We start from the raw sequence: 144,049 nt of genomic DNA, 5'->3' as shown, positions 1-144,049 counted from the left end.
ATAGTTGTCAGGGATTTGATTTAGGTCATACTTGAATGGTCTAGTGGTTTTCCCTACTTTCTTCAATTTAAGTCTGAATTTGGCAATAAGGAGCTCATGATCTGAGCCACAGTCAGCTCCCGGTCTTGTTTTTTGCTGACTATATAGAGCTTCTCCATCTTTGGCTGCAAAGAATATAATCAGTCTGATTTTGGTGTTGACCATCCGGTGATGTCCATGTGTAGAGTCTTCTCTTGTGTTGTTGGAAGAGGATGTTTGCTATGACCAGTGCATTCTCTTGGCAAAACTCTATTAGCCTTTGCCCTGCTTCATTCCGTATTCCAAGGCCAAATTTGCCTGTTACTCCAGGTGTTTCTTGACTTCCTACTTTTGCATTCCACTCCCCTATAATGAAAAGGACATCTTTTTGGGTGTTAGTTCTAAAAGGTCTTGTAGGTCTTCATAGAACCGTTCAACTTCAGCTTCTTCAGCATTACTGGTTGGGGCATAGGCTTGGATTACTGTTTGAATGGTTTGCCTTGGAAATGAACAGAGATCATTCTGTCATTTTTGAGATTGCATCCAAGTACTGCATTTCGGACTCTTTTGTTGACCATGATGGCTACTCCATTTCTTCTAAGGAGTAGAGGAAATTCCATCTAGTCAAGGCTATGGTTTTTCCAGTGGTCATGTATGGATGTGAGAGTTGGACTGTGAAGAAAGCTGAGCACTGAAGAATTGATGCTTTTGAACTGTGGTGTTGGAGAAGACTCTTGAGAGTCCCTTGGACTGCAAGATCCAACCAGTCTATTCTAAAGGAGATTAGCCCTGGGTGTTCTTTCGAAGGAATGATGCTAAAGCTGAAACTCCAGTACTTTGGCCACCTCATGCGAAGAGTTGATTCATTGGAAAAGACTCTGATGCTGGGAGGGATTGGGGGCAGGAGGAGAAGGGGACGGCAGAGGATGAGATGGCTGGATGGCATCACCGACTCGACGGATGTGAGTTTGAGTGAACTCCGGGAGCTGGTGATGGACCAGGAGGCCTGGCGTGCTGCGATTCATGGGGTCACAAAGAGTCGGACACGACTGAGCGACTGAACGGAACTGAACTGATATCTTCTTTGGAGAAATGTCTATTCAAGTCCTTTGCCCATTTTTAATCAGGTTGTTTATTTGATTTTTGAACTTTTATGTATATATCTGAATGTTTATGGGGCTTCCCAGGTAGCTCAGTGGTAAAGAATCTGCCTGCTAATGCAGGAGATGCAGGTCCAATCCCTGGGTCGGGAAGATCCCCTGGAGGAGAAAATGGCAACCCACTCCAGTATTCTTGCCTGGAGAATCCCATGGACAGAGGAGTCTAGTGGGCTACAGTACATGTGGTCTCAAAGAGTCAGACATGACTGACCAGCTGAGCATGCATGATAAAATTATGTAATCAGAAAAAAAATGAAACTATTTGCATTGTAGCCAAAACAGAGAAAGAAGAAAATAATTTTTTAATAAAGATAATAGTCTGTGATTTTTCCTCTTTTCAATTATTTTTCAATATTTCTGATTACATCAAGAAGAAAACCTGTTTGTGCTCCTATAGATTTTAATGCTGTCTGATTTTTAAAAATGGGGAAATTAGAGAAAAGTCTATCCAAACACAATCATAGTGCATAGTATTTTTTATCCTAATTTTAATCATACTTTATATGTGACCATGACATTTTTGGGGGCTTAGCTTTGTGCCTTCCCTGGTGACTCAGACTGTAAAGAATCTGCCTGCAATGCAGGAGACTCAGATTTTATCTTTGGGTCTGGAAGGTCCCCTGGAGAGCAGAATGGCTGCCCACTCTAGCAGTCTTGTTTAGAGAATTCCATGGACAGAGGAGCCAGGGGGGGACCCCAATCCATAGGGTCACAAAGAGTTGGACACAACTGAGCAACTAACACTAACATTTGTGTCATACACATTTCCAGGCTATTGCATGAGAAAACCAACAGGTATCTACTGTCAGAATTGAATTTATGTGCTCACCTCCACTTCCTCCCTACCCCTGGCATCTGAGCAAGGTTCAGTTCCCACTGAGTATCCATTTCCAACAACATGGGGTAGGTTGATAGTCAATAAATAACAATTCTTATTATAACTGTTACACAGACTTTTATTACCAACTTCTTAATAGCTGTATATTATAATTATTTTTAAATATCTATTTTTGGCTGTACTGGGTCCTTGTTGCTGCACAGGGGTTTTCTCTAGTTGCGGCATGAGAGCTTCTCATCACAGCGGCTTCTCCTGTGTGGAGCATGGGATCTAGGCGCATGGGCTTTAGTAGGTGTGGCAGGTGAGCTCAATTGCTCCGAAACATGTGGGATCTTCCTGGACCAGGGATCGAACCAGTGTCCCTTGTATTGCAAGGTGGATTCTTAACCACTGGACCGCCCAGGAAGCCCTTAACAGCTGTATATTATTTCTAAGACAGTAACTATTGCAAAATCAAAATAGTTTTTTTTTTTTTTTCTTACCTGTGGTTTCTAGAGGGCCCTGACTTAGAGCAGGTCCTTTCACAGTTCAACTGAGATAGGTTAAAATTTCCAACGTAGGGTCTTTGTTTGATCCATACCCTCAATGGTGGGATTTTTAAAATTAACCAGAGTGATTAATTTGTTAATCAAAATAGCATTATCATTTTTTCTGGATATACAAGAAGGTATGAAGAGCCTTGGAAATGGCAAGTAAGTGAGTAAACATAAAAGACTGTGTTTTCTTCCTGTCATTTACTTAAAAGATAAATGATGATAAAAATAAACAATAGAAGCTGTCAGCTGGGGTTTATAAGACTTGTAGAAGTAAAAGATATGACAATGATTGCTCAGAGAACAGGAGGGAAAGTGTATGGAATTACTGTGTTGTTAAGGTTCTTAGATTTGTGAAGTATCACACATAAGATGAGAAGGGAAAGCTGAAGTCTGATGTTTTGTCTCTGTATCAATAATGACTCTCAATAGACTGTCTAAGTTAAGGATGCATGTTGTTAACCCTAGAGAAACTGTTAAAAATTAACAAAAAGAAGTAAAGCTAAGAAGACAATAGAGAAAATTACATCATCATAAAGAAATATTAATCCAAGGAAGGCAGGAAATTCCCAAATATTAGAAAACTAACACACTTCTAAATAACCCATAGATCAAAGAAGCTATGTGAGATATTAGACTTACAAACAAATAAAATCCTGTGGTAACACCACTCTTTCTTGATTTTAAAATTTTAAATATTTCCTATTGACTGCCTCTGTCCCATCTCTTGTGCTCTCTCTCTCCCTCCCTGTTCCTCACCTCTCCCTCTTTCCTTGACTTTCTTCAAATCTTTGGCTAAATATTTTCATAATACCCAATAACTTTTTTTGGGTGGGGGCTGTGCCATGTGGCTTGTGGGATTTTAGTTCCCCAACCAGAGATTGAACCTGTGCCCTAGGCAGTGAAAGTGCCAAGGCCTAACCACTGGACTGCAGAGGAATTCTCAATTTCCAGTAACTTTGTATGACAACTTTCAACTCAATTGTTCATATGGGAAATACATTAGAGAATCTATCAACTCCACTCTATTTTTTTTTCCTGCTCCACTTTTTTCCTCCTGAAAACAACCCTCTTGAGGCCTTCCAGTTCCTGCTCCAACCTGAACTGGTCGCTCTCGAGGTCTGGTGTACAGATTTCATCCTGACATCCTCCTTCCCTATTGCTGTGGGAATTTCCTTTGTATTTCACCTGTGTTACATTCTCTATTTGATGGATCCCATATCTTTGTCTTAATTGGTTTACTCTCACATTCTTTTTTATTTTTTTAAATCTTCTATGATTTGTTTTATGGTTTTCAGCTTCCTGCTACAGTTGTAAAGCTTGGCATTTCCCCTCTGAACAAAATACACATCACTGTTTTACAATCATGGTTGAAAATTGTGGTGCTGGGAGTTCTGCTTTAATTAGTATTGGCTATCATTTCTACTGGTTCTTGCTCATCATAGTGTCTAAAAACTTTAGGAGTTTGATTATGTGTTGGACATAACATTTTAATGAAGCCTAGGATACTGTTCTATACCTCCAAAAGTTTTTATTTGTTTTTCCCAGGTGCCTGGGACTGCTAGCTATCTGAAATACACTGAATACAATTTCAGGGCCTGAGGTTTTGGGGGCTACTCAGAAGAATGGAAGGCAGGTTGCATTGAGTGTGAAAGCCGATTTATTTCCAAGCCATCCTTACTCCTAGGCTATAGCTTTTCCAGATACCAGCCCAAGATAGGTGATGATTTACCAGAATCTTTGTCGTGGCCTGACCCTGGACTCTGACTTTTGTTCCCTACCCATTGGAGGCCACTGGAAATGTTCAGTCTCTTGGCTTCTTCTTTCTGATTGGAAAAATCTCCTTGAACCAAAGTGACCCCAAGAGCTGGTTTCATCTCTCCTGGATCTTGGCTCACTACTGTCTATCTTGTTAAGTGTTTCATGCTTTTAAGGATATTTTAAAATTATGTTATCCACCTTCTTTGATGTCTTCAGCAGGAGTGTTGGTCCAAATGACCTAGCCTGCCATGTGCAGAAGCTGAAGTCTCTCGTTCTCATTTTGGTGGCATATAGCCTTCAGGAGCTTCCTGAGAAAGGAAGCAACTTTTTTTGAGACCCTGTATGTGTGCAAATGTTTACATTCTCTCCTCATGCTTAATTGTTGCTTTAGCTGCATACAGAATTCTAGGTTGGATCTTAATTTTCCTTCAGAATATTGTTTCCTGTCATCTAGCTGCCTGTTTTCCTCTTGAAAAATCCAAAGTCATCCTGGTTTCTGATCTTTGGCGTGTAATCTATTTTTTTTTTTTCCTCCTGGAAGCTCCTAGAATCTTTTCTTTATCTTTCCATTTGAAATTTTCATGATGAGGTGCTTTGATGTGGGGCTTTTTTCATTCACTATACGGGGCACACATTGTATTCTGCCAAACAGGAGATTCATGTCCTTCAGTTCTGGGCATTTTTATGTATTATTTTTTTGATAATATCTTCTCCCCCCCTTTTTTTTTTTCTGGCTCTCTTTCTAGAAACATCTATGATTTGTCTCTTGGAACAATCCTCTAATGCTCTTTTCCTTTTCTTTTCTATTTTCCTACTCTGCCTTTTTGTTCTACTTTCTGAGAGATGCCCTAAACTTTCCAGTCCTTGTTCTTTAAATGCTCCTCCTTTTCTTCTTGAAGAATGCATAAATTATGTTTCTGGAGATATGGTGGATTTTTCAAAGTTGTGTTCTGCTGTGTGCATTGTTTCCGTTATTAGCGTTTCTTTTTTCCATGTGTTGGTTTTAGTCTTAAGGCTTTTTGCTACTGTTTCAGCCAGTGCCAGGACTCGGGAGAGGCAAACGGGACACCCTGGGCGCCTCCCTTGGCTCACTCTCATCCCAGCTCTGGGCCCTGATCCACATTTATGGAGGAGACACTAACGTGCTGACTGGAAGCTTTGTGACCTGTGTCAGGCCTGTCCACTGGCTCCAGTCTAGAACAGCTGGACCAGCACATAGGCTTTTCATTCTGGTGTCTTCAAATGGAGACTATTTTAATTTGCATTCCCTCAAAAGCAGAGGCTCAGAAAAAAAATTGAGAGCAGGTAGTTTATTTGGGAGTTGATCTCAGGAAGTTGGAATGACGGAGCTAAGAGAGTGACACAGGGCAAGAGGAGAAGCCAATATAACCAAGTGTTATTGAGGTCACCCTTGTGGGAAACATGCGTTTTATTCCACCCGGGGCCTCCCTAGAAGCTTTCTGAGACCTTCCAGAATTGACCACTGAAGAACAGGAAGCTTCAGCCTTTAAACACCAGCTTCCATCTCCCTGTTGGGTGAGGGTAAAGCCTTACTAACCCTTAATAAAGTCTTATTAACCCTGGGGTGTTAATTGACCACGCTTACAAGCTACTTTCATAAGTAGCTCCTATAGCCTCCTAGTCCACTGGGGCTGCTATCACAAAATGCCACAAACTGAGGGCTTATCAAAAACAGACATTCCTTGCTCACAATTCTAGGGGCTGGGAAGTGCAGCATCATGGTGTGTGCCTCCTGATTCATAGACTAGCCTTTTTCCACTGTGTCCTCAGCTGGCAGAAGGGGGAAGGGATCTTTCTCCAGCCTCTTCCATGAGGTTCAGTTCAGTTGCTCAGTTATGTCCAACTCTTTGCAACCCCAGGGACTGCAGCATGCCAGGCTTCCCTGCACATCACCAACTCCCAGAGCTTGCTCAAACTCATGTCCATCAAGGCGGTGATGCCATCCAACCATCTCATCCTCTGCTGTACCCTTCTCCTTCTGTCCTCAATCTTTTCCAGCATCAGGGTCTTTCCCAAAGAGTCAGTTCTTTTGCATCAGGTGGCCAAAGTATTGAAGCTTCAGCTTCAGTATCAGTCCTGATGAATATTTAAGACTGAATTCCTTTAGGATGGACTGGTTTGATCTCTTTGCAGGCCAAGGAACTTTCAAGAGTCTTCTCCAACAGCACAGTTAGAAAGCATCAATTCTTCAGCTCTCAGCTTTCTTTATGAGGTTACTACTTCCATTCCTGAGGACAGTTCCACCCTCAGGACCTAATCGCCTCCCACCCTGACCTAATCAGCCCCATCCCCCAATACCATCACCTTGAGGGTTAGGTTTCAACATATAAATTTTCAGGAGTGGAGACATAAACGTTCACACCATAACACACACAGCATTAGAGAAGGCCTTGGAACTGAAAGCAAAGAGAGACCTAATACTCTCTAAAGGTCAAACACTGCCAATATGAGGTGAGTCTGATCTCTTACGAAACAGTGCACTTATGCAGCTGAAATCAGGGGTGCCCCAAAGGGAAGGGACAGGCGGCACCAGAGGTGTCTACTACATAGAATAAAATCCCACCTGCTGTCTGGGGGACATAAGCCCAGTTGCCAGCATTCTGGAAGCTCAGTGGGAAAGACAGGTTGGGGTGATGGTAATGTAGTTCTCATTCATTTGGACTTTCAGTTAATCCTTTCCATTTTGGTTTGGTGAATAGCTCCCATTCTCAGTTGTGTCAAGTGTTACCAAGGGCAGATCTTCTAGAATTCACCCTACCCTCCATATTGATGCCTTCCTTAACCCACTTGGGCCAAGATGCCCCACACGTGTCAGGTTACCCCTCCACATGGATGTGTGCTCACAGGTCAGCAGCGCTGCGCTGAGGTTTGTGTCCTGGGGGAGGTCGCAGACAGAGCTTCCAGCTCCAGTGTCTTGCATCCCCATCCAAGTACCGTCCAAGTACCAAAGAGCGTCGGGGGTGGAGGCTTAAACACCTCTGGGCAGTCGTCAGTCAGCCTTCGGTCCTGGTGGTTGACCCTGGGGGAGCTGGGAGGCCTGACCTTTCTCCCCCAGATTCCACCGCCAGGTATACTGGGGTAATACAAGCAGGTCCATCCCCGAGTCTTCTGGGAGGGAATCCGTCAGAGTCCTGGGGCAGAGCACATCCCCACCATTATTGGAGGAGGTGGGGACCCCCTGGGAGCCTGCAGGATGTCCCAGCAGGGCCAATGCCTTGTTAATTCTGACCTGTCCAGAGTCTGATCTCTTACTGGAGGTCGAGAGACACTCTCCCAGGATGTATTGTGCCAGAGGGGCTCCCTGGCTCCTGGGACCCTGGGAATAAAACTGGGAAGACTCTTAACTGTGGTCCAACTCTGCTGTTGGGCCCTTGAAGAATGTGGCTAGCTGCCAGAATTAATGTCTGTATGAGTTTGATTACTCATAAAAGCATATAACTCATATAAGTAGACTTATACAATATTTGCCCCTTTGTGTCTGGCTTATTTCACTTAGCATAATAGTTTCAAGATTCATCCATGTTGTAGCCTGTGTTAGAATTTCCTTTCTTTTAAAGGCTGAATGAATGGTGGTTTATTCCCTAAGTCATATCTGACTCTTTGCGACTCCATGGACTGTAGCCCAGCAGGCTCCTCTGTCCATGAGATTTTCTAGGCAAGAATATGTGAGTGGGTTGCCATTTCCTTCTCCAGGGTATCTTTCCGACCCAGGGATCGAACCTGCATCTCCTGCATTGCAGGCAGATTCTTTACCAACTGAGCTACCGGGGAAGCCCAAATAATATTCCATTAAAGCCTGAATAATATGGATATATCACATTTTTTTAATCTATATATCTGTAGATGAATATTTGTATTATGTACACATTTTGGCTATTGTGAATAATGCTGCTATGAACACAGACTGGTGTACACATATCTATTTGAATCTGCTTTCTTTTGTATATATATGCAGAGGTGGGATTGCTGGATAACATGGTAATTCTATGTTTAATTTTGAGGAATTGCCAGGTGATTGTCCACAGCAGCTGTACCATTCTATAAGAAATGGACAAGTGTTCCAGTTTCTCCATATCCTTGCCAACACTTATTTTTTTTTTTCCATAGTAGCCATGCTAATGGGTGTGACACACATTTATTTTTTAAGTATAATTTGATTCCACTATGGTAAACACATGAAATTAAAAGACATTTGATCCTTGGAAGGAAAGCTATGACAAACCTAGAAAACATATTAAAAAGCAGAGACTTCACTTTGTGACAAAGGTCTGTATAGTCAAAGCTATTGTTTTTACAGTAGTCATGTGTGGATGTGAGAGTTGGACTGCAAAGAAGGGTGAGCACTGAAGAATTGATGCCTTCAAATTGTGGTACTGGAGAAGACTCTTGAGAGTCCCTTGGACAACAAGGAGATCAAACTAGTCAATCTAAAGGAAATCAACTCTGAATATTCATTGGAAGGACTGATGCTGAAACTGAAGCTCCAATACTTTGGCTACCTGATCCGAAGAGCCGACTCACTGGAAAAGACCCTGATGCTGGGAAAGATTGAAGGCAAAAGGAGAAGGGGATGACAGAGGATGAGACGGTTAGATAACATCACTGACTCAATGGACATGAGTTTGAGTAAACTCTGGGAGATAGTGAAGGGCAGGGAAGCCTGGCGTGCAGAGCAGTCCAGTGGGTCACAAAGAATTGGACATGACTTAGCGACTGAACAGCAACAACAGCAACAGCAACATGGTAAACACAAAGCCATTTCTGCTTGCCATAAAAAAGGAGCTAAAAACAATCATAGTACCAAATTAAAAAAATTTTTTCACAATTCCCCTTTACTGTCTAACCAGCTGTGCTCTCATGTTACTGAACCAGGAATGCAGCAGTGCAGGGTTCCCTCTTCCTCTCACCCCTGAGTCCTTCCCCATCCGCACTTTTGGTCCTAGAGCTGAACAGTGCACCAGACTTATGCTACAAGAATTGATAAACCAATAAATATTTCCAAGAGGGAGTACCCTGCTTATGGGTTGCTAGAGAACAAAGTGAAGTGAAGTGAAGTCACTCAGTCGTGTCCGACTCTTTGCGGCCCCATGGACTGTAGCCTATCAGGCTCCTCTGTCCATGGGATTTTCCAGGCAAGAGTGCTGGAGTGGGGTGCCATTTCCTTCTCCAGGGGATCTTCCCGACCCAGGAATCGAACCCGGGTCTCCCGCATGGCGGGCAGACGCTTTACTGTCTGAGCCACAAACCACCCCAAAACTTAGTCTCTGAAGACAATGAAAGTCATTGATTTTGCTCAGGAATCTGCAGTTTGGCAGAGATGACTTGTGATATCCAGGGACTCGGCTGGGGTGACCTAAACTGATGGGAGCTGGAACAATTAGGGACAGCCTGGGAATCTCTTTCTCTCCTTATTGGAGTCTCAGGGCCTCTCCATGGCATCTCTTCACATGGTTTCTCCAGAGCAACTGGACTCATACGTGGAAGCACGAGGCTCCAAGAGGCCCAGGTGGAAGCTGCAAGGCCACTTCTGCCACCAGGGGCAGCAAGGCACTGAGGCCAGCCCAGATTTGAGGGGAGAGGACATAGACCTCCTATCCCAGTGGGAGCCATGTGTCAAAGAATTTGTGGCCCTCTTTCATCCATCCAAGGGAGAAATGTTTGTCTCACAGGGCCTCTACACAGAAGCCAGTGAGTATGGAGCAGTGGCAAAATGATGCTGTAACCCTGGGGAGACAGAGGTAGAGAGGGAGATGGGAGGGTGATGGGGTGAGGCTGTTTTTTCTTTTTTGGTTGCCCCTGGGAGGCAGATTCTCACAAGCTAAGAGCTGAAAAGAATCATCAAGCAGCAGTTTGCCCCATCTGCTGGATTTCTGGTGTGTTCATGATTGCCTTTGAACTCTTTCTGCTTCTGGACTGAGCTCCAGTGCCTTTTCAGTCTTTGTGGGGTGTAACAGCACTATTTTATATACCCATGGCATGAAATAAATGGAGGCAATACCAGGATGTTGTGACAGGCTGGACTGTGGCTTTAATGCTTCATGTGCTTGAGCAAGTGTGGGAACCAGATGCAGCCTAGCAGGCAAGTCTCTCCGGAGCTCTATAAGGAGCATATTCAGTTCCAAGTAACCAGAGCACAGAATTGCAATATAATGCTGCTTTGATTTTATAAGTATTTTGTTTTATATCAGGAACCCTTTCATCTTGGCTGTGACAACAGCTCCTTTGGTGCCCTCCAGACAAGTAGGTAACAATGTATTTTATCACAAGATACTTTTGAAAGTGGGAGGATGTTGCTGATGATTATGGCAATAACATAGGCTGAAACCAGGACTGCCCCAGGAAAAGGACTTCAGCATTACCCCTCAGTCATCTCCACAATCAGTCTCATCAATTAACTGGGGTGGAGCACTCTCTCTGCAGTGTCAGGCACAGGGCTAGGCTCTGTGGGGGCAAGTAGCATAGGGGAGCCTGGCTCTGGTCTTCAGACAGCTTCCTACTGAATTGTAGGAGGATCACCTGAAAAAAATAAAAGCCACCTCTGCTATGAGCAAGTGCCCGGATACGAGAGTGGCAGGAGCCCAAAGGAGGTTCTACCTGGGTGGGGCAGTCAAGGGAGTCTTCTAGAGAATGAAGCACTTGGGATGGGTCTTAGGTGGGTGGGTTGGGGCAGGGAGAGGGCAGCCTAGATGGCAGCTCCCGTGGGCCTTCCCTTCAGCTATTATGTTCTGGTCAGTGGCATCTGCACTTCACGTGCAGACAGCTGTCATTGTACTGCACATGGGCAAAGGGCAGGCAAATGGAGCAGCCCAGGGAAGGCAGAACCACACAACTGGAAGGAGTTGGGGTGGTGGGAGGGCCAGAAGAGCTGGGCCTGGAACACTTCCTGGAAGCATTTTATTTTCCTTTGAAGTTGACTTTCATCACAGGAACCATGACATTCTCTTCATGAGAGTATCTCAAAAATGGAGCAAATTGGAGCCCCAGCCATTCCAGTCTTTTCATAGTCACTGCTTCCAGCCAGGCCTGCTGTGAAAGATCACATGAGTCCCCTGCTCAAGAAATTTCAGACTCCTTTGTTTATAGTATAGACTCTCTCTCTCTGGTCCTTATGCTTAGCATGTACATTCTTCCGCAATCTGTTGCAAGTGACAGAAGCACAACTCAATCTAGAATGTAAATTCCATGAGAGCATTGTTTACTGCTCTGTGTCCAGGCCCTAGGATGGTGCCTGGCACCTAGAAGGTGCTCAGTATTTTTCTAACAAATCAAATGAAACCAGCTTAAACAAAAAATGAATAGACCATACGTGCTCCCAACCTGGGATCGGACTAAAGTTAGGTCATTTGCCTCCCTCCCCTTCCCCCACTGCTCCTCCCCTTCCCGCTGTGTTTCTAGGTGCATGCTGTTCTCATTCTCTCCTGCTGAAGATGGACTTCCTCCCAGTGATGGACATGGAAGACCAAGGTGGGTGCGAGCATGGCCACATATACCCCCAAGCTTATAAACTGCAAGAAAGACTTCCCATATCAGGATTAACCCACCCTTACTCCCGTCAATCAGAGAAGTATTCTCATTGATTAGGCTGGGGTCACATGAGATTTTTAGAGTGTAATTGATGTGTATGTAAAGGGACATGGGGTACTATGGGACTGGCCTGATCTGGGTCCTGTGCCTGACATGGGGCTCTAGAAGTTTCCTGGGGTGAGCAGCAGTCACCTTAAAGGGAAGAGCAGGGCAGCTGTTATCAGGAGTCAAGGATCCTGGAACTGGCAGGAAAAACAAGCAGAAAGCCAAATGTCTAGAGACAAATGCATAAATCCTCCCTCAGAATAACACTGGGATGGAAGATGTGGGGCAGCCCACAGGGGCCTGCAACAAACTTGAAATGATTTTGGGATCTCAGTTTTATCTTCCTGAATCTGTGCTTAACAGCAAAACAGTGCTTTAAATGACCCACTGTTGAATCAAATCTTTCTCTTGGAAGTTGTGTCATCTGTATTCCATGGCTTTTTGCATCCCTTGGGACAATGTCTTATCCCTTCTAGGGTCCCATAGCCCACATTGAGAATCTAGACTTGACCTTAGCAATTTCCCCCAGACCTGCCTCCTGACTGCCCTAGTGCCATAGCACGGCCACCCTGCCTGTGCCTGCGCTGGGTCACTGTCCCCCACCTAGAATGTCCTCATATGCCTCTCTGCCTCTTCTGGCTCCATCTACCTTTGCAGATGTTCATCAAGCCCCACATCCTATCTAGCATCTTCCTGAGTCGCTCTCTCTGTCCTTTAGACGCAATGAATTACAGTGGAAAGAGCCGTGAAGATCAAGGTTCAAGTTCTAACGTCACCACCAATTCTTTGCAAGTTGCGACCTCTCTGCAAGTTATTTCCTCTCTCTCAGCAACTCGGTTTCCTCTTCTGTAAAATGAGGGATTGCACTGACCCTGCTAGCAAAGGGCAGCTCCCAGCTCCTGGGCCGGCCCCCTGCCCCCCACCACCCTGCCTCTCTTGGCACATTCCCAACTAGGAGTACTCTCTTTAGTGGCCAAATTCTAGGACATTTTATTGGTTCAGAAAATCAGGAGTTGGGGTTTTTTTCCTCTGGTAACAAAGAGTTTATGGTCAGTGCTTATGTTAAGAGTTCTTTCTCTCTCTCTTTCTTCCTCCTTCTCCCCACCACTGCCCCCTCCCCCCCAGCTGTACAGGAAAGCTTCCACTGAGGAAGGGGGCCCTCCCACACCCTTCCCCCATTCCACGCTCTGGGTCTAGGCGAAAAGGAAGATGCTGGATAATTCAGCTGAGCAAAGCAGATTCTCCGTATGGTCTGCCCTGTCTCAGACGGTCAAAGCTGCAGCTCTGTACTCAGTGGCAGACAGAGGACAGGATTGGTGTGTTCAAGGGCACTCTGGCTTAGTATCACATTCACTCGCTTCTCTTCTGTCCTCTCCTCCCTGCAAAAGTAAGTAGCACAGAGCTAGGTATCCTGAAAATGTGCCCAGATTGCTAGAACGTGGCAGAGAAAAGTGCGTATGAAAGATTAAAGAGGAGCACAACCATTTACGCCGAAGGACACAGTTGGTTATATGACAATTGTCCTTAAGCAGAAAAAGGGCATGGCACCAGGAAATTGGAAGGCTGTTCTCAAAGTCTTATTTCGAAAATAATGTCTAATAATATGGACTTGCTACAGGGTTTGAATGATTCTTTGAGGGGAAACAATTTCCTCAGAGTGCTACTTAAAGGATGAGGGTGGGAACCTAGTCCTCTTCTAATAAAGCGTCTCTGTTCAAATCAGTGCAACTGAGGAGCGTTCGACCTTTGGTGGCTGTCTTGTCAGGCTGTGAGCCTGATGTGTTTCCAAATGCCTCTGTCTGTCTCTCTCTCTCTCTTTTTTAAAAATTCTAGCTGCAGGCCTCATGCTGGACCTTGGGTAGGTTATTTTGGCTCCTCCTTTTTTTTAATTTTTTTTTTTTATTTTTTACAATGTTATGTTAGTTTCTACTATACAACAATGTGAATCAGCTATAAGTGTGTGTGTGTGTGTATATATATATCCCCTCCCTCTAGAGCCTCACTCACACCACCCCCTATCCCACCCCTCTAGGTCTTTGTCTCTCTTAAAAGAACAGGGAAAGCTTAAATTTTGGGTGGCACATGTGTTTTTCACCACCAGGGTTGCTATGAAGTGCAGCAGAATTGTGGGGGGATGCAGGGGGTTTATCTGTATCTGAAAAAAAGTTAGTTAAGTGGAATTAGAATTTCTGTAAGGTGTTTTCCTGACTCAGGCGTGTCCCAAGCTGGCCAGTATGTCTTGAGGCCCTGGGCAACAACCCAAGTCCCGCCAGCCTCAATTGTTCATGGGGAAAAGCAGCCTGTTTCAACTTTCTATACTTCTTAAAGTGTTACTCTGATTAGACAGGAGATAACAGTCTGGTTAGCAATATTACTATTATTACTCTGTCATGGTTATATTTTAAAATTATACTTTCTCTTTCCTTTGCCAAGAGTAAATGATAACATACATTTGCACCACAGAGCCAACCAAAGCTGTGTAGGTTTTGCTCAGACAGGTTTGAAAATGTATTCTAGGCCCATTGCTGCCCAAATAGGAAGTCTTCCCCCATCCCCGGGTCAAAGGACCATGCTTTTTTTTTTTTTTTTGTAAATAAGTACAAACTCTTTAAAAACATAAAATAAGTTTTATTATCACTATAAAAGTAATGAATCTTGTTGTTTATACAAGTATTACTTGGAAAATACATAAAAGTATAAAGAGAAAGACAGATATCATCTATAATACTAAAACCCAGAAATAACTACTATTAAATTTGGGTATATTTCTTCCTAGCCTTTTTTCTAAATACTGATACAAAACTATGGATGCAAAATGTTCCCAATATACTTATACTAAATATTCAGGAACATATTGCAAAAATAATTTTGCATCTTACTTTTATCACTTTATGATATCATAACCCACAGATAACCATGATATAATTTTTGGTTTCTTCCTGCCAGTCTTTTATCTGTATATTGATACAAAACCATACATGCAAAATGCTCCCAATATATTTATACTGCATATTAGGAACACATCGCAAAAACAGTTTAGCATCTTTCTTTGATTGACTTTTGGTATCCATCCTCCTAGCCTTCTTTCCATATAATAATATGAATATTGATACAAAACTATGAATGCAAAATGTTCCCAATACATTTAGATTACATATTAGGAACACATCGCAAAAATAGTTTAGCATCTTTCTTTGAACACTTTTTATACCACAATTCATAGATAACCACTTTTAAAGTTTTGATACATTTCCTCCCAGCCTTTTATCTGTACATTGAAACAAAACTACATACAGAATGCCCCCTGTATGCTCAGACTGCATAGATGGGAAAGGTGCAAAAATTTGCTCATTTCTTTTATTGCTAAACACTTCAGCAGGAGCATATTCTCTTGCCGTATATTAGAGGCACCATCTTTTGTTTACCCAATCCTTTTTCATTGGTCATCAAGATGTTTCTAATTTCTATTCTTAAAAATACTGAAATGAGGGACTTCCCTGGCAGTCGAGTGGTTAAGACTCCACGCTTCCAATGCAGGGGGTGCAGGTTCCATCCCTTGTCAGGGAACTAAGATCTCACATGCAGCATGGCGTGGACAAAAAAAAAAAAAAAAAAGTACTGAAATGAGCATCTTTTATGTATTCTTCTGTGAGTTTTTGTTCATGGAGTTTTTATGCCTTTTCTTAACAACTTATATCAACAACATATTAAGGATGACCCTGTGTCTATAGTGCTTATAAAGAGAAATGAAGTCGCTCAGTCGTGTCTGACTCTTTGCGACCCCATGGACTGCAGCCCACTAGGCTCCTCTGTTCATGGGATTCTCCAGACAAGAGTACTGGAGTGGGTTGCAGTTTCCTTCTCCAATAGTGCTTATGGTTCGTGTTTTTTCAGTTGTTTGCTTGAGCATAAATTCTTTAACATTCTAGCATGAATATAAAATCTTATGCCTTAAATGAATGTCAATTCATTACAAAGAACTTAAAACAACAACTAAAGACAAAGTCTGACTCCCCCCACCTCCCATTAAAGTACAGCTTGTCCCATTCCTTCTACCTCAGCAACCTCTTTCTTCCTCGCTCAAAATCCACTTTCTGATCTTTTTATCAACGAGACTTATAATACTTACCAGTTGTATTGCTGTGAAGATGAGCGGCTCCCAGACCTTTCAGTTATCAATCTGTCACAAGTGCACAGTGGTATCTCGTGACATGATGATCCCCGAGATGTCTGAGGTCTGTGCATCCTTGACTCAAAACTGCTGTATCATCTGTGACCCCTAAAGACTTTTTAGAGAATTATGTTTGACAATGTAACAAAAAACACGGCATAACAAAAAACACATGGAAAAGCAGAGAAAGAACTTCCGCCAGAATCCCACCATCTTAAGCAACAAGTATGTTTGTTTTGATGTTCTTTCCAGTTTCTGCTCCTACATAGACCCCCTTGTCAATTGTGGTGTCCACATGATTCTATGTCCGTGATTTCTAAAACTTGATATCATACGTGTTTCCCAGGTTTCAACTCAGTCTTTACAATTACTTGTCATGGCTCAAAGAGGTTCCACTGAGTGAGTGACTACATTAAGTTAAATCTTATGGTTGGACGTTCCATCTCTTTGCTTAAGATTAATTTGATTGAATCTTTAGAAAGTATCCAATACAGGTCAGAGACTTCAAATGATTTTGAATCACACTTTTTTTTTTTGGTTTGTGTGTACTTATGTGTATACACCTGGGTTATTTATTGTCACTATTTAGCCATCCAGGGGCCAATCATGGGCCTCAAGCAGGAACTATCCAGGGCAGAGGGAAAAGCTCATCAGACAACTAATCTGTTTCACCTCTAATTTTTCTAAACAAACAAATCCAACTCCATTTCCTGCTCTAGTCACTACTGTGTAGTTGGTTCTGATTAACAGGTAATGAAACAAGAAGTTCAACATGAGCTCAGCAGGAAGAGGCCCCAGACTAGCCTCAGACTCCCATAAAAGCCTCAACCCCCATAAGCCCCAGGCTTCTTATCAGCAATTGCTTTTCTTGATGCTTTATCCCATCTATCTCTTGGGGTTGTTGCAAGTAGAAAATATGAAAACATTTGAAAAAGCATGTAAAGGCACAATTTTTTTAAAGGAAAAATGTTAGGATTATTGCTTCTTATTATTGTAGTTTTTGTGGCCAGGACTTTAAAATGTCTAGCCTTGGGCCAACAGTCTGGTTTGGAGGGCAGATCAGGGTGGGTTAGGGGACAGGTAAGGGAGCTGCTTTGGGAAAGGCATGCTTCAAAGCCTTCGGAGCTCATGGATACTACTCTGTTCTCAGCTCCTTGACTAACAGCAGTGGCCAAGCCAGGGCCACTGACTCCCACTGGCTGCTCAGATTCTAGAGCCCACTGGCGTAAGTGGAGCACTCCAAAGCTGAGCAACTGCCTGGAAATGGAAGTCTTGTCAGGGCTCCTCCCCAATGGTTTAATTTACTATCCCTACAGGGGTCTATGTCTTTTTAAACTTGCCAAAGAGATCACTTTTGGAGCAGGGGAGGGAGGTAAAGGCTGCAGGTAGGTGAGATATTATGAAAGAGCTAGCAGATTTTTGTTCATTTACTGAGCAGTAACTAATGGGAAGGATAACTGGGGTGTAGAATAGCAGGGAGTTACATATTTGCTATAATTGGTGCATAGATCGATTTTCTTTTAGGAGTAATGTAATCATTCTAAACACAAATGCATATCAAGTTTTAGGGTTATGAGGATAAGTTACACTGTAGGCCGATGGGAAAATAGGTCTCTAAAAATTTACTCCAACTTGGATATAGCCCCCAACTCTAGTCTTTAATTCCTATTTATAAACTTTCATTGATTTTCAAAAAAATGCTTTTGGGGCCTATTTTTATTTTCATCTTGTGCAGTTTCTCAGGAAAGCTGCCTAGAAGTTAGCTCACACCTGTGTAGGATGACTTTTTCTGCAAGTGTTGCCCCGAGCCTGTTCCAGGATTGGGTGAACAAACCCAGTCCCCTGCTGCCTCATCTGCCTTGATGATTTGATTGGTATGGTGTTTTTTAAAACAATCAGCAAAATAATTTGCACTGCAGAGTCCTTAGTAGGTCTTTTTAATTGGACAGTTACTCATATTAATAAAAATCAAAAGCAGCATACAATCATTTAATGTCCCAGCACTGGAGTATATCCAACTGTTTTCCTGTTTGGGGTTCCACTTTAGCCACTGTCTGTATGCATGCATAAATTTTTACATAGTTGCAACCACTGCCTTTTTTGTGTGTGTGTGGCTGTTGTTATTGGCGTCTAGTTTTCCAAGTAACATTGACACACATCTGTTCAAATCAATCGATGTTCCCATCATGACTGACTCATTTGGTGGGGAAAACAAGTTTACATGCCAATTGGAACAAAGAAGCATGGGTATCAGGGAGCAGCAGGGAGAAAGAAATGGTGGGAGAGGGTTATTTGGACTTACAGATCATAAAACATTTTCCAATAACATTTTTAAAGGATGCATAATATTACACTGAGTGATTGATTATATTTTATCCCATGTTGTGGGACATTTGGGTGGTTTTCAATACCTAGTGAGTTTAGAATGCATATAAATTACAGGATTTGAGAGATGACTATTTTCTTGAAACAGAAGTCTTCTGTGTCCAGATCCGGGCCAAGAGTGTTGATGCAGTGTTCCTTTGTTAGAAAAAAAGTCATTACTGCTATCTGGAAATGCTGGATGCCTTCAAAAAATATCCTTGTGATTAAAATATTTTAAATTATGTTCAATTCTAGCTTATAAATGTAACCTATATATCTTGTCCCACAACTTACAGAAATGTGGAATTTTAAATTTAGAGCCTGACTAAACTTTTCCTAGTTTATGGGCCACATCTGTCTAATAAACTTAATACAAGGCTGTGTGCACGCAGCTTCCTAACAAATAACATGTGCTGGGAAAAGATGAGAAAACAATGGAAAGGTGCCTACTTGAAGGTGGTAACATTGGATCAATTGATCTGCTGACTATAAGTGGATTCCTTTCACACTCCCACACATTATGATGCACATTCAGCAACGTTGAAAAACAATTTGAATGAATACCTTAGAGAGTTAAAGAGAATTTATAGTCTGGAGAGAATTGCAATCTTCTTAATTGACACAGAAATGTTGGGCTAAAATATTGCTTTATTCACATTTTTGTCCTTGGAGGAAAATCTAGGCACACTGCAACTTCGAACGTGTGAATAATGGTGTAAGATGACTGCTTTAAGTCAGAAAAAGGGCACTACGCAGTCCGAAGGCTGTGTGGACGCCCTCAAGCTCGATGCCTCTTGGTGGCCCGGGGCCAAGGGCCACAGCGCATCTGGAAGGCAATGCCCCCAATCCGGATCGTGGCTCCCACCCTCTGCCACTTGCAGTCCCCAACCGGCCGGGTCTCTCACCTGGGTCTCGCTGGAGGGAGCCGGAGGGCGCGGGCATGTTCCTCCCGTGGGATGGGAGCTGGCTGCTGCCAGGCCTCCTTCTGGCTCAAGGGGACCCGTCCTGAGCAGGGAGAAAGGGAGAAGATGAGAGGCGCGGGGGCAGTCTCGAGGTGCCTTTCCTACCCTAAGCGCAAAGCCAGGCGGGTGCAGGAACCTGTTCGCCGTTCAGGCCTCGGGATTGCGGGCCTGCGGGGCCCTGGGCCGGCCTCCAGCCAACTTTCACGGTTCGTGGTCCCGGATCGAGGCTGGGGCGGGGCAGCGGCCGCCGCGCGGAGCCGGGCTGGCCCCACGCAGCCGGGTGGCGGCGCCCCCGGAGCCCGCAGGTCCGTGGCGGCCGGAAGGGCCCCCGACCCGCTCGCGCTGGCCTTCGCGCAAAGGAGTCTGGGAGAGCGCGCGTGGGGGCGGCGAGAGTCTGAGCCCCGGCTCGGGCTGCCTGGAACCCCAGGCTCCCCAAACCCGACCTCCTCCTGCTCCTCCTCCAGGGGTCCCACTTCTGCCCCCCGGGAAGACAGTTCCAGGCAGCCCGTACAGACCAGAGGGGTTTTCACGTCTTTGGTTTCTTTTAGGATGACAGAAAGCGTGGGAAAGTTTCCACACCTCTCTCTGTCTTTGCCAAGAGTCCTTGACCTGCCCATGTGCTGGATCAAACCAAAAACCTAAAGTGATTTTCACAGGCAAAGTGCGACCTCAGCCAGAGCATGAGTCCTCTCTTTTCTAGGCCGGCTCTCAAGCTCCTAGCCTAGACTGGGGGGTGGGGGGCGCACAGTGAGGGGTGGAGACAGCTTTCGAGGTCCATTGGTAACAGTTCCTGGAGTTCTGCAGGCACGGAGGGCCCCAGAGTCGACAGCTCAGGGGCTGCCATTTTCTCAGGAGCTGTCCAGCCAGTGCCCTGCCAGCGGGGCAATCCCTTGTGGGCGGGCCCCTGGGCGACCGCGGTGGCCTTGGGGAAGCGCCTCCAGAGTGGAATTCTGGTACCAGATTTTGGGAGATAGGGCAAGAAGCAGCTTGAAACGCCAAGCCTCATTCACCCCTCGGGTAACCTCACTCCCTGCAGGCCTCAGATCACTCAGGTCAGCGTCTTGCCACGAGGCAGCCTGGGATCACCGGCGGGCCAGGCCCTGCGCCTCGCCAGATCTCCACAGAAGCTTCCCCCTCCTCCACAGAGACAGGGAGAAGAGTTGGGAAGGTGTCGAGAAGGGGCCAGAAACATTCTCTTTCCTGGACTCCAGTGTCCTTTCCACATGCAGGACGTGAGTCATTTACCAGGAGCCGCACAGCGGCCTGGCGACTGCTTGCAATGGGTCACCTTAAGGCGGTTCCCTTACTTCTTTTCCAACTACTCCCCTCCTCCTCACTCCACACCATTTAGTTACTGAGACTTGAAGGTAGTCTTTCTTCGTTTTTTGTCCTGTGAGTGGTAGTCTAGGTAATCAGGAGGGTCCCCCCCGCCCCCCGCCGCCACACCTCGTTTAAATTTTACCCCGACAGGGAAAGGAGTGCTAAAATGCAGTTTCTTTCACATCTATTCAAAGGTGGGCAAAGGTTGGACCGAGGACAAACGCGCCTCACCCGGGTCTCGCTGCTGGAGCAACAAGGCGGGCACTGGACTAGGACTTACCTGGTGGGTGGGCCCGTGCGGGAGTCCCAGCCTTGCCCGGGCAGCGGAAACAATACTCCAGATCACCGATCGCCCACTGCAGTACTGTTCCCGCTGCTAGGGCACGGCTGAGTGCTGCACGGCAACCCCCTTCTCGGCGCGCGTGGCCCAGACCATCCCCAGCCCCCAGCCTCACCCCACCCCTCAGCAGTAGCGCTCTCCTCGGATTCTGGCGGAGCCTCGTGGGAGGTGAAAGGGCGCCGAGGGAAGAGGAAGAGAGATGCAAGCCTCCGCTCACCTACCTGTTCCAGAGCTGGCCTGGGGAGCCGGTGCTCCGCGGGAACGCACGCACGTCTAGCAGAACCCCACCTTCCTACTTCCTCGCAAGGGGGTATAGCAGCGCCTCACGTTTTGAACCGTTTAAAGCACTTCAAAACATGAATTGCTGCTGTATCCCCTTGGAGTCAACGAAGGAGGATCGCTCTGGGGTACCTGCAGGTGGAGAAAGACAGGGTGACTGGAAGGAAGACCCCCCCGTCCCGCCCAATGTCGAGGAATAAAGCGAAACGTCAGTCCAAATCGACATACTTTTTAGAAAATTGATTTCTAGGATCAGCAGGTGGAGTGAAGAATGTTACTCGATTTCTTTTTTTCCCTCAGAGGATGAATCTTGGAAAAGTGTAGTGGTGAAAGGCAGAGGGCTGAGAGAGGAATTAGGGTGGGAAAGAATCTTACTTCTGAAGGAAAGAATAGTAAGAAAAGAAATTGAGGCAGTTTGGCAACATCTGGATCACTCTTGTCTGCTTCAAAGTCTTCCTGAAACTTCTTCCTGGTGTATGTTATCAATAAGCCTCACTCAATGTCCCCACTAAAAAACCAAAAACTTTTCATTTATTGTCTTAAAGAAGATCACCAAAATGTCTCTGGCGGCTTCAGCTGATTTTAACATATATGTTAGTTGGGAAATACAGATCCATCCCAAGCATGAGATGTCCTCTTGAACTCACCAGTGCTTCCTTATTACACCAAACACCCTGCCTTGAATTCTCTTTAAAGGTATTAATGAGAGATAACTGTTCTGAGATGAAATATCTGGATGTTTACATATGAAACTAACTCAAACTTATTCATAAATACTTTGTACCTTTTAATATCAGCTATCAAAACACAAGTCAAAAAGTTTAAATACTTGATGTCAAATCAATCCTTCTTGTCTCAAGCAGTTCCCTATAAATGCTTTCCTGTTCTGAAATGGCCGGCTCTGTGCATACTCCTTAATGATTAACTCATTACATACCGCTTTTTCCTTTTTAAAATGGACACACATTAGCAATAAGTTACACGCATCCTTTCCCACAGTGTTTAAACGGAATAGTCAAGCAGAAGAAAATAAATCTGTAACCCTCAATCACAAACCTGTAAGTTAAAACAACACAACTAGTACAAAATGCTAATAGTTTTGAAAGTTAAAATACGTTTCAATACAAGTAATAGACACGACAAGTATCCACGTCTGATAAGTGTTTTGGTTCATTTAAAATTTACATCATTTTTTCAAAACCAGTATATTGGATGCTGTGTCCTGTTTATTAGATGATAAAATGTTCAGAGTATTCAATGAGACTAATTACAAAATTCATAACACCAGACTGAGATTCAGTGTTACCAAATGCACTATTTATGGTAAACTAATTTATTAATAACTCATTCCCTAAATTGGGACATACATTTCAGTGTGTGTCAATTCCATCTTGTTTTATGCTATTTACAAACAACTCTCACTTTTGGGATTAATGGAGATAAACGTCCTCGGTTGCCTTTAAAAAGAAAGAAAAAAAAACATGTTTAGCAAATGTACAGTTTTACTTTAAAACTCCACAACCGTCTCCCAAATATTTATGCCCCACACAAATATGAGAATCCTCACATTAGATATTAAAGTCATCCCTCATTTAACATTTCCTTAGTTGACTACTTAGAAAAACAAAAGTTCATTCGAAATAGCAATGGTGTCAAAGGCGAAGGTCCCTTCCACATCGCTCTGCAAACTCACTGGAATCGAATTCATTTGTACCTGTCATTTAACCCGTTTTTTCTCTCCCAGTGACAGTACAACGACTTACATTCCTAAAAAGCCACTTCGCTCCCCTAGTTTATGGATTTCCCCTTAGATTAAAGTTTACTTACGAAAAGAGATTACAAAGAGGCGTCTTGTCACTTCAGAAGAGAGTCAGTCGCTGATACAATAGACAAAGAATCGATACTTTCGAGTTGCCCATAGCCCCACCCCGCCTTCTGAACTGAACTGTGTTGGGCCAAATCATTTAAGAGCCAAAGCATACGCCTCTTCCTCTGTTCATATTTTACAACGTTTTGTCTCAATTTTGCAGATGCCTTCTTCCCCCCACCACAAACACGATGGACCTTCCCTCGGCTCATTCATGCCGACTTTCCCAACGTCATGTTTCCTACAGGGAAAACTAAACAACCTTGAAAGTTTTAGTTGGGAAAAGACAGTGCAAAACTAATCATACATTTATTTCCAAGACATATTTTACGGCTTACAAATAAGAGCCACGAAAAGTTCATGTACAGTCCGTCAAAACCAGTGGATCCCGACTCTAGCGAGGCTGACAAGCGGTCACAGCCCCTTACTCGATTTTCTCTCCACACCCACCCCTCCATCTTAGCTTTTTCCAGCCCGTTTCCTAAGAATTCTCCCAGCCCACTCATGTGTCTGTTTCGCCCGCACCCCGGCCCCCCAACATGCTTTCCAATCCCAAAGCAACACATAACTTTTTCAGCGTGGTAACTCAAATTTTTTTCAGTCTGCCGTAACCAACGTGATTAAAGGGAGAAATGCCAGCCAACAAGTCCCTTTTAAAAAAATCTCATGTCACCTCTCGATCCACTCGAAAATGGCGCCGAAATCGAAGAATTTCTTAAATTTCATTGTCAGCTTTTTGCAAAGGTTTCTGGGATTTTCCTGCGAAGCTGCTTCGCCGAGTCTGAGAGCTAGCGAACGAGCAAGCAAGCAAAAGAGAGAGGGAGGAATGGAGGGGGTGCGGAGGGGTGAGACAGACAGCCAGCGAGAGAGCGGGGCCCGGGAGGGGAGCGGGGTCGGGGCTTGAGGTCGGCGAGGGCGCAGGGGGCGAGGGACCGGGTCCCGAGCCATTGGGACCGGAGCCGGGCGCGGAGAGGCAGGAACCCGGGGCCGGGGTTCGGGGTGGCGGCGCGGAGGGCGCGCTCCTGCGTTGGCTGCAGCCGAAGCTCGGAGAGCGGCGTGGCGGAGGCGGAGCGGAGTGGAGCGCGGGACCGGAGCCTCGCGCACCCTGGGAGGCAAGCTGGGCGGCCGGCGGAGAGCCTCCAGCAGCGGCTCTAGAAAAAGCCGGCTCCGGGGGCGTGGCCACGCGGTGCCCACGCCCCCCCTTGGGCGCGCTGCTCCCTGCCCGGGGGCGGAAACGGGGAGGGGAAGGGGGGAAGGATGGGGGGGCAGGGTGCGTGTGTGTGTGTGTGTGTGTGTGTGTGTGTGTGTGTGTGTGCGCGCGCCGGCGCTCCACGCCACAACCTTGGCCCGCAGCCGGGATGGGGCCGAGAAGGGCACGGGGCATCCAGTAGAGCCGGTACAGAGTCGAAGAGCCGGGGTTCAGGGAGAAAAAAGAATGGGACAAGGCAAAGCCACGGGCACGGGATAGCGCAGCGCGCACCCAGATGTGTAGGACGGACGCAACCCCGCGCCCACGGGTCCCCTCGCGGTGCCCCCTGAGCTGCCAGTAGGGAGCAAGGTGACTGAGCAACGCCCCTGGCGCTGTGCCGGCTGGGGGTGCCTGACTTGTTGGGCGAGGAAACGGGGGGGGGGGTGCTTCGGGCCGCGTGAGCGTAGCGCTTTCCCCAAGCATTTGAGGCCAGCCTAGTGGGGACTCCCCTGCCCACGACACCCCTCCAAGCCCTCAGGGAGAGCGGCCCCTGGGCGGGCCCCGTACTTGCAGGCCGTCCGCTGGGGGCATAGAGCCCGGAGGGATGGAACAACTGTCTGCACATGTCCCGGTCCAAGAAGGGGGAACATTTTTAAGATTGACCCGGGGCAACAGGAGGGAAATGAGCCCTTATTATAAATGCTAGCGCCTGTTTAGGGACGGAGAGTTGATTTTCTTAGGTGAGAATAGTATTGAAGCTAAGTAGGATGCCCTTAGAAGATGAAGGCTGGGGTGGAGAGGTGAAATATCATCTTGTCTGCAGTTTTCAGATGATACAGCCTACACACGCACACATTGTGCCAGACAGAGGAAGCAAGTGTTATAGTGTGTTAAGTTGTCACATCCAGGTGGGAAATAAGTGGACGTTTGTTGTACTGTTCTTTCAACTTTCCTACTTGCAAAATGTCATAATAAAAACTTTGTGAGAACTCCCTCTCCTCGTTAAAAAAACAGCTCCTGAATGCTGTCTAGGAAAATGAGCGCGACTCCTTTCTCCCTCCCTGTCCCGGGTGGGACAAATCTGTCAGCACGCAGGGCTCAGACCAGCGAGTTCTGGAAGGGAAGGGCAATGGGTAGCGCTGGCCGGCAGCGGCCACAGCCCGGGACACGGAACGCAGGCCCGGAGGTACCCGGGGGCCTCGGGGCAGGTGGGCGGCCAGGCGCACAGCACGGCAGAGGAGCTGCCGAGCGCGCCGGTCTGGGCAGGGGGCTCCGCGGGCGACTCAGCCACCCCGGGTGCGACTCCGACTCGCTCGGCTCAGCTCTGCCCAGCCGCCCGCGCGGCGGACGGGCTAGAAAACGGATGGGCCGCGGGGAGCTGCAGCCGCGCGCCTGACGCCGCCGCCGCGGCCCCGGTCCCCCACGTTCCCCGAGGGTGGCCAGGGCTGTAGCGGCCTGAGCCCTGCGCGCGGGGTAGTGGGGGGGGGGGGGAATCGCGCGCTGCACTGGAAAAAAAAAAATAGGTGCTGAAAGAAAAATAGCAACACACACACCGCACACAGACGAAATCAGTATACAAAAATAAAACCACGGATTCTGCCTTGCTCGGCGCTCAAGTTTCTTGAGCTGCTTAACTCTCGCATGCATTTCACTGAGGTTTCTGGAGCGCCGATGTCAACTCTTAATTTCTTTGCAAGGGCGATCTCGCAGACCCGAGGCGCTGCAAGTGCTGCGCGGCCTGTCCCTTGCCTCTGCGGCTGTTTTCTTTCTTTCATTTTTTTAGAGGTGGGGAGTGGGAGGGAGAGTAGACTCTTCTAGGGTCTGCAAAACTATTTTCAAAAATTAACTAAAAAGATTTTACAGGCCAAGATTTCATTTTCAGGAAAGGTTTAAAGACTGCAGTGACGTGTAAGGGTTCGGTGGGCGCTAAGAAGTTATTTCTAAACGATAATTTCCCTCTGAAAGTTTTCAGAATGCTTCGTGGACAGGGCTGAAAGTTTGTCGGGCTGTCAGACGTGACTGAACAAGCTTCTAAATCCTCAGAGAGATCATTTATAAAGCTCCAGTGTCCTTGGGGTGATACTTTTCTGGGCTTTTAAGGCTCGGCTTCGTGGATAAATTTGCTTGGGTCGATCTAACTGCGCACAAGCGTGCATTCCCCTCCTTGGATTAGCAGAAGGGCAGAAGATTCCAGCACTATAAGATAAAAGTGGAGTTTGTGGCACGTCCTCCAAAGGGGGGGGAAGCAAGTTTCCTTTATTAAACTCTTGCTACATCAGCAAATTAGAGAGCCAGTTGAATATTGATGAATGCTTTCAGGGTGAGTAATATGGCTACAGGCCGCAGAAAGTGAGGGCGGGCAAGCTAAGTATTTACTCAAGTGAACAATCTTCGAGTATTTTTCAAATATGATGTCTTAAGGATTTCCTTAGGTTTTCTTAGGACCTCTGAAACAAACCCTGATTCTGCAAATGGCTTCTCATTTTAGTAGGCCCTTCCCAACCTCACAAAACAGAAGTTGCTCTAAGAGTCGCTTAGAAACTCAGCGTGGCATTAAAATCCAGCCGCAGCCCTCCAAACCCCCGTGTCAAGGAGGGAACTTCTCGCTGGGCAACCCGGGAACCCCCAAATGAAGTGGACACCATTTACTATTTGTTTTTTTTTTTTTTTTGTCGTTTCTGAAATTCAGCTTCAAAACAGGTATTTTCAGGAAAATAGCACTTTTTTTTTTCCTCCCTGAAACATTCAGAAATTACCTTGATAAGAAATAATTCTAGTCAGCCGTGGGAGGAGAGTTTTTAAAAAGCTTTGAAGGCTCTGAAGGTGCAGCTGAGGAAAATAAATTAGCCCTAGACTAGAGAAATTCATCAAGGAAGTAACCCATAACAAGGTATTTAGAAGAATTTTTGGAAAGTGTTTTCTGAAAAGCAATTGCAAATAAATCTTTGGAATTAGATACTAGGAAAAGGAGTTGAATTGAAAATCTTTTTTACACTGTAAACAAAATGTCTAGAACTTAGCATTTTCATTTTAACTAGAAGTGTCTTTTATGATTATGTTTTTCACGAAGGCCTTGAGTTAGGGAAACAAGATTTCCCTTATGTTGTAAATATCCAGAAGCCTTCAGAGAGATAAAATCAGGATAGAGTTACAGATTTAACAGAAAGAAAACAACTGGAATTGTGTTATGAAGCTTCTACTGTGTTATTTGTAAAAGCTTTTTTTCCCCAGGGTTCAAGAAAAGGCTAGCAGTGAGCAGAAATAATAGACTCCTGCCTGCCCTACTGTCAGATTTAGCAAAAAATATAGTGCACCTTAGTAATTTTTATTTTATTTTGAGAAACTGGTTATGATAAAAAATAGCTGTTTGCAAAACTTAGAACTTTGGGGGGGGGTGGGAAATGTCAAATCTTAACTTCTCCCAACTCCATGATCTCACCAGGAAAAAGTAGAATAGTAAATTTTTCCCTTCTGCCAAGGAGGAGCTTAGTAAGTCCTTGATGGCTGTTGCTTTTGATTTTGAAGTCTCTTTTCAAAGATGCGGAATCACTGCCTTCAATGCTGCTGGGATTTCTTCTTTAAAGAGGGCATGTTTTTCTTGTTGGGTGTGCACTATTATTGTCTTAATTATTCCTGGATTTCGGCCCATGAAATCAAAGACTCTCTCAGATGACAGAAATGATCGAATCTTTGCACAAAGGAAGGCCACAGTGGAGGGGTGGAGGGTGACTTTAGTCTCTACACTGTGCTAGCCCTACAGGGTCCTCATCCTGTAAGCCAGCTGGACTCCCCTTTGCACCAGAGTGAGCTCACAGCACAACAGTATAATGATAGGGGCGTGGAGATCAAAGACCATCTCCTGGACAAGATTTGGTCACTTGTTTTCACCGTAAACATTATGATCAATTTCTAATCTTACACTTCTAGCACTTGCCTTGAGCCTTATTACCCTATTATACAGAAGAAATAAAAGCAAAAACTCAGTATAGAGCAATGTCAACACATCAAATGCTATTGGATTCAGGGAGGCTGCAGTGCATTTGGACAGTTGGTTACTCCTTTTATATAAAAAAAATTTTGTTTAAAGCTCCAAATTGGCCAGCACCAAGGAGGTGCTGTCAAAAGCACAGAGCTCCCCAAGTCGGAACGACTTCACTTTTAGGATCTTGCTACTCCTGGGGGAAAAGAATATCTCGCTGGGCAGAGATAGGAGGAGGGGACAAGAAAGTGAACAGTGCTAAGGGATGCTATCTTTGTTTAAAACCAAGATGTGTTTTCCAAACCATGAAATATTTGTTGAAATAGGAAAGGAAGGAAAGTCAATGTGTATAACTGAAGCATAATATTAAAGCTATTAATGCCAAAATATCCAGAACTTCTTCTTGTGTCCATAACATAGCTATTTGCATTAAAAATATATTTAAAAGACTTAATATGTAGAGTTTCTAGGACTGGTGGGAAATGTCGTTTCTTTTACCTCCTGTCTCTTAAAATAACTCTTGGGTTTAAAATCAGGTGGGATTCCACAGTAGCTAATGATCAGGGTGAGCTCCATCCATTGGCAGGAAATGGAGCTGGAGATCTGGGTCCAGTTTTCCATTTTAGCATGTGCCCTAAACCCAGAGCTTCAGCAGCTTCCTTAGCTCAGCGTCCCCAAGGAATGCTTAGGCCTCAGGCAAGGAAGGAGGAGGGAGGCAGAGAGTAAGGGCAAGGACAAAAAAGAGAAAGGAGGAAGGTGAAAGAACAAAAAGAAAATCAAGTCCTTCCCCTCATTCCTTCTCTGTCTTTTAATGCAAACCCTTAACTTGCCACCCCTAGGTCACCAAGGTAACGTTCTCAGGCTCCCTGCTCATCTCCCAGCTTAGTTTGGCCCCTCTCACCCTAGTTCCCTAAGTTCAACTCTAAAAACACAATTCTGATCATATTGATCCTTTAGCACTAAAAAATCACACAACAAAAAGTGTAGTCCTTGAATGTGGCCTTCAAGGCCCTCTCCAACCTGGCTCTGATCTGCCCCTCTGGTTGTACCCCTCCACTCTCCAACCACAGCTTCCTTTTACCCTTCCACGAAGAAGATTTTTGCTCTTCTCATTTCCTCATCCCTCAAGGCTCAACCCAAATGCCATCTCCTCCCTGAAGCCTTCTCAGATGATTTCAGGTTGGGGTTAACTGCCTCTGGCCTGTCCCATCACGGCACATTAATAAAGCTCTCTTCCTAGCAGATAGGAAGCCCCTAGAGGGTAAGGACATGCCCATCTATAGATCTCTTCTCAGCACTTTGCACAATTACTTGTGTCAGTTGGTGTCCAACGCAGATTTTAAATAAATGCTACCTGAGAAGGGAAAAGAGATGGAGGGAGTGAGGAGAATGTCAGGTTGTGTTGGTGTGGAAGCTTGTGGCTAACATCCTCAACAGTTGGCTTAGGTGCCCTTTGGTGCCCTTGGTGCCAAGGGTTGTCTAACCTAAAGCCAACATGGTTGCTTAACAAGTTGGTCTGAGATTGACATTTGAAACTCATCCCCTTTAATAATATGGAATTAGTTTATTTTAAATTAGCTACTCAGTACCAGAAACCCTCTCAGTCATTTGATTTATTTTTATTTTTTATTTTTTTTGTCTGTGTGTCACAGTGTATGGGATCTTAGTTCCCTGATCAGGGGTCAGACCCGTGCCCCCTGCATTGGAAACGTGGAGTCTTAACCCCTGGCCCACCAGGGTAGTCCCCCACCATCATTTCATACTTTTAAGTTTCAAGCTGATTTTTGAAGGGAAGGTGCAACTTGAATGGAATTGGGAAAACAGTATGTTCAGGGACCTGCAGATAGAGAAGAGTTAAAAAGGAGAGAGACTCAGCAAGACAGAGGCTATCTTTTGGGGAATTAGCTATTGATTGAACTGGACAAATAAGGTCTGCCCCTGCAGGACAAATAGATTAGAGAGGTGTGGAAGTAGGCAGAGGAGTCTTGATTTAATTATGGGACCGTGAGGAGTCTTTGAAGGGCCTTGAGGGGTGTGATGTAATGAAAACTGTTTGCGATAGATTCACTGGGCTTACCTGGTAACTCTACAAACTAAAACTGTGATAAACCTAGGACGATCAGAACCATTGGAATATCCTCTTCTTCATGCACACAGGAGTGAGTTTTCTTACTGGAGAAGAGCACAGATGGAAAAAATACTGCTTCATATATGCCTACTGTGTATCAGGTGACGTGCTAGACTTTTTTCCCCAGCAGCTTTTCTCTTTCTCTCCCTACCCTCCTTTCTTCCCTTTTCTCTATTTCTCAGACAACTGCATAGACCCCCACCAAAATATAGCCCCCCTGCCCCTGACTAGGACTTGACTGACCTTTAAGGATAATCAATTTCCTGTGACATTAGTCATAAAAATATGTTTTAAAATGCCAGTAAATATCAGGCAAAAAAATTCACCAAAAGAATACAGAAATTTAACCTCATGTGCTGATTTGATGGAACAGAGGAACGGAAACACACCTTCTGGACTGAGGCTAATCGTTTTGGAGTGATGGCAGAGCTTCAAACTGGAGAATGTTTTTTTTAATGGGCAGCTTAAAAATTGTCATTAAATATTTTCAAGAAGTTAAAACAACACTGAAAGCAACTTGGGCAACTTAAATATTCATTGTAGTTGCTGTAACCAAATATCCCAACATATTTGAGCTTAGGTGCTTCAATATAATCAGAAAAGTGTGATTTCTCTATAGCTTGGTAGAGCAAAAATTAAGCAGATGAAATATGAAATGAACACGATAATTAATTTGTAGCTTGGGTCATAAAAGCCAGATTTTTGAAGAGATAATATTATTTTGATTGCAGACTGTAAATTATTATAGGGAGTTAGTGTAGGAATGACATTGAGGCTTACTTTTGGGTCAATTTGTTCCCAACTTGACCCTCTGTTGGTAGGGGGGAGGGCTGAGTTTTCTCTAACCCCAAAGAAACCAGTTTCACTATGGCTTTAGGACTTGGCTTTAGGACTTATTTCTCCTCTCCTCACACTGGCTTTCTTTCAATATGTTGTCATGTAAATGCAGTTTAGAAAACAGAATAAAGATTCTATGGGCATTACTTGGAAAATAAACTTTTAAAGATGTGTATGTATTTAAGTTGTAGAGTTACAACTCAAAAGAATTCTTGCTAGAAAGAAATACGTATTTGGCTAAAAGTCAAAAATTTTGAAGTAACTTTAAAAGGTGAATAATTTACATTAGCCTGGTGTTTATATAATAGGGTGTGTGTGACAAAGTTAAAATAACATTGAAAATAACTTGAGTCATTTAAATATTCCTCCTGGTAACTGTAGAATATAAGTGCTTTTGAAGGGGGGAGTGGTAAGTTTTTAGACAGCTGGCAGGGATTTTTTTGTGTGTGTTCCTTTACATTTGAAAACTGGTATTAGCATTTAATTCTCTGACTCAGAGTAATTCCCCCTTGCCTGTCAGAGAACATCTACAAATGAAGGCTGACAGAGCCAGGCAGGGAAGGGCAAGCCTTCACTTCCGGGAACTTGTTTATGAAGCCTCCTGCAATCCCCCACCTGCTCAGACCCTGTTAGCCCCTCTCGGTTCCTGCTGTTTAATAATTCTGGGAGCTACTCTGATTTCATTGCATTACCCTTCAGATAAGTTACAGGAACTTCATCAATGGCCAAGCCAGATGGTTGTGGATTGGATAGGAACAAAGCAAAAAAAAAAAAAAAAAAGTAGTAATGGGAAGAGTGATGGGAAGCATTCATTGTGTTAGTATTTATATATATATCCATTCTGAAGGAGATCAGCCCTGGGATTTCTTTGGAAGGAATGATGCTAAGCTGAAACTCCAGTACTTTGGCCACCTCATGTGAAGAGTTGACTCATTGGGAAAGACTTTGATGCTGGGAAGGATTGGGGGCAGGAGGAGAAGGGGACGACAGAGGATGAGATGGCTGGATGGCATCGCTGACTCGATGGATGTGAGTCTGAGTGAACTCCGGGAGTCGGTGATGGACAGGGAGGCCTGGTGTGCTGCGATTCATGGGGTCGCAAAGAGTTGGACACGACTGAGCGACTGAACTGAACATATATATATATAATTATATATATATATATATATACACACACACATATAAAATCAATGGGCAAAGTCCCCTGCCTCTCAACTTTGAAGCTGGCTAATGCCCTATATATATATATATATAGAGTGTGTGTGTGTGTGTGTGTGTGTGTGTGTGTGTGTGTGGCTCAGTCACTCATTGTATCCCACTTTTTGCGACCCCATGAACTGTAGCTTTCCAATTTCCTCTGTCTGTGGAATTTTCCAGGCAAGAATACTGCAGTGGGCTGACATTTCCTTCTCCAGGGACATATAAAAAATATGTGCATACACATACATGTGACTCAGATTCCCCCATCTCCCCACTCCCACTGAATTGCATTAGGAAATCATTGGTCTGATCTGAACTAGCATCATCATTTATGTTATTTGATTTACCTTTTACACTTTTCCCCTTTGGCTTTAAATGTCTTCAGCAATGTCGTCTTAGAAAAATAAATAGAAGCTTCCTCTGGAATACTTTTCACCAATCAGTCGGACTTGTAATTTGTAGCTGGTAGGACTTATTTTCCCCAGAGAAGGAAAATAGAACTGACAGAGGCAAGGGTACAGCAGTGACTTATCATGTATTTTTCTACCCAGGCTGTGTCCTGCCATTGATTGTAAATTGATTGTATATACACAGATAAATTGAACAATGTCTCATTTGTGGAGTTAAGGTCATCACTAGGATGGTCCCCAGTGATCCCGCCTCCTGGTGCTCCCACCTTTGTGTAATCCCTTCCCCTCGTGTAGGGGCTGGACCTCCGGAGTTACTTCCCCAACAAATAGAACATGGCAGAAGTGGCGAGATGTCACTTCTGAGACTGGGTTACAAAAAGCCTGTGGCTTCCAGCTTGGACTCTGTCCCTCCTCTCCTTCCCTCCCCCTTCTCCCACTTCCTATCTTTGTTGTCATGATCATCTTCCATACCATGAGAACACTCAGGCAGCCGAAATGAGGCCTCCTGCCAACAGCCCCTTGAGTGAGCTTGGAAGTGGAATCTTCAACCCCAGTTGCACCTTGAAATGACAATTTGATGGCATCTCCTCAGAGATCTTGAGCCAGAGGTACTTGGCTACATTGTGCCCAGGTTCTTGATCTGCAGAAACCATGAGAGAATAACTAGTTGTTGTTCTGGGGTAATTTTTTTTTTTTTTGGCTGCACCAAATATCCTGTGGGATCTTAGTTCCCTGACCAAGGACTGAGCCCCCTGGACCACCAGGGAAGTCCTGTTTTGGGGTAATTTGTTATTCAGCAAGGGCTTCCCAAGCGGCGCTAGTGGTAAAGAACCCATTTGCCAATGCAAGAGACATAGGAGACACGGGTTTGATCCCTGGGTCGGGAAGATCCCCTGGAGGAGGAAATGGCAGCTCTCTCCAGTATTCTTGCCTGAAGAATCCCATGGGCAGAGGAGTCTGGTGGTCTTCAGTCTGTAGAGTTGAAAACAGTCTGACATGACTGAAGCAACTTGGCATGCATGCACATTGTTCAGCAATAGATAACTAAAATAGAAAGTTTTATAATTGTATAATCACTGTATAAGTTTATAAGCTGAAATCTGATCAAATCATTTGTTTTCTTCTGAAAAAGTTGTAGAAAGTCGCAAGACTAAAAGCCCTCTCCTTATGTCTCTCTCTGTCTCTGTCTCTCTCCCTGTCCTCTCTTTCTCTTTTTTATGGGAATAAACAACTATGATTACACTTTAAGCAGTATATCATAGAGATCAACCACAGGGATTGCAGTACTAATTAGATAGAAAGAAAACAGGGAAAAAGAATTAAAAGATGTTACTTCGTAAATTAGCCTTTCTTTAAACATTTGATCTTTGATGATGTATTTCTTTTTTTAGGATAGTGTATTTCTTATAAACCTGGTGTGTGTGCACCTCTGTCTGCGTGTGTGTGTGTGTGTGTGTGTGTGTGTGTGTGTGTGTGTGTGAACATGCTGTGTTTAGTTTAATGCTTGGTCAGACTTTCCTTCTTGATGGAGGAATGGAGGGATGGGAGTATTGACATGCAGCTCCAAAATGGCCTATTAGTTAAAATTAGGGATAAAAGACTTTTTGCCCTTGATATTTATATATACTTTATACTGTTTTTAAAAATCTGGTTTGCTGTTTTATAATCAGTATTATAATACCCTGTTTTCAGGGTATAGGAATTAAAATTTAAATGTTACTTTGACTCTCTTTCTATCAGTGAAATATTTTTTAATATTTGACAAGCAATTATCATAACACATGGTTTCAAACATTTTTGGCTTTCCCAGAGAGTGAACAAAATGTGAAAATGCTCATTTCTTTTGAGGGCAATAAAGCATTTATTATTATTACAAATATGATTAAAATTATGTGGTAGATTTTTACAAATCATGTCACCTTAAAAGTGAAATGGACATTACCACAATGAAGGAAGAAAATGCCCTTTCAGAGTGGCATGTCAAAAGGTAAATAAATTAGCCAACTCAAAATGCGTTTTTTTCTTAAAGCATTTTTATCTTCCCATCTTTTGAATGATTTCTATGCTTATGAACTTCCAGGCCCTTTCTCAGTAACAGTCACCAAACGGGCTTGAGCACCTACTGAATACCTTCACCAAGTACTACATAAGAGAAAAGCAACACAAACAAACAAGTAGGACAAGGTCTCCCATGCTCAAGAAGCACATGATCAAGCAGAGAAGATCAAACATGGAACAGAAATGGTTGAAGTTTGCTTTTACTGAGTAAAGACATGTCCGACTCAACAAGTGCAGATTACTCCTGAATTCTGAAAAAAAATATGCCAAATTATACAGAGATTTTTACCCAGGTAAAATATGATTCTTGATACAATATTGCTTTGCATCTTTGTTCTTGCTATTTCCTTTGCCTAGAATGCCTTTGCCCTCCATCTTCATCTGATGAAATCCTCTCTGTCACTTAAGGCCTAGTTCAAATGCCCCCAATTTCATGAGGCCTCAGCTTATTCCATCTTGACTTATCTGTTGCACTGGAAAAAATAACCTACCCAGGTCTCTGGTCTAGAATCCCATGAGTCACACTTCTTTCATCTCTTGATCACTTCTCTTTGGTATCCTTTGTTATCTCTCTCTCTCTCTTTTTTGCAACTGTGCCTTGAAGATTGAATGTTAGGGAGTTTTCATTCTCTGATCCTAATCACCTAAATTCATGTCATCTTCCCAAGGCTTTATCTCCCAGTAACTACCTCTTATACCCTTTTCTTAAGCTCCAGTTCAAGGAAGCTCAATTTCTTGAACTAATTCCTGGACATGTTCTCTTGGATATCACTATCATCTGCAACTCAACTTGTCCAACCTGGACTCATCTTCACCCCTATCCTTTACCCTCACCCCAGTTTCCTTACTTAAAGCCAGAACTGACCATGTCTTCTGAGCTTCCAGGGCTCTAAGTGATGACATCTTCTTTGATTCAATCTCTTCTTTTTCACCTATATCCTGTCAGACAGATCAGGGCTTAGCTCCAATCTCATGGCCTCCATGAAGCCTGTCCTCTCTGCTCCAGGGTCTGGAGTCTGTCACACTCCAAATTTGCCTGCACAGCTCAATTTCTCTCTTGATCAGGAATGGGGCTTCTATAGACATTTAACTGTTTCATAGGCTAAAATGAATGAAGTCTTGTTGTTCTTCACTTGAAATCATTCTCATTTTCATCTCTTCCTACACTTTTACACCTTCCTCTATTTGTTCTTCTCATGTCCTGCCACCTAACTTACAGCCCTAACCCACTAGGTGTCTTCCCATCAACAGTGCACTTAACTGCCCTGTGCCAGTTCTTATGCTCACAAAGGATGCCCCTTGTCTTACTTTGTGCTTAGCCAACTCCTCCTTATCTTCTAAGAATGAGATCACTGCCCATCTCAACCAGGAAACCTTCCTGGCTCTTTCAACCCAACTGGAAGCTTCTCCTCTCTGGGAGGGAGTGTTAAGTGCAGGGGAGGAAAATGCATTTTGGAGCTAGTCCAACCTGGGTTTGAATCCCAGTGATGTTACGTATTAACTGTCTAGCCTCAATTTCTCTGAGACTCAGACTCCTCATCTAGAAAAGAGAGAAAATAATTTTTATCTTGCAGAGCAGTTGTGAGGATTAGATAAGGTCGTGTGTATAATGTATCAGGCATATGGTAACAACTGTTTTATCGAGTAGGTCTTGAGTGTCCTCCAACGCTGATACGTTGCACAGCCCCGGGACGGGGGGGGGGGGGGGCGCCCACGAATACTGCCCCTTGAGGTTGTCAAGCGCACAACCTGCATGTGTAGTCCAGTTCTGCTATATCTAGTACCAGTTTGCTATGTTATTTAGAGGTGTTTTAGTGTTTAATAATCCATAAGCTTGTGAAGAGAGGATGGGAAGGGCAGTCCTCATTTTCTTGTACATAGCCTTGTTTATTGCTACTTTTCTACCCCATTTCTCACCTCTGTCAACTGCCCTCTACCCCAACTATATTGGATTAAACTAATTGTAGTTTCTCTGATGGCTGCATCCCTGATCTTCAGGCCTCTGAACAGGCCCATTCTCTGGGCTAGAATAGCTTCTAGCTCTCTAGGCTTGTTTACTTGTCTTCTGATTAGACCATGTTAGTCTTATTCACCAATGCATGCTCAGCATCTAACATAATACCTGGAACATAGGATGAGGGTGCTAAATGTTGGTTGAATGAACACATTGTTTTCAGGGATTGTTACCCAGTTTTCTTCAAGAAGGGGCAGGAGATTTTTAAATGAACAGCTGTGTTTCTTCGATGGCCATGACTGTGATATACTGGGTATTTGTTCCCCCTCCCTAATTTGTATATTGAAATCCTAACCCCCAGTGTGATAGTATTAGGAGCTGGGAAGATAATTAGGTCATGAGAACTGTGTCTTCATGAATGTGATTAGTGCACTTATAAAAGAGACCCAGAGAACTCACTGTTGAATAAACTGATGTACCTTCCCTTTGCAAGTCTTTGAGAACAGTAATGGATAGCCAGGTTTGGCTGAAAATTTTCTGTTCACATAAGTTGGGCAACTTTTCAGAGTACTATCAGTCTGTGACTGAGTATAAGATTTACCCCTTGGCCTCAGGAGTATACCTTCTAGTTGGTGGGAAGTGAATTGAGTGATTCCTAGAACCACTGGTGATTTATAAACCACTAGTGTGAATTCTGCCTTCCATGGACAAAAAGTGATACAGAAAAGTGATAGATCAAACTAAGAAGGTATGTGGCTAAGTGCTAAGTTGGGTGGTGCAGAGTTTCAAGGACATGCATAGACAGATGGAGGGATTCACTGGGGGCCCTTAAAGGAGACAGAAGTCATGTTAGAGAAGGGACCAGGCACCCATATTTGTAAAGCACTTAGAAGAGTGTCTGGTGCATAGTAAAAGCTTTGTATGTGTTTATGAAATAAAAATGCCCAACTGATATTTCTATGCCAGCAGGATTTTATTTACTCCTAAAAATATACAAAAAAAAATTTTTTTAAAAAGCTCATTCATGAAATCACCATGAGTTGTTTTTTCTCAAAAGCACACATAGGAGGGTCATAAGAGCTTCTATTTGTCTACTTAGTGACGTGGGGCTCGTCTCTGCCCTCTTTCATTGTAGACACAGGACAGACAATAGCAGTTGGGCCTTTGGCTGGACTGTGACAAGGTGAACACTTCATAGCATGTCTCGCCATTCCGGGTTGTGACCCCTCCGTTGGGGGCTAAGTTCCTGGAGCAGGACGTCGTGAGCCATGGGGAACATAGCGGGGCAGTACATGACACTGGAATCACATACTTAGATGAGGTATGCTTGGAAGTGTAGTATATTTCAGAGCTGTAGAGAACCATGTCCTGAGAGATAGCCTTGGCCCTGATACCACATTCTGTCACACGATAGGTGAATTGGTAGGCATATGGCTGAACATGGTTGGCAGGGCAACCCAGGCCCAAGTGTAACTCATGGAAGTGTACATATACTTCGTTGTTCAACATGAAGGGGTGTACCGTGACCATGAACCAGTCTGTCGAGCATAGTACAGTCATTGGATTTTGTCCGGAACAGGCTGAAAACACAGAGGTGAGGATGATCAGCTCTCTTATCAGCTCGAAACCTTTCATTCTGGCAGCTTATCAGGTAACGACTCTCAGGAAACAGGAAGCTATCTCTTGAGGAGTTCTAGAGCACATAAAAACACAAAAGGCAAATCATCATATTTCTTATGGTAAGTTCAAACATGAGCATTTAAAAAAAAAACAAAAAACAAAAGGCCAGGGACTTCCTTGGTGGTCCAGTGGTTAAGATTCCTTGCGTCCACTGCAGGGGACATGGGTTCTATTCCTGGTCCAGGAACTAAGATCCTGTATGCCACAGTACAGCCAAAAAAAAAAAAAAAAAAAGAGGCCATTCCTAAAGCATCGAAAAAAAAAAGTGAAGCAAGTAGAACTTAAATGTTCTCACTGAAAAGAAAAAAAGCTAAACATGTGAGGTGAGGGATGTGTTTAATTAACTCAATAGGGGGAATTCTTTCACAACGTAAATGTATGTCAAATCAGCACGTTGTACACTTTAAATCTCTTCCAATTTTATTTGTCTATTATACCTCAATAAAACTGAAAAAAAATAAGAAGCAAAGGAAAATATCTTTGTGAGAGAGAACTGAATTTTTCATTCATTGTTGGAATGCATGGGTTTCTAGATAACTACAATGATTTCTTTAAATGACTTTACCATGTTGTTTTGGTATAAAACTTCCTCACATATGCAATGAAAGTCTACACTGATTAGGAGTGGCATTCCTTTGTGTGCAACCCCAACAAAAAAGAAAACAAAACTGTTTTCATGCCAAACATTAAATAAGGTGACAGACAATAACAGTTTAATTCAAGCTGACAGCACTTTCCTCCTGAAGGCCCCAATGTCCTCCCCTATACCATACTAATGAACTCTTCTCTATTGCCTTCTTTTGGTTAGCAACAAATTTAATTAAATGAAAACCCAGCAAGAAATTGTGGTTTATTTCTGACAAACAAGTGGCTCATTTAAAGTGATCAAATGAATGCTTTAAAAATGCCAGTAGTGGCTATTGATTGTGAAAATGAATAAACATCTTTTACTCTTGTGATTATGTAACTATTACTCACTTAATACCATTGTATCATGATTGGTCAATAGAAAAATAATGTAACTCTATATCACCAAAAGTGGGATCTAATAGAAAAACCTATAATCACTTTTTAAAATCTGGATGCATGTCAGAATTATCTTGAAATTTTTTGAAAATACAAATGTTCAGGTATTGCTTTTTTCTTCAGAGCTCCAGATATGTTTCTAATCAGTAGCCATGTTTAAAAACAACTGGGCTATATGATGACCTTTTACTTTTATCTAGTTAGTTTCACTTTTTCTATTTCATATCCAGTACTCCCATTTCATTTAGTTTACATTCTCCAATTTCTGCATCTCTTCTTTTTTTTGATGTTCTTTCTCAAGCCTTTATCAAGTGTAGTAGAAAAAATTTTCTAGACATATGTATAAGTATGTACAATATATATATTTTAGAAAACTTACGAATTCTTGCCTAACTAAAAAAATTATGATATCTTGATTCTACTTATTTGACTTAATATGAATAGAAGGCTAGATTTCTAATTAAAAAATAGATACACAATAAGCAACAAAGACTTACTGTAGAGCTTAGGCAACTATAGTCAATATCTTGTAATAATCTATGATGGAAAATAATTTCAGAAATAATATATGTGTATTTGTATAACTGAATCACCTTGCTGTGCACCTGAAACATTGTAAGTCAACTATACTTCAATAAAATATATATATATATGTATATATATAAATGCCAGCTGTAGCATCATAGGCCATTATAACCAATAGATTCCCTAATATATTCCTCAAGACACTTCATAAAATAGTGAAATTGCAGAAATAAAAACATAATGGTTTTTATTTGGACATTTCCCCATCCGTATTACACATGAAAACTACCAAAAAGTCCCATATTGAAGAAAGCAAGTCATGGGTTTGCAGTTTACACACTGATTGTCAAGGCATCTCTTAAGGTGTTCTTTGTGGCCATGGCTTGGACCTCATGCAGTCATATGCTTTGCTTGACATTCTTTTATTTTCACTGGTCTTTTAAATTTATTTTCTTTTTCAATAGGAAGCTTTGTAGCCATTTCCCAGTCCTATTGCCTTTACCTCCTTAAGAGTGACAGGCAGAGTAATAAAGAGGAAAAAGGAGTCATGCTAAGAACAAGTGTCTGAAACACTGCTTCAGAAGGGGTACACATGAAGAAAGAAGGAAGGAACAGGAATATCATCACATACTGTTCAACTCAGCTTTCATTTTAAAAGTGAAAATAGAATAAATCAAATAGAAAAGTGACTAAAACTTCAAAGGAAATGTCTATGCAGGGTCTTACTTTTGCTCCTTGATGAGTTAAGTAATCCTTGAGTAAATGAACTCATTTGATCTATTGAGTGTCTACTATGTGCCCAGCACTGTGCTAAATAGAAAGCATCCCAAGACAGTTCTTTCTTCCCCTCTTTCTCAGTTGCAAAAATGCAGCTTTTCTTTTCCTTTGATACTGATGAATTTGCTGTTTTCTTTAATGGCAGAGGAGCCCACTAGCCAGGTGCTGTGGCCTGGATGGAAAGTTTTGTTTTTATGTCAGCGCTTGATCTGATTGGTGCCCCTGTCTTTCCCTCCCTTGTTACTGACTCCTCATTCTCTTGAGGATATTGAGGTGTAAAGAGAAGCCTAAGAGGTTTACCTGGCTCCTTCCTTTCCTCTTTGTTCTGAAATGTCTCTCTTAAGACTATTTTTTGGTTTGTTTTCCACAAAGCAAAAAAAGAAAAAAACGAACAGAAAACAACAGCCACACCAAACTGAAAACTCAACCCTCTTACGCCTCCAAAAAACCAACCAAACAAAATACAATGGTGATGACCACAGCAACAACAAAAACCAAGTGAATTCTGATGCCAGCTGCTCCTGGATAATGACTCAACAGCTAAATAAACAAGCTACTTGCTCCAGAATGATGTGCATTTGCTGAGGTTGCTTCTGGAAGCTGAGGTCATCGCGCCATCACTGCCGTACTACTGTCTTGGTCTCAGGAAGACCACCTTGTCCTGAGCTCACTTTAGGAGTGTTCTTCTCTCTCTCTCTCTCCCTCTTTCCTCCTTCCTACGTCGTCTCACAGTCTGGATCTATTTGCCCTGAACAAAAACTTCCCTTTTAAGTACTTCCTGGAAATAGGCCAGGGAAACAATCCTTCCACTCCAGTTTTGTTGTTCAAACTCCTAAACTGAGACCAAGTTTAAGGCTGTGTTCTCATCCAGAGAGTTAGCCATCCATTTCTTCTCCTTCCCTTGAGCATCTTTTCTATCTTCCCTTCTCCTCCTTTAATCCAAAGAGAATTACAAAAAGCCCAGATTGTCTGAGAAACATTACAGTTGCCCCCCCAACCAATCATTTTAGACTACCTCACTCTCACCCCCAACATTAACTTTTTGAATTACATTCACTGAATCAGTCTTGAAGGAAGGGTTTTAGTAAACATCACTGAGTTTGGGAGTTTATTTAGCAAAGGACAGAATTTGTTTCCTCTGATTTTTTTGTAACCACAAGATTGCCAGAAGATTGGAGCAATAAATGTGTGTGACAACATAGCTTGGGCTCAGATAAAACTGAAAAATGAAGTTACTGGGACCTATGTTTAAGACTGCATCTCTAGGGACTTTCCTGGTGGTCCAGAGGTTAAGACTCTGTGCCTCCAATGCCAGGGGTGCTGGTTCAATCCCTGGTTGGGGAACTAAGATCCCATAAGCTGTGTGTGACCAAAGGAAGAAAAATGGCTGCCTCTCTAAGGTGAGAGAGAGGAGTTGGGACATCAGGAGAGAGCAGAAGGCACTTGTTAATGAACTTGCTAAGGCTTAGCTTAATGCCACTCTTGGGGAGTTGCTCTGTTTTGCTGAGTACAGGTCATCAGAACTGGGCAGCCTCCTTTCCCTAATGCCTGCAATTCTCAGGGAAGTTAGAGAGTGTGTGTGTGTGGGAGTGTGGGTGTGAGTTAAGGGATGGTTATAACTCATTCACAACACAGTGTGAATTCATCAGGTCAGCAGCCCTTTCTAACATCCAGCTGAGATGCGCTGGTAAAATGGGATCTTGGACTTGACTGGGGAGGGAGAGGGTGGGCTTTGATTACAGGGTGAGGGGGAGCAGAGGAAAAAGAGGGCTGAAGGGCTAAAGATGGGAAGGGGGTGCGAGAAGAGAGGGCTGTGTGGGGATGCCAAATTAGAGCTATTTTTAGCCATAGTTGGGTCTGTGTACAGCATCCCAGGAGCTAAGGGAGTTAAGATTTGGGGAAGAAATAACTGCAGAGAAGGGAACATTCACCCTGGCTTCTTAGAGGAGGTTGGACTGTTAGAAAAACCGCAAATTATCCCTGTGACATCCCAGAATCTATGAGCTTTGATGCATTTGTATAACCAAACAGGGCTCAGCTATTTGTACTACAGTCCTGAACTGAGCTATAGAGAGGCCAGTAAATCCAGAGCTGCTAATGACACGTGGATGCAAAATGTTTGCTTTCCTTGCAGCTATAGAGTACAGTAGCTTTCTGTTTTTCTAAATGTGGTTCATGCATACACAGTTTCCATCAGTTCTTTTAAAAGAGTTTTCCTCCTCTCCCCTTTTAAAAAAATGCCCTAATAAGCCTAAATCTTAATACATCCTTTACATTAAAAAAAAAAAAACATGAAACGTTTCATTCTGGGAATATGAACTCTATTTCTTAATGTCTTACAAGAAAGAGATTGAATATTGGTCTAAACACAGAGCGTTTTTAATCTCATGGAAAAGAAAATATTTTTTAAGAGAGACAAAAGCTGAAGTCTAACTTAGTCTTGTGATGTTGGTGAGCAAATGGAGATGTGTAACACAAATCTCCTTGAAAGCAGACAGGACTTTTGCCTCCTCATCGCCTCTGATGTCGTTAAAGACACATATGAACTCTTTGCATGGGGAATGGGGAGGGGAATTAGCTAAACATTTCCACATCTGGTTTGAGAACAGTTTGGAAAAAGAATTCACTCCATAGGCTCCTGGAAGCTTTTGGGGTCAACAGTTATTTATTTTTAAAATTCAGTATACTCATGACAGCAGAGTTATCACTTGTATATTGTTTTCCCAGAATCTTGTTGTCAAAACAAAAGGAAACAGAGGGGAAAAGGAAACTCCAAAGCAGTATGCAATTATCTCAGGGAAATATAACTGTCAGGGCATTGATTTGCAGCAAAGTTTGTTCATGCTCTTGCAGCTGATTTGAAGAAAAATGAATCTGAGTTGGAATAAAAATCCTTCTAAAAAAATAAAAACAGAAGAATCCTAACACTCTGTGGACCCTTTAGTTTAGAAATTCAAATAGTCACATGTTGACTTTGCCCAGCCAACTATCTCAAAGTTTGGGAGCCTTTTAAAATTGAGGCCCAGTTATAAAGAATTACTTGGTTTGCTGCTCTCAAAGAAAGTGAGGATTGTGATTATATTAATGATGTTGAAGGTACATTAAGGTGAGTTAGAAAATTTAATTACTGCTTTTGTAGAACTTACATTTATTCTAAAGAAATCTGGGCCCAGTTTTGTTTTCCAGCCTCATGAAGCAAGCTGTTAAAGTAACCACACATTACTCATTGTTTGGTGAGGAAGAAGAATTATGAACTGCTAATGCTTAACAATGTCCATTCTCTCAACCGAGGAAAACACCTTGACTCAACCCTAGGAAAGATTTCATTCAAATTAAACTAATCATTAAAAGTGTGGTTTTTTTTCCCCCTCTGATTCTAAAGTTGGAAACAGTGGAGGGAAAAAACTATAGAAAAATTGGGAGATGTAGAAAAAACAGAAAGCATTCTTTGATTTCAAAATAATCATTGTTAAATTTTTAGTTTCTATACTTTTAGTTTTGCAGGGAGCAGAAAAGTCTATATAAATATATATGATCCAAAGTCATTTCTGAAAAAAAAAAAAAAGGCAAGGCTTTTTGAAAGCTGTTTTTAATTTTTTTTTTTTTTTTTTTTTTTTTTTTTTTTTTTTTTATTTTTTTTTTTTAGTTTTTTATTTTTTAAATTTTAAAATCTTTAATTCTTACATGCATTCCCAAACATGAACCCCCCTCCCACCTCCCTCCCCATAACATCTTTCTGGTCATCCCCATGCACCAGCCCCAAGCATGCTGCATCCTGCGTCAGACATAGACTGGCGATTCAATTCACATGATAGTATGCATGTTAGAATGTCATTCTCCCAAATCATCCCACCCTCTCCTCTCCCTCTGAGTCCAAAAGTCCGTTATACACATCTGTGTCTCTTTCCTGTCTTGCATACAGGTCGTCATTGCCATCTTCCTAAATTCCATATATATGTGTTAGTATACTGTATTGGTGTTTTTCTTTCTGGCTTACTTCACTCTGTATAATCGGCTCCAGTTTCATCCATCTCATCAGAACTGATTCAAATGAATTCTTTTAACGGCTGAGTAATACTCCATTGTGTATACGCTTATCCATTCATCTGCTGATGGACATCTAGGTTGTTTCCATGTCCTGGCTATTATAAATAGTGCTGCGATGAACATTGGGGTACATGTGTCTCTTTCAATTCTGGTTTCCTCGGTGTGTATGCCCAGAAGTGGGATTGCTGGGTCATAAGGGAGTTCTATTTGCAATTTTTAAGGAATCTCCACACTGTTCTCCATAGTGGCTGTACTAGTTTGCATTCCCACCAGCAGTGTAGGAGGGTTCCCTTTCTCCACACCCTCTCCAGCATTTATTGCTTGCAGATTTTTGGATCGCAGCCATTCTGACTGGTGTGAAGTGGTACCTCATTGTGGTTTTGATTTGCGTTTCTCTAATAATGAGTGATGTTGAGCATCTTTTCATGTGTTTGTTAGCCATCCGTATGTCTTCTTTGGAGAAATGTCTATTTAGTTCTTTGGCCCATTTTTTGATTGGGTCGTTTATTATTCTGGAGTTGAGCTGCAGAAGTTGCTTGTATTGTTTTTAATTTTTGACATTGAATTTGAAGGCAATCAAAGCATTATTTTTGTTTGGGCCATCTGGTTTTGTTCTTATAATCTGTTAAGCTATCAAGCATAGTTTAAATGTCATGGTTCATCTCATGCACAAATAAAGGTTGCGAAATAAGTAAGAATCCAAGCTCCTTGTAAGAGAGAGAAGTTTTCGCTGGGTCATAAATTTGGTTACTAAAAGGTGAGGAGTCTGATGTGAAATCAAGTCAAAATAAGGGTAAACTATACCCTGACTGAACATAAGCATTTCCAAATAAATATAGAAAGCTATACTTTGGTGGAAATGGTAAATATCAGGTTATGGGAACCCGTTCCCTTTCATGAAGAGAAGCTGAGTTAGTTCAGTCTTTAAAGTTGAACGAAGGGATGTATTTCATAATTTCCATAAAATGTAAGGAAAATCCCAAATGCGTGCCCCTAATCCAGTTCATGTGTTAATTTAACAATTTATTTGAGTTTGATTTTTCAGAAAATGACACCCTTTGCCACAAAGCCTCAGAGTCCCTTCTCATTTCAAAAGACAAGGTAAGTTTATGTCTGGGCAGAGGTTGCAAGTCAGCAGCAGCATGGCCGCCTTTTTAACCCATTAGTCATTTCTGGAAGGCTGCCCAAACCAGAGAAAGGCTCCTTCGCCCAAGATGACTTCCGGGTGTTACCATCAGAAGGCAGAGGACTGAATCAGACGCTCCTTCAAGGGCTTCACCACCTCTTTGATACACCTGTGTCAATAAACAAGGGCTCTAGGTGGCTTTCAAAAACGGTCAGGCACATTCCTCTCTCCCTTTCAAAATTGGGATTTTTGGGTACAGGTTTTCTTAAAGTGAGGTGCATGTCTATGGCCCCGGCTGAAGGATGGCTTAAGTCCAAATCAAACCACAGTTTACTTTACAGGCTGTTTGGCTGATTTTTACCTGACTTGACTAATATGTGGCTCTCTCAAATCCAAAGCTACCTTGTGTATGCCCCCACCCAGAATGTGGCCACTTGGTCCATGTGCATACACCCTGACTGAGGCCATTCACCATCCCTTGACTCCCGAGAGGGAGAAAGGGTTTAGAAAAGGTTTCTTTGGTAGGAAAGCTGTTGCCCATTGTTAGGGAGCCTATAGCTTGGGAGGCTTGCCTGCATATTGGAATAGGTAAAGAGGCATTGCCCTGAGGCCAGGACATTGTGGGAAAGGCAAATCCTTCTCTCCCTCTCTTTTTCTCTCACACACATATACAGGCACACACAGATGGACTGATGGACGAATAGACAGACACACACATTAAGAAGATAGGAAAACCCAAATCTATTTCCCGCTGTTGCCATGATCCTTACTATTTTTTTCCCATCCCTTAATCCTTGGGCGGTAAATTCCTTAGGGAGCTGAGTCTTGATCTACTATAGTGTCTGGTACATGGTAAGTACTCAGTACATAGTTATTGAATAAAAGAATGAAGGAACCACCAGAAATTACCATCTTCCCCTGTGCCTCCTTATCCAGCCCCTAAAGGCCTGAACCTTGTTACTGTAGATCTTTCCTCCACTCATTCCCCAAACTCCTCCTTGAAGTCCTGGGGCAACAGTGAAAATTTTCTTGGTCGAAAGTGTAGGGCCCACATCAAGAGTCCTGCCCACTTACCCACCTGCCTGTCTACTGAGCTCACTGATGCCAAGGACTGTATGTTGGCCCAGGCCAACTATACTCACTGCCCTCTCGATTAGCTCCTAACCAGCCACTCGAAACGGAGCCCGCACTCCATGCACTAACTCCCCAACCCAGGTCGCTGCCCTCCTTCCTGCTATCAAGCAACCAAGCACAACAAGTGTCAGCATGCCTCGATGTAATGGGAGATTCACAGGCTACCCCCACTCTGATGGTATCAGATAAGTAAATGAAGTCAACCTCTACACAGAAGATAGGTGCAACTTTCTCTGGTTTGGCTTTACATGGGAGGAGAGAAGAAATTCTTAAGACCACCCAGACCAAGTCAGGCAACTGAGAGACACAGTATCATCAGAACTGAAAGTCCCAGGTCCACAAGGTACTGAAGAGTGCTGGGTGCCTAGAAGGGGCTTCCTGGAACCACTGGATTGACTGAAGCCAGTGGACACACATCTCCTAAGTCATCCATGGATGGATTCCCTTAGCTACAAGGAGGAACCAAAACATGGGCTGGATGTCTGTTCCTCCTCAGAGCTCATCTACATGTCCACTGTCAGTTCTGAGCACAGAGGTGGAAATCAAAAAGCACCAGAGGTTCCTGAAAAATCAGAGGCAAGATGGATTAAGTCTCCCCCGGTACAAGCTGACCCTTGGCTCACTCTGGGCCAGACTTGCTCAATCCACTCCACCAACTCCAGACTGAGAGAGATCCAGGCTAACTCCAGGTTTTGTTTCGTGCCCCCAGCCTAAGTGCTCCCCTAGAATGCTTTAAAGCTGACCCCATCTCTGCATATGCTATTGTATTTCACTGGTAGATATCACTGTCCATCTTTGCCATCTGTAACTTTTATATAACAAAAATTTGACTTTTGGTATGATAGGTCCTTATCCCCACAATGTCGAAATACTTAAGGCAGAGTGTTGGCTTGGTACCTTCTCTATGCAATTAATCTTTCGTTAAAATAGATACATGATACATTGAACCTGTGTTTATCATCTGTCTATTATAATGTATATATATTTAAAAGTAAATATATAGCATATAAATAATGTTAGGCTAACCTATTACATTATTATATCTGATAATATATATATATGTGATATATAATACTATTAAAATATATATTAACAACAAAAAGAGGAGGGCCTCTCCTCCTGAAAATCTATCTTCCCCTTAACTAAGAACAAAGGCCTCTTTTCTAAAATATTTCTCAAGGGCCAAGCTGTTGAACTTAATATCATTTAGCTATAAATGTATATGTGTGTGTATATATATATATATATACATATATACATGTGGAATTATGTCCCCTCATATTCATATGTTGAAGTCCTCACCCCTGGTACCCCAGAATGTAACCTTATTTGGAAATAGGGTCTTTACAGAGATAATGAAATTAAAATGAGATCATTAGGGTGGGCTCTAATCCAATATGACTGATGCTCTTACTAAAAGGGGAAATTTGGACACAGAGGGAAGATGATGTGAAGTCACAGGGAGAAGACAGCCATGTGACAGGAGCGATCATTTACAAGCCAAAGAAGGCCCAGGATTTTCATCAAACATCAGAAACTAGAAGAGGCAATGAAGGATCCACTCTTAGAGCCATCAGAGAGAGAGCATGGCCCTGATGACATTTTGATCTTGGACTTCTGGCTTCCAGAACTGTGAGAGAATGTATTTTTGTTGTTTTAAGCCTCCCAGTTTGGGCTACTTTGTACATCAGCCTTCAGTTCAGTTCAGTTCAGTTCAGTTGCTCAGTCGTGTCTGACTCTTTGCGACCCCATGAATTGCAGCACACCAGGCCTCCCTGTCCATCACCAACTCCCGGAGTTCACTCAAACTCACGTCCGTCGAGTCGGTGATGCCATCCAACCATCTCATCCTGTCATCCCCTTCTCCTCCTGCCCCTAATCCCTCCCAGCATCAGAGTCTTTTCCAATGACTCAACTCTTCGCATGAGGTGGCCAAAGTACTGGAGTTTCAGCTTTAGCATCATTCCTTCCAAAGAACACCCAGGACCGATCTCCTTTAGAATGGACTGGTTGGATCTCCTTGCAGTCCAAGGGACTCTCAAGAGTCTTCAGCAGCCTTAGGAAACTAATAAATATATTTTTTCCAACAAATTGAACAGATACACATGCCTCCTTCCTGAGATAAGAGTTTGAAAGGATGAACATTCTGACTCTTTGTCTTGTTACAACGTTAAATTCCACTTGGGATTAGGAAGATGATAACTAACCAGAAATGGAGACATGGAGTTAGAAAGAAAGGAGCCTATCTAAAGGTACTGTCTAAAGCTGCTGATGGTACTGGATGCCTGCAAGAGAGTGGAAAGAGGGAGGGAGATTTTAGTGTAATATCAGGGAGACTTTTTCTAACTTTAAAAGTTGTCCAAAAATGCACAGAGAAGTCTGTTGTAGAACTAAGCTTCCTTGGTTCTCTGCAGGCCTTCCGGTAGAGCCTGGGTGGTCACTTGTCAGGATGGCTGGAGAGGGAATTCCTGTCCTATGTGCAAGGCTAGATTACAGTGTCTTGAAGGCTCTATCACCAAATGCCACGTGTGTGTTCCCATGTGTGTGTTCATAATATATGATCGTAATTCATAATGTGTTCATAATCATGTATCATAATGTGATCATAATTAGTGCATATATCATGAATATAGGCAGGAGAGAATACACACACACACACGCAAGAGTATGCAGTTATTTATATACATCTTCCTGATATATACAGGACTACACAATACGGCCTCACAGGGACCTGAGTCTTCAGCCAGGTTTTTGTTGTGACTAGCCCTTGCTGATATTGGTGGCAGTGATAAGGACAAGGTGCCAGGGCAGAAGGGAGGGTGAGTCACAATGTAGCCCTCAGAATGGGGCTTACTGTCCAGCTCTAAATGACGGGGGGCTGACTTGGCCCTTTCAAGCAGCACAACCTCTGAAAGTCTCCCTGGGGGTTCTCTTTACAAAGTTCCTGCGCTGAATGGAAGGGTTGGGGCTCTGCTCCTTGGAACTAGCATCATAGCTGTAGGGCAAGTGCTCAAAAGCCTAAATATTCTCTATTTAACCTAGAAAGGAGTGGGGGAAACAACTCCCCCCTCTTTTTGTACTTCTTTGCAATGTTCTAAGCAATTACAGAATCCTAGGATTTTTGGAAGTTTGTTTCAATATATATGAGTCACATATGGCAATAAATCTCTGCTTTTTTCTTTAATTTGGCTATCTTTTCTGTGTATAGAGATACCCCTCCCGTAGAGTGTGTTCTCTCGTTATCTCCATTGATCCTTGCAGCAATCCTGTAAGGTCCTCAAAGGCAAACATCACATGTTAAAACTGGAAATGGGGGCCCAGAAGGGTGGAGACTCTAGGCCTTGGGCCTTCCCAGGAGCCTGCCTGGTTTCTCTCCGCCTTTACACCAGATACAAAATTGGAAGATACTACAGTGAGCAAATCATTGTGGCAAGGAAGGGAAAGTCCTGCAGTGACTTGACCTATGGACCACTGCTTCAAGATACGTGGTGAATTCTGCGTCAGTGCTGGCGGCCGGGTTGTTTAGGAGAGGGAGAAGAATTGACTCTCAAGCTCAGCCAAGGGAGCAGAGCAAACAAAAGGAACAGAGGGCCTCTGGGAGCAACTTCCCACAGCTGCAAAAAGCTGAGAGAAGCTCTAAGAGGGCAAATGGCAGTGAGGGGCAGAGACGAACTTTCCAGTATAGCCCAAGGTTTGAAAATGACAAAAGGAAGAACAGAGTATTCACAGGCTGAAGGTGGCAGGCCTGTTAGACAGCGGCTGAATGTGTCATTTGTGTTTCCACTATCACTTTTTAAAGTTTCCTTTGTATCCCTAAGTTATGGGAACAAAGAAACTGAGTCCACCTAAGGCTGTTCTTTAGAGGCAGCTGTCTGGTGGAGAAACTGAAATTCCTCTGAAGAAGGAAGGAAGGAAGGAAACAAACATTTACCGAGACACTGTGCTAAGGGGCTTTACTTGCAGTATCTCACTGAATCCTCATAGCAGCCCCATGTGGGAGGTACTCTTAGTAATAGCCCCATTTTACAGAAGAAGTTGAGGATCAGATACATTAGGGAACTCACTAAAGACACAAAGCTAGTAAATGGCAAAAACAGGATTGGAAGCATCTGCCATAAGCATGGAGCTTCCAGAGTTTTCTCTCTAGTATTTGCCAGTGCTAGGAAAATAATACAGGGCAGGTGTCTGACAAAGAGGACATTACAAAAAGAGGCATAGATTATTTATGGGGTGATGACAGATGGGAAGGTGAGGAAACTAATAGCTTTTCAAACAGAGGGAATCGAGAAAAAAAGCAATAAATAAGAGACAGAAATTCAGAAGTGCTCAGAGAAGATAATTCAAGGTCACTGATCACTCCTCGTAGTTTTGATTTCTTAAGACCAAGCTATCATTCCTGATTTCAGTGGAACACATTTATTCCATGAGCTGCATGGTGACCCAGAGTATAATGCACCTTAGGACATGCTATATATTCAGGCCTTCTCCATCTATTTTTGACAAGGGAAATGTGCATAGCTTCTGTACAAAGCCACCAAATATGGCAACCCCAACTCTGAAGAATGGCCTGCAAGCTCAACCCTCAAGATCTCTATGACTGGAAAAAAGGTACCTCACTTTCTCAAACTCTTGCATTTGTTACAGAAGTGGGGAATCACATGGTCGTACTTCCACCCCGAGGACAGAGATTGTGTCTCTTTCTGATTTCATCATGTCTTTAAAAGGAATGCTGGGGTATGTTTACCAGGCCTGGATGTTTGTGAAGCTATGCGCAGGGCTTGGATGGGAGGGGGAAGGGAACAGACCGCTGAAAGGGACTTCACATTGGCTCCTTGTTCTAAATAACTTGCTGGGCAACCCTGGTGCCCTCATACAAGCTGAACTTCCAGAAACATTTTAGTACTCACTTTAAGAAAAGCCCACGTGGTGAGCATTAAGAAATCAGTGGGGCTGGGATGTTCTTGGTTCCTGGTCAAAGGCACTAGCTTGAGATGTTGGAGAAAGGAACTGAGCTGGTTTCCCCGAATACTACCATCTGGCATTCTCTCAGACTCCTCATGAAGAATCTTTCATTGTTTGAGCCATGTACTAGCTCACAATAAGAACTGAACAACTGTGGCCCTCAGCTGTTAGAAATCAAGACAGCGCTATTAAAACCAGCAGGGCTGACCCAGCAGAAGAGCCTGGCCATTTTGCATGGAAGGCGACCCTCTCCTAAACCCGGGGATTAGTATGTTCACGTTGGGACAGTCACTGAAGCAGGTGTTCATTCTCTGGGTGGTTCAGAGTTATTTTTCTGACTGCCTAGAGGTGGAGGCTGAAATAGAGTAAGGGCATGACCCCATCCAGGGGATTGGGAGATAAGAGAGATATTTCTTGTTCTTTGCTCCCTTGGAAAATGGAAAGACAAACTCTCGGCACAAAATGGCAGCTGCCCTGGTGTTTGTGCTACAAAACCAGGGGGAAGGAGCAGATTAAAGAAATAGGAAGGATTGTCCTTCTCAAGGGATATGGTCATTTGGGACACATCACTAGGAACGTATGTTTAAATTCTGAATCACTAATTAAGCAACACTTTTGAAAGGGCCACCTTATCATTGTTTATAAAATAAACCGATTTTCAGGAAGGTGGATTTTCCCCTTCATTTGAGAGATTTTGCTGGTGAGAGATCACCAAACTAGGAGGCATTTTTTTAAAAAATCAAGTTTTAAGTAGTATGTGTTATTTCTAAATATAAGAATTTATGGTTTTACTTTGTCTTCTGAAGATTCCATGAGCTTATCTATAAAGGTGACTAAAAATTTGGTGCTAGTAATGTTCTGGTTATGAATCCTCCTATATGGATACATGCTTGGGATGTCTAGGCTGATTGGGTATTGGGAATAATAAGTGGTCTTGGGGTGGAGATTATAGAGGAGACAGTGCCGTAGCTCACTTACAGGACAGAAATGGGTGAGATTTATATGGACAGGGAAAGGGTGAGATGAAAGTCTGAGGAAAGACTCTTCAAAATAATATCATAGAGGGCTCAAGGCGAGATGATACTCTAGCAGCTAAGTGGCTTTGATGTGTCAGAGGAACCTGGTATAAAGCTGTGCTCAGTTTTTACATGCTGAGTAACCCTGGGCTTTCTAAGTGTTGCTTTCCTCATTTGTAAAATAAGGATAGTAACAACAACAACAATACTTCCTAGGGTGTTGTGAGGAGTAAATGAAACCTATGAGTGTAAAAGTGCTTAGTATAGTTCCTGACATGTAAGTGCTCAATAAATGGGAGCTATTATTAAAAACCATTCCTTTTGTTTTTTTTTTGGCCGTGGCACAAGGTAGTAGGATTTTAGTCTCCTGACTAGGGATCGAACCCAGACCCACAGCAGTGAAAGTGCTGAGTCTTAACCACTGGACCACCAGGGAGTTCCCTAAAATCATAATTCTTGAATACAAAAAATAAAGTAAACTAGGGAGAGAAACAGGGCTGATAGAACCTTTTAGAAGCTCCTAAACTACTTCCCTGGTGGCTCAGAATCTGCCTGTAATGCAGGAGACCTGGGTTCAGTCCCTGGGTTCAGTCCCTGGGTCGGGAAGTTCCTCTGGAGAAGGAAATGGCAACTCACTCCAGTATTCTTGCCTGGAGAATTCCATGGACAGAGCACCCTGGAAAGCTACAGTCCATGGGGTCTGAAAGAGTTGGATACGACTGAGCGACTAATACTATACTTTCAAACTATTTTAATGCTGACATCTAAGCCACATTCTGAGTTTTTAAAATCCCTGGGCATTGAAAATAGACCTAAGCTTGAACTGGGGCTATATTGCTTCCTAGCTGGGTGACCTTGGGCAAGTCACTTCCCTCTCCTGGCCTTAGTTTCCTCATAAAGAAACAGGCCCAGGTATAATAACTACCTCATGGGTTGGAAGGTTGAATGAGGTAGGAGAGACGGCACAACCAGAGCCTGGCACAGAGCAAGTGCCTGATAAACGAGACCTATAGCTTGGGCTTGGGCAGACAGCCTGGCTGCGGGTTTCCTTTCACCCCCACTTCCCTCCACCCCCTTGTGAGTCCCAGCTGGACTCTCATCAATCTGCCACTCTCCCCAGGGGGTTGCTGGAAATTCCTGGCAAGGATGTCTCCAACAGGGATGAATTTTGGATATTCCTCCATCCACCCCTGTTACCACTTGAATTATGGGGAGAGAGAGAAGGAGAGAAGACCCATTGAGAGGGAGAGGAGAAAACAAGCGTCTTCTGTACACTCCTGCCCTGGCGAGCCCAGGCTTATGCCTGAAATAGGTGTTCGGTAAATACTTGAGGAATGTATGTACAAATGAATGAAAAAAAAAGAGGCGGTGGTCAGGCATCCGGGAAGGCAGAGACAGAAATGAGATTTGTGGCAACCTTTTCCTGATGATGTACCACAACATCTCTCAATCGCAGGGGCCTCCCCAGGCAGGGGACCAAGGCCAACCCTAATCTCCTTCTCAGGCACAGGTTACCGGCAAATACCCATCACACCCCCTCCAAGAAACCCAGACAGAAGTGTGGTGGTGGATCGAAGCTCTCCACTTGGGGTTCAGAGCACCTGAATCTCTCAGCTGTGTAAGAAAACAGCTTAATTTCCTTGCTCATCCAGGGATGTGCAGATAGAATCCCATACAGCCTTGTGATCCCTTCTTGTCCTGAGGCTGAGCAGTTGGGGGACCAGATGACCAATCCGCCAGCCACTTCCATTTCTCATACACAAGCAGTCTGATTACCAGGTTTTGCTGTGAACGATGTGCAAGTGAGTGAGGACACCTGTACACAGAGGTGGGCCATCCAAGCATCAAACGTGTGTGACGACCATGCAAGGCACTGAGGTGGAGGACTGTGCTTTTTACCTGCAATGTCTTAAAACCTCTGTGCCATGGCTTCTCAGTGCCTTTCATAAGCTCAACTGCTGTTCTGACATTTGTTTCAAAGAAAGTTTCCTTCCATAAAAATACCACTTAAGGACACACATGCGGGAATGTGATTTGGCCTTTCCTGAGTATGAAATATTTTATTTGATGTGCTGATTGTCAAACTACATTGCTGGAAAATTAATATACACTTAATTGCCTGGGTGACAACCTCTCACTACAGAAGCAACAGTGATTTGATCCTGAATCCTTGATTCTCGACCTCTTGCTGCCCGGGACTCCCAGCCTCAATGTCACACCCAATCTCCTGTTGCCCACAAATTCTGCTAATGACACATAGAAACAGGCTCAATATCTTGAAAAGAAAAAAAAAAAATCTACCACCACCAACAAGGATCTGGAAAAAGAGTGTGAGGATTCCATCCTACGTGATTGAAAATTTTAAAAATATTTTAAAGAGAACCATTAAGCCAGGCCTTTCTAAGCCAGGAAACTTTTGATTGGTTCCACATTCACATCATCTCTGGCTCGATTTGGTTCTTGGGGTTTGACTCAGCAAGCTTTTGTATTATCTCATTCCACATATGCTGAGGGTGAGGGGTATCTCTAAGTTGCCCTTTTATAGTTACAAATATATATATATAAGTGAAAATCAGAGCTGACTTTCACTGTGGGCAATTCCAGCTAATGGGTCAGCATATGAGCCCTAGGCAATGTGTGGAGAGGACCCCGAGGTAGGGATAATTTTGGCCTGGTGGCAGCTGGCTGGGCAGCTGGGAGTGAGCAGCTGCAGGAGGGGACTGCTTCCACAGAGGGTAGAATTTAAAGTTGGACTTCTGTGCAGAACTGTTCAAGTTGACCTGACCCTGTGTCGAATTCTATCCCTCGGTGTACATTACCAGCTTATGCTTTGACGTGAGATGAACAGCGGTGGGGAAGTGAGCCAGGGCTATAACAAGGACCCTTGCCTACTTCTGGAATCACAGCATTACTGGGGAGACTTCAGGTCCTGAAGGTGGCAATTCTTATGTGATCTCCTTCCTTTCAATGCGATGTTTGGGTGGAGCTTCGCCAACAGGGTTCTCATTTAAAGTTTAGAATGTCCTTTCATAACTGTTGGAAAGGAGGTTTGCATACATACAGAGTATCTAGGATTTGCCCACTTGTGTTTTTTTAAAAAACCCCTTTTTGACTGTAAATCCTGTGCTCTGTAAATAAGTTTGGGGTCCAAGAAGACCAACGACTCACATATTCATACCCCACTGCCCACCCTGCTTCTGGAGCCCACAGCCACGGGAGGGGGAGGCCTCTGCCTGGGAGGGGCCACAAATGGACCCAAACAGACATATTTAGTTAGTCAACAAGCTCTTCATCTTCTGAATTTTAAAATTCACCGTGAGCAAATATAAGTGCAGGCTCCCTTTGAAAAAATGTACAGCATTTCCCTCAGCAACTGCAGGAAGGTGAGAACCACATTCCATCCAGGTGTGCGGGACTGAACACCTGTGAGTTTGGGAACAAAGTCTCAGCTGTTCAACCTGAGGAGCCACGGCTGGAAAGGCAGAGTGCCTGGGCAAAGAGACACTGGCTGTCAGACCCCTTCTTTCCAGTAGGATCCAAGGTCATCTGGCCATTGGTTCCATATCACTTCTCCTTCCTCCTCAGCACCTCTAACATTGACTGTGCGCTCACAATATGCCCAACACCCCACTAAGGGCTCTCTGAGCCTTCCTAAGTTTCCTTTCTCTCTCACTTCATTCATGTGCTACTTACAATGGGCCTTGCCTGGCACATCAGCTTATTTAGGAGACCCGCTAGGTTTCAAGGTAGCAGGTGGGGGTAGGGAAGGGGACAGGTATCAACATCAATGTCGTTGTCCTTTCCGTCCCCCTGCTTAACCTCCAAACTAGAAAAAGGAGCAAGTTTCATGCAGAATAAATCAAATGCCAACACATTTCTTGGTTTTCTGAACTGGTAACACTTTCCCTGCTTAAAAAATGTGGTCAGGCCTAGAAATAAGCCCAATGTATAAAGTTCTGATACTTGTATTCTCAGAGAATGCTCCTAGGAAAGTGTTGTAAAATGTCCTTGAGTAGATTTTCATGGATTATGATTTGATTAGCCATTCCCAGTTCAAGCTATTTTGCTGAAAACCACTCTCATCAGAAAGCTTGGTAATATTTGTATCTTGCCTTTTTTTTTCTACAGGCATCTGCCCTGTTCTGTGTGTTCTGGAATTAGATGCTCTTGGCAGGGGACACTGAGGTGATTTCAGGAAACTGTGTGTGTTTGGTGATTGCCAGTTGCTGATGGGTAAAGGACCACTCCTGAATCCAAACAAGAGCCTGGGCCAGGTGTGGGGAGGGGCATTATGAGAAAACAGTCCACTTGAGTATGACAGGCAAGGGGAGAATCCTCAAGGATGTAGAAAGCTCAAGCTGGAGGAAGGGAATAGAAACTCGGGATGAAGTCAATCAAGAGCAGTAGAAAGCAGAAGGGCACCTTGGGAAATAGTTGATTTAGTCAGGGGCCCAGGGAACCAAGTTAATTCCAGCCCTGCAGGCATGGGAATGAGGGAGGGTTGAGCAACCGCTCTGGTGTCAGGCGGCCATGAGGAGAGCAGTGTTCATTGTAACTTGGGAATTGCATGTGAAATTCAGCCAGCAAGGACCTTGTTTCCCCTAAGGGACTGGGGGTTGAGGGGAGCCCGGGTGGCCTGGGGCTGGATCATGGTATATTGAGAAGAAAAGGCAAGTTTATGAGTTAAAGGCTAAACAGGTTGGACCTGTCCTTGAAATGTACTGATGTGGAACATCTGCACCCCCCTTGCAATTCCTCCCACTGGAAAAATCTGGCTTCCTTGCTGGCTGGTGGGGAGGGGGGCTCCTATGTGAGTGACAGGGAATGGAAACTTGGAGAAGCATGGGAAACAGTATTTGGGTTCCAGGGTCAAAGTCTAAAGGAAACTCTTTTCTCAAATCTTTTGTGCTCACTCAACTTAACTCAGTTATTCCCATGGGGGAAATAAATAAAGGTAATGGAAACCATAATTTTTGATCCCTAACAGTCCTTATGTAGCCTGGGCAGGCACTCTAACCTGGCTCTGGCTCCTGCTGGGTGATTTGGAGAGATCCCTGGTGGGTGGAAAGAAGCCTCCTAGAGGTGGACACATTGTCATACATAGCATCTCCAGGGCCTAGATTCCATGAAAAGAATGTACAATGGCTCCCCAAACTCAATAGGTAGGGAGCCTGTGCTTTATTATCATTAGCCCATGGACTTGAATAGTGCTTTTTACTCCAGAGTTTCTCCATATCTATTCAGTCTATCCAGTGTGACTTCCCAGGAGGTGCTAGTGATAAAGAACCCATCTGCCAATGCAGGATACGTAAGAGACATGGGTTCGATTCCTGGGTCGGGAAGATCCCCTGGATAAGGAAATGGCAACCCACCCCAGTATTCTTGCCTGGAGAATTCCATGGACAGAGGAGCCTGGCGGGCTACAGTCTATGAGGTCACAAAGTCAGACACGACTGAAGCGACTTAGCACAGCACACAATGTGACATGGGGGATAAGTAATATTTTTTTCCTATTTTCATAATAAAGAAAATAAATACAAATCAAAGTTTAGTTTTCTTAAAATGGTTTTCAGTAACTATGTTTAATTCAATGAGAATCTTGCTACCCTCTTCCTCTTCATTCATCTAACAAATACGTACTGAGCACCTTTTAGTAACACTAGTGTGTTAGATGCTTGCATGCATGCATGATAAGTCACTTCATTTGGGTCCAACTCTTGGCAACCCTATGGACCATAGCCAGAAAGGCCCTTCTGTCCATGGGATTCTCCAAGCAAGAATACTGCAGTGGTTTGCCATGCTCTTCTCCAGGGGATCTTCCTGACTCAGGGATCGAACTCGCATCTCTTATGTCTCCTGCATTTGGAGGCAGGTTCTTTACTACTAGCGCCACCTGGGAAGCCTTGTTAGATGCTTGTGAAAGTGAAGTTGCTCAGTCATGTCCAACTCTTTGTAATCCCATGGACTATAGCCCACCAGGCTCCCCCATCCCTGGGATTCTGCAGGCAAGAACACTGGAGTGGGTTGCCATTTCCTCCTCCAATGCGTGAAAGTGAAAGTGAAGTCGTTCAGTTGTGTCTGACTCTTAGCGAACCCATGGACTGCAGCCCACCAGGCTCCTCCGTCCATGGGATTTTCCAGGCCAGAGTACTGGAGTGGGGCGCCATTGCCTAGCCTCAGAAACATGTAACTAAAATTGTGATAAATGACACCAAGGTCAGATTCAAGTGCTGTGAGAGTGTGTAACACAAGGATCTAACTTAGTCTTGGGGTCTGGCCTAAGGCCTCCCTGAAGAAGGGCCATTTCCACACCAGTTCTCAGACTCTGAACTGGGGTTGCAGATGGGGAGATAGTGAGCACATGTCAACAGAATGACCAAGACCAAAGCTACAGAGCTGCAGCACAGGCCAGCACAAGCCATCCCCTGCAACTCTTATCAGGTTTATCTTCCTCTCTTTCCTGCTACTCTTTCCCCTACGCTGCCACCAGCCCTTACTTTCACCCCTCATCTGAATACAGCTTGGGTAGGTTTCTATCTTTCATCTTTGAAAATGAGGCAAGAGAGATAAGACAGCATGAAAAGCCCAACATCCTGGTTATGTATATGCGTGCATGACTGTGTGTCATGTAGATGTGGGAAGATAATGATAATATTTAAGAAACATTGCTTTAGGGATCTCCCTGGCTGTCCGGTGATTAAGAATTTGCCTGTGAATGCAGGGGACATGAGTTCGATCCCTGATCCTGGAAGATTCCACATACTCTGGGGCAACTACACCTGTACACACAACTACTGAGCCTGTGATCTAGAAAATTGGAGCTGCAGCTACTGAAGCCTGCATGCCCTAAAGCCCATGCTCTGCAACAAGAGAAGCCATCACAATGAGAAGCCCATGCACTGCAACTCGAGAGCAGCCCCTGCTCGCCCAAACTAGAGAAAGCTCATTGATGTATAGCAAAAACCGTCAAATATTGTAAAATAATTATCCTCCAATTAAAATAAATGAATTGAAAAATAGAAAGCACATGCACAGCAACAAAGACCCAGTGCAGCCATAAATAAATAAATAAAATATATTACTTTAGAAACTACCATTCCTCATACACTGCCACAAAACTGAAATCACCAGGGTGCTTATTTTTATCAATTTATCTTTTGAATCTTAGGGAACTGAATCTAGAATGTTTGCAACTGGAGTGGTGGGGTACGGGGACTACAGAGTGAGGAGTGGAGATCTTGATGCAAACAGTTTTGCCACTCAGGATAATACCCTTGAGGTCCATCCCAGTTGTTGTACATTCCTTTTCATCACACCCAGGGTTTGGCTAACTGTTCATCTATCGAAGGACATTTTGGTTGTTTTCAGTTTGGGGCCATTACAGGGAAAGCTATAAGCTGTGAACATTAATGTACAAGACTTTGTAGGGGCATTAGTTTTCATTTCTCTGGGATAAACGTCCAGGGGTGTGATTTCTGGGTCCTATGATAATTGCATGTTTAGTTTTATAGGACACTGCCAAACTATTTTCCAGAGTGGCCGCAGCATTTCACTTTCCCACCCACAATATCAGAGAGTTCTGGTTTTTCCACATTCTCGCCAGTATTTGGTATTGTCACTGATTTTTATTCAAATGTTCTAATAGGGGTGTAATATTAATAACATTTCATTGTCTAAGTTTGCATTTCCCTAATGGTTAATGATGGTGAACATCTTGTGTATTTACCATCTGTATTTCCTCTTTGGTGAAATGTGTCTTTATGTCCTTTACCCATTTTCTGGTTGGATTGTCTGTTTTCTTCACTGTTGAGTTTTTTAAAAGTTCCTCATATATTCTAGATATGAGTCATTTGTCAGATGTATGGTTTACACATGTTTTCTCCCATTTTATAGGTTGTATTTTCATCCTCTTTAACAGGACCTTTCATGGAGGAAAAGTTTTAAATTTGATCAGGTTCAATTTATTTGTTTTTCGTTTTCTGTATTGTGCTTTTGATGTCAAGTCTATGCACTTTTCCCTTAGACCTAGATCCTGAATAATTGCTGTTTGTTTTTAAAAATTTTAGTTTTACATGTAAGTCTGTGATACTTTTGACTTAATCTTTGTATGTTATGAGACTTAGGATGAGGTTTTTGATGAATAATTTTATGTGTCAACTTGGCTAGGCCATGGTGCCCAGATGTTTGGTAAAACAGCTGAATGTTGCTGTGAAGGTATTTTTTATTTTTAGAAAAGATTAACATTCAATTCAATAGACTATAAGGCAGATTACCTTCCAAAATATAGGTGGGCTTGATCCAATCAGTCAAAGGCTTTAAGAAAAAGATTGACCTCCCCCAAGGAAGAGGCAGTTAGAAGACTACCTTCAGATTAGAGCTGCAATATCAACTCTTCCCTGGGTCTCCAGCCTGCTGGCCTGACTTGCAGATTTGGACTTGCCAGTATCCACAATTGCATGAGCCAATTTCTTAAAATAAACATCTCTCTCTTTCTTTCTGTATATATTTAAAGTACAAATGGAATTCAAAGAAGGAAAGGTGGATAGTCTTTTCAATAAATGGTGCTGGAGAAATTGGATGTATGTATATACACACATATACATACATACATACATACATACATATATATATATACACACACATACCCACATTCTTTCTATACACACAGTCTCTACACAAGCACACACAGTTTATTGGCTATGTTTCACTAAAGAACTCTAATACAAGGTTCTTTTATTTTGACCATAGATATCCAACTTCTCCAGCACCATTTATTGAAAATGCCATCTTTCCTTCATTGAATTGTATTTACAGTTTAAAAAAATCAGTTGAGCATATTTATGTGGGTGTATTCTGGATTCTATTCAGATATGTTGGTCTACATATCCTCCTGCCAATACCACAGGCTTAAAAAATATTTATTTGGTTGTGCTGGGCCTTAGTTGTGGCATATGGGAGCTAGTTCCTTGACCAGGAATCGAACCCAGGCCCGCTGCATTGGGAGCTCAGAGTCTTAGCCACTGGACCACCAGGGAAGTCCCTACCATAGTCTTGATTACTTAAGATACATAGTAGGGCCAACTGATTCTTTCCTTTTTTTTTTTTTTTTTGCTTTTTTCAAAATTGTTTTAGCTATTCTAGTTCCTTTGACTTTTTGAATAAATTTTAGACAAAATTCTACAAAAGTCTTGCTGAGATTTTTATTAGGAACTACTAACTTGTTTATTAGGAGCTACCAACTTGATTATGAACTACCAACTGAAGAACTATGGACGGATTTTCGAGACATTGTACAGGAGGCAGTGATCAAGACCATCCCCAAGAAAACGAAATGCAAAAGGGCAAAAAGTGGTTGTCTGAGAAGGCCTTACAAATAGCTGAGAAAAGAAGAGAAGCAAAAGGCAAAGGAGAAAGCGGAAGATATACCCATTTGAATGCAGAGTTCCAAAGAATAGCAAGGAGATATAAGAAAGCCTTCCTCAGTGATCAGTGCAAAGAAAAGACACCAAGGGAATGTTTCATGCAAAGATGGGCAAAATAAAGGACAGAAACGGTATGGAATTAACAGAAGCAGAAGATATTAAGAGGTGGCAAGAATACACAGAAGAACTATACAAAAAAGATCTTAATGACCCAGATAATCATGATGGTGTGATCACGCACCTAGAGCCAGACATCCTGGGATGCAAAGTCAAGTGGGCCTTAGGCAGCATCACTATGAATAAAGCTAGTGGAGGTGATAGAATTCCAGTTCAGCTATTTCAAATCCTAAAAGATAATGCTCTGAAAGTGCTGCACTCAATATGCCAGCAAATTTGGAAAACTAAGCAATGGCCACAAGACTGGAAAAGGTCAGTTTTCATTCCAATCCCAAAGAAGAGCAATGCCAAAGAATGTTCAAACTACCACACAGTTGCACTCATCTCACACACTAGCAAAGTAATGCTCAAAATTCTCCAAGCCAGGTTTCAACAGTAGGTAAACAGTGAATTTCCAGATGTTCAAGCTGGATTTAGAAAAGACAGAGGAACCAGAGATCAAATTGCCAACATCCGCTGGATCATCAAAAAAGCAAGAGAGTTCCAGAGAAACATCTATGTCTGCTTTGCTGACTATGCCAAAGGCTTTGACTGTGTGGATCACAAGAAACTGTGGAAAATTCTGAAAGAGATGGGAATACGAGACCACCTTACCTACCTCCTGAGAAATCTGCATGCATGTCAAGAAGCAACAGTTAGAACCAGACATGGAACAACAGACTGGTTAAAAATTGGGAAAGGAGTACGTCAAGGTCGTATATTGTCACTCTGCTTATTTAACTTATATGCAGAGTACATCATGTGAAATTTAGGACTGGATGAAGCACAAGCTGGAATTAAGATTGCTGGGAGAAAGATCAGTAATGCAGATGACACCACCCTTATAGCAGAAAGCAAAGAAAAATTAGAGTCTCTTGATGAAAGTGAAAGAGGAGAGTGGAAAAGTTGGCTTAAAGCTCAACATTCAGAAAACAAAGATCATGGCATCTGGTCCCATCACTTCATGGCAACTGGATGGGGAAACAGTGGAAATAGTAGCTGACTTTATTTTGGGGGGCTCCAAAATCACTGCAGATGGTGATTGCAGCCATGAAATTAGAAGACACTTGCTCCTTGGAAGGAAAGTTATGACCGACCTAGACAGCATATTAAAAAGCAGAGACATTACTTTGCCAACAAAGGTCCATCTAGTCAAGCTATAGTTTTTCCACTAGTCATGTATGGATGTGAGAGTTGGACTATAAAGAAAGCTGAGTGCTAAAGAATTGATGCTTTTGAACTGTGATGTTGGATAAAACTCTTGAGAGTCCCTTGGACTGAAAGGAGATCTAACCTGTCCATCCTAAAGGAAATCAGTCCTGAATATTCATTGGAAGGACTGATGCTGAAGCTGAAACTCCAATACTTTGGCCACCTGATGCAAAGAACTGACTCATTAGAAAAGACCCTGATGCTGGGAAAGACTGAAGGCGGAAGGAGAAGGGGCGGGTAGAGGATAAGATGGTTGGATGGCATCTCCAACTCAACGGACATGAGTTTCTGTAAACTCTGGGAGTTGGTATGGACAGGGAGGCCTGGCGTGCTGCGGTTCATGGGGTCGCAAAGAGTTGGACATGACTGAGTGACTGAACTGAACTGAACTGAACCAACTTGTATATCATTTTGAGGAGAACTGACATCTTTATTACGGTGAGTCTTCATATCCAGGAACATGGCATTTCTCTCCATTTATTTAGATATTTTTCAATTTCTTTTCTTTTTTTTTTTTTGGCCATGCCATGAGCAGCTTGTGGGATCTTAGTTCTCCCGACAGTGATTGAACCCAGGCCCCTGTCTGTGAAAGCATGGCATCCTAACCACTGGACCACCAGGGAATTCCCCTCTTCTTTGTTTTCTTTCATTAACATTTTGTAGTTTTCGGCATACAAGTCTTATGCATATTTGTTAGGTATATATCAAAGCCTTTTTTTTTTTTTTAGCAATTTTAAATGGTATTATATTCTTTATTTTGGTGCCCATGTTTCATTGTCAGTATATAGAAACATAATAGATTTTTAATGTTTATTCTGTGACCTTGCTGAACTGACTTATTAGTTTTAAAAGTTAAAAAAAATAGATTCCTGGACTTCCTGGTGGTCCAGTGGTTAAGAATCTGCCTGCCAATGCAGGGGACACAGGTTCAATTCCTGGTCCAGGAAGATCCCACATGCCTTGGGACAACTAAGTCCATACCTTACAACTACTGAGCCCACATGCTGCAACTACTAAGCCTGAATGACCTAGAGTTCATACTCCACAACAAGAGAAGCCATCACAATGAGAAGCCTATGTACCACAACTAGAGAGTAGCCTCTGCTCACCACAATTAGAGTAAGCCTGTGCACAGCAATGAAGATTCAATGAAGCCAAGAAAAAGAGAAGATTCCTAAAATATGACACAATTGAACTTATCTATAAAACAGACTCATAGATATAGAGAACAGACTTGTGGCTGCCAAGGGGGAGTTAGGAGGGGGAGGAAAGGATTGGGAGTTTAGGATTAGCAGATGCAAACTATTATATAGAGAATGAATAAACTACAAGGTCTTACTGTATAGCACAGGAAACTATTCAATATCCTGTGATAAATGGAAAAGAATACAATATATATATATATATGTATATATATAACTGATTCACTTTTTTGTATAGCAGAGACTAACACTGTAAGTCAACTATACTTGAATAAAATGAATTTAAAAATAGATTCCTTGAGATTATCTATGTAGATTATTATGCCACCTGCAAATAGAAAGTTTCATTTCTTCCTTTCAAATCTATATGTCTTTTCTTTTCTGTCATTATTGTACTAACTAGAACTTCTAGTGGAGAAGGCAATGGCACCCCACTCCAGTACTCTTGCCTGGAAAATCCCATGGATGGAGGAGCCTGGTAGGCTGCAGTCCATGGGGTCGCAAAGAGTCAGATACGACTGAGCGACTTCACTTTCACTTTTCACTTTCATGCATTGGAGAAGGAAATGGCAACCCACTCCAGTGTTCTTGCCTGGAGAATCCCAGGGACGGGGGAGCCTGGTGGGCTACTGTCTATGGGGTCGCACAGAGTCGGACACGACTGAAGCAACTTAGCAGCAGCAGCAGCAGCAGCAGCAGAACTTCTAGCACTATGATAAAAAAGAATAGTAGAAATGGACATCCTTGCCTTCTACCTGATCTTAGGGTGAAAGCATTCAGTTTTCCATCCTTAAATATAATATTAGTTATAGGGCTTTTTTTGGGGTAGGTACCCTTTAGTAAATTAAGGAAGTTTCCTTCTATTCCTTGCTTGCTGAGAGATGTTGTCATGATTGGATGTTGAATTTTTTCAAATGTCTTTTCTGCATCAGTTGAAATGCTCATGTGATTTTTCTTCTCTCGGCCTGTTAATGTGATGGTATACACTGATTGGTTTTTAATATTCAACCAGACTTGGATACTTGTCACTGTCCCACAAGATGGTGGAGTAGAAGGATGTGTGCGCATCTTCTCCTGTGAGAACTTCAAAATTGCAACAAACTGCTGAATAGCCATTGACAGGAGAATGATCTCAGCAGAAAAAGATACCCCACATTCAAGGGCAAATGAGAAGCCCCAACAAGATGGTGAAAGGAAGAGTGAAAGTTGCTGAGTCATATCTGACTCTTTGCAACCCCATGAACTATACAGTCCATGGAATTCTCCAGGCCAAAATACTGGAGTGGATAGCCTTTCCCTTTTCCAGGGGATCTTCCCAACTCAGGGATCAAACCCAGGTCTTATGCATTGCAAGCAGATTCTTTACCATCGGAGCCACAAGGGAAGCCCAAGAATACTGGAGTGGGTAGCCTATCCCTTCTCAAGCAGATCTTCCCGAGCCAGGAATCAAACCAGGGTCTCCCATATTGCAGGCGGATTCTTTGCCAACTGAGCTATCAGGGAAGCCAATGGTAGGAGGGGCAAAATTGTGCTTAGAATCAAACCCTTTACCCACCAGACATGCTTGGAGGGCTCAAACAAAACCTTGTGCACACTAGGACCCAAGAGAAAGGAGTAGTGACCCCATAAAAGATTGAGCCAGACTTACCTATGAATGTCCAGGAGTACAGCCATGAAATTAAAAGATGCTTGCTCCTTGGAAGAAAAGCTATGACCAACTTAGACAGCATATTAAAAAGCTGAGACATTACTTTGCTGACAAAGGTCCATCTAGTCAAAGCTGTGGTTTTTCCAGTAGTCATGTATGGATGTGAGAGTTGGACCATAAAGAAAGCTGAGTGCCGAAGAATTGATGCTTTTGAACTGTGGTGTTGGAGAAGACTCTTGAGAGTCCCTTGGACTGCAAGGAGATCCAACCAGTCACTTCTAAAGGAAATCAGTCCTGAATATTCATTTGAAGGACTGATGCTGAATCTCCAATACTTTGGCCACCTGATGCAAGGAACTGACTCATTGGGAAGGACCCTGATGCTGGGAAAGATTGAAGGCAGGAGGAGAAGAGGACAACAGAGGATGAGATGGTTGGATGGCATCACCAACTCGATGGACATAGGTTTGGGCAAGCTCTGGGTGTTAGTGCTGCAGTCCATGGAGTCGCAAAGAGCCGGACACGACTGAGTGACTGAACTGAACTCAACTGGATACTTGTAATGAACCCTACCTGGTCATGGCATAGAATTCCTTTATATTGCTGAATTCTACTTGCTAATATTTTGCTAAAGGTTTTTGCATCTATATTCATGAGGGATATTGATCTGTAGTTTTCTTGTATTGTCTCTAGGTGGTTTCGGTATCAAGGTAATGCTAACTTCATAAAATTAATAGGGAAATGTTCCCACTACTTCTATTTTCTGGATGAGATAATGTAGAATTGCTGATACTTTAAATATGTGGTAAAATTATCCAGTGAAATCATCTGGAACTAGAGAGTTCTTTGTTGGGAGTTTTAAAATTATGCAGTTAATTTCCTTAATAGTTATAGGGCTATGAACTCTATTTATATTGGGTGACTTGTGGTACTTTGTGTTTTTCAAGGAATTGGTCCACTGCATTTAAGTTTTTAAATACAAGTGTGTAGAGTTGTTCATGGTACTACCTTATTGTACCCCACCCTTATCTGTAGAATCTGTAGTGATATCTCCTGTTTTGTTCCTGATATTGGTAATTTGCTTCTCTTTTTTCTTTGTCTGTCTTGCTAGAGATTGTTAAGTCTATTGATCTTTACAAAGGAACAGCTTTTGTTTCATTTATTTTCTTTATTGTTTTCCTTTATTAAATTTCATTGATTTCTGCTCCTTATGATTTCCTTCCTTCTGCTCGCTTTGCGCTTATTTTGCTCTTCTTTGATAGACACATACTTTCTTTTTTATTAATGTTTGCATGATATATCTCTTTACATCCTTTTTCTTTCAGTTTCTCTATATCATTATATTTGAAGTAAGTTTCTAGTAGAATGCATATAATTGGGTCATATTTTTCTTATCCACTCCACCAACCTTTGTCTTCTAATTGATATACTTAGACCATTTATACTTAATGCAATTTTTTATAAATTAGAATCTAAATCTGACATTTTATTTTTTGTTTTCTGCCTTTTATTTGTCAGATTTCTTTTTTCTGCCTTCCTGTGGGTTACTTGAATATTTTTTGGAATATCATTTTGATTTATCTGTCATGGTTTTGAGTGTATATATTTGTATAGATTTTTAGTGGTTACTTTAGATATTATATATATATATATATATATAACTTATCACACTCTAGTGATGGTGTTATTTTACCATTTCAGGTGAAGTGGAAACCTTACCTCCATTTATGTTCATTTACATTCCCCATGGTTGACTCAAGAGGGAAAGGAAAGTCTACTGGATTTCTTCATGTTTTTGTTTATTGTGTTCTTTCTTCCTTATATTCCAAGAGTCCTTCTTTTATTATTTTCTTTCTGCTTGGAGAAGTTCTTCTAGCTATTCTTTTAGGGTAGGTGTGGTGGTGACAAATTCTCTTAAGTTTTCCTCATCTGAGAATGTCTCCATTTCCCTTTCATTCCTGATGGACATTTTTGAGGGATGTAGGATTCTGGGTTAGCAGTCCTTTTCTTTTAGTGCTTGAAAAATGTGCCAATTCCTTATTAGAACATTGTCTCCTTGTTCTCTTTTCTTTTTGCCTTCAAGACTTTCTTTGTTTTTAGTTTTCAGAAGTTTGACTATGATGGGTCTTAGCGTGAATTTCTTTGCATCTATCCTGCTTAGGGTTCTTTCAGCTCTTTGAATACGTAGGTTTATCTTTTTTCCCAAACTTGGAAACTTTGAGATTTTATTTTTTCAAATGGTCTTCAGCCCCTTTTTCTTTCTTCCCTCTTCCTGAGACTCCAGTGATATGAATGTTATATCTTTTGTTATAGTCCCATATGTTCCTGAGGCTCTTTTCATCTTTTTCCAGTTCTCACTGTGTAATTTTTATTGTTATACCTTCAAGTTCATTTATTCTTTCATTTGTCTGCTCTATTCTGTTGAGCTCATCCACTGAATTTTTCATTTCTAAATTTTTCATTTAGTTCTTATTTGTATCTTCGTATTTGCTTGCTGAGATGTTATATTTCTTTGCTGAGACTTTCTAGTCTTTTCATTTGTTTCAAGCATGTTTGTAATTGTTCACTGAAGCATTTTTATGATAGATGCTTCAAAATCTTTATCAGATAACTGTAACATCTCTTATTTTGATTTGGGCATCTGTTGATTCTTCTTTTCATTCAATTTGAGATCTTCCTTGGTCTTGGTATAATGAATGATTTTCAGTTGAATACTGTTCATTTTGGGTATCATGTAATGAGGCTCTTATTTAAGCCTTTTGTTTTTCCTGTTTGAAGAAGTTTCCCCTACTCTAGCAGGGAAAAGAGAGTTGCTGCCTTGTTAGTGCCACATTGGGGTAGAAGTTCAGGCTCTCCACTCATCATTCATTGGCATGGGTGTGTGTGGAAGTCATAGTTTTTCCTGTGGTGTTTGGCTACAGTAGAGTAGTACTTGTCTAAAAGTTGCCTACTTTGCTAGGCTGCCCCTTTCTTGGTCCTTTGGCTAAAGAGAGCAGGCCTTTTTTTGTTTGTTTGCTCCCATTTGGTTTTTTCTTAACTGCTGGCGTCTCCAGCATCCAGTCTGAAATCAATGAGACAAAAAGAAAATCCAGGGAACTCACCATCACGTCATTCATTGGTTACTGAGGTCTTTAGCCATTCTGCCTTCTTCTTTCCACCTTTCTTGGTCCTCTTATATTTGTTTTATATATAACACCCAGGGTTTTTAGCTGTATTTAGTGACAAAAATAGGGACAAGTACATCTATTCCAGCTTCTTTTCTTGGAGCCAGAAATCCCCATTTGATGCTTTGGACTCCACACCTCTTATTAGCTAAACCTCTTCACTTATCCCTGAAGGTATGGTGTTAAAAAGTCAGTTTGATATGTGGTCTTCATTGAGTGAGTGGATCATGCTCATGTAGCCTGTGAGATATTGAGGCAGATCCATAGATTAAGGCATCCCCAGAGTTCTCCAGCTGCTGAGCTGGTGACAGATTCTTTAAATCTGTTCTGCTCTTGAATAAACAAGTCTTCAGTATGTGCCCAGAGCTGCAACGGATATTTAAGAGGTTATGGAGAAAGCTGTAGCCTTCACTCTCAGGATGTTTGATGTCTAGTTGAGGAGAAAAGACAAATGAATTCTCTATCTCAGGACTTGGCATATAGTAGACAATCAATACTTGCTTGATGCTAGGATGAGTGCTGCTGAACAAATGTTAACTGTCCCTGAATGACAGGTGCTAAAATAATTGTGTGATGCAGACTAGAATTGTTGCCTGAGCCAGAAGACAGGCAGTGGTGTGGTTTGGAAGTAGTCAAGAAGGAGGTAGAGGTTGGGTTGTTTTGTAGGTTGGGTTGTATATAGAAGTATTTTTTTTATTGGGGTATAATTGACATATAACATTATATTAGTTTTGGGTATACTGCATAGTGATTCAATATTTGTATATATTGTGAAGTGATCATTACAATAAGTCTAGTTAATATCTGTCACCATACATAGTTACAAATGTTTCTTTCTTGTGATGAGAATTTTTAAGATCTACTTTTTAGCAACTTGCAAATATAATAATACAGCTTTATCAATTATAGTGTCCACACTGTACATCACATCCTCATGACTTAATTATTTTGTAACTGGAAGTTTGTGCCTTTTTGAAGGTATTTTTTGAAGGAAAAATGGACAGGACTTGTTAACAGACTATTTATCTGGAGGGTAGGGCATGAAAGAGAGTAAAAAGCCAGACTGGTTCAGATCCTGGGTGACTGGGAGCCAAGCAGAAGACTATATGTTTGATCTTGGACCTGATTAGCTTAAGTTGCTAGCAAAAGATCCAAGCAAACTGCACAGTTTTTGGACTATCTGGAACTGAGGGACAAGACGATATTAGAAAAACTCATTTTTTCATCTGAGAGTCTCCAAACGATATAGGCCCTAGCTCCAGCTTTGCAGCCAAAAATACTATGTAATCCAAGGCAATTTACAACACCTCCCTGGGCTTTGATTTCCTTATCTGTAAAGTGGAGTGCATTGCTAGGTGGTTTTTAATGAGATAACATTTGATCAGCAACCAGCACAGTATCTGGGATTTGGAAAGAACTCTGGACTTGTTGGAATATTTTCCTTCTAGCTGTAAAGTTCTAGGATTCTGAGATTTCTTTGAATTGTGAAGAATACTTACTGTATCTGCCTTCTGCGACTGAGTTTTCACTTAGTAGCTTTTTTTTCCCCAGCAGAGCCCACCAGTTTTTATTATGTAAAGGTCAGAATGTGAGGGAGGGAAGGTTGTACATGTTGTGTCTCAATCTTTTCAGACTTCCTAAATTTTGAGCATCTGCAGTTTTCATGCTTGAATCAGAAAAGCCTCCATTTCGGCTGACTCCAGCTCTCCACTCTGGGGAGTACAATGGGCCGGTAGCCATTAATACACAGGAAGGGAGGGCTTTGTGATATCTTAAAGCTATTAGATTTTATTTATTTCCAGTTTGCTCAACATTTGTTCCACAGATCTGGAGAGTTTTAAAATGGGTGGGGATGGGGAGAGAGAAGGATGAAACCTAACTAGGCCTAGAGAAAAGGATGAACAGTTTTGCCTTTCAATACCAAACTGAGGCTCTTAATAAACCTCGAAAAGACTTGTAGGCATAATTTTGCTTTTCTGAAAACAACGCTGCCATGACTTTCCACGTGGCATCTGAAGAGCAGACTCTGGTTTGAGAAATTGTTTCACATTTTGTGACTAGGATAGTATTTCTTTCTTTCCAATTAAAAAGATATTTTTTGGGTTGTAAAGTACTATAAGCTCATTGTAGAGAATTTGGAAGTTACAAATATTAGAATATGAAAATAATTCATAATTCTACTATTAGAATCATTGTTAATATTTCATTTATTTCCTTTCTGTCTTCTTCCTTTTTGCATGTGCACACACACACACAGGAGATCATACTGTATGTTCATCTGTATCCTCCCTTTCTCCACTTAATTTAGGTTGTGAGCATTTTTTCATGATGTTATAGACTCTCTTAAACATGATTTTAAATAACTACATAGCATTTATAGTATAAATGTTACTACATAAGATTTTATAATTTAGACATTGAAGTTGATTTCACTTTTTCTCTAATTTAAATGATACTACAATGAGTTTCTTAGTATTTATATCTTTTGTGCATTTCTGTTTGTTTTTGTTTTTTTTTTTAGGGTAAGTCCCTAGAAAGAGAGTTTCTGGGCCCAAAGACAAGAACACTGTTAAGGCTTTGGCACATTTTGGCAAATGACCCTGTGAGAAAGTTGTATCAATTTGCATGCCCAGTAGTGTTTGAGAATGCCTGACTCACTACATTGATACAGAATACTTCACCATATGTGTGCATGACAATATTTTGGATCATTTCCATTGGCATTTACTGAGCACCTACTATGTGTAGCATACCGGGCTAGGTATGAAACTCACCCCCCCCATTATGCAGTGTAAGTGCTAGGCAGATAACACACATACAAAGATGGTTAAAAATACAAGAAGTGTAATCACATATCACTCTCTATGGCCAGGGTTGGTATCATTCAGCCTTCAAATAGCTACTTTTTGAGGAAAGACACTGTGCTAGCAAATTTTCAAACAGAATTGCAATCTCATACATGCTTTAAAAAAAATGTACTAATGTGAACCTTGCAAACAACAGGGGTTCAGTTGTAATCATTTATACTGTATTTCCTGATGTAAATTAAGGTCAGAATGGAGAGGAATATGACAAATCCACAACTTTTCAAAAAGCATAAAACCTATTTGGGTGAAAGGACAATTTCTGCTTTTGTCAATTCCCTTTAGAAAGTTAACCTGTTAATTATCAGAGAAGGGGGACACAGAACACACAGAAAGCTAACCTCCTTCTGGCAGCTGGGGATAATTTGTCAGTCTCCTTTGAAATGTGGCTTTGTGCTCACTGGTGAAGGCAGCTGGAATGGCAAAAGCATGACAGACAAAAGCTGAAATCCACATGAAGAAATGTTCCCCCCCCTCCCCAAATTACTGCCTGAGTTAGCAATGGTCAGAACAGAAAGTACATGTATATGTTCCCAGCAACAAGCATGTCCAGAGCTAGAGAAGGCCCCTGTGCTACAGGAGCCACTGAGAATAGCAGTAGCCCTGAATGGGGCTGCTGGATAGCATTTAAACAAGCCCTCTCACCCACATGAAAAATTATACCATCAAATGTAATCCATTTAAAACAGAGATGAAATGAATGAAAGTATCATGTTTTAAAATCTAGTCAAAAGCATTTACTATTCTGAAAAGGAAGACCTACTTAATATATAGTGGATATTGTCTAGAGATATAGAAATAGAGGTTTTAGCATATGATTTCAAGTTAAAAGGTAACCAATGGAATTCACTAAAAATAATACTATCCAACTGGAAACAATGCAAATGTCTTTCAACTGGTGAATGAGTACACTGGTACATTCAAGCAATGGAATACTACTCAGCAATAAAAACAATGAACTACTGAGACATAAATCTCAAAATAATTAAAATGAGTGAAAGAAGCGGTATAAAAAGATCACATATTCGCTGATTCCATTTCTATGACATTCTGGAAAGGGCAAAAGTATAGGAACCTAAAACAGATCAGTGGTTACCAGGGGTTGGGAGAGAGGGATGGGGTTGATTACAAAGGGCAGCATAAGGAAGTTTTGGGGGTGATATATATTGATTGTGATGGTAGTTATATAAAAAGTTATATGACTTTTTGTATTTGTCTAAACTCATAGAACTGTATAACCCAAATAGGAAATTTTACTGAATACTATTTTAAAAGGTGAATTCAAAAACCTCATAAAGATAATACTATCAAACATGGGGAGGTGGAGAAAGAAAGGAGGTTGAGAGTAATGCTAAGTGACCTAAATCCATAGTTTTTACAGCAAAGGGTCAATAGATAAGGGTTCAAATGGATAAATTAAGAAGTAGGAGTAGAGACATATTTAGAAATATTTAAATAACCACCAGATGAATTGAAAACAGAATCTCTTAAAAATGGTTGCTTCTGAGGAGTGACACTAAGGGTAGGGCAGAAAACTTTTTTTTTTTTAATTACAAGCATTCCTATATTACTTGATTTTTAAAAATCATTCTCATGTATTGCTTTTATTTAAAAATAAGGGCAGTGGAAAATACACTGGACTGGGAATCATGAAACCTGATCTTTAACCTTCAGTCTGCACTAACTGAACAACTCCCTTCTCTCTGGGTCTTGGTTTCTATTGATATATCCATAATATAAAGGGGTTGAACTAGATGACCTTTAAGATCACTTTCAGACCTAAAAGAATTTATAACACCAGATGACTGGCATACCTACAATTCTTTATTGAACCCAAAGCTAAGAAACAGACATTCTTATTTTTAAACCTAGAAGGGACTCAATCATCAAATTAAAGACTCTTTTTAACCACTGAAGAAACCAAGACACAGATTTGTTAAAAGACCCACTTGAAATGACAGTTAATTGGCACAGAGCTAGGACTGGAGCTTAGGTCTCCGCCTGAACTCTTGCCATAGCACCACCCAACTTCTACTGGGTCTAATGGAATTATTCCCAGGCACCAAGGCTGACAGAAATTCCCGGAGATGACACCAGACACGAAACTCGTATGCTTACATGGTTCCACTCGCCTGGGAAATGAGTCAGAATTTTGGAAGTGGTCCTTGACATAAGCATGGATGATGCAGTACCGTAGGCATCCCCAAGTTGATTAAGGCTATGTTAGAGCCCAATCTGAGGACTCCACTTACTAATGCCTGGAGAATCGACCACCTTAGACAGCTCCTGCCAGTCCACTCACTTTCTTTTTTGTGCGATAGGAATCCCACCACTCAGAAATGCCACCCTTTTCATTCTGATTTAAAACAATATTTTTCTCATCGGTCTTTTATCTCTACAGCCTCTAAGCGCATGACATATTTCACCGAAATCTATGAAGTATGATAGATACATCTACTTGGAAACATTTATCAACCATCATCAAATTAAAACAATACCTGGGTATGGTTTAGCAATCCTCCTAGAGAGTTGAAACAGGCCCCAGACTTTGACCACACTATCTTCTTAGGAAAGATCTTCCATGTTGGCTAGCAAGCAAGCTGTGAGCATGTGCGTTGTGCCAAGTGTCTTGCCCATGCCCCCCCCCCTTGCCTGAGCCTGAAGGCTCACTGGCCCCTCATCGCACAAGGTCTGAGATTTAGAGAATAAGGACACCATTATGTGGGGCTATCATTCTTCCCCGGTGGAAACAACACTGTCCTTTGTAAGCTCCCAGCAAACTTCAAAGGGTGTGGCTATCTCTCTGTGCTCCCAGGGAAGCCTCCTTGGGAAACATCACTCACAGTGCCCTTCAAGTACTAGAATCTTCTTCAGCTGATAAGTGAGTTAAAGAAGGAATTTTTAGGCTGCTCTCCCACAGCCCATTGGTACTCTGTCTACCTTAGAAACAAGATTGTATTTTTTTTAGTCTTCCTCCCTTGGAAAACACTTGTTTGCCAACTTTTGTGCCCCCCTCCACTCCTGAATCAGGGCTCCCACTCAAACCTGGCTGTCTGCCCAGTACTGAATCTTGCCTTACCTACTGCCTGGCGTTTACTTCACAACAGCTGGCCCAGGGATATTGAGTACTTAGCCTCAGCTGCCAACTTAGGGAAGGAGAGGCCCCTGGAGTTGAGCCTGTGACAAAGACAGCACTTGTTCCCACACCAGTATTCTCAATGTCAACAGCAGTGACAGGCTTGGTGAGAACTCCACAAGCCCAGGGATGTTTAGACATCCAGCTTCCAGACTGGCTTCGACTCTCCCCACAATGCTCTGAGGTGACTAGAAACCAGTAATAAGATTCTCATTTTACAGTGTGGAAAGGCAAACACCTGGACACTAGGGATTTACCCAAGGGAACGATGATCATAGTGTTAAAAAAAAAAAAATCAGGATACCTGGTAATGATAAACACTGGTTTCTGTGATTTGCCAATTTGTTGATGTGAAAAGTGCTGTAACCTGGTTTGCTTGTCACTGAGTGATTGCGGTGGTGCCACCCAAAGTGATGGATGATGGAAAGGAGGTTGATGTGAGAGGAGGGGTGGTTCATGCCCTGTGGCGGGATGGCAAAGAGAGGCTCTATCCAAGACCATCTCTTCCAGGGGGGCTGAATGGCATTCCTGTCTTCCTTCCACCAACAAATGCTGACTGTAGTGGAAACATGGAATCTTAACCACCTGAGTACCAGGGAAGTCCCAATATGTAGATGTATATATGTGTACATACTGTGTGTATATAACACATACATACATACATATATATACACATATCTTCTGGTGGCACAAACGGTAAAGAATTTGCCTGCAATGCAAGAGACCTGGGTTTAATCCTGGGGTCAGGAAGATCCCCTGGAAAAGGAAATGGCAACCCACTCCATATTCTTGCCTGGAGAAATCCCATAGACAGTGGAGCCTGGTGGGTTACAGTCCATGGGGTTTCAAAGAGTTAGACATGACTGAGTAACTAACTTTTTTCTTTCTCTCTATTTTTGTAATGATATCCTTGTATATCTAAAAAACCTGAGCTGTGAGTGAATTATAATTTTACATCAAAAGTTAATGAGAGTTCAGTAGGGTAGTTAAATGTACAGTGAACATGCAGAAATAAAAACTTTCTTATATACCAGCAATAACCAGTTAGAAAATATGCAAAAAAGACACAATTCATAACAGAGGTGTACATGGGAATATTACCCAGTGCAAAGAGCTGGGTGTCTCCTCGATACAATTCTAGGACACCTGGGCCTAAGAAGCAGTGCCATGGTGCCAGTTTCCCAGGCCTATTGGCCTCTGGCCTTGGCCTTCTCCCTCATGAGGCTCAAGCCCAGTTCAGGGACTAGCTGTCCAGCTCCAGGTGGTCCCATCAACTTCCTTGTTCTCTCCCCAGTCAAGATACAATTGCTCCCATAGCACACTAGTTTGCACAAATGGTTCGCAGCCTCGCTCATAGACGACTATGTATCTTTCTTTCCCAAAGCCACTTTTGCTTCTTGAATCACATATTAATTCCCTTAAAGAGTACCTACTTGAAATTTGCAGGGAGAAGAATTCTGAGCAATTTTGCCAGGGAAGATTTGTGTGGTCACTAAGATTGTGGGTTCAAGTATGGAGATTCCTTTAAAAAAAACTAGGAAAAGTACCATATGATTCAACAATCTCATTACTAGGCAAATACCCCAAGGAAATCATAATTGGAAAGGACACACATATCCCAGTGTTCATCGCAGCACTATTTACAATAGCTAGGACACAAAAACAACCTAGATGTCCATCGACAGATGAATGGATAAACAAATTGTGCTACATATCCACAATGGAATATTGCTCAGCCATAAAAAGAACACATTTGAGTCAGTTGTAATGAGGTTGATGAACTTAGAGCCTATTATACAGAGTGAAGTAAGTCGGAAAGAGAAAAACAAATATCATATATTAACACACATATATAGAATCTAGAAAGATGGTACTGAGGATCCTATTTGCAAGGCAGCAAAAGAGATGAAGACATAAAGAACAGACTTTTGGACACAGTCAGGGAAGGAGAGGGTGGGATGAATTGAGACACTAGCATTGAAACATATATATTATCATATGTAAAATAGATAGTCAGTGGGAATTTGCTATACAACACAGGGAACCCAAATCTGGTGCTCTGTGACAACTTAGAGGGGTGGGATGGGATGGGAGGTGGAAGGGAGTTTCATGAGGGAGGGGACATATGTATATATATGGCTGATTCGTATTAATGTATGGCAGAAACCAGCACAATATTGTAAAGCTATTACTCTTCAATTAAAAATAAAATAAAGCCAATTAGATCTTTAAAAAATGATTACAGGTTCAAATCCCACCTCTCCACTTAGTAGGAGCCTTAATTTAGTCAAATCCCTTCAGTTCTCTATCACTTTCCTCATCTGCAAAATGGGGGATAAGTGATCCTAAAAGTGATCTTCACTTTTAGGGAGACGGTGAAGCTTAAATGAGTTTATGTATGTTAAGGGTTTAGTAGAGTCAGGCACATGGGAAGATCTCAATATATAGGAGCGGCTGTCACCACTAAAACAAGAATAGTTTGTCAACAATAAAAATCAAAGGTTTCATCTCTTGTAAGCTACAGATTGCTAGCAGCAATTAAATAGGGTTTCCAGACCCCTAGAGAAGGAAATGGCAACCACACCAATATTTTTGCCTGGGAAGTCCCATGGACAGAGAAGTGTGGTGCGCTACAGTCTAAGAGGTCACAAAAAGAGTCAGATGAAAGTTAGTGACTAACCAACAACAAACAAGACCCCTGTCTTCCATCCAAGAAAGTTTCAAAAATATCAGTCTTAGTTTCAGCCTGGGACCCCCAAACACAACTGCCTAGGACCCCTTAGAGTACACAGGCTCAGATATTAAACTAAGGACTTACCACCTAGATGGACAGACAGAAGTCACCCACAGGAAACAACCAGTTTCAGTGAGAACCAGTAACAAGCTCTCAGGCACATGCATATAAGGAAACATATCTATATAGAAACATGCATAAGGAAATACGTGGTCTCCCCACAATGCTCCCTAAGCCCTTGGGCCACAGGGCTCTATTTATCCAGCAAAGGTAATTCAAACACCACAAAGTCATTTTTATATTCCTTTAAAGTTTGTAAAAACAAGATTCTCTTCTTCCTTTGAGCATGAATGTATGGCACCTTTACCTACCCTGCTGAGGAGCTGAACCCAGAATGAATCCAGTCACTGTCGGCAGCCTTGATCAAGTGCACGGCCCCTGCCCTCTGGGGGTTTCTGGGGCTGATCCAGGCTTGGCCTCTCAGGCACGCGAGGCAGGTAGAAGCAGCGCTTCAGAGCTCCAGCCACCGCGAAGCTCAGAGGGGTCAACTCTCACCACTCCTCACCCAGCGTCCAGAGCAGGAGTGAAGAACTGCTTCACAGCCCTGGGTTTTCTCAACCGAGGGAAGTGCTCAAATCTGAGGAAGAAAATCTCAGGACAACCCAGGGAACTGAATCCCGAGCCCCCTTTGCAGACCTTGCTTCTGTACCTTTCATGCTGAAATGTCAACAAAATTGTTTCACTGCTGGACTAGGGCCTTGACCAATCTCTGCAGGCTGACAGAGGTGTCATTCCATCAGAGAAGTTTCACAAGACCTGTTACATTAAGTATTAATAGAAACCTGGGCAAAGGCTGAGGAGGGGGGCTGCCTAGGGGTTTTGTCACCCTACCCTCCAAAGCCTCTCAGGACACAGGGTGCTACCCTGCACATAACCTAAGGGAGTTACATTCCTTCCCTTTTCCTCTTTCCTTTGCTTTTCTTTCCCCCTTCCTTCCTTCTTCCTTCCCTCCCTCCCTCTCTTTCTTTCTTTTGATAGCGTGAAATTTAGCTAACTCCTCTTAAAGTTTCATTTCCCTCATCTCTGAAATGCAGAGAACACCTCAAAAGACTGTTGTGAAGATTAAACAGGATAATGACTTTAAATTGTTTAGTAATATGTCATACTTAGCAAGCCTTCAATACACGTTGACTACTGTTATTATTACTGGTTAATCCTCATATATTTCATCTCAGTAACTTACCATAGCTTAGTATTAATTTCAGAAAGTGTAAGTTTTATACAGTTCCCATGTATCATAAGAAAAGACAACTGGAAATATTTGGCTTTTTTTCCCTCCCCCCCCCCTTTTTTTTTAACTTTTTAAAGCTATTTAAACAAACATTTTCGATAGAATTTCTGAATTGGTTCATCCTACATTCAAAAAGGCACTTCAGGGAGGGTTTAAGTCAAGGCCCTCTTTGCATGTCCTTTGGTAAAGAATCATTTCGCAACATGAAGAATCACCTCTTGGTTTCTCTCTTTCGCAAGTGATTTTGCTGACTGTCTTAAAGCCAGGCAGCCACGTGCTCCTGAAGGAGGCATGCTGAAGAAATAGAAATTTCTCATGCCAGAGAAATAGAAAGACCCCAAATCAGTTTGCTCCATACAGAGAAGAAAGTCTTTGTGCTCCTCTAGGTAAAGGCTCCAGGGACCAGCACACCCTCCCTTGCATTGCTCACCTTCCTGGGTTTCTGTGGCTTCATCCCAGCCTAGACTTTTAACCATTTAAGTCTGGATTCTCGTTCCTGGCTCCCAGCTGGACACTTTGGCTCCATTCCCTCATTTTGCCCCTCTGATGCCACACTTAGCTGCTCCAGATGCCTTCTGTTTTCATTTGGGCAACTGGGTGTGATCTTCAGAACCTCTTTACCCAAAACTCTTTGCAAAGCAGCACCCTGGATCATCACCCTGTTTGAGCTCCTCCCTTCTCCTGCAGGCTCTTCCCAGCTTCTCAGCTCTTGCTTATCTGCCTCCCAGCCTTTACTTCTTCCCTCTGCCTCTCTGAACAGCCCAAAACCTGCCTCCTTTTTTCATTATTTTTTATTATTATTTTTAAAACCTGCCTCCTTGAGGAAGGCTTTCTGGTATCCTGCAACTGACTTAGGACTTCCTGTCTCTAAAGACTTACTGCCCTTAATTGGATGAGAGCATCCAGTGTTCAATTAGACTCTCTCGTGTTTTTTCGTTTTATGGAATTCTAGACACCCCAATGTAGGTAAGCCTTTCCACATGCCCAGCTCTGTGCTATACTCATTTATAGACTCAATACTCACAAACTAATATTCAATTACCATTTCTTGCTAACACACTCATTTTTGTTTGTTTTGTGCAAAATATTATTGCTGTAATAAATGGCTTCTCCAACATCTGTCCTTCTGACCTCATCCAGATGTTTTGAGGCTCAGATAGGAACAGGGGTGGGAAAACCCTGTGGACACTATGATTGCTGCTGGGCCAAAGCACTGAATGAAGGTTTTGAGCTGATTGACTGCACCAGTTGCTCCAGCCTCCTATACTCACTGCCTGAATCTCTACATAGAACTCCATTCAATAATCAAATGTGGTATCAGGGTTCCTTAGCAGCTTTTAGCAGAGGACAAGTGTTGAGGAGGCCAAAGCCTATATTTTGACAAGATGACAATGGTCCAATGGGTTTTGTTTCTATGCCCATGAATGGGTCACTAAGCATGGCCCCAGGCAGCAAGGTGGGCCCTAGAGTGATCCATGTCCTCATGTCTTCCGAAAAGAGCTTTGGATCTTCATAAAGACTTGAAGATCCAAACAACAGCACCCAGTTGTGGATGTGAGTGGTGATGGAAGTAAAGTCCGATGCTGTAAAGACCAATACTGCATAGGAACCTGGAATGTTAGGTCCATGAATCAAGGCAGATTGGAAGTTGTCAAACTGGAGACAGCAAAAGTGAACATTGACATTTCAGGAATCAGTGAACTAAGATGGACTGGAATGGGTGAATTTAACTCAGATGACCATTATATCTACTACTGTGGGCAAGAATCCCTTAGAAGAAATGGAGTAGCCATCATAGTCAACAAAAGAGTCCGAAATGCAGTACTTGGAAGCAATCTCAAAAAAACGACAGAATGATCTCTGTTTCCAAGGCAAACCATTCAGTATCACAGTAATCCAAGACTATGCCCTGACCAGTAATGCTGAAGAAGCTGAAGCTGAACAGTTCTATGAAGATGTACAAGACCTTTTAGAACTAACACCTCCCAAAAACTATCCTTTTCATTATAGGGGACTGGGTTGCAAAAGTAGGAAGTCAAGAAACACCTGGAGTAACAGGCAAATTTAGCCTTGGAGTACGGAATGAAGCAGGGCAAAGGCTAATAGAGTTCCGCCAAGGGAATGCACTGGTCATAGCAAACACCCTCTCCAACAACACAAGAGAAGACTCTACATATGGACATCACCAGATGATCGACACCGAAATCAGATTGATTATACTCTTTGCAGCCAAAGATGGAGTTCTATACAGTCAGCAAAAACAAGACCAGGAGCTGACTGTGGCTCAGATCATGAACTCATTGCCAAATTCAGACTTAAATTGAAGAAAGTGGGAAAACCACTAGACCATTCAGGTATGACCTAAATCAAATCCCTTATGATTATACAGTGGAAGTGAGAAATAGATTTAAGGGACTAGATCTGATAGAGTGCCTGTTGAACTATGGATGGAGGTTCGTGACACTGTACAGGAGAGAAGAATCAAGACCATCCCCAAGAAAAAGAAATGCAAAAAAGCAAAATGGCTATCTGAGGAGGCCTTACAAATAGCTGTGAAAAGAAGAGAAGCCAAAGGCAAAGGAAAAAAGGAAAGATATACCCATTTGAAGGCAGAGTTCCAAAGAATAGCAAGGAGAGATAAGAAAGCCTTCCTTAGTGGTCAATGTAAAGAAATAGAGGAAAACAACAGAATGGGAAAGACTAGAGATCTCTTCAAGAAAATTAGAGATACAAAAGGAACATTTCATGCAAAGATGGGCACAATAAAGGACAGAAATGGTATGGACCTAACAGAAGCAGAAAATATTAAGAAGAGGTGGCAAGAATACACAGAACTATACAAAAAAGATCTTCATGACCCAGATAATCATGATGGTGTGATCACGCACCTAGAGCCAGACATCCTGGAATGTGAAGTCAAGTGGGCCTTAGGAAGCATCATTATGAACAAAGCTAATGGAGGTGATGGAATTCCAATTCAGCTATTTCAAATCCTAAGAGGTTATGCTGTAAAAGTGCTGCACTCAATATGCCACCAAATTTGGAAAACTCAGCAGTGGCCACAGGACTGGAAAAGGTCAGTTTTCATTCCAATCCCAAAGAAAGGCAATGCCAAAGAATGTTCAAACTACCGCACAATTGTACTCATCTCACATGCTAGCAATATAATGCTCAAAATTCTCCAAGCCAGGGTTAAATAGTACATGAACCATGAATTTCCAGATATTCAAGCTGGATTTAGAAAAGGCAGAGGAACAGAGATCAAATTGCCAACATCCGTTGGATCATCAAAAAAGCAAGAGAGTTCCAGAAAAACATCTATTTCTGCTTTGTTGACTATGCCAAAGCCTTTAACTATGTGGATCACAACAAACTGTGGAAAATTCTTCAAGAGATGGGAATACCAGATCACCTTACCTGCCTTGTGAGCAATCTGTATGCAGATCAGAAAGCAGTAGTTAGAACTGGACATGGAAAAACAGACTGGTTCCAAATTGGGAAAGTACATCAAGGCTGTATATTGTCACCCTGTTTATTTAACTTCTATGCAGAGTACATCATGAGAAACGCTGGGCTGGATGAAGCACAAACTGGAATCAAGATTGCTGGGAGAAATATCTATAACCTCAGATATATGCAGATGACACCACCCTTAGGGCAGAAAGTGAAGAAGAACTAAAGAACCTCTTGAGGAAAGTGAAAGAGGAGAGTGAAAAAACTGGCTTAAAACTCAGTATTCATAAAACTAGATCATGGCATCCAGTCCCATCACTTCATGGCAAATAGATGGGGAAGCAATGTAAACAGTGAGAGACTTTATTTTGGGGGGCTCCAAAATCACTGCAGATGGTGATTGCAGCCATGAAATTAGAAGAGGCTTGCTCCTTGGAAGAAAAGCTACGACCAACCTAGACAGCATATTAAAAAGCAGAGACATTACTTTGCCGACAAAGGTCCATCTAGTCAAAGCTGTGGTTTTTCCAGTAGTCATGTATGGATGTGAGAGTTGGACTGTAAAGAAAGCTGAGCACTGAAGAATTGATGCTTTTGAACTGTGGTGTTGGAGAAGACTCTTGAGAGTCCCCTGGACTGCAAGGAGATCCAACCAGTCCATCCTAAAGGAAATCAGTCCTGAATATTCATTGAAGGACTGATGCTGAAGCTGAAACTCCAATACTTTGGCCACCTGATGCGAAGAACTGACTCATTAGAAAAGATCCTGATGCTAGGAAAGATTGAAGGTGGGAGGAGAAGGGGTCGACAGAGGACAAGATGGTTGGATGGTATCACCAACTCAGTGCACATGAGATTGAGTAAACTCTCGGAGTTGGTGATAGTCAGGGAGGCCTGGCATGCTGCAGCCCATGGGGTCGCAAAGAGTCGGACACGACTGAGCGACTGAACTGAACTGGATTGAAAGACTTGGTCATCTGGCATAGATACTGTTAGCACTGTTATTTATTGAGCACTTACTATATGTCAAGCACAATACATCCACCATCTCACTTACAATCCTCAGGCAACCATGATACTACCCCCATCTATTGGGTGAGGAAACTGAGGCTCAGATAAAGTGACTTGCTCACAATCAGAACTATCAGCCTCCAAAGCTCAAAATATGATGCACACATGTCTGCCTTATAGGCTGCACTCTGGGATTGATGAATGAACACCAGTACTGGGTGGGCCAAAAAATTCATTCGGGTATTTTGTACTATCTTACAGAGAAATTCAAATGAAATTTTTGGCCCACTCAATGATAGGAAATGTTATCAGGTATCTTATTCCAGTCTACAGTCCACTCACATCCTGCTAGTGTGGCCACATTACCCTGTAAATAGGTCAGGGAGAAGCTCAAAGCATGGCAGCATGTCACATGGGTGCTCATCCTTCAGAGGTCGCACAAGGGAAGAGAATCTGACCACGGACATTGACATAGATGTAGTCACTTTCTTAATAAACTGCAGTTGATATTGCATGATTCATAACACAATTACATTTCTACCTTCCTCTAAGCCCATCATTCTTAACCTTTTTGAGGGTAGAGCCCTTTGAGAATCCGAGGAAAACTTCTCCTCTCAGAAATACACAATTTTGCAGATAGTTTCAGAAAAATCCATGCAACTTTCTGTATCTCCTTTGAGAACTACAGACCCCAAGTTAAAAACTCCTGCTTTAAGCAAACCTAATTCTATATTTTTAAAAGTGATAAATTCAGAAACAATGATTCTTTTAAATCACAAACCAACCTAGGGCACAAAAACCAGGATGTGCTTTGTGAAAATTTTGTTTTCATATAACATTTTAGGAACATGACTGATGGCCTCCGCGAGGTACATTTGCAATCAACATCTCTGTATTCCCATAGAAATGCAGTCACAAGCGTCAGTGGTACAGACAGCCATCAGTAGAACTGGTCAGAACCCAGAGCTAGAAACTACATAGAGTGGTAGTAAGATTTTTTGTCACTGGAAGCTGGGCAGCCACTCAGCAGAGAGAAGTGTCTTCATTGGATGGGGATTGGACTCATAACCTGAATAGCCCCATTCAGGATATATCAAAGGTTGTAAGACCCACATAAACCTGGAGAAGTTTCAGACCACAAGTCCACTCCCGCTCAGCTGCTAATGGCTTCATGAGCGATACCTGATGGGGGTGAACTAAGTATCTATTGGCTCGCTCACCTGAAGCCAGAGTCAATCTCCTTACACTGGCCCAAGCTGTTGCAAATAGCAACCATTAGTTCCCTGCCAACCAGAGGCCCCATTGTTCTTTTAAAAAAATATCAGATAATCCCAGCCCAAGTCATTCCAAGGCCATTTCCCCCTGGCTTCTTGTGTTTTGAGTAGACAAGTCTTAACTGTGATCTTGAATATCATTGCTAGTCATGGACTGATATTTCTTCTGCACCCAAATTCAGTGTTTGAACCCTCATACAAAGTGTGCTTAGTTACAAGGCATTGATCCAGTAGCACTTTCTCCTTTAAAAACCTTTTCTTTGAAAATAGGAGGGTGTGTAGTATTGGGTTGGCCTATGGAAAAAATCCAAATGAACTTTTTGGCCAGCCCAATGTTTGAAAGCACACTAGATCTGGAGCCTAGTTCCTTCATGTATTTCTTCCCACCTCTCTGAGCCTCACCTCCCTCTATCAGACACATAATCTTTACTCTGCTTCTCTCACAGGCGTCTTGTGAGATTCAAATAAGATAGTGGGTGTATACTTACTTCATTAACTGTTAGACAAGCAGAAGAATTCATAACTATTTCATTTAAGTTTCAAACCAACTCTGTGGGCTGCACAGATCCTTATTGTCCTGTCTTACATTCTTGACTCTTTTGCCCTCTCCCTCCCTTCCATTCACTGAATATTTAGAGGCTGGATTATTATCAGGCACAATGTGTAGCTCAAGTAAGCACTTACAGAATCAGAAACAGGCTGAGAAAAGTGAAATTACACTTTTAAGCTCACACTGCTAGGTGTACAAGGAACTGGGACACCCTCCTTCTCCCCCTTCCCCTCTGCCAAGACCACATTGGCTGACCCAGAACACTCCCCTTCATTGGAATAAGAAATTGTTACTCACTTCTGAAAAATAAATCCTCAACCCTCTTAGAGACCCGTAAGGCAGTTGGTCCTGTTTTCTCCTTGTGACTGAGCGGCTGGGGATAGGGGGCATGGGGAGGGGGTGAGGCAGGCCCCTTGGACTTGAGTCCTCTGTGTGGGAACCTTTGCCGTGGTCGATGGCTTTCGGAAGATGTCTGTGTTTTCCCTCTCCCTCTCTCCCGGCCCCCCGTTTCTAATTTGCGAGTTATAAAAATGTGTCGACCCCAAATGCACCAGGTGTCTCCAACTTTCTAATTGAGCAAGGCAGACTCCTTTCCAGCCAAGAGCCTTGAAATATTTATCCACATTTTAGTTTCACTGAATTAATGCCTTAAGCTGGTGAGCAATCCAACTGAAGTCAATGTTCATTTCCTAAAGTGGTCCAAGGTCTGTGTGGTATTCAGACCTGAAAATGATGACTCGACTCCAGATTGCAAACTCCCCCGAGTGCACCCTGGAGATGGAAGGCAGCCCACACTGCTTTCTGATCAGTCAGCAGAAATGATCCTCTCGAGTTCAAGGTGGGCTCAGGATTGAAGCTGCCTTGAGATAAAGCAGATCAGGCTCATTCACCCCTGGGGGAAGGCCTCCACGCAGGGGGATGTGAAAGGGCCCTCTGGTCAGGGGAGACATCTGCTCCCCTTGGCTTTGGGCTGTACCAGTTGGCAGATGAAACTCTGTGCAAATGCTGGCCAGACCAAAATGGTGCCGAGACAGCCACAGTGTTGTTTAGCAGAAAAGAAAGGAAACATCTGTAAACCCTGCCTTGGTGCTGAGCGGGGACAGCCTGCGGCTTTTCCTCATGGGCCCACGGTGGGCCAGCTCCTGACTGATCAGAATGGTTCCCTGAAACAAATGCATTCGAAAGATATTTTCCATCCCCCTTACCCCCCCACAGGAAATTCTTGTGTTTAGTCATCCTTACTACATGGGCTGAGTCAGCAAGCTCTGCTTTAACCACAGCTGCTTTCAAATAGTAAGCTAAGAAGACCAGTTAGCCGGGTGAGGAGGCTTGGCTGAAACACTTGGACAGCCGGAGCTTCAAAATCAGATGGATACATGGGTGGACTGGCAAGTTGGGCCCTGCTCATTACCTTTGAGTCCTTCTGGGTGGGCCTCAATTACTTTTTAGTATGTTGGTACTACAGAACCAGAGAGTCTCTTAGATCCATCCTAAAGGAAATCAATTGTGAATATTCATTGGAAGGACTGATGCTGAAGCTGACGCTCCAATAATTTGGCCACCTGATGTGGAGAGCTGAATCATCAGAAAAGACCCTGATGCTGGGAAAGAGTGAAGGCAGGAGAAGAAGGGGACGACAGAGGATGAGATGGTTGGATGGCATCACTGACTCAATGCACATGGGTTTGAGCAAGCTCCAGGAGATGGTGAAGGACAGGGAAGCCTGGTGTGCTGTGGTCCATGGGGTGGCAAAGAGGCGGACGCCACCTAGCAATTGAACAACAACGTGGTGCAATGGCCTAAGATTTGGGGATAGGATTTAAATCCTGGGTCTGCTAATAATTAGCTCTCTGGCTATAGGGAAATTGTCCCCTCTCTCTGGATCTTAGCATTCTCATTCTTATAATCAAGCCTTGGATAAAACGACCTCTAAGGGCTTTTCCTGCTTGGATGGTCTATAACACAATCTAGGACAGATGGCCAGCTACTCTTTGCACAATTTACCAGGGAAAGACACTATATAACCTGTTTTGGGAATCTAGCCCAGTATTTTATCCATCTGTGGTAAAAATATCTTCCCTGGCTCTAACCACAATCTTTTTTCTCTTGTTTGGACCTCTGTGGACATGGAGTACCCCCAGGGAACATTCTTTTCTAAAGATGCTTTGTCAACTCCAAGAGCCTTCAAGTCAGAGTTCTGTTAAGTCCTCTACAAACTGGGGAGACAATTGCTTGGTTTAAATGACCACGCTTTCCCTCTCATGGCATAGATTCTCACCCTTTTTGGGGGTCATTATCACTGACTTGTGAATCTAAAGAGACTAAGACTGGGGTAGATGGACTATCCAGTGGGCAGTTAGCTCTGCGGATGGAAGAAATTCACCTTATCCAGAGCAGACACCTCCCAAAAGGTGACCTAGACCCCAGAGACGCATGACACATGAGAAAGGATAGCTCTGTATAACGTGACCCTTGCCACTCCTGGCTCCATACCTGGACATGGATGCCCGATGATGAAACTGGTTGGCATTTACTGAACTTAATAATGTTCAATGAACAATGTGTTGTACATTGTTCTAAGCACTTTAACATGCTCATCTGATCTCATTTAATCCTCACAACAGTATGATTATTAATCATATTTTATAGACTAGGAAACTGAACCACAAAGAGGTTCATTAGCTGCTCAAGGTTAAGTAGCTGCTATTCTAATCCATGGGGCTTCCTGGCTGGCTCAGTGGTAAAGAACCTGCCTGTGATCAGAAGATGCAGGAGATGCCATGGGTTTGATCCTTGGGTCGGGAAGATCCCCTGGAGGAGGACATGGCAACCCACTCCAGTATTCTTGCCTTGGAGAATCCCATGGACGGAGGAGCCTGGCAGGCTACAGTCCATAGTGTCGCACAGAGTCGGACATGACTAAAGCAACTGAGCATGCAGACACATATTCTAATCTAGGACTGCTAGCTTGGGGGTCTGCCCTGAGCCATCATGCTTCTGAGTGGACAAGCACCATGAGAGGACTAAACTGGTAACTATGTTTCTGGCTCTTGTGAGGGCTGCCCACCCCACCTTCCTTATATGCCTGCATCCCTTGTTAGTCACAGGGGCTTGCCCTGGCTTCTATGGCATTCTGTGTCCCTTCTACAGAGAATAAAGCTTTCTCAGGCAGTGATGCCAAATGTTGACTTTATGACACTCGATATGGGTTGTGCTTTCCTCTTAAAAGGGTCACAGAGGGAAAGAACACTATAGAAAATGGATATTCCCAAACTACAGAAAGTGCTGGAAAATGGCCACATTGTTCTGTGCTGGTAAGTCCATTAGATTTGTCAAGTGTCAGAGTTTGGGAAGAACTGACAGCTTGTCTGCTCAAAGTCCTTCATGTTATATATAACGAAGCCAAAGCTGAAAGAGTGGGATTAGACTCATGGGGACTGAGGGTTAGAGGGTTCTTCAAAGGTTGGGAAAGTGACAGAAATGACAGAGTTGGCCTGGTTTATAATTCCTCTTTGAATCAACCCTCCAAGGGAATCAGAAGGAGGGATTCACCCACAACAGAGCCACATCTTCCTGTGTGCTGCCCCATCCCCTGGCATAACGGGGATTCTGCAGCGTGGGCTTCAAATGCAGTGAGACATCATGCCACTGCCACATTCAGTTGGCCATGGTCCACAGCTAAATCGTAATGTCTCTATTATCTGTCTTAACACCAGACCCGCTTACAAAATGGATCTCATAGTGACAATCACAAACAACTCTGGGGAAAACCACTTCTGTTGAAAAAAACAGGTGATCAAAGAGTTTAGAGTGATGATTGTGATCCAAGGATCCCTCTCAAAGCTTATCATCATGAGAGCTCAAGAGAACTAGCTTACTTTTTCGTATTGAATGTGCAGACATTATTGAAATATTTTTCAGGCCAAAAGGCTTGTAAAGTATTATTTTAAAATGAATTTTATGGCCATATAAAATTTCACTGATCCTAACCGGGAGTCAGTGTGGAAAAACAGAAAGGACCTGAGGCTTTGTCTTTGGTTAAGCCGCCCAGGAATTGGCCCGAGGGAATGGTATCTTAATAGCTGTTTTCAAAGAAATAGTAGATCTTCTTCCATTCCCCAGTGTTAACCCACAATGTACTTTCCAGTTTCTTCCTCGTAAACTCAAAAAAGAAAAAAAAAAAGTACCAGAGTTTAAAAATAAAAGGCACAGAATTGGAGATTTGGCCTAATTTGCCTGCTACTGAATTTTACGTCAGGTAACACCTTATGAAGTGTCTTGTCTCCAAGGTGCAACTATAGCTGCACTGGAACAGATCATTCAAAGACCCACATCGTGCTTTGGGGTATAGTCTACTACTGCCTACTGACTTTCCCACGTGGTAAAGTTGGCCACACACCATCTTATAAATAACCAAATGAACTCCCCTTCATTTTATAGGGTAGCTAAAGCCTGATTACCTTTCACAATCAGCCAACTTCTTAATTCATCCCAGGTTGCAGCTGGGCTTCAAAAGCATGGAGGAGCTGTGGTTCAGGAGGGAAGGCAGAGGGTGGGAGACGGATAGGGCACATGTGGACGTGTACATGCCACACAGAGTCACTTCTGAAGATTTCTTATAGGTATTCAGTACTTCTAAGATAGGAAAAAAAAAACCCCGGCCTTTGTAGTGTTAGGGGATGACATTTCATTGCAAAAATAAATGATTTGGTCATTACCATTTCATGGTTGCTGGCAACCACCCTCCTCTGCTTTCTAACAATTTCCATTTTAGGCACTGACAGGCCCTTCAAAGTGATTCAGCCAAATATCCACCCAAAGTTGCGTATTTGGCAGTTTCATACTTGAGAAATCTGGGGCCTCTGGGCAAAAATGTCAGAAAGGGCTCCCTCCTTCTTTGTCAGTTGCAAAACAAACAGATCACCATACACAGTCACCGGGGCTCCTTGGGCAGCCATGCCGGAGGGAAGGGAAGGAGCGGAAGTTGTTGGCAGGGGCTGCCTCCTTGGCTCTGGCTCTTGCTCTTACTCTCCATTGCTGCTTGCGCTTTTCCTGAAGGCCAGAGCTGCCTCAATCCATCGTTAACCCTAACCAAGGTGAGGCTCAGTGTTTTGGCAAGCAGGCATTCCCCGCCCATGGCAAGCAATGAGCAGAGACGGAAATCACTGGGACGTGATTCTCTGAGGTCGGGGAGACTAGGAATCCTTTGGAAGCTTACCATATCAAACTGGCTGAACCTCCAAGCAGCCTGTCACCATGGATCCTCACTGGGTAACTTCCAGGTTGGTCTCTGGAATTCACTTGGGTCCCGGAGCCACCATAAGGCCTAGAGCACTTTGGTTTGTCCAGAGAGGGAGCAGCTCCCAGGTAGCCTCGTGCCTGCTCAGCAACTCTACGGGTCTTATTGCACAAAGTCCTTTCACACGTTTCCCTCAGCCTTAAAGGCTCTCTGCCTGGCTCTTTAAGCCACTCAGGGCTCAGTCTAAATGCTAGGCTACGTTGGCAAGACCATCCTGACTCCTCAGGCTGGGCCCCATTTGAATGTTCTCTTTCCGAGAATCTATTTTTTTTCCTGCTCACAGCACTTATGACTGTTTATAACTATGGATTTATTTGTGTGTTTGCTTGCTTAATGCTTATCTATCCTCTGACACAGTAAGCTCCATAAAGGCAGGGACCACCTTCATTTTGTTCAATGCTGTACTTCCCAAATGCCTACCACAGTGCTTGGCACATAGTAGATGCTCAATAAATACTTGCTGTGTGAATGAAAAGAACACTGGGATTCTGCTCACTAGTCCATTCAGTGGAAATTTAAAAAGCACACCTATTGTGTTCATGCACAGGTCTCTTGCTAAAACTTCTTTCATTTGACCACTTGTCTCTCTGGGGAGAGACAGCTAGCTATCTCTCAGCTACCTCCTTTCCCTGTCTGCTTCCTCCATTTTTTTGACCCATGATGCCCACAATCAGGTAGCTTTTTGGTCAGAGGCTAGGGATTTGCAGGTGGAACTGACTCTAATAGCAGTGTAACAAAATGTCACCTGGGGACCAGACTATGATGCTTAATAATAATACTTGAGTTTACTCTCCCTTCCCTTTGGGTGCTACTTTTAAGAAGTCTGAAAACAATGGCCAACGTTCTCAAAGCTACAAATAAAGTCAAATTCCTATAATGTCTGAAGACTTCCCTCCTTTCAGTTTGCCAGCCTTCCTTCTGGAAGCCTCTGTGTTCTTTATTAATGGCCACAGCCATCCTGTTGTTACACACTCCAGCTTAGCTCCTCCTCCTTTGAAATTAAGTAATGAAGAGAGATGAGTTACCAGATTTCCAACATTAGAAAATGATTCCCAAAGGGTTGCCAGGCCTTCGGTTCCCTTTCTACCTGTCGCTAGATGTGACAATATGGGTGTTCATTTGTTTTAGAAAGGAATGGAAGGCCCTGTGCTTTTTGATTATATGATTGATTGGTGACCAATCCATTTATTTCTGCTGTAATATATCATTCCCTAATGGTGCCAAGAAAGGTTTTCCTTTATCCCTAGTTTAAAATATTAATCATCTCAATGCTGAAAATCTTTTCAAAAAAGTCTATCACAATTTCAAATGTGTTTCTTTTAACCTGGAAATTCTATTGCTTGGAATTGATCCCACATAGATACCAGGATGCAAAGATGTATGCACATCCAGAGTGTTCACTGAAACTGTTTGTAAAGGTGGTGCTCGCATAGAATGGAACCCTGAGCAGTCACCAAAAGGGCAAGACAGATCTACATGTATGGTCACAGAGAGATCTCCAGGATGACCTAAAGGAAACCAGCAAAGTTTGGTGCAGTAGGATCCCATATGTCTTTAGAGTCTGTCAGTTCCTCCTCCCAGTCATTTCACCAAGTTCTTGCTTTTCATCTCCTCTTATTGGTTTAGGCTCCTAACTGGATCCCTAATCCCAGGGTTTCTCTTTCCAGTTCATCTTTCCCGCCAACTGGAACAAGTGTTCTAGAACATCACTTTTGTCAGCTCTCTACTGCCAGAGGGAGAGTCCCAAGAAACCAAGCCCTTATGATGACAGAGGCAGGATGGTGGAGTGTTTCCATGCTCTGGAATGAAGGGAGACCTGGATTTGAGGGTAGCTTCTATCGCTGACTAGCTGTGTGACTTAGGGCAAATGAATCAACCTCTCTGAGCCTCAGTTTCCTCATCTGAAAAGTAGTGACAGGGTGGTTGTGAGGATGAAATGAGAAAATCACATGAAGAGCTCAGCATGGTGCCTGGCACATAGTAAGCACTCAATAGATGGTAGCTGTTATTATTATTACACCAAAAATTGGGTTATTTGAAGTTCTCTGAGAAATGCTTTGTAACTTTGTAACACCTTTCAGGTGGAGAAGGTTTGTGCATTTCCTTCATGTTTACTGGGCATCTAGTACTCAAGGAGCCTGGTGGGCTACAGTCCATGGGGTCACAAGGAGTTGGATACAACTAACACTAGTACTCACTGTGTACAGTAAGGCTGCCTTTTGTCCATTTTTCCTGATATACACTACAAAGGCTGCCCCTCTCATACTCTAGAATCTGGAGGACATGTTTAAGTCCTTTGGATCCATGGCCTTCTGGAGTTTCTCTATAAACTTTGATCATATGACATCCCTTCTATGCCTTCATCTTCCCTAGCTATTTTGCTCTAATATTTTCTGCCTGGCCTCGTAGGGCATCCTCTCAGTGCCTTTGGCCCTTTCTCGGCTTCTTTAAGACTTTCTTAATGGTTGCCTGTTTTGTTTCTCTTCCCTGGGATTAGGTGACTATTTTACACCACACAAATTCTTTAAAACCAAAAGGTCTGTTAGCTGTTGCTATGGAATGAAAGAGCATGCCAGTTCTGTTTTTTTTTTTTTCCTTGTAGAATGCTAATTTTATGCTGTTATTGTGAAAGGGCAGTCATGCTTTTATATTCCATTTTGACTTCTGCCTCTTTCAGCTGGGCTCCCAGAGCGGAGTCATGTCTCAGCTCTGCCTGGGTTTCATTTCACTGTTGACCTTGGGCATATCAAAAACACTCCTGTACCTGTCTCGTCAGTGAGCTGAGAGTGTTGGATCATGGTTCCTAGTGTGTCTGCCAGCTCAGATATGAAGTTCTTCTACGGTATGGATGGGGTCCTGAAGGCAGTGAACAAGGCTGAAGTTCTCTCATTAATCCCCATGCCAGTGACTGGGCTGAGATGGCTCAAGTTGAAGTTAGCTCTTCTAAGAACCCAGCTTTTGAAAATTTTTCTATTGTATATTAAATGTCAAAAGAATTGGGTTTTCCTTTCCTCCAGGCCTCACCTTAGAACAGCAAGCTCTAACCCACACTTATGCTGAGAAGAACTGAACACACTGACCTCTGGTTAGATCTGATTACAAAGGACATTTCTCTCATCAACACCTCTGTTCCCAGGATTGCCATCCTCGTATGCTGACATCCCTTGATATTTTCCAGGCGAATACCGAATGGTTGATTATTTGCCCAGATGATTTTAGCATGCCCTCACTCGGATTTTGCCTCCAAAGTCTTTTTATTGAGAATTTTTATATTAAACATACACTAAGTCTCAAGCTTGATTTTAACTGATCCCACATGAAGGAATGATTTTCAACTCATAACACATGAGGAACATCTGTTCTGCTTATTTGCATTCAGGCGGCACCGTTATTATTATTATAGAAGCTGACTGTCGAGTATCAATATTTGTCTCTTTCAGTTCCATTGAACTTTCTGGAGTGCCACTCCCATTGGTGGAGCTTTGAAACATACATCCTGGAGTCTAGAAAACAGTGGGACAATACCCATTTTCCTTTCCCTTTCCCCCAACTTTGGCTAGTGAACTTGAGTCAGGCCCTGACTATCTCTTAGATACGTGATTGGGCATGGGAGTCTGTGTCAAATGCAGCCAGAGTCAAGTTCAAAAGTCCAGACATCAGGCGTACAGCCTTCAAGGCTGCCTCATGAAGGCCACCCAAGACCTTTGTTTACAGTGATCTGATCTTCAGTCCCAGGGGAAGCTTGATTGAGTTGAGTTATACCTCTCTGAAGCCTCCAGATGGGTCATGAAGGAGAAAGTCTTTGGACCACAGGTTCTCATCTTTGATGTCAGGGCACTCTGGTGTCTGACAATCAGTTAGTATTTGTTTCTAATAATCAAATACCAAAGCTTGTATCTGATTTACTTAAGAAAATAAACTCAAGTGGATTCAAGAGTTTCTTTATAAATAACTGTCACTAACATTCCCATATGCTGTCATGAGTAGGAGAGAAAGGGGTGGGGTCATATTCCGAGAAAACTCTGGGTATGCCCAAGGGCATGTGAACATAAGGGGTGCTCATGCCAGGCTCCTATCCCTGGCAGCACAAGGGTATTTTAACAAGGGCCTCATGAGATTATTCCCTTGCCTATGGGGTCTTAAAGGCAAGCAAGATGGGGCAGGCAGCACATACCACAAAGGCAGTAGGCTGGCTCTAACTAAGCAGATTGGCTCAAAGTCGGGCTAAATTCATGATGAATAATGGGAGGACTTAAGTTGGAATCTTAACTTTAATCTACTAGTATGACCTTGCCTAAGTCACTTAATTTCTCTGTGCCCCAGACTACTCACCTTTAAAATGGGACATTACTATTACTTCCTTCAGGAAGTTGTGAGGATTACACAGGGTGGTACAAATAAATCACCCAGCATGTGACTTGAGTGAGCTAAGTACTGTATTCCAAAAAACATAGCAGCTGCTGCTACCTGGCATGCATCTGAGGTTGGAGTCTCATGCCTATTATAGCAACTAGCACATGGAGGTACTGAAAAAATGATGGCTTGACACAAAGGGCCACATACTGTATGAGTCCACTTATATGAAATATTCAGAATAGGTAAATCCATAGAGACAGAAAGCAGATTAGTGGTTTCCAAGAGCTGGGGGTGGGGGGATGGGGAATGACTACTTACGTAGTGGGTATTGGGGTCGCCTTTGGGGGTCATGAAAATGTTCCAGAACTAGACAGAGGTGATGATTGCACAACATCGTGAATGCACTCAATGCCACTGAATCATGCACATTAAAATGGTTACATTTTCTGTTATTTGTATCTTACCACAAAAAATTCACTGGCTTGGATTTAGCACTTTCCTCTCTTTTGTGGGTCTCTAATTTGCAGACAGCTCTGAGCCAGTACACACACGGAGGCTGATCATCAGTACCTGCCTCTACCCCATGGCAGGCTGGAGGCACGGCTCTGGTGTGTGCACACTCTAGGCAGATGCCCCGCAAGGTGCTGGGCCCTTGCACTCATCTCATGCCAGCTGGTTGGTCTGGTGGCTCTGTTGGCCTTGTCTGCCCCTGACCTGAGCCCATGTAAGAGGAGTAAGAACAGTAGGAAAGATGCCAGCAAGAACCAGAGGATTAGGCTGAGGCCCAGCAGAAATAGTGGTGTCCAACTCAAAGCCAACTGTTTCTCAGTCAGGCCACTCAAAGCTGAGCAGCCCCAGTGGGAGCCACTGGCAACTCTGCTCTCGGAAAAGGCCACTGTCCACATGGCTGTGGGGAGCCCAAGGGGGTCATGGGATTATTAGGCCTGCACTGTACCCTCCTTGAGCAGACATCCAATGCTCTAAATGCCAAGATCCTTGAGCTACTACCAGGAATGTCCCTGGAGTGAGTTCATCTGGGGGGGGATTGAGGGACCAGTTCCAATTCAGGGTCTAGAGGGTGACCGGTTGCATTTGAGATTTGTTACCCAATAAAAATCTCTGCTAAAGCCCAGGACTGAAATAACTCAGCTGGGCTCTGGACTCAGCAGGGACCATTCATTAGCTAACACTTCTCATCTGTGATAGTTACAGACAGGTTTTTTCATGCCCCCCAAAATGGGCTTCAACGTTGCAGCTGGCAGACAGCTGTGGCCTCACAGTGTTTACATTACCCAGACGAATGCAGTCTGTGTAGGAGACACAGAATGAATCTGATTTAGCTTTTGGAAAATGGGATTTTAAAAAGTTCCGTGGTTTTCTCTTGCCCCTCCCTTCCTGGACTGCAGAAAGTCTGAGGTGGAACGAAACAGGCACAGCTAGGAAAAGAGGACTCTTGTTTCTTAGGCTAACGCTTTTCTTTGTTTGGGACTTCTTTGTTTGACACCTCCAGGTGGTGGGCACTGAGTTGAGACCGTAGGATTAAGACGACCAAAAGTCAGGCCATCACTCTGCAGCATAGTCTTACTGGGTCAGCACGAGCTCCCTAGGGCCTCAGCACAGCTGGCACGGAGACAGCTGGACAAAGTCCCCTCAGCAATGGTCTAGTCCCCTTCATTCTAACTGTGAAAAGAACAGAAGACCAGGGTCTCTATAAACAGCTGGATCCATGACCAATTGCCCACAGAATGGGAGCAGGGGCTGGTTAATACTACATGGGTCTGTAGGACCTACCACACCACCTCGTGAGGAAACTACTCCAGTTCAACTCAATAGCCATTTTGTTTTATTTCCTCCGTCATTGTTAAGATGTCCAAGTCCTGTGCATTCTTCCTTTGAAATGCATCTGACATCCTCCCTTCTCAGTCACCATTGCTACTGTTTGAGGTCAGGGCCATATTTCCTCATGTCTGCACTAGGGCAACATCTTTCTAAACAAATCTCCTCTCCCCAGCCTTCTCCCGATGGCTCTTCCAAATATCTAGCCTTGTATCCCAGCCTATCTTTTCCAATTCCCATCTCATTCCATCAAGAAATATTTCCTGAGTGCCGACCATGGGTTAAACTCTTTGCTGGGCCTTAGGGAAAAACACATCAACCAGACATAAGCTCTTCCCACAAGAAAATCAGTTTGAAGGGGAGAACTCTAGCAGGGAATCACAGGAAAGTGTGAAAAGTGTTAGGACAGGGCCCAGGGGATTATGGGAGCCTAGAGGAGCACACTTCAACCAGTGTTGAGGGGAGAGGGAGGAGAAGACATCCCTGACCTGGTTTTCACTTGGCCACTCACCTCCTCAAAACCCTACATTGCTGTCACAATCTGTCTCCAACTTTCTCTGTCAATCAAATATGCCATGACTCCCTTCAAAGAAATCTCTATTCCAGAAAGGCTGTTATTCAACATATAGAAACTCTGCTACGTCCTCAGCTTTGCCCCTGCCCTCAGCTATGATTTGTCTTATTTGGGGCTGGATGGCAGCCTGTTGGATGGCATTGTGTCTTCCCCTTCCCTCCAGCAATAGCACAGTGCCTGGCCCACAGCGTCTGATGACTGGTGACTTACTAAGCACACTTTCTTTTCACTAGGGTGCTAATCTGACTCTCACAAGCAGGATACATGATTTGACCTCTATTAAACAGGGCTATCAGAAAAATCTGTGAATGCAGATGAAGGGGTTTAGAAAACTGCTGATAAATTTCGGTCACACTGTCCCCAGCTTTGTCCTGACCTCCTAGAAAAGAGAATGTTATCGATAATCAAGTGGAGATTAGCAGTTTGAAAAGCTTCAGTAGGCGTAGAGTTGGATGTATTTTCTATTCTGATTTAAATATTTAGCCTGATTTGTTTTGGGCTTCATTTTTTTTTTTTTTTTTTTTTGGTCCCAGGCCTGTTGGTCAGGGCTAATTTGTACAGCTGCTTTTTCGTTTGGTTTCTTCCAAGAAAGCGAGAGGAAATAAGGTTGCCAGAAAATTTGCAGTTACCAAGGTTTTCCTAAGATGAATATTATTTTTCTCTTCTAATACTGCCAAATACAGTATAAAGAGAAGCATGTGATCATTCCACAAATTTAGCTGCACCAGGGGTCAAATCCTGTACTCTATCCACATCCTGATGTTGGGAGACCTATACTGCACATTTCCTGACCTGCTCTTTAGTCAACCACATTTCCAGACTTGAACTATGTTTCCAAAATTGTAAATTCACCCTGATTTTGAGCTTGGATTCTCAGACTGACTCCTCCTGGATTTCAGCAGGAAGTGTCCAAGGGGCTGCTTTGGTTAGGACAGGGACAAGAGAGGCAGTGGAGAAGCTGGGCAGGAGAAAGAGCACTGGAGAAGGAGTCTGGAGTGTCCGGTTCTGGTTCCTGCTCTGCCACTGACTAAATGTGTGGCTTGGGCAAATCACTTCCCCCTTTTGAGCGTCTCCATGCGGAGGGTTGGAGTAGATAAGTGCCAAAGTTCTTTCCTGTCCAATATTATTGGATCCTGTGACTTTGTGATGGATGCTACTGTAAAGCCTAATAAGAAAATGCCAAGGCCTGATGGGTATTACCAAGGCTTCTCTCCCCCATCCCCAACCAGGGCTGCCCTTAGGAGGCATTTGCCAAAGCTGGTGCTTGGGCAACCTGAGAAGACTGAGAAGAATGGCCTGGAAGAAGGCACCCATGTTCTTACTAAAGCAACGCCAAGTCTAGCCTGGATAGCTGGTACTGAGTCCTGGCTACTTTTTAAAACAGCTTTATTGAAATATGATTCACATACCATACAAATCATCCATGTACAATGTATCATTCACTGATTTTTTAGTATAGTCACAAAATTATACAAACATCACCGCAATCAGTTTTAGAACATTTTCAACAGCCCATGATTCAAGAAGCCCTGTAACCTTTAGCTGTCACTCCCCATCTCAAATGCCCTACCTTGTCCAGTCCTAGGCAACCACTAATATTTATGTTTCTATGCATTAACCTGTTCTGGATATTTCATAGACATGAAATCATACGATGTAGTCTTTGTGTCTGGCTTCTTTCACTTAGCAAACTGTTTTCAAGGTTCATCTGTGTTGTACCATGTGTCCGTCCTTCATTAGTTTTATGGCTGAATAATATTCCATTGTAAGGATATACCACATTTTGTTTATCTATTCATCAGCTGATGGACATTTGAATGGTTTCCACTTCTTGATTATTATGCAAAGTCCAATATTATTGGACTGCTATGAACCTTCACACACAAGTTTTTGTGTAGACATTTGTTTTCAATTCTCTTGGGTATATAATATACTTAGGAGTAGAACTGTTGGGTCATATGGTGACTCTGTGTTTAATTGCTTGAGAATTCCCAGACTGTTTTGCAAAGTGGCTGTACCATTTTACAATCCTACCACCTGTGTATGAGGGCTTCAATTTCTGGAGGCTACTTTTTAATCTTGACCTATTGGTAGAGAATACCTTCCAACACAGATGACTCTGGAAGAGTTAGACCATATAATGTTAAGCTTTCAAAGGGATAATTCTGATAAGCAAGTCACCTCCATTTTGTTATATGGTAGTTGAATCCTAGGAGAAGATGATTTGGGGGAAGCCATTGTTGGCCTTTGAAATCTATAGGAATTCAGTGGAAACCCTTCCAGGATATCTGATAGAATGACTTGTAATAAGATGCCATGGGTTTGCAGTGGGCTTATATAAGTTTTAACCCTTTAAAGGATACTTTCTGTGTTAGATCATTTTGAGGGTAGAGGGAGTTGAGGGACTTTTGGTCTATCTGCCTACTCAGTTTCAGTGTCAACCTGTCCTACCTGGGAGTTGGGGCAGGAACAAAATAAGTCGAACAGGAGCCCAGTGCTTTAGGTGGGGTGAAGATATGCACTGGTTTGCCCCGGATGGTCCCAGTTTACACCTGGTATCCCAGTATTATGAATAGCACTGTGCTTCACCCTTCAAAGTGTGACAATAAGCTGTATGTCACCTCAGGTTTAGACCACAAACATGTAATGCCCAGAATCACGTTCAGAGCTATAAAGGCTAGAATGTCACATCTTGATGAGCTTATATCTCACAACGATAAAGAAAGGGTCTCTCACTAGACTGAAGGTAGGCTCCAAAATGACAGAGTGAGCCAGCACTGTACACAATAAAAAACAAACGCTGATGAGATTCAAAGTGTAGAAAAGTGCATTTTGGAGGAGGGGTGGGATGTTTGGTGGGGATGGAAGTTAATACAGTGGAGGTGTCCATGGATGAGGTGAAGCTTAAAGAGAACCTTGAATGAAATATAGGATGTGCATGCTCCAAGTTCCCTGACAGACCAAGGTCCCGAATAGCCTTTATCCTTGTTCTAATTAAAAGGCGCTGTGCTCCCTTGTGCTTGGGCAGACAATTCACATGACCTCCCAGCTCATTTGGCAGCACTTGGGAGAAATCTGGCCTTGCAATCAGACTAAATGATGTGTTACCCTACACTTAATCTCCACCATCCATCAAAATCCAGAGGCCTTGGCCTCAGCCCTCGACAAGAGGCCCACAGTACCTGGGTAGGATTTCATCCAGGGAATGAATGCAAAGCCCCTAATTCTCCATCCATCTCAGCCCTCTGTAAACAGTTAAAGACTGCAGCCAACAGCAAAAGAACTGCCAACCCAAATGAAAGCAGTGAGTCAGCAAAATAAAGACAGATGGCAATGGATTAACTGTAGCATAGGCAGCAAGAAGTAGACCCTTCTTCATTCTGATCAGATTGCCTCCCCTCAATTTTGGGCGATGTAGTGCTCACACACAGCCCCTCGTGAGTTATGCTGGGGGTGAGAGAAAACGTTTGCTGCACACAGGGTGAGAACACTGCTTCAATCCACTGTCTCCAGGTGGTCCAGGCACGGAGCAGGGGATAGAGAGGACAGGACACACGGGAAGACAGTCTCTTCTGCTTCCTTTGTCACAGGGCCATTTCCTGAGCTGGCCTCATTTTCAAGCATTCTGCCCCTTAACCATGCTTTTTACACCACATAGTCCAGCTGTGGAAATACCATCACTATCACCATAACTTGTCCTGCTCTTGCCAATCTGTTTAATCAAGCTCAAAGTTTGGAGAAGTAAAAGGTTGAAACTCAGTTTAAAAATAATGTTTGCAATTGTATGTGAATTTTTCTTATCCATGTGTATGATTATGAATCCCTAGCATTGTGCTTCCTAGAGCACAGGAAGTGCTCAGTAAATGTTTGTTGAGTGAAAGAATGGAGGAATGGGAGCATTGACACAAAATGTGGCCTGAAGACAAGAAACAAGATAGGGCATCCCTGAAGTGAGATCCTTTATGTAAATATCTTTTTTTATTCAATCAAGAAATCAGTCAATAAGCATTTCCTAGCACTGCCCCATCCAAGTACTCAATACTTTGTGCTCACCCATCCCCTTAGCTACACCAACATTTTCTCAAGACTTTCTTCAAAAGGCCATCTTCTTAAACTGACCTATGTCTTCTTTCACCTAGCATAATGTTTTCAAGATTCATCCAAGTTGTAGCATGTATCAACACCTCATTCCTTTTTAAGGCTGAATGACATTCTATTGTATGGATACATCACACTTTTAAAATTCATTCATTGATCAATGGACTTTGGGTTGTTTTCACCTTTTAGCGATCATGAGTAGTGAGGCCAAAGCCTCTGAATATGTGTGTACATGTACTAGTTTGAATTCTTGTTTTCAGTTCTTTTCAGTGTATATCTAGGAGTGGAGTTGTGGGGTCATATGGTAACTTTGTTACTAAAAAGGTAATGTTTAACTTTTTGAGGAGCCACCAAACTGTTTTCCTGCTCTATTATTTTAATACCTTCAAGGATGAGTAAACACAACAATAAAAGTGACCAATTCAAAGTCACCAGCATCTGTGAAGCTGACATAAGGATCTCTGGGTTTTTGGCCCATGATTCTGGGGGCTGCCTCAGGATTCTAAAGTATTGTCACTAATGTTGACACTTAATCCTCTTTCCTTTCATCATTCCTCCTCTCCTTCTTTCATTCCTTCATTTAACAAATATTACTTGAATGCCTACAGACTTTGAAGCAGTGTTCTAGATATTGGGGGTACAGAGATAAAAGACAGGCAGTTTCTGTCTTTGAGGCCACCGAAAATGCTGAGGAGATGGGACATGTTCAAGTCAAGTCAAGCCAGGAGAGTTCCAAATGCAGACAGAGTGTCCCATATAGACATCAGCCTAGGGGATCAGCTCCTCAAGGGCAGAGCTGTGTCCTGTTCATTGCTACATTCCTAGAGCCTAACATGGTGCCTATAACACATGTTACAGGCACCATGTTAGGAAAGCAACCTGTCAGCAAAGCAACCTCAGAAAGGTCTGAAGTAGTCTGCCTGGCAACATCAGCCCATCACCTTTTCTCAGCACCCTAGGTCCCACATTGTGCCCTGTGGGCCATCTCTCTTCATTGAGTTCTATCTTTGATAGGTGGCACAGAGTGGGTGTACTTTGAGTCCTGCTTCCTCTGACTTCCCTTCAATTTCAGAATGAGTTCTCTTTCAAAAATGTCTGTATATTTTTAGTTTCATGATCCCTTCTTCAAAGAGGAACCCAGATTAGGCAAGGAAGTGAGACCATCTTTCTCAGGGAGTAAGTTCATGGTGAGCAGGAAGACGCTCTATCACCACTTTGAGTTTTGTTTCTAGAAATCATCTTCTATCAGACTGTAGCTTGGGGTGGAAGTGGGGGCTGAGAGGTAGGCAAGAGCTGGCTCTCATGTTTATGGTATTCCATGATTTTGGTATGCATCTCTTTCAGTTCGGCTTATGTTCTGCTTTCTTTGGACCTGACTGCTAACCACAGAAGTTTCCAGAAGAAAACCTAGAGCAGCAATGCATGGACGTTGCCAATTTCATAAACTACTACTTCAGTGCATATTCTCAAAACACCTCCTAGACACAAGTAATTAAAAAACTGCAAGATCAATGGTAAATAAAAGGAGGGAATTGAGGGGAAAGAAGAAAAAGATGGAAAGGTATTTCAAATTAGATTGGAAACAAGAAAATGGAAGTGTGGGATGAGGTTCCCCCCCATACTCACTGCAGAGAAGGAAAGGGCCCCTGTGCAGGAAAGCTGCTTTTAAATGGAAAAGCCCTGGGGCAGCCTGTAGACCTTTAACTTCAGTTAGCCTCAACTCCTTTAATGGGTAACTCTTGGCCTTGTCTCCTTTGGGGTTAAACCTTCTATATCCATGCTGGAATGCAGGGCTGAAAGGGGAGGGCGGGGTGAGGGGGGAAGACTCTTTCTTAGGTGATGGCCATTGGAATTACACATTTGAAGGGTTTTGATTCTTCAAAAATCAAGAAAAGCAGTTCTATCAAAATTAATTGTTTTTCTTTTTTTTAATACCTGAAAGGGTAGGTGAAGAAGGTGCATGGGATGAAGATGTACAAACCTCTAGTTATAAAATAAATAAGCCATGGGGAGGCGATATATATCATCAGCATAGAAAGTCAATAACATTCTAATAACTTTGTATGGGGCTGAGAGTTAGTAGACTTATTGTGGTGATCATTTAATAATGCATGCAAATGCCAAATCACTATGGAGTACATCTGAAACTAACAGAACATTGTACATCAATTATATTTCAATCAAAACAAACAAAGATCCCAGACCTCATGTACCAGACTGGTGGGAACCTCTCTGTTAGATCTGCCTGCCAACTCATGGAGTGCTACCTCCAATAAAACTTCCATTTGAATTCCTACCAGGGAAGCCAAGTACTGTGTTAAGCACTTGGAGGTACAATTATGAACCAGATACGGTCCCTGCCCTCAAGGAATTTACAATCTAATAGGGGAGAGACACAAGCAGACAGCTAATTATAATGTAGAATGATGAGTGCTGGAAGTTTCTGGGGGAGGACAGAGGATGAGCATTTAAATCATGCTGGAGGGTCAGGGAAGGTTTCTTGAAAGAAATGATGCATAAACTGAAGAATGAGTAGGAGTTAGCCAAGTGAAAGGGAAGGAGGAAAGATAGTCCAGACAGATGGGCTTTATAGGAATAAGGCTTGCTAATAGAGATTAAAGCAAAAATTTACAAAATACACAGTCACAAAAAATGGAAAGTTGATCTATACAAACAAAAGCTGGCTCTTTGAAAACACCATTAAAATAGGCAACGTTAGCAAGTTTGTTAAAAAAAATAATAAACCACTCAGGAGTAAAGAAGAGATAGAGGGAGAGGGAAAAAAACAAAGAGGGGAAAAGAAAAAAAGAGAACTACATTTCAAGTGCATTAAAAACTGTAGGAAAACTTAAATATTCTTAGTAATTGTGTCAGTCTTGGTATATGTATAAAGTTATAAATAATTGGCATTTTGTATTAATATTTATGCCAATAAATTTGGAACCTAGATGAAATGGATTGTTTTCTAGGGGAATATAAATGACCAAACTTGGTTTGAGAAGAAGGTGAAAATCGGACTATGCCAGTAAACTAGAGAAGAAATTGAAATAGAATAAAAAATGCCAAAAAAAAATAAAAAAGCATACACCTCAACCTTCTTGACACACAAAGATTTTAAAGGTAAATTGTACCAAACCTTGACAGGACATCCTCTTATCAATCAAACAAACTGCTTCAGAACATTGAAAAAGATGGAAAGCTTCCAATTTATTTCCCCAAACTATCATCATAGTAAGTCGCTGGCTCAGTTGTGTCTGACTCTTTGTGAACCCATGGTCTATACAGTGCATGGGATTCTCCAGGTCAGGGTACTGGAGTGGGTAACCTTTCCCTTCTCCAGGGGATCTCCCCAACCCAGGGATCGAATGAACCCAGGTCTCCCACATTGCAGGTGCATTCTTTACCAGCTGAGCCACAAGGGAAGCTCAAGAATACTGGAGTGGGTAGCCAGGGGATCTTGCTGACCCAGGAATTGAACCAGGGTCTCCTGCATTGCAGGTGGGTTCTTTACCAACTGAGCTATCAGGGAAGCCCAACTATCATTATACAAATACCAAATTGTACGAAGACAGAAAAATGACACTATACAAAAGCCCTAAATAAATTATTAGCAAATCAAATCCTGCACTTTTGAAAAAGAAGAATATAATAGAATCAATTGGGTTTAATCCCAGAAATGCAAGGTTGGTTCACATTAGAAATAATATCAATGTAATTCATTCTATTTGCATATTAAAGGAAAAAATGATATGATCATTTCAATAGATACAGCAAGAATATTTGACACACACAGCACTCATTTGCTCTTGGAAAGCTCTAAGAAAACTACAAATAAAAGGAAATTTTAATTTGATGAAGACTATCAGAAACCTACAGAAAATTCCTTTCTTAAAGAGGTAACAAACATAGCAGAGTTATTCAAAACAGTCTCTGAAGCTAGAGTGGAGGTTTGACTCTCCGTTCTGCCACTTACTAACTGTGTGGCCTGGGGTAAGCTACTTACCTTCTTTGCGCTTCAGTTTCCTCATCTATAAAATGGAAATAATAATAATACCTATCTCATAACTTTGTTCAGTTCAGTCGCTCAGTCATGTCCGACCATTTGAAACCCCATGGACAACATGCCAGGCTTCTCTGTCCTTCATTATCTGCCAGAGTTTGTGCAAACTCATGTCCATTGAGTTGGTGATGCCATCCAACCATCTTATCCTTTGTCATCCCCCCTCCTCTTGCCTTCAATCTTTCCCAGCATCAGGGTCTTTTCTAATGAGTTGGCTCTTTGCATCAGTCACTATTTTCTGCTAGACATTTCTATTTGCATCTCAAATTGAACATTGAACATTGAATCCATTTCCTTTCCTCCATTCCTGCTTTTCCTTTTGACTCCCATTTTGCTGTCAATGGCACCACCGCTTTCCAAGTCATCTAGACTCAAAGCTTTGGAACTCTTTTGGTCTCTTCCTTCTTTCATTTCCCATATTCAATTACCAACTCTATCCAGTTAACCCCCTCCCAATATTTTCAAATGTTTTGTAATCTCACTCTCATGTCTCTAGTCCAAGTCCATATGAATACACACCTGATATAGTAGATATCCCTCAGTCCCTGCCTAAGTCACTAAGCACACCTCCAGGCCAATCTTACTCTAAGACCACTATCCCCAAATCATCCTCTTGCTTCAGAGTCTCTGCTGGCTTCTCACTTCCTGTTATATCCAGTCTATCTCCTTTGCTTGGTTGTCAAGGCTTTTCACCACCTAGCTGCACCTAACTTAACAAAGTGCATTTTTTCCTAGTCCTTTAACGTGTATCCTCTGCTTTGGTAAGACCATTATCCTCAGCATCCTCACACACCTCCTTTATTTTTAAATTCAGTGACTTTGTTTAATTCCATGCCTTGTATTGTTCTGCTCTCTCTCTGAGTGTCTCCAAACCACCCATTCTTCAATGATCAGCTTCAATAGTGCCTGAATGATGCCATTTGTTAAACACTTAACTATGTGCTGGGTACTGTGTTCATTTAATCTCAGCAACTTAATGTGATAGCTGTTTATTAATTTTCATCCCATTTTACAGATAGGGTATAGTGATTTGTCCAAAGTTTCCATTGCTAGTAATGGTGGATCTGGAATGCAAAGCCATGTTCATTGCACAACCCCAGAGCTCATGCTTTTAACCACCCTCCTCTGTTCGGACTCTGAGATGCCCCCTCTGGCTGCATTCACTGTTTTGCCTGATATGTACTGTTGTCTGGTGTGTACAAGTTTAGCTCCCAGCAAACTGTAAGTTCCTGGAAGTCGGGGTCCACATCTCATACTTCTCTGTGCCTCCACAATCGGCACTTGATCAGTTGGTAAATTTGGATCAAACATAGCTAGCATCCAGTCTTCAAGAAAGAAGGTTTGAGTAGCTTGAGGGTAACATAAGCCCTCCCCATTCAAAAGCCTATGCTCTAGAAAGGGAGGGGAGGGATAGAATTACTAAATTTTTTTGAGATTGCCCCCCTGCCCCATCATGTCACCCCTGATGATCAGGAATCTCTCTGCCTAGTTTAGTTCAATGTTGCAGGAAAAATCTCCCCTTTACATAAGGATTAGGCTGGGCCAGGTTTTGTTAGCATGTGAAAATGCAGCCAAATCTGTCAAGTTACAATTGTGCAAAATCTGAGTCCTGGGCATCTTCCAAAAGTGAGCCCAGGGAAAACTAATAGTTGTCCTACCTACCTCACAGGGTCCTGGCAAGAATCAAGTGAGATAATGGATATGAGCACAGTTTGGAAAGTAGCAATGAAAACAGCTTGCTGCTTGAGCCTGGAGCAGAGCAAGCAGAACTCTTTGGTGATATCAAGGCCATGGCCAGGTGAAGGGTGGGGGCGCTTCAGAAATTCTTGGACTCACCATTTCCCAAAGGCTGAACAGCTTTGCTTTCCGGCAATTCTTGGGAAAATCCACTTTATCATGAGGCTCCTTCAGCTCCATGTGAATTTATCCTTGACTTCCCTTTTCCTTTTTCTAATTACACTTACTCAGCTAGTCCACAATACTCTGGGGGCTTCTGAAAGATAAGCTAACTTTCCCTCCTTTTGGTGCATTGAAAAGACAGCATTTTGCTAGTGGTTTACATTTAGCTTTCAAACCTCTCTCCAAGGTCAAGAGCAAGTGATGAGGGAAAAACACACTCAGGTCGCTATCTCCTGTGGATCATCTATATATGATAGCAGCCACTGGATGTTAATAAATAAATAAGGAACGCTTCTCTGTTTCCCCTGGAGAGACCAAATTTCCTCAAATTCAAGTGTTGGAAGCCTCAAGAGAATTTAGGAGTCGAGGTTGGAATAAAGTTGGAGGTAAAAGAAGAGACTTTTGTAAGAGACAAAGTTTGGGTTCAAAGGATTCTGATTCTGAAAGTGAAGGGCTTTGGGGGGAGCCAGGGGAGAGTGAGCTCAGCTTGGCCAGAGAAGAGGAGAAAGCGCCGACTGTGCAGGGACTGTAGCCAAAGGGCTCTGGATGGAGAATAGACCTGGCTTGCAGAGGTAGCCAAAGGTATTCTGACCAGGGAATTGAGCAAGATTTATCACCTAAGTTGGCCTAGACTGGACAGAGCTTGGCTTTGAGTCTGTTTTATGTGTTGGGCATGCATTCATCCCTCCCTTCTGTAAGAGCCTTCAGATATAGAGCCATCACTCTCAGGGAAATGGGGACAAGGGGAGTTTGTCAGGAGTGGGGACAGAACCTGAGAAACCAAGCTGCGAAAGTACCCCTAAGCCTCTGAAGGCAGCCTTACAGGCAGGAAATAGCAGCCTCCACTCCCTCCCAAGCTCCTGGGCCACTGGCTACCCTATCGGATTTGAACAGCGCACACCCGGCAGACTTGGCAGCTGTCCAGGAAGCTCAGCACTGTATCCCATCCTGTGAACTCCTAGGTCCCAGCTTCCACGTACCATATACCATCTCTCCATGTTCGGTTCAAGAACACTGATCCGTATGAGCTGAGCTGCGGCACTGAGCTAGGGGAACACTGTGTGTGCGCGTGTGTGCATGTGTCTGTGCACGTGTGTGCATGTGTGTGTGTGTGTTGAGGGGTTTCCAAGAGGCCCCAGCCTCAGCCTCTCTGAGTGCAGGCTTCAGAGGGTGCCTGTGCCTGTGAACTTTGCTCGACTGTGACTGCTGGAGGGAGAGAGATGAGAGTAGGCTCCCGCTGGTTCTGTCCCACACTCCCCGTTATGATAGGCAGTGAAGCAAATCATTTGGGCAATTGCCTGACCTTAATGGGATAGAAAGGGCTCCTCTCTTGCCTGCAAGGAACATCCAAGTATGTGCTTACTGTTTAGTTTTCCTGGAAAAATAATTTCTCTGGCAAGCTCAGGAGGGTGAATTTGCCTTCAGAAAAGGATTGTGTCACATCCATAACCCCTGGGCCCCCTCATGCATTTCCACAGCTGAAAAACTTGCATTCAGTGGGAGAGCAACCCAAACATCTGCTAAGAACAGTTTTTTAGCTTTTACATAAAGTAAACTGTGTTGTGTAAAGAAAAATAGAGATCCACGATCGGGCAGCAATTGGTAACCCAGTAGTCCACTGACACGTAGAGCTTTTAGACAGAGAATGCAAGATATAAAATAGGTCGATTATGGGAGTACCCCTCCTTCTTGGAATTCTGCCCTTTGTACATCCATCCCTTTGTATCTGAAAGACCTTTAGAAGAAGCTTCTGGAGTCACATGCTGAAGGGTAAAGTATGCCCAGAAAGGATCCCAGTCGAAACCAGATCCAACGATAACAGTTGTCCCTTCAGTGCAGTTGGGAATCCTTGGGATGGGACAGAGGATTGCTTGGAGTAGCAGGAGGAGGAAGCCTGAGTGACAAAAATGGGTCCAGGCAAGGAAAGGGGAGATAGGGCATGACTCACTCTGGATATCACAGATAGAAAGGGCCTCATAGCCCATCTACACCAGTGTGTTAAAAAAAATTTGTTTTTAACATTGGAATCCTTTGTTCAAACACAGAACCAAAAAATGAATACAAGTGGGGCTGCTCTGGTTAAAGTGGGGTGAGGGCCCTGAGGCTCTGTTTCCTTAGCTTCTCTTTCTCTTGCTGAAGCTAAGAGAAAAGGGAGGTAGAACCACACCCTGTTGGATAGTGAGAACTGATTGTTCAACAAAAATTGGGGGAGTTTATTTGTTGAATACAGTCATTGTTAAAAATTAAATTAGGTATATTGGCAATTAAATTATATTCAAGATATAAGGCTGATAAATACTGCATACTCATCACTTCCAAATCATCTTGCTACACTTCACTATTATCTATGCTCTTGATTTACATCTGTTATGTCTATGTGGTGGACATCTCATCCCAACTCTTTTTTAAAAATTAAAAAAAATAATTGGGGCCACATTGCACCCCATGCAGGATCTTAGTTTCCTGATCAGGGGTCAAACCCACGATCCCTGCAGTGGAAGCTCAGAGTCTAACCACTGGGCTGCTAGGGAAGTCCCTCTTTACGACTGTGTTCCATGACAACATACTGAGAGCTTGAAATTGGCCTTGGTGGGAGTGTTTACACCATGTGAAAGTGTGGAAATCAGCAAATGCTATAAATCAGCATCCTTCTCTCCCACTAACTGACAGGGCCAGTTGTTAAACTTTTTACCAGTGGACCACTGACTACACTGTTAGTCCTCACTTCTCCAGAAATTATCCATACAGCAACCTCAGTCATGAAGAGTGTGCTTCAGAACTCAGGAGGGGAAGAGGAAAGGCAGCCGAGTGATGGTTTCACAAACATAGACCCTTTACTCTGTGGAAGAGACAAGCCACTACATGGCTCCAGTCCATGCAGTTATGTGTTAAATAATGTGGCAGATGAGAAGCAACCTGGTGATAACAGCATGGACGGACACCTGACCCTGGGAAGTCCCAGTGTCACAATCTTGAGTCATACTTTAAGGGCAAATGCAACCCAGCTTATTCCTAAGACCTTCAAAGATTCTCCTAAGACCATCAAAGACCCTTGTTCCAAAGACCCTCCCTGCCTCACAGCCCAGCACAGTTCAGCAAGTGGCCCTGTTGATCCTTATGACTGTCTCTGCTGCTGCTGCTAAGTCACTTCAGTCGTGGCCGACTCTGTGCGACCCACCAGGCTCCCCCATCCCTGGGATTCTCCAGGCAAGAACACTGGAGTGGGTTGCCATTTCCTTCTCCAATGCATGAAAGTGAAAAGTGAAAGTGAAGTTGCTCAGTCATGTCCAACTCTTAGCGACCCCATGGACTGCAGCCCACCAGGCTCCTCTGTCCATGGAATTTTCCAGGCAAGAGTACTGGAGTTGGGTGCCATTGCCTTCTCCTATGACTCTCTCTAAAAGGGCTAAATTACAGGCAGAACAAGCCCACAGAGAAGCTCCAGGTCTGTGGTGTCTCCCAGTGTCCAGAGCACCTAGCACAGTATTTGGCACATAGAAGGCCCTTAGTAATGATTTATTGAAAGAAGGAACCGATTTTTCAAAGCCAGTCCCTCGCCTCTTTCCCACAATTTCTCCTTTATTGCCCGTCACCCCCAATCATCTCTGTCCTTCCTCCTCTCTCTTCTGGGCCTGCTCCCTTTACTTCCAGGTTCTCGTCCCCTCTTCTCTGTTCCCTTTCTTCCTCTGTCCTCTTCATGCCCTCAGACTGCCAGTTGCCACCCACTTTCCCCTCCTCACCCACCCAAACACCCATCTTGCAAAGCGCTGCTTGAGGCCTGCAGACTGGAGATAGTTCCCCCCAGACCCAAAGTGTCTTTTAGTGGAAAAGTCCCTTTGTCTAGTCTTTACAAAAGGAAACTCAGTCATCTACAGCCAAACACTTTCTTTTTCTCATTTCTCAATTTATACTGGCACATGGGTGTGTATTCTCCAAGTGCCTCTGCTGTGCCCCAAGCACCTTGCATGCCTTTAATGTCCTCACAACCTCATTTGCCACATCTAGAGTTTATAGCATTGCTGGAGACGTGGTTGAATGTATTTCCCGATTTTAATTAAGCCTTTTTGGATTACGGTGACCCAGATGCAACCATCTAGCCAGCTTAGGCAGACTCCAAAAGAAGCCTAGGCTGGAACTGCTGGGTGAAACTCACTGTGCAGACAAGTTGAATCAATTGGGAGAGATAAGTTAAAAGTAAGTTTGATTTAAGAAAAGTAATCTGATGGATTCTAGCACGCTAGCTGACTTCTAGAAGCTCTGCTACTGAATAGATGGGCAGTGCTGGCCACGTGACTTGACCTCTCTGGGCCTCAGTTTCCATATCTGTAAAATGAGGGCAATGAGAATACCCACCTCACAGGGTTTTGGTAAGGATGAATTAAATGATACATCTAATACACTTACACTAGCACTTGGCACAGAGTCTGTGCCTTTAAAAGTGTGATGGGGGGTATTTCTCTGGTGGTCCAGTGCTTAAGAATCCACCTGCCAATGGAGGAGACACAAGTTTGATTCTCGGTCTGGAAAGATCTCACATGTTGCAGGCCAATGAAGCCCATATGCCACAACTACTGAGCCCACGTGCTGCAACTCCTGAAGCCTGTGTACCCTAGAACCCGTGCTCCACAACAAGAGAGGCCACCCATAAGAAACCCATGCACCACAGCTAGAGAGTAGCTCCTGCTTGCTGCAACTAGAGAAAAAAGCCTGGATGCAGCAATGAAGACCCAGCCCAGACAAAAAAAAAATTTTTAATGTGTGTGTAGTGGGAGGATAATGAAAAATTAAAAAAAAATTCAGAACTGTGGAGTTCTTAAGAGGCATAGCAGAGTCGGAGTAAATTGTTTTGTAAGGTCCTTGAGGCCTGATCGCTCAGCCATGAGGCTCCTGCCACTGCCCCCTGCCAGTGGGGTCTGTGCCACTGAACCATGGGGCACGAGGAAGCGTCTGGGGTTAGCAGGCTCACAAAAGATGTGGGAAGCACACACACTTGGCATGGTCATGGTAACCACACAGTTAGGGAATTGGAGACCGTGTGATGGTCTCCCAGTGTCCCAGTCAATAGGGCCCGTGTGTGCCCGTGGGGCCACAGCAGACCGTCTTGGCCCAGGTCCCTCACGCACTTCCTGACTTTGCCTCTCTCTGGGCCCCACACCTCACTTCCCTCTTTCCCAAAGGGTCTGCCAGGACCAGGTGGGCTGGCCCTGGGCCCTCTAGGCTTCCTTTCCTGGCACCCCACTCCAGTACTCTTGCCTGGAAAATCCCATGGATGGAGGAGCCTGGTGGGCTGCAGTCCATGGGGTCGCTAAGAGTCGGACACGACTGAGCGACTTCACTTTCACTTTTCACTTTCACGCATTGGAGAAGGAAATGGCAACCCATTCCAGTGTTCTTGCCTGGAGAATCCCAGGGACAGGGGAGCCTGGTGGGCTGCCATCTATGGGGTCGCACAGAGTCGGACACGACTGAAGCGACTTAGCAGCAGCCCACTGTCCAGGCTCACACCCAAGACCAGACCCAGTTCTACCTTCCCTTTCCCATTTGGTGTTTTTACTTTAAGTGAAAAGCTGATCTTAAAAGACTGAGGATCCTGTCTGTACCTCCAAGACACTGGATTTAGAGAAGACAGGGTGACTTCAGTGCTCGATGCTAGAATCTGAACCTTTCGTGCAGTGTGACAAATCAGGGTCCCCTCTGGCATTTTGGGGCCCTTACATGATGCGGAGGCCTGGCTGCCTCCTCTACCTAGTCCCACCTCAGGGGGTGATTTAGATAAATGTCCGGGGTTTCCAGGACTCCTGAAGGGACTTATTGGGGGTCAGCACCAGGCTATATGGTCTCTGGGCCCTCCAGGCCCCACAGAGCTCTGGCTCTTGTCTCAGGATTGTTCTTGAAATACTGTGATTGAGTCTCCTTGGACTGCTTTTAGTAGGGGTTCAATTCCACAAATCTTAAAAAAAAGTCATTTCTTAGAAATTCAAGTCCATATCAGGAATGATAATGGGATGGCTGCCTCCCAAGGTTTGCAAGCTGTTCAGGATTTAGCTGCAAAAAAAAAAAAAGAAAAAAGAAAAGAAAGAAAGAAAGAAAAAGAAAAGAAAAAAAGAAAGAAAAAGAAAAAAAGAAAGGAATCCAGTCCCTTTTTGTTAATAGTGCCAATGCTTTCATTTTTCAGGCAATTTCAGTTCAATCCCAGATCTGGTTTCTGGAGTCACATTTTTCCAATCAAACCTTCTCATTTGCAGGGAGGACCCTGATGTTGGAGTGGAGGATTTGAATTTGCCCAGGTGCTGGCAGTTAGGGAGGGTTTTCATATGCAAAGCTGCACATGCTTTGGAAATGTGACCCCCCCAGATTGCAACAGGAGGCAATCATCTCTGGTGAGCAAGGGCAGAGGGCAGAAGCTCACATGGGAGTTTGTGAGCTCTGTCCTTGGACCTCCGTGTTTCTCTGGCATCTTGCCTTCTCTGTCTATTCTGCATTTAACTAGCACCATTAGTGGAAGTTCCACCCCTCAGAGTAATCTTGTCACCGGAGGCCCAGCCCTGTTTCTCCAACTGTTTATGGCAGCATTTCCCAAGCTTGGGAGCTTGTTCAAAAAATACCCAAGTATTCTTCAGATCAAGTAAGTTCAGAAAGCCCAGGAAATTTCCACCCAGATGCTCCCTGCCTTGCATCACCTCAAGTACAATATGATTAAAACTATACTCATCCTAGAAGCAACTCATCCTCAAAACTAGCCTGAAAGAATGAGGCAGGTCTATACATTGTCCTATGGAACAATCTCTGAGAAGTCTGGAAACTTATACAAAAAGTGAGCTGCCAGAATTGCAGTGGAAGCTTGCTTACCAGGCCTCTGTGGAGCCAACTCTCAGGAGTTTCCATTCCATTTCCTCTGTAAAATGCACCGACACTGGATGCCCAGGAACACCTCTCCCTAGTAGATCCAGGCACTTCTTTAACGGACTTTTAATTAACTGACCAACTACTCCCCCAGCTGCATAGATAAAAGAGAGTCTATTGCAGCTAACAAAAAGATTTATAGCATGAACTCCTCTATTTTACAAAAGGATCTACAAACATAAATATAGCCTTGTAAATGCAGATAATATTTCAAGACATGGGAACAGTGGTTGCTTCTGGGAAGGGAGTACTGAGTGTGTAGGGTAAAAATGTTCACTACATATCCTTTTTTTGTACAGGTTAACATTTTACTATGTTCATATTTTTGGGAATTATTTTTTCCCAAATCTTATTTTGAAAAATTTCAAAAGTTTTAAAAGTTTCAAAATTTCAAAAGTTTTAAACTGGGACGACCTAGAGGGATGGTACAGGGAGGGAGGAGGGAGGGGGGTTCAGGATGGGGAACACGTGTATACCTGTGGCGGATTCATGTTGATGTATGGCAAAACCAGTACAATATTGTAAAGTAATTAACCTCCAATTAAAATAAATAAATTTATATTAAAAATAAAAGTACAATGAATACACATTATACCCCTTAAATTCCACAATTTGCTTGTTGATGTATTTGCTGTATATTTCTATCGATCAATCTATTTATACATACAGATATTTTTTTTCTTTGTTGAGCTGCTTGATTGTAAGTTACAGGCATCATGGCACACTACCCTAAATTCTTCAGAATGACTCTCCTAAGAAATAAGGAAATTCTCCTTCTTCACCACAAATCATTATTACAGCTAAGAAACTAAATAAAATATCATGTAGTTTCCAATTCATATTCAAATTGTCCCAATATCCCATAAATGTCTTATAGAGTCCTTTAAAATAAAGAAATCCAAAATCAAGGTTTGTGTATTGCACCAACTCATGTCTTTTTAGAGTAATTGATTCTGCGGTGGTGTGTGACCTTAATTTTTGTGTCTGTGTGCGTGACATCGACTTTTTGAAGAATTCAGGTCAGTGGTGTTGTAGAATATCTCATATTCTGAATTTGTTGGTTTCCTCATAGTATACATTCTTTTTTTAGTACAAATATTTAATAGCAATAGTAATAAAGGAAATCAGACCCTGCTTCATATAAACATCAATCTTCAAACTAGCTCACCTTCCCAGTATCTATCTCCAGTAGCAGCATTATGAGTCTTCTGGTTCTCAGATCTGATACTTTAATCCCCTTCCCCTGTATTCTCTGTATTCAGTCAGTTCCCAAGACTGTCAGTTTGCCCTTTGACATGCCTCATGTTTTTATGTCTTCTCCAGTCCCACTATGCCTCTGCCCCCAGGTCAGGCCTTTAATCCTCACCCTTAAACTACTGCCACTGCTTCCTAACTGACCCCCTCTGGTGCCAAAATCTTCCCCTAAACATCTGTGCCACAAGTATATAAAACAAACATTGCCTTCATCATGTCACACTCTCTTTGAAAAAGTCAGTGGCTCCCTAGTTCCTACTTCCCAGCAAAGGCCCATCTTTTTTCATCTTTGAATACCAGCCTCCAGCATCAGAGACAGAGCCCCACTTAAATTTCAGTGCTGCCAATTACTTGCTAAGTGACCCTGCACAAGTCACTAGGCTTCTCTGCTCTTCCATTTTCTTACTTGTAAAATGGAAATAATAACTGTGCCTGATTCTCAAATTTGTCCAGCATATGTCTGCAGAGCTCCCCGTCCTTGTAAGGGTCTCTTCAAATCTTGCCCTTTCTTGGAGTCCCAGCTGAAGCCCTGCTGCTTCCAGGAAGACTTCCTATCCACAGCAGCGCCCCCCACCCCCACCCGCAGACACCCTGTGAATTTCCATAAGCCTTGTGGTCTATGGGGAATACTTTAGCAGATGCTAGTTGCTATGGACTGAATGTTTGTGTCCCTTCAAAATTCATATGTTGAAACCTAATCCCTGATGTTTACATTTTCCTCTTATCTGCTAGTTTGGACCGCTGGGGCCCCTTGAGGGCAGGAGATCTGTCTGTTGTTTGTCCTAGAGTTTAGAGAGCTAGTGCTGTGCTGAGCGTCAGCAGCTCTGAGCTTATCACACCACTGGATGTGGGAAGACGTTTGTGGATCTTTACAGTCCTCCATTTAACCCTGAGAAAATAGGGCCCTGAGAATTTCTGCCTCAGGTGAGATGAGGGGGTCAAGGGCTGCGACCATCATTCAAATGGTCATAGTCCTGGCTCCTATTTACAGAGTGGATATTATGTATCCAACACTTTGAATATATGCTCTATTTGATTCCAACTAGATAAAGAAACAGACTCAGAGGGGAAGAAACTCGCCCAAGGTCACCCAGCTATTAACAGCTGAACTTGGATTTTGAAGCCAAGTTTGCCTAAGTACAGACTCCATATTCTTTCCCTGCTGCCTCTGGAGAAAGAGTGAACAAACACTGTGTTGATGGAAGGAAGGATGACTTATTAGAGATGCTCTGATTAGGACCAAATTTATTCCAGTTCTCTCCTTTACAAATGAGAATGCCCACCCCAAGGGTAGTGTCATATTACCAGTGATGGGGCAGCTTCCCTGAGGAGGCTGCCTCCCTTCAGAACTGAGACCAGAGACAGGCTTCTCTGTGATCATGGGAGAGAATGAAGCAAAGCAGCTCACATTGAAGAAGGATTTAGGATCCCTTTATGCTCCTTAAAGGGCCTCAAACTGGGTAAGGAAATAAGTAGGAGAGCAAAGGAAGAGAGAATGATCAGACAAGTAAACAGGGGCCAGCATAGGAGATGAGCTTAGGAAATACATGTTTAGGGGAGTCCACCAGGAAATCCAAAATAACACCCCCTGTAATTGGAGAGTGGTGTGTTTGTGTGTGTATGCTATTGATTTTAACAATATATGTATGCGTGCATGTGTGTGTGTGTTGGTTCAATCTTTGGATTTAAATAAAGAACAGACCAAATTCAGAGTCAAACTGCCTTCTTCTCAGCAGCCACTTCATCACCCCGGCGTCACATTTCCCAGCTGGAGGGCAGTAATTGCATGGCCAGATCTGGACCCATCTGGGAAACACCAGGGTCTTCCTGAATCGTCATCTACCATGCTGACTGCCAAAGGCATAAGGTGACCTAAGTGAAGCCTTCACACAGGCCATATGCACAGAGTCATAAAACCCCAAGGGAATGTGGCAACAGAGTCAGAGCTGGCAAGTCTGCCAAATTTCCAAGGGGAAGAAGGAACTTGCTGCGTCTGTATTTGCCCCCAGGACTGGAAAAATATATCTCAGTCACTGGAACTGAAGGGGGTGGCCTTTACCTTCATAGGAGAGTCACTGTTTATACAAATACTGCTGATGGCCTGATATATGTATGTATCTTAATATAAATAGAGCTATATACTTACTTTGCCAGATTGCATCAGCTACCTGTTCAACGTTTTACTCTGGTGCTGAACAAAAACAGTCTGAAAATCAGAATAATCTGTGGCCTCTGAAGTGTTTCCACTTGGCTTTTTGGCTGGGAGAGTAAAAGAAACCCAGATCAGGTGCTTATCCTTGAGCTAGTCACTGATTGAATGTATTACACCTCTTTTTGTTTGTTAGAAACCGTATCTCTTTGACAGAGCTCATTCACAGGATCGAGGAGGGCGGGGGCCCACACCATGGCAGCGGTGGTGGTAAGGCTAAGAGAAACGAGTGAGCTGAAGGTTTGTAGGACTTAGAGAAATCAGTGAGCTGAAGGCTTGTTGCCAATGTGGTGTTTCATTTCTTAATTCAGTAAGCATATGTCAAGTGTACCAGGCCCCATGCTAGGGTTAGGCGATACAAAAGCAAATAAAACATGTCCTTTTGTGTCCTGGGTTCTCTCAAGGATCTCATAGACAAATGACAGCTAAGCCTCTTTAGAAAGAACATGCAGGGATTTCTGATCATTTCGGTTGCCTGAGTTGTAGCAGGAAGCTCCTCCTCCACTCCAAATGCATTGTTTTCAGAAAATTTAAATATGCAGCCGAGATCAAAAACGAAAACCAAGCAAACAAATTCTAGAACCAGAAATGAAGAGGTAGCTCAGAGCCATAACAGCTCCACAGTCTACAGAGGGATTCAAAGTGGACATGAGTCCCAGGTTCAGGGTTTTAATGGAAAGAGTAGGGGGTGGGGGTGGGATTTGAACTCCTCTAGAAAGGACTTCCCTGGTGGCTCAGAGGTTAAAGTGTCTGCCTGCAATGCAGGAGACCCGGGTTCGATCCCTGGGTCGAGAAAATCCCCTGGAGAAGGAAATGGCAACCCACTCCAGTACTCTTGCCTGGAGAATCCTATGGAGGGAGGAGCCTGGTAGGCTACAGTCCACAGCGTCGTAAAGAGTTGGACATGACTGAGCTACTTCACTTCACTTCAGAAAGCTGGCAGCTAGAAGTGCTGGCCCATAAATGCGGACAGGTATAAGAAGAATAAAAACAATTCAGAAGTGTCCTGGCTACTTTGAGCTGAGAGTGGGAAGATAGTCACATTAACCTGAGTTATGCAAATAAGCCTCCCAGGTAAAGCAATTCTTGCCATGTAACAGTAATAATGGTGATCAAGTGCTTCATTAAGTGTGGGTACTGTACTAAGGGCTTTGCTTATACTAATGAATTTTTAGAATAGCCCTATTTTTAAAGATTCTGAACCTAAAGAACAGAAAGATTAAGTAACTGGCCTAAGGCCACACACCTGCTACAAGGCAGAGCCAGAACTCAAATCCAGATAGTATAGCATACGGATCTGTGTCTGTCACTATGATTCTGAAGATGAACTCATAGCAAAACTTGCTGAGTCCCCAAGGAAATAAGCCACTGTGAGACTAGCATGACAAATGGGAGAATTCACACCTTAAGAATTATAGCAAGTAGCGAAATATAAAAGGGACTTTAAAATAAGTATGGTTTGAATGTTCAAAAAAACTTTTTTTAAGGAATAAGAATTATAAGAGAAAAAAAGAATAGTTTGAAAAATACAGGTAGACTTGAAAAAGAACAAAAATATGAAACTGAAATGGGAGAAATATAGATAAATAGCAAACCAGATGCAGCTGAAAGGAGGATTAGTGAACTAGAAGCTAGATATGAGGAAATTATCAAGGATGCAAGAGAGAGGAATAAAGAAATGAAAAGTATTAAAAATATGTTACACACTACATGGAGGATAGAATGAGAGTTTCTAACAAGTGTCCAGTAAGAGAGAACAGAGTGAATGAGGAAGAGGCAGTATTTGAAAGATACTAGAGGAAAATTTCCAAGTTGTTGAATACCAGGAGTCCTGTAACTTCCTGTCTTAATATCAGGCTCAGTGACCTGCAGGTAGGTCATCAGTCCTTATGGGAAGAGGCCAGCATCTTAACTCTACCACTGCTACTGTCATAGCTCAAAAGTGCCACATTCTTTATATAGACCAATATTCCCAACCTTTTTTTTTTTTCTCATTATCACTTCCCTCCTCTTGGGAGACTTTTAAAATAATTTTTCCTAATCATATTCCCCTCATGAAAATTTAATGCCAAAGATATATATCTGTTTGTGTACTGGATGGACATCTGTGCTTCATACAAGCATGATATAGGCTGTTCCCATCACCTGATATGAAGGCTATTCTACTTTGCTCTCCCTCTTCCTTTGCCTGACTTTCTATGCATTCATCACATAGCAGATTAAATGTCACATCCTCAACCCCTCCACAGTAGGTCAGGCGCCTATGTTATATAATCTTATTTAAGGAACTTGTGAAAAGTGTAAGTGAACAATGATCTGTGTAATTATTGATGCAGCAGGGTTAATGTCTATCTTGTATTCTGCTGTATTTCTAGGTCTCAGCACAGTGGCTGCCACATGGTAGATGCTCAAGTTCAGTTCAGTTCAGTCGCTCAGTCGTGCCCGACTCTTTGCGACCCCATGAATCGCAGCACGCCAGGTCTCCCTGTCCATCACCAACTCCCGGAGTTCACCCAAACCCATGTCCACTGAGTCGGTGATGCCATCCAACCATCTCATCCTCTGTCATCCCCTTCTCCTCCTAACCTCAATCTTTCCCAGCACAGGGTCTTTTCCAATGAGTCAGCTCTTCACATCAAGTGGCCAAAGTATTGGAGTTTCAGCTTCAACATCAGTTCTTCCAATGAACACCCAGGGCTGATCTCCTTTAGGATGGACTGGTTGGATCTCCTCACAGTCCAAGGGACTCTTAAGAGTCTTCTCCAACACCACAGTTCAAAAGCATCAATTCTTTGGTGCTCAGCTTTCTTTATAGTCCAACTCTCACATCCATACATGACTACTGGAAAAACCATAGGCTTGACTAGATGGACCTTTGTTGGCAAAGTAATGTCTCTGCTTTTTAATATGCTGTCTAGGATGGTCATAACTTTCCTTCCAAGGAGTAAGCATCTTTTAATTTCATGGCTGCAATCACCATCTGCAGTGATTTTGGAGCCCCCCAAAATTAAGTCTGCCACTGTTTCCACTGTTTCCCCATCTATTTGCCATGAAGTGATGGGACCAGATGCCATGATCTTTGTTTTCTGAATGTTGAGCTTTAAGCCAACTTTTTCACTCTCCTCTTTCATTTTCATCAAGAGGCTCTTTAATTCATCTTTGCTTTCTGCCATAAGGGTGGTGTCATCTGCATATCTGAGTTTATTGATATTTCTCCCGGCAATCTTGATTCCAGTTTGTGCTTCCTCCAGCCCAGCGTTTCTCACGATGTACTCTACGTATAAGTTAAATAAGCAGGGTGATAATATACAGCCTTGATGTACTCCTTTCCTGATTTGGCCAGTCTGTTGTTCCATGTCCAGTTCTAACTTTTGCTTCCTGACCTGCATACAGGTTTCTCAAGAGGCAGGTCAGGTGGTCTGGTATTCCCATCTCTTTCAGAATTTTCCACAGTTTATTGTGGTCCACACAGTCAAAGGCTTTGGCATAGTCAACAAAGCAGAAATAGATGTTTTTCTGGAACTCTTTTGCTTTTTTGATTTGATCTCTGGCTCCTCTGCCTTTTATAAAACCACCTTGAACATCTGGAAGTTCACGGTTCATGCACTGTTGAAGCCTGGCTTGGAGAATTTTGAGCATTACTTTACTAGCGTGTGAGGTGAGTGCAACTGTGTGGTAATTTGAGCATTCTTTGACATTGTCTTTCTTTGGGATTGGAATGAAAACTGAACTTTTCCAGTCCTGTGGCCACTGCTGAGTTTTCCAAATTTGGTGGCATATTGAGTGCAGCACTTTCACAGCATCATCTTTTAGGATTTGAAATAGCTCAACTGGAATTCCATCACCTCCACTAGCTTTGTTCATAATGATGCTTCCTAAGGCCCATTTGACTTCGAATTCCAGGATGTCTGGCTCTAGGTGCGTGATCACACCATCATGATTATCTGGGTCATGAAGATCTTTTTGTACAGTTCTTCTGTGTATTCTTGCCACCTCTTCTTAATATTTTCTGCTTCTGTTAGGTCCATACCATTTCTGTCCTTTATTGAGCCCATCTTTGCATGAAATGGTCCTTTTGTATCTCCAATTTTCTTGAAGAGATCTCTAGTATTTCCCATTCTATTGTTTTCTTCTATTTCTTTGCATTGATCATTGAGGAAGGCTTTCTTATCTCTCCTTGCTATTCTTTGGAACTCTGCATTCACATGGGTATATCTTTCCTTTTCTCCTTTGCTTATGGCTTCTCTTCTTTTCACAGTTATTTGTAAGGCTTCCTCAGACAGACATTTTGCTTTTTTGCATCTCTTTTTCTTGGGGATGGTCTTGATTCCTCTCTCCTGTACAATGTCACAAACCTCTGTCCATAGTTTATCAGGCACTCTATCAAATCTAGTCACTTAAAATTTATTCCTCACTTCCACTGTATATAATCATAAGAGATTTGATTTAGGTCATACCTGAATGGTCTAGTGGTTTTCCCCACTTTCTTCAATTTAAGTCTGAATTAGGCAATAAGGAATTCATGATCTGAGCCACAGTAAGCTCCTGGTCTTGTTTTTGCTGACTGTATAGAGCTTCTCCATCTTTGGCTGCAAAGAATATAATCAATCTGATTTAGCTGTTGACCATCTGGTGATGTCCATGTGTAGAGTCTTCTCTTGTGTTGCTGGAAGAGGGTGTTTACTATGACCAGTGCATTTTCTTGGCAGAACTCTATTAGCCGTTGCCCTGTACACCAAGGCCAAATTTGCCTGTTACTCCAGGTGTTTCTTGACTTCCTACTTTTGCATTCCAGTCCCCTATAATGAAAAGGACATCTTTTTTGGGTGTTAGTTCTTAATGGTCTTATAGGTCTTCATAGAAACATTCAACTTCAGCTTCTTCAGCATTACTGGTTGGGGCATAGACTTGGATTACTGTGATATTGAATGCTTTGCCTTGGAAACAGAGATCATTCTGTTGTTTTGAGATTGTATCCAAGTACTGACCCTTGGACTCTTTTGTTGACCATGATGGCTACTCCATTTCTTCTAAGGGATTCCTTGCCCACAGTAGTAGATATAATGATCATCTGAGTTAAATTCACCCATTCCAGTCCATCTTGGTTTGCTGATTCCTAGAATGTCGACGTTCACTCTTGCCATCTCCTGTTTGACCACTTTCAATTTGCCTTGATTCATGGACCTAATGTTCCAGGTTCCTATGCAATAATGCTCTTTACAGCATCGATCCTTGCTTCTATCACCAGTCCCATCCACAACTGGGTGTTTGCTTTGGCTCCATCCCTTCATTCTTTCTGGAGTTATTTCTCCACTGATCTCCAGTAGCATATTGGGCACCTACCGACCTAGGGAGTTCATCTTTCAGTGTCCTATCTTTTTGCCTTTTCATACTGTTCATGGGGTTCTCAAGGCAAGAATACTGAAGTAGTTTGCCATTCCCTTCTCCAGATGCTCAAACAGCTGAATAAATGAATGAGTACCATAAGTGGCATTACCTGAGTAGGTGAAAAGAAAATCACAGCCTTGGGAGGGACCTTGGAAAGCTATTTTAATTCTTCCCCAGTTTATGAGCAGAACTCTTGTGTAACTACTTCTGAAAGAGCAAAGTATGTGCTTTTCTTAAAACCACACTACAGCAGTTCCTTTTTCCTTTAAATAGTTCTCATTATTTGGAAGCAAAAGGTAGTCAGGAAGCTGTTGAGAATAGAGACAGATCCCTTTCTGAAAATATGTAAAAATAACATCTAAAATCGTTTCCTATTTTAGAGGAGCCAAGGAAACTGCCAGCTTCAAAGAAACTCTGTAGTAAATTCTTTTGTTACAGGGAATAACGAACCAAATTGAGTGAAGATTCTCTCTTTATCCAGTAAAACCAAAACAAACAGGTTGAAATTTGGTGTGGTCACAGTGATTGCTCATAGTGGCTCCTGAGAGTCAATTATTGAATTTTCAGAAATGTTGAGAGCTGGTTGTTAAATATAATCATCATGAAAAATTAAATTATAGAAACTTACCATTAAAATAAATTAGATAAAAAACAAAGGTAATATATACTCAAGACTCATCACTTCCTAATTATTTTCCTATGCTTCACTATTATTCATGCTCTTGAGGTTATTTGTGTCCTTTGTATCTATGTAGTAGAAATACTATATATTATTTCTTATCTGCTCATCTCTTTGTAACTCCACGTTCAGTCAAGTCAAATTGGTAGTTTGAAATCAGTCATAGTAGTATTTACATCATCAAAATTAGCAACTGCTACAAATCCCTGCTTAATCTATTGTTTCGGTGATTGACTTGACTAGGGGTCCGTGAACTTCCACCCAGCTTGTTTCTATACAGCTCACAAGCTAATAATGGTTTTTACATTTTCAAGGGTTGTAAGAAAATGAAAAAGAATCTGCAACAGAGACCCTATGTAGCCACAAAACCTAAAATATTTATTATCTGGCTCTTTGCTGAAATTTTTTGACAACCCTTGGTCTAGACTTAAGAAAGTGATGGAGAAATGTTAATAGTGCAGATTAAATTTAAAAGCGCATCATCTCTGTAACTGTTATATTTCATATAGCATGAAAAATTGAGGAAATATTCTTCCAGTATTCAAAAACTATTATCTGATTTAGTGAAGAAGTCATATATGTCACTGATCTAAACTAGGAAATTTCAACATGCATTCTGTTGTTTCTGCTTTGTTGCATTAATGTAAATCAACACATCAACCAATAATCCTGTTGGAAACACATTTAATTGTTAATTGCCACCTTAGGTTGGTTATGGACACAAGAGTTAGGAAAACATTGACTAAAGCATTCTATGGGAGTTTTTTGGCTATATGAAATCTATAATAAGGAATGTATATATTTTATTATTATTTATAAATTGTGTGCTACACAATTTATAGGGTATTTTTTTTCCCCTTGGAGAGAAGGTTATTAAACATTTAACAGCATACCTCTGGTCAAACCTCTGTGTTGTTTTTTTTTTTTTTCAGGTCTCTATTCTATTTTATAGTTAACATATTTAGTTAATTTTAAAAACTGAAATAAGAGCATTTAACACAAGATCTATTCTTCTAACAAAGTTTTAGGTGTATAATACAGTATTGTTAACCATAGGCATGATACTGTACAGTTGATCTCCAGAATTTATTCATCTTGCACAACTGAAACTTTATGCCTACTGATTAGCAACTCCTCATTTCCCCCTCCCACCAGCCCCCAGCAACCACCATTCTATTCTCTGCTTCTTTGAGTTTGACTATTTTAGATATCTCACATAAGTGGCATCATACAGTATTTGTACTTCTGTGTCTGGATTATTTCACTTAGCATAATGTCCTCCAGGTTCGTTCCTGTTAGAAATGGCAGGATTTCCTTCTTTTTGAAGGCTGAAAAATATTCCATTGTATGTATATACCACATTTTTTATATCTATTCATCTGTCAATAGATATTGAGGGTATTTCCACATGTTGGCTATTGTGAATAATGCTGCAATGAAAATGGGAGTGCAAATATCTCTTTGAAATCCTGATTTCAATTCTTTTTTTTTTTTTTCAATTCTTTTGAACGCATACCCAGAAGTGTGTTTGCTGGATCATACTGTAGTTTGAGTTTTAATTTTTCTGAGGAACTTCCATACTGTTTTCCATAGTGACTAAACCAATTTACATTTGAACAATGTACAAAGGTTCTAATTTCTCCACATTCCTGCCAACACGTGTTATCTTTTGATTTTTTGATAGTCGACATTTTGACAGGTCTGAGGTGATATCTAGTTGTGGTTTTGATTTGCATTTCTCTGATGATTAGTACTGTTGAATGTCTTTTCATGTGCCTATTGGCAATCTGTATGTTTTCTTTGGAAAAATGTCTACTCAGGTCCTTTGCCCATTTTTATCTGGGCATTTATCTGGCCCCCTTTATCTGGGTTATCTGGTTTTTTTGCTGTTGAGCTGTGGGAGTTCCTTATACATTTTAGATATTATCCCTGATCAAATAAATGATCTGCAAGAATTTTCTTCCATTCTGTAGGTTGCTTTTTCCACCCTGTTGATTGTTTCCTTTGTTGTACAGAAGATTTTTAGTTTGATGTAGTCCCACTTGTTTATTTTTTGCTTTTGTTGCCTGTGTCTTTGGTATTCTTATCCAAGAGACCATTGCACAGGTTGTATCTTAAGGAGGCAAAGGTCTGTGGGGAGTCTTTGGCTTTGGATAGGTTTGTGGTCTCCTTTCTTCAGTTATGTTTGAGCAAAGCTACTAACCTGAAAACAAACTTACATGTGAGCTCTCTTAAAGCATGTGAGTTATGGCTGTAAGCTTTAACCCTGTGCATCTGATCACGGGGAGTGAGGGGGCTGTCTAGTCCTTGAGATGCCTGGGAAAATCCTCAGGAAAAGATAACATTTCACTTTGGTGACAAATTTGTTGATTTTACAGATAACATCCACATTTTGCCTTTGAGAAGGAGCACTCAACAAGGACATTGGTTTGTATGTTTTTCTCTAAACACTCATTAGTACAAATTAATAAATCTTTTTGTTGGGGGAACATTGGGCTATATTTCATCTTTGGTCAACTAACAAAGACAAAAGGAATGCATTTCCGTGGGTTCAGGATATAAAGAACAAGAAACTTTGAAGTTATATAGACCCGGCATGTGCCCCTAAGTCATGCTAAGGACATAGTGCACAGGTTATGAGTGTGGACAGGGGACGCGTGAGTACATTTGTGCTTTCTCTGGCAGTGGAATTTAAAACCTCTAGAATAGAGGTTCATAAACTTGAGTGTGCATCAGGACCACCTGGAGGGCTTATTGAAACACAGATGACTGTGTTTGATATCCTACCCTAAAAGTTTCTGAATTACCAGGTCTATAGTGGGCCCCTCAAATTTGCATTTATAATGAGTTCCCAGGTGATGCTGACACTGCTGGTCTGGGACCTCATTTTGAGAGCTGGTTGTCTAAGAAAAGGGCTCCCCAGGTGGTGCTAGTGGTAAACAGCCCACCTGCCAATTCAGGAGACATAAGAGATGCAGGTTTGATCCCTGGGTCGGGAAGATCCCCTGGAGAAGGAAATGGAAACCCACTCCAGCATTCTTGCCTGGAGAATTCCCTGAACAGAGGAGCCTGGGCAGGCTACAGTCCATGGGGCCACAAAGAGTCAGACATGACTGGAACGACTTAGTTCCAGCTGCCTAGTTTGCATTATAATCTACCTTGAGATGTTCCCTACAGGGTCATTTTGACAGTTTGTGTTCATCTAAGCAAACTGGAAAATGCCTTTCTCCCACAATTCACACACACACACACACACAAAGGCAAAAAGCTTGGCTGCTCTGAACTAGAACCATCTCCTCCTTGGACAAAATCAGGTCCATTCCCATCAAGCAAACCCTGTAGGGCCTGAATTAGCATTTCAACTCCTGTGAAGGCAAAAGACCCAGTGAATGTGGGCCCCTGATCTGTGCTGTTCCAGAAAGAGATCCAGAGGTCCAGAGGCTCCCAGTTTCAGGGAGGGGTGATGTGCAGGTTAGGATACTGAAATTTTGGCATTATTTACCTTCAGGTTCTATCTGAGGGAAGAAGTGAAAGGGGGCTAGAAAGTGAGCCTGGAAACAATCTTCCCAGCACTAGTCCCAGGAAAGTGGAAATCATGGTTAAGCTTCCTTTCTCTAAGAGCCAAAGGGGCAACATACAGAGGCGGAGTGATGAGGGAGGTAGAGGGTGTGATGTGGTATCTCAAGGGTCTCCAGCGGTTATCTTTGGGGAGGCCAGAGGTGATTTTTTTCTTTTTATTTCTCTGCATTTTATAAATTAAAAACTTAATATGTACGTATGCTAATTAATTATGAAAAAACTCCTCACTATTTTTCCCTTTAAAAAAATTGAGGTATAACATATAGAGTTAAGCATATAAATTCCACTAAACTTAAAGTGAGAGTGTGAATACCCATGCTATTAAAATCTAAATCAAGGTAGAAAACATTTCTAACTTCCCAGAAAGCTCCTTCATGCCTTCAGTATTGAACTTCAGAGAGATGGAGGCAGGATTGGGCAAGGGGACTATTAGCCCACGGTATCCGCCTGTCAAAGTGTACGCGCTCAAAGGGGAGCTTCAGAGCAAAGACTGCCCTCTAGGGGGGTCTTCTATGTGGTGGAAATGGGCCTTGGATCACAACCTTGATCAGTCATTGGCTGGGGACCACCCCAGGAACAGCATGACCTTGGCTCCAAAGCTGAGGCAGACCTTGAAGGAGCTGACAGCTGGAGGCTGTTAGCTTACTGTACTCTTCACAGTTGGGCAGTGGGGTCTCTCCACAGGGGTTCTGAGCAATGTGCCTCCGTCTACCATGGCAAATACATTCAGAATCGGAGTCACACCCAGGTTGTTATTGTTTAGTTGCTAAGTCCTGTCTGACTCTTTGAGGCCCCATAGACTGTAGCCTTTCAGGCTCCTCTGTCAATGGGATTTTCCAGGCAAGAATACTGGAGTGGGTTTCCATTTTCTTCTCCAGGGGATCTTCCTGACCCAGGGATCAAACCCAGATCTCCTGCACTGGCAGACAATTCTTTACCACTGAGCCACCTGGGAAGCTCCACACCCAGGTTTCCTGGACCCAAGGTCTGTGCTCCTTTCCACTCTTGCACACTGCTTCCCCACAGCCAAGGAACTCTTCTGGTCAAGAGGTAAAGAATATCTTCACAACATGAGCCAAGGTCATCAGGTGCTAGGCAGGGCTAAAGCTAGGCGGAGTTCAGTTTCCCTTTCTGTGCTCAGCAGTGGAAGTTCACTTCCAGAATAGCCCCACTGTTGCTGCAGTGCTGCCTGGAGTGTGAGGTTGCCTATGAGGCAAACAAGGCATGGGGCAAGAGCGTTTTCCTTTGAGGAAAAAAATAAAGCCATGCGCCTCTGCTTTCTGAAAGTCTGGGCTCTAACCACAGCTTAAGCTCAGAGTGAGCAGTCTTTGAAAGGGTTAACATAGGATGAAGTGCCCAGCTAATGTGGAAAGGGCCTCAGTCAGAAGGGAAGACTTCTCTTAAACTCAGGGCAGCATGTACAGAAAGAGAAACGGGGTCTACATTGAAGTGTAACTTTCTGGAGAAAGGAAGGTTGGCTCTGGAAACGCGTGTAACTTTCCAACATGATTTGCTTCCAGGTTGAGTCATTAGACCTAATTTCAGTGACTGTTTCCCTGGGTTGTGCCCTTTCTCTGCAGAGTGGAGGAGTAAGAGGCCTCTGGGTGTGCTAGGCTAAAACATTGGGACTATTGTGAGTCCTCCATATCTGACCATTATTTTCTGTCAGTTAAAAATGCTGTGGATCAGAAACAAACTCTCACATTTATGGTTAATTTACTTTCAACAAGGGTGCCAAGACCATTCAATGGAGGAAAGAATAGTCTTTTAAATCAATGCTGCTGTGACAAGTGGATATCCACATGCAAAATAATGGAGTTGGACTCTTACCTTATACCATATACAAAAATTAAAATGGATCAAAGGTCTAAACAGAAGAGCTAAAGCTATAAAACTCTTAGAAACAAACACAGGTGTAAATCTTTCTGACCCTGGATTAAGCAATGGTTTCTTAGCTATGACACCAAAAGCTCAAGCAACTAAAGGAAAAGAAATAGATAAATGGCACTACATCAAAATTAAGAGCTTTTGTGCTTCAAAGGACACAATCGAGTAACTGAAGAGACCACCCACAGAATGGGAGAAAATTTTTGTGAATTATATATCTGATAAAAGGATCTGCAGAATATATACAGAACACTTACAACTCCATCATAAAAACACAAATAACTCAAAAACGATCAAAGGATCTAAATAGACAGGCCTCCAAAGAAGATACACAAATGGCCAATAAGCACATGAAAAGATGCTCAACATCACTAGTTATTAGGGAAAAGCAAATCAAAACCACAATGAGATACCATTTCATACCCACCAGGATAGCTATAATAAAAGATAAAATGAGTGTGAGGATATGGAGAAATAGGAACCCTCAGTCAGACATTGCTGGTGGGATTATAACATCCTGATGTCCCTTTGAAAAAAATTAGTTTGGCAGTTCCTCAAAAAGTTAAACATGGAGTTAGTTGCCCTATGTCCCAGGGGTTCTACTCCCAGGTATATACCCAAGAGAATCAAAAACATATGTGCACACAAAAATTTGTACATGGATGTTCAAAGCAGTATTATTCCCAATAGCCCCAGAGAGGAAACTCAAATGTCCATCTCGGATGTGATATAGTCATACAATGGAATTTAATTCTGCTTATAAAAAGAAATTAAATATTGACACAGTCTAAGACATGAGGAGCCTTAAAAACATTATCTTAAGTGAAAGAAGCCAGTTACAAAAGACCCCATATTGTATGATTCCATTTATATGAGATGTCCAGAACTTATAAATCCAGAGACACAAAGTAGATTAGGAGTTGCCAGGAGCTGAAAGGGAGGAAAGAACCAGAGTGACTGTTAAGGGCGACAGAGTTTCTTTTTGGAGTGATGACAATATTCTAGAATAGTGATGATGGTTGCATAGCTCTGTGAATATACTATGCCAGGTGAATTATAGCTCCATAAAGCTGCTAATAAAAAATGCTGTGGATCCCTAATCACCTGGCACTCATACCCTTGGATTCCTCTGAGATGTCCTGGATGGGTGGTCAGTTTTATTCAGTTCTAAATTCCTGGGCTTGCACAAACAGCCAAAATTAGGAATTAAGGTTGGAGCTGCCTTTGTCTTTTGCTCCCAAGCAACATTTTTCTAAATGATGTTAGCACAGAGCAGTCTTTCTTCTGAAGCAGCCACTGTCAGAGGGCCAAAATGTCCCTTGGATATTTTTTTACCCTGAGTGGAGTGCCTACTTCAGAGTCTATGCTAGAGATGGTTTCCTTCTTGAAGATCCACATCTGGCTGGTCAAAGCCAAACTGTAATGATACTCATGTGTTACCATCTATCAGCAACATAGATAAAGCTATAGTTAGGAACACACACATCAAAATGGGTAAGATAAAATGACTGACAATACTTAGTGTTGGCAAGGATTTATAACTAATGGAACTCCTGTACATTAGCGATGGATCTGTATATTAGTAAAACCACTTTTGCAATGGTTTGGCAATACCTACTAAAGCTAAATAGGTGTATGCCCTATGGCCCATCAATTCCCCTCCTGTATGTCATGCTCATGCTCAGTCATGTCTCACTCTGTGCAACCCTATGGACCATAACCCACCAGGCTCCTCTGTCCATGGGATTCTCCACGCAAGAATACTGGAGTGGGGTGCCATTTCCTTCTCCAAGGGATCTTCCCGACCCAGGGATAGAACCCGAATCTCCTGCGTCTCCTGCATTGCCGGTGGATACTTCACTGCTGAGCCATTGGGGAAGCCCCTTCTGTGTATACACCCAGTAGAAACACATAAATATGTTCACCAAAAGACACATACAGGAATGGATACACTATCCCTATTCATGATAACCTCAAACTAGAAACAACTCAAACATCCATCAACTGGATGAAGGATAAATTGTGATATAGCCATACAATGGAATACTACCCAGCACTTAAAAAAAAACCCTATTGGTACACATAATAATACAGATGCATCTCAGAAATATGGAGTAAAAGAAATCAGACACCAAGCACGATTTTATGGTTCCATCACTTTGCCAACAAAGGTCCATCTAGTCAAAGCTATGGTTTTTCCAGTAGTCATGTATGGATGTGAGAGTTGGACCATAAAGAAGGCTGAGTACCGAAGAACTGATACTTTTGAACTGTGGTGTTGGAGAAGGCTCTTGAGAGTCTCTTGGACTGCAAGGAGATCAAACCAGTCAATCCTAAAGGAAACCAACCCTGAATATTCTTTGGAAGGACTGATGCTGAAGCTGAAGCTTCAATACTTTGGCCACCTGATGCAGAGAGCTGACTCATTAGAAAAGACCCTGATGCTGGGAAAGATTGAAGGCAGGAGGAGAAGGGGATGACCAAGGATGAGATGGTTGGATGGTATTACTGACTCAATGGACATAAGTTTGAGGGAGATCTGGTAGATGGTGAAGGATGGGGAAGCCTGGCGTGCTGCAATCCATGGGGTCACAAAGAGTTGGACATGACTGAGCAACTGAACAACAACAGAAACAATAAGAAAAGACAGAACTAATCTATGGTGCTGAAGATCAGAATACTGGTTACCTTTGGAGGAGAGTGTTGGCTGGGAGAAACAGAAGGAAACCTGTGATTTGCTGGAATTCTTCCAGAACTTAATCTGAGTGGTGTATCAGAAGCACGCACAGGTACATATGTATGTAACAATTCACAGAGCTGTACCATGAGGTTTGGACACCTAACTGAGTGTAAATTGCATCTCAAGAAAAAGAAGATATAAACTAAGGAAGAAAAAACACGTTGTTTTAGAACGTGAGACGTGGAAGGGGCCCTAGGTATTAGGTCCAAATCCTTCTTTTACAGATGAGGAAACTAAAAAAACTAATGATTTCTCCAAGGCTGTGAGCTAACTGGCATAAGAACCAAAGACTGATAATAACAATTTACCATCTTTTGGCTAACAAACACATGAAAAGATGCTCAACATCACTCATTATCAGAGAAATGCAAATCAAAACCACAATGAGGTACCATCTCATGCTGGTCAGAATGGCTGCTATCAAAAAGTCAACAAACAATAAATTCTGGAGAGGGTGTGGAGAAAAGGGAACCCTTTTACACTGTTGGTGGGAATGCAAGCTAGTACAGCCACTATGGAGAACAGTGTGGCGATTCCTTAAAAAAACTGGAAATAGAACTCCCATACGACCCAGCAATCCCACAGCTGGGCATACACACAGAGGAAACCAGAATTGAAAGAGACACGTGTACTCCCATGTTCACTGCAGCACTGTTTACAATAGCCAGGACATGGAAACAACCTAGATGTCCATCAGCAGATGAATGGATAAGAAAGCTGTGGTACATATACACAATGGAGTATTACTCAGCCGTAAAAAAGAATTCATTTGAATCAGTTCTGATGAGATGGATGAAACTGGAGCCTATTATACAGAGTGAAGTAAGTCAGAAAGAAAAACACCAATACAGTATACTAATGCATATATGTAGAATTTAGAAAGATGGTAACGATGACCCTATATGCGAGACAGCAAAAGAGACACATGTAAAGAACAGACTTTTGGACTCTGTGGGAGAAGGCGAGGGTGGGATGATTTGAGAGAATAGCATTGAAACATGTACATTACACTATGTGAAATAGATCGCCAGTCCAGGTTCGATGCATGAGATGCTCAGGGCCAGTGCACTGGGATGACCCAGAGGGATGGGATGGGGAGGGAGGTGGGAGCGGGGTTCAGGATGGGGGACACATGTATACCCATGGCTGATTCATGTCAATGTATGGCAAAACCAATACAATATTGTAAAGTAATTAACCTCCAATTAAAATAAATTAATTAATTTAAAAAATATATTTTAGAAAACCTATGAATTTTTGCTTAGCTAAAAATTTATGACATTTTGGTTCCACTTGCTTGACTAAGTATGAACAGAATGCCTATATGTTTTTGTTATGCATCTCTGGGTAAGACTAACTAGTATGATATCTATAAACAATGACTATTAGTTTTTAAGTCTTTTTTGTCCATTAGATTGTTAGGTCTCTGAAGAGAAAGACCTGGTTCTGTTTTTTCATATCCACAAAACCAAGCAGGACATTGTATAAAAAACACTCAATAAACTTTCATTTAATGAATGAAAAAAAAAACCAGTTTACCATCTTTGAATTCTTGTTACCTGCCAGAAGGTGTTTTCAGTTAAGTGATTTAATGCTGGCATTAACCCTGTGAGGTGGGTGGGTGTCATTATTGTGCCCATTTTATAGATAAGGCACATAGGGTCATATAGCTATCAGGTGGTAGAGCCAAGATGCCAGTCCAGGCTCTCTTATTCCAGCATCCACAGCCATAGCCACTCTGCCCAGATTCATAACCCAGTGCTCTGGATCCTGGGTGTCATGTTCAACTTAAAAAAAAAATTTTTTTTACAGAGATATCTGTTTATTTTCTCAAAAGGGCCTCTGATAGTACTGGAAAGGACTGGTGGTAGGTCTAAAGACAGTCATAATGGTCAGGTTGTACTTGTCTGTAGGAATTCCACATAGGTGAAGCTTTTACACAAAGGCTTTGAGGCTGATGACAGAAAGTTCTAGAATTTGAAAAGATTTCTCCTGGCTGCTCCAAATCTCCCTGGGATTGGAGCAGGATAGGATAGGCTAAGTGTGAATCCTCCAAGCAAAGCCCTCTCCCACTCTACCCACCCTCCCAGTGAACAAGTACATTGTTGTCTTTAACTGAAACCAAATGAGAAGTCATGATTATGCTGGTGGCAGTGAGGCAGGTAGGCCCAATGGAAATGGATCTGGTGTTGGGAAATGGCCTCCCAGAAACTACCTCCCTAGGTGTGGCCTAGGGCCTGGTTCTGGCCTTTGTGCTCTGGGCTGGAAGGAGGGATCTGCTAGGCTTGGAAATCTGTGCACAGAGGCAGGTAAGAAACATGCCTTGAGGGCCTGTCTCTTCTTCTGCCCCTTCCCACCTTTCCCGGATCTTCTCTATAGGCTTAATGGTAAGATGTGGTTTAATTAAGTTCATCCAAAATCCCTGGAGGATCTGCTCTTGAGAATTCATATATGATTTGACTCATATGTCCTCATATGACTTAACTCATATGTCCCCAGTTTCCAGGGAGGCAGATTCCAGAGCCAGACAGCTTGGGTTCAAGTTGTGGCCTCACTACTTCCTCCCTGTGTGACACTGGGCACCTTCCTTAACTTCTTGGTTTCCCAATTTCCTCATCAATCAAGTGAGGACACCAATCACACTATAGACTTGTGAAGATTAAAGGTTAATACACAGGAAAGCTGTAAAACAGTGACTTGCTTAATCTAGGACAAGAGTGAGCTAGTCATTATCCAGTGTGAGAAGTCCTGGGATTAGAGAAAGCACAGCATTCTGTGGAAGCACAAAGGGAATCAGGGAAGGCTTTCCAAGGAAGATGACCCCGGAAGTGAGTCTGGAAAGCTGAGTAGGAGTTAGGACGGCAAAGCAGTGGGGAGAGAACATGGTGGACAGAGGGAAGAGTGTGAGGGGTGGCATAGAGGCTGGAAACTGCTTGGCACGAGCAGGGTGCTAGGGTACAGCCTGGTGTGACTAGAGCAGTGTTAGTGCAGGCTGAAGAGGCTGCTGGGGTGGGCGCCAATGGCAGAGAGCCTTAGAAGCCTGACTGCTCTCCCTGAAGTCTCCTCTTCCTCCCTCTGAGTCAGGCCAGCCTGCTCTTGGCCAGGGGACTTGCCCTGGATCTCGAAAGAACCTTGGCTGGGGTTCACAGGAGGCTGCAACCATCTCCAGGAAATGCCGAGGTGATGAGGATGGCCCTGCATACGGCTAATGTAACTGTCACTCCAGTCTCCCCCCGCCCCTCCCCCCCGAAACACATTCTTGTCTCTGTCTCTGGAAAACATGTGTGCAAGCAGAGCTTGGCTGGGTGGTAGATGAAACTTTTTTTAACAACAGAAAGGCATCAACAGTCCAGCTACATAAGAGCTCCCAGCCAGCCTCATCCATTCACCTGAAAAACAAGTCTGAAAAGCCCCACGCCCCTGGGTGGTCCCATCCCACCTTGGGGACTGTCCTCAATGCATCTGTTTCCCACTGACCTTATAGCAGAGATCCAGCAGGCAGAGGGACCCTACTGCCTCATGCTTGAGGAATGCCTCCCCGGCTCCCTCCCACCTCCAGCCTCCTGGCTTCCAGAACTCAACAGCTCGCCTCTTGTGGGCCAATGTTTGCAGAAAATGTTTGTAGACCTCGTAGCATGCCACTTCCAGGAATAATTAGCAGTCAGGCTGCCAGTCTTTCACTCAGGTCTGGGGAATGAAAACCTCAAGAATGTGGAGCTGGGGGTGGGTGAGTGTGGTGGAGGTTAGGGGTGTTCACCTAAATGGGGTTTGCAAGCTCCTGGATCCCAGTCTCTAAGCATGTACCTATCCAAGCAAGCACACCACCCAAAGAACCTACTCTGCTGGCTGCCACAGAACTCAGGGTGCTTGGCTAGTCTTTCTGTTGACCCAAAGAACATCATGCAAGCGACACAAGGCAATGCCCTTGCTCATGCAGCTCATACTAAGAGCGAGCATTCACGGGAACTTTCTCTGAGAATGTCCCATTGCCTTAAAGATTTGGCATCTGAAACTCGCCCTTCCCCATTGTCACCAAACAAAGTCATTGATGGGTTTTGAGTTCACAGACCCAATCCGGTATCAACCACACAATAAGCAGTTGGGGATTTCTCTGAGAAGACTGTGATCCAGGCTATCTTTTGGAGTTTAGTGCACTATTTTATGGACTCAAAGCAGAATATGATTGCTTTGTGTCTGGGTTTACAAACGTTTTTAACCCCATGAGGGTGAAACTCCTGCAACACATTGGTATTGGTTTTTGTCAAACCTCCAACTTCTGGTTAAGAACCAGTTTCCCCCTGTGATACACCGGTGTCATGTTTAGGTCCCTGAGTAAATTTTGCAAAGGACTTCCTATCCTGCTGAATCCCAAACTGGCTCAATAGACAGGAATGACAGGATATTTTAGGAAAAGAAAATTTAACAGAAATGAATGAAAAGTCCCATAATTGGGTCCTCCCAAAACAATTTCACAAATATAGGATAGGAGAAAACTGGCTTAATGATATAATATGATTTTTTTTAAAGGGAAGGGGAGCAGGCTTATGGGTTTCTAGTGACAGTCAGTCCATTGTAAGTCAATGTGTGATGTGGCCAGTAAAGCAAAAAGAAAAGGTGGCTTCAGGTTGTATTCCTAAGAGTCTAGTCTTCAGAATAAAGGAGCTCTGCTCTGGCCCCATTGATTGAGCAAAATCTTCCAGTCCTTGAGTTACACTTTGGGCACAACAAACGTTGGGAGTCAGGGGACAGAGACTGACAAGCTGAGTGGGAGTTCTCCTCTTTTATTATCTGTCTCCCCACTAGACTGTAAACTCCATGAGGGCAGGGATCTTGTTTTAGCCACAGCCCTATCCCCAGTATGTCGAGCAGGGCCTGTGACAGAGAAATTTTTACGCTCATTAAATAGAAGTGAGAGACTGAGTAAATGAAAGGAAAGTCTTTTTCAGACAGAACTGTTCAAGAGTGCCACCTCCCTCCTCGACCCAGGTGAGATCCCCACCATTGGAGAAGTGCAGGTAGAGGCTGGAGAGCCATGTGCTTTGGGAAATGTAGAGGAGGTTCAAGAATCACTGGATGACCCAGAGGCACCCCTCCCCCAAGTTCCAAGGACTTTTGATAACATCCACAAGTGGGAAATGAAGAGAGTGATATGGTGTTTCTGGGCGGTCCCAATACCCTAAGCTGGCTTTGTGCTTAGAGGCACGTGAATCATGAGTTCCCTCATTTACTTCCTTTCTCCTTGCTCTCTCTTCTCTTCTATTTTTTTTTTTTTTAATTGAGGCATAAGTTAAGTTAAGTCGCTCAGTCGTGTCCGACTCTTTGCGACCCCATGGACTTTAGCCCACCAGGCTCCTCCGTCCATGGGATTCTCCAGGCAAGAATACTGGAGTGGGTTTCCATTTCCTTCTCCAGGGGATCTTCCCGACCCAGGATCAAACCCAGGTCTCCCGCATTAGAGGCAGACGCACTTGACATTTAACATTGTGTTAGTTTCAGGTGTACAATATGTATGTGTGCTAAGTCACTTCAGTCGTGTCCAACTCTGTGCGACCCCATGGACTGCAGCCCACCAGGCTCCTCTGTCCCTGCTATTCTCCAAGCAAGAATGCTAGAGTGGGTTGCAGCGCTGCCAATGCAGGAGCCGTAAGGGACACGGGTTCCATCCCTGGGTTGGGAAGATCCCCTGGAGAAGGGCCGTGTACAACACAATGATTTGATATTTGTATATATTGTGAAATGATCACCATAATAAGTCCAGTTAGCATCTACCACTATGCAGTTACGATTTTTCGTGATGAGAACTTTTAAGATTTACTTTCTTAGCAACTTTCAAACATGCAGTGCAGTATTGTTAACTATAGTCATCATTACTACATATTATGCCCCCAGGACTTAGTTATTTTATGACTGGAAGTTTGTACCTTTTGACCCCCTTTACCCATTTAGTCCTACCCCCTGACTCCCACCCTGGCTCTGGCAAATATCAATCTCTTCTCTATATATGAGCCTTTTTTTTTCTTTAGTTTCCACATATAGGAAAGATCATCGTGGACTTCCCTGGTGGTCCAATGATTAAGAATCTGCCATACAGTGTAAGGGTCACAGGTTCAGTCCCTAGTCTGGGAAGATCCCACATGCTGTGATGCTACTAAGCCCGTGTGCCACAACTACTGACCCCTCACTCTAGAGCCCGTGAGCTGCAGCTATTGAGCTCGTGCACTGCAACTACTAAAGCCGGTGTGCCTAGAGACTGTGCTCCACGACAATCACAATGCGAAGCCTGAGAACCACGATGAAGAGTAGCCTCCACTCGGCACAACTAGAAAGAGCCCTCAGGCAGCAACAAAGACCCACCACAGTCAAAAAATAAAAATAAAAAAAAAACACAAAAAATAAAAAAGATAAAGTCTTTTTTAAAAGAAGAGAGAGATCATCTATATTTGCCTTTCTCCGATTAATTTCACTTAGCATAATACCTTCAAGATCCATCCATGTTGAAAAAATGATATCACTTTTTTATGACTGAGTGATATTTCCTGGTGTATATGAACCACATCTTCTTTATCCATTCATCCATGGATGAACACTTAAGATTGTTTCCATGTCTTGGCTATTGTAAATAATGCCATAATGAACATGCAGGTGCATATATCTTTTTTAATTAGTTTTTTTTCAGATAAATACCCAGAAGTGGAACTATTTGATCACATGGTATAATTTTTTTGAGGAGCCTTTATACTATTTTCCATAGCGGCTGCACCAATTTATACTGCCGCCAACTCTTCCCTTCTACTTTGATGTTAAATGGTGTCTAGGGAGTATCTTGTAGCGTAGCTGTGCTAAAATCAGGCAGTCCTCGGCTATCTTCCTCAGTGACTGAGAATGTTGGTGCTGTTAATCTAACCAGCTTGCTTGGAAGCACATCCCCATGCTCTCTCTGAAGAAAATATCTTTCAATGTTAACCTTAATAAAAACTCATGATTCTGATGAAACAGAGCAAGAAACACTTTCAGAAGTCATGAGTGCTACCCCAAAGGGGAGCTTTGTTTGAAGAAACCCCAGTTCACAACATACAAGTAAACAATGATGGAGTGATTACTTACTGTGCAGAATCTGTTGCACTAACGATGCCTTTTAATAGGTGACTGGCTGGTGGGTGAAGAGAGAGGTCAGGCTTGGGATTTCAGAGACTGGATCTGGTGAGTTTTTCCTCTTTATTGAATGTGCTGCAAAGCATGCCTATAAATCTTGTCATTTTAGAGGCTCCTTTGACCATACTATTAAAGGCAAACTCGCGACTTGTTAGGGGCTGTGGGGAGGCTCAAACTCCCTGTGTAAATCATGAGAAGATGGATTTTCCCCCTCTGTGTATGTTTAAGCTGAAATGAGAATCCAGTCAGTGCTGACAGGGGAAAGGTGAGAGGGAGAGAAACATCCCAGGCTTGTGAACTTGCTGAAATTACACTGGGTGAGCATCTGCAGGTTTGTTTTTTTAAAAAAAAGAAACGAAAAAGGAAAGAAAGAAGAAGGAAAGAAGAAAGGAAGGAAGGGGAAAGATAAAAAAAGTTGAATGGATTTGTGACAGGATGTGAGAAAGGGAACGGCCCATCATTCCATGGCCATTTCCTTTCAGCCTAGAAACTCTATCATGTGAAAACCTTATCATAGTCCTAAAAATGAAATTCTATAAACAGGGAGGTTTACTGCACCAAATGATCCCCAATGAGGAGTGGTATAGGATGCAGAGCCCATCCTGGTCCCCAAGCCGCCTGACTGAAAGAGGCTGTTCCAGATTACTACCTGGCTAGTAGAGAGATGGTGCTTATTGATAGTGAGTGTCAAACACTGGAGAGATTTGTGGATGGTTAGGCTGATACTGCCTTTTGATCTCCATCTGTAGAGGGAGGAAGGGGACTTGCCTTGTTCCCTTCCATAACTTAATTTCAGAATGAGGGCCCAAAGAACTTCGAACAATGTGACCTAGGTACTGTTGGCTGATCCCCAAATGTTCCTCATTTGTCTTTACTCTTCTGTTAATGAGAAAAAATGTGCCTGTAATCTAGTGCAGGGCTGGGCAGCTCTGTTCACGCAGTCTCTATCTATTCTGGGGATGAAAGGGAAAATGTTCAACAGATGGGTATTTCTAAAGGCTACCATCCTTTGCTTTTTTGTGAAGATACACATCTGTTAGGTATGATTACAACAGTCCCCACGGGGGTGAAATGCAATACGCTTGCCTTGGACACCAAAATCACGGCCCAACAGCCCACTTTGGAGCCATTTAGGATACAGCCTTTTGGTGATATTTCACAAGTTTAATGATATGGGGAGACACCAAGGTTGTTCACAAGGACCTGTTATCATGAATCTTCCCCATGATTCTAGCTTCAGGATGACATGTGAAAAAATATTCTAAGCTCTAAATCCTAAAACTCATGTTCTCGGCCTCATGCCTTGAAGTCTCTTGGGAAGTCATGCAGATACCTTCAGTCTTTGCAAAATCAAGACAGCCTCTATCCCAAAGGCCAATCAGGAAAGAAATAGGAGAGTAGAAGGCAGTGAAGTTTCTGTCTTCAACAGATCCAAACAAGGGAAGCTCAAACATCCTGTAAAGGAAGGCCAAAGTGAGAAAGGACCCAAGACAAAATAAACTTGGTTCCTACAGCATTCTTCTCACAACCTCAATTGCACGTACCCGGAACCCTAAATTTCTCTGGTGTGCTGAAATGTGTAATTTGGAGTTGTAAAAAACAAACATCAACACCCTCTCAAACAGAGGTTAACTGGCTTCTTCACTTTCCTACCAGCTATATTGGTTTCATATACATGTGGCCCAAGATAGACCCCACAAAATGTTGTGGGACTTCCAGGTCATGGAAGAAAGTATTTTGGCTCATTCAAGGAAAACTTGAAAGTGGTTCCCTCATTGGCTTCTCATTCTTTCCTTTTCTTCTCTCTATAGTTAGCAATACAGACTAGACCCAATCTTTCAGCAGATGGGGAAAAGAGAACTTGGGAAAAGCTGTGCTCCCATAAAAAGATCCATGGCATAGGAGTTGGTGGGGGTGTTTGGTAAGGAAAAACAGGATCAAGGAAACACCTACTGTTTACTGTCTTCAATTCTTAGCAGAGAGTCTTTGGATAAATTATGCAACCTCTTAGATCTCAGTTGCCTGATTCATAATACATAGAGAACAATAACATCAAGTCATTTGAGGTAGGGGAGTTGAATTGGTCATTACTTGAGATCACATCCAACTCTGCTATCTAGGATCAGCAGGCCTTGCTCTGGGACCAAAGATAGCCACTGTCCCTGAACTCTGTTAATGCTGAATTGGTTTATAATCCAGAAGAAAAAGTGATCACATCTTAGCAGAGCCCACAGTTGCCGTCTGGCTCTTTCCTCTTTTACTACGATGGAATTTGAGAAAAGGCAAGTCCCACATAAAAGTTGGTGTGGTTTGCTAGCCTCTCCATAAGCCTCCCCAAACCTTTCCTCTACTGTGACCTGGTTAGAAATAAAAGTAGCTTTTCCCCCTCCTGCTGCCTCTGTCCCCAGAGGATGAGGCACAGTTGGAACTCAGTGCGGACATCCAGTACAGAAAATCTGAGCTCACAAGATTCCTTTCGGGGTGGAGTTGGAGAGCCTCAATTCCCAGATGGACAAGGTCACCACATCATTGCTCAACCCTCTGCTGCTCTGAGTGAGGCAGCCTAGTCTCTTTCCATCTCCCCCAAAGGTAGAATGTGCACTAGCAGAGCAGGAGCAAAGGGGGACTCGGGAACAAAGGAGGCTTTCTTCAGCAGAGTGACCTTCCATAAGTCACTTAACCCTTCCATGCCCCTTGCTGCTGTGTGACTCAAGTCATAATTTATTGGTTACAAACGTTTCAGTTGCTCAATGAAAAGTAATGGCAAAAGGGTGAACTTGTATACTTATTCTACTAAGGAAACTTTGTCCATTCAAAGCCAGGTTACAGAGTGGCCTTTATTTTAATTAAAAAGCATCTGGAAACTGAAAAGCCTGTTCGGCCCAGGGCCTCCTTGGAGAGTAATTGATGCATGTCATCTGGCTGGGCCATCTCATGGTCCCTTCTGTGGGGGTTGCGGTGGGCGGGGGAGTGGAGGCTGCCTTGGCCTGGTGCACTTTGTGTGACTGGAGCAGATAAGCTTTAGTGCACATGCTGTTCCCTGCACAGACTTGCTGGGGGCTGTTCCTGCATACCATCCTCAACTAGCACTCACCCCACAGACCCATGCTTCTGTGCTGCTGGCTTTGTTAGCGTCCTTCTGAGAGGAAAGGACCTATGCCTCTAAACTTGTATTTCCAGAGAAATGGTTAGAGAACCCAATGCCAGGGAGTGTTTCTGCATTCCCTGATAGCCAGCACTGATAGCACAAACATTTCTAGATAACCTCTTGTGACTGGGTTTTTATGTGGGCAATGTGATCCCAGGCCCTGCTCCTCATAGAAGACAGAATGACTGAACAGAATGGAGCACTCACTAGATGGGAAGACAGAGAATGTGTCTCACATCTGACTGGCTTTCAAGAGGTTCCTTCTCTGGTCTGGGCTTCACTGTCCTCCTCGGAGAAAATTCATCAATGGGTCCCAAACAGAATAGATTCATCACAGAACCTACTGTGCAGCATAAAACAGTGGTTAAGAGTATGAACTGCTTGAAATGTACAAGATCAATATAATTAACATGGCTGTATGTTCTATACGAAAGTCATTAAGAGAGTTAATCCAGGGACTTCTCTTGTGGTCCAGCAGTTAAGACTCTGTGCTTCCACTGCAGGCGCACAGGTTCAACCCCTGGTTGGGGAATTAACATCTGACATGCCAAACAGCATGACCAAAAAAAATAAATAAATAAGTCAAAGCTCCTAAGAAAAGAGAGAGTAAATCCTAAGAG

At 42.9% G+C, this 144,049-nt stretch overlaps 1 protein-coding gene, 1 long non-coding RNA gene and 1 other non-coding gene across 7 annotated transcripts; all 3 read right to left on the bottom strand.

Moving 5' to 3' along the window:
- Positions 1–19,065: 19,065 nt before the first annotated feature.
- LOC121818292 (uncharacterized) lies at positions 19,066–24,333 on the bottom strand. Of its 2 annotated transcripts, XR_006058348.2 has the most exons (3): positions 23,877–24,333; positions 21,279–22,793; positions 19,066–19,440 (listed from the first exon to the last, which is right to left on the bottom strand). It is a non-coding gene; the product is annotated as an uncharacterized LOC121818292 (long non-coding RNA). The 2 variants fall into 2 exon arrangements; XR_006058347.2 differs by having other exon boundaries at positions 21,279–24,333.
- Positions 24,334–37,912: 13,579 nt separating this feature from the next.
- On the bottom strand, positions 37,913–115,469 carry PLAC1 (placenta enriched 1). 4 transcript variants are annotated; one of them, XM_042242136.2, is made up of 3 exons: positions 75,418–75,521; positions 73,261–73,332; positions 37,913–38,651 (listed from the first exon to the last, which is right to left on the bottom strand). In XM_042242136.2, exon 3 carries the CDS (start codon positions 38,591–38,593, stop codon positions 38,054–38,056), a length of 540 nt encoding a protein of 179 aa, XP_042098070.1. In that variant the 5' UTR covers positions 38,594–38,651; positions 73,261–73,332; positions 75,418–75,521; the 3' UTR covers positions 37,913–38,053. The 4 variants fall into 4 exon arrangements, with proteins under 4 accessions (XP_042098070.1, XP_011962696.1, XP_042098069.1 ...); XM_012107306.5 differs by lacking the exons at positions 73,261–73,332; positions 75,418–75,521 and adding an exon at positions 115,340–115,469; XM_042242135.2 differs by lacking the exons at positions 73,261–73,332; positions 75,418–75,521 and adding an exon at positions 80,511–80,787.
- On the bottom strand, positions 53,615–53,688 carry TRNAE-UUC (transfer RNA glutamic acid (anticodon UUC)). The gene has a single exon. It is a non-coding gene; the product is annotated as a tRNA-Glu (tRNA).
- Positions 115,470–144,049: the final 28,580 nt, after the last annotated feature.

Source organism: Ovis aries, chromosome X, assembly GCF_016772045.2.
Source record: "Ovis aries strain OAR_USU_Benz2616 breed Rambouillet chromosome X, ARS-UI_Ramb_v3.0, whole genome shotgun sequence".
In the NCBI taxonomy this organism is placed as follows: Eukaryota; Metazoa; Chordata; class Mammalia; order Artiodactyla; family Bovidae; genus Ovis; species Ovis aries.
The sequence above is the reverse complement of the archived record's forward strand: the minus strand, read 5'-3'. Positions and strand labels throughout refer to the sequence as shown.

Excerpts from the sequence above, each read along its gene's own strand:
- PLAC1 (XM_012107306.5), bottom strand. The coding sequence starts at position 38,593 with ATGAAAGGTTTCGAGCTGATAAGAGAGCTGATCATCCTCACCTCTGTG.